Genomic DNA, 144,179 nt, shown 5'->3' on the forward strand with positions numbered 1-144,179 from the left:
CTATTTATTAGGCCAAGTGTGTCATCAATCTGCATCTCTCACAATGACTTTACTAGAGGCTCAAGGTTTCAGCAAGACTCCCTGCACCTCCTGAGGGGACCTGGTCACTGAAACTTTAGCTTTGCACTGTTGCTGCTCAGAACGTCACCCTCCTTCTCTTCGATGTGTCACAGTCATCACATGGAAATCAGATAAGTGGTCAAATAGGTGCCCTGAAAAGTACAAATACTTTGGTGGTATGACCTTGCTTATCAGTAGAACTTAACAGACAGGCTCTAACTGCCCGATCCCAAAAGCTGCTTGCATTAGCAGGAATGGGAAATAAATGGGATCTAAGTCTCATAAGTTTACATTTGCACGTAAGGCTTGCCACAAGAGGTAACTCAGTGAGGTTTTCTTTCTAAACCAGATATGAACTTTGATGAGAGCAAATGAAAATCTTAAGTCTAAGCTTCTCTAAGAGCAAACTGGGAAAGGGTTGACACGAGGAGCCACCAATAGAGTCACTGTTGCTAATGCATTAACAGACAAAGCACCAGTGATTGGGGGTGTCATCATAAAACATTTCTTAAAGCCATTTGCACAATGAAAGCACTAGATAGTGTTTTATAGAGTTTGGTTTTCTCCCTGCTCTCATCAATCACTGAATGGCTGCCACTTCAGAAAATCATTCCAAAATGGTTTATTCTTCTGAGCAAAGCCAGGCTACCACCAGGACAATTTTTTCTTCCTTCTGTATTTCTCTTTTCTCCTCTACTTCCTTCTCACTCACTGCTTTACCACTTGTTACATGAAAATGACATTTTATGTTTTATTATTATAGATGTTACCTTGGAAAACTGCTAGATGATGCTAGAATATATACATATGCAATATTACGCTAATACAGCGGTTTAAACTACAATCCTTGTCCTTAGACTTAGTCTTCTGATGCAATTGCTTTGTGGTGGCTTGTTGTATATAAGCCAGAAAACTGTGTCCAGGATAGCAGAGTCTGATTTCCTCATACTCTGGTGGGGGAAGGAAAGTGCACACAAACTCAGTGGTAATCACATCAGAACCCAGGTCAAGGAGATGAACTGACCCATGTGCTATTCATTAAGCGTGCAGGTCACAATGCTACACACACATAAATCAAGCATGAAACTATATGAATTCTATACTCTCAAGTGCAAGCTATCCTGCATAAAATGAGCATCTTCCAGACACCACTGTGTTCTTTCTCGATGCAATTATTCTTGAAAAAGGAAAATAAGAGGAGGAAGCAGACAGGGAAAAAAACAACCAACCAAAACAAAACAGGAAAAAATCTGCTCCAAAGCAGGTCTACAGCAAAAGATAATTTTGTCAGCAGATACCCAACTTGTCTGCAACTCATGTTACTACTCTAACCGATGTTTGGAGTGGTTTGTGTGAGGAAGTTTAAACACAATATATCACAAATATATGATCGTAAATGAGAGATGCAGTTAAAAAGATGTACCATAGCATACAGAGTAACACACAGAGTCACTCGGGAGCTATTGGGTTTACACAGTACATACTGTGTCCATAATCTACTAGAGCTTTTATATGAGAAAATACACATTCTAAAATGGCATTAATATACTCGATCCTTAACTCTAATGAGTAACCATGTAGACACTGAGGGAAAGGAAAGCCTTAAGCACACTATGCCCAGCTTTAATTACTGTTAATCTGCAGAGACATTCACATCAGAAATATCACCCTGGCATTTGCCTGTTTACCAGCTGCAGATCAAGCTCTGTAACATTTAATCTTTGTAAGTACTCGCCCTTTGAAAACCTTGCTTTTTCTCATCTCTCCCTCAACAAATCACCTCCTCTGCTCATATTGCACAGCAGTTTCTGCCAGCTTCTCCCTGACTAGTCCCCCAAAAATGGAGCTGGGAAGCTCTGCTTCCTAACCTCTCTCCCCACAATGTAGTTCTTCCTTCCTAGGGTCCCACACCAGTGTTGGGGATATCAGCTTTACCCTGACAAATGAGAACCCTGGGAGGCCAGGGCAGTCATGGACACACTGCTAGTGGTGGCCACTGTGTCTGGAAAAATAATGAGAATTGTGTAACTGTCACTAAAGACAAAGTAAAGTGTCCAAAGAGCTATTGAGATCAAAGCAAGACATGGACCAGCCTAGAAGCGTACAAGCCACTTCAGGCGATCTAGAGCTAGTTTGTTCCTAGATAGAGGCAAAGTTAGCAGCACCTCACTTTAACAAACCAACACTTAATCACATGTCAAGTACCAGTGGCCACACTGGAACAATGTTTATCCTTTAGGCTAGCAACGTCTGAGAATGCTAATACTTCTTCACATTCAATTTTGATGAGCTACTGTATCCAATAAGTTTTCGGATAAATTTATTTGTTTTCAGCTTCTAATCTATCGGAGAATCACACGAATATAAGAGAGTTGTTCAACAGAAAATTTCAGAGCATCAGGTGCCCCGAAAGTAAAATAAGAACAGGAATTATAAAGCTAAAAGACTGTTAATCATACAAGATTAATCCATTTTCTCCAGGAAAGCCTGTCATCACATATATCCTATCTCTTATGCTCTTTCAGACCCAGAGGCAACTGGACATACCTCCAAAAGAGTGCTAGAAGTTTCAGTTATGCTTCATGCTTCCTAAGACCAAAACTACAAGGGACCATTTTCCCTTGACCTCTTCTTTTCCAACACACTATTTATACATTTTTGAAGAAACCATGTATAATCATGATAGAAACATTGGTTAATAACTATTTCAATAGGTATTTCAAATCAAGATTTTAAGTAAGGCTGTATGACATTTCCAATCAAGAAAATCACTGGCATTGGATTTATCTTTTACAAAAATTATCTTTTTGTATTTTCAACATGAAGCATAAGAGAAGATTATAATTTCCTGGGAAAAAGAAATAAAAATCATTGTTGCCCTGTTGCTACTTAGACTGAGGCGAGCATTTGTTCTTCTCACAAAACACAAAACCAAACTGTATGGGGAGAAAAAGCTCATAAGATTAGCACATTTTATCAAAAAACACAATTGCCAACAGAATATCTGATCAAAAATCATCTCAGGAGTATAACGCCCTCATTAGCTTTATTGACACCGTGACATTATTATTATCTGCAAAACACCAATTTAGAAAGATTTGAATTATATTTCCTCTGTAAAAAAAATAAAATCCATTTGTTCAAACAAATCAAACTGAGGTTCAGGTCTTTATTTAGCAAAGCATTTGTGCACATTTTCAGCCTCTCCTCTTTACCTATAATTGTTTTTGCACTAATGCTGTACCAGCCCATATCAGGCAATGTCTATTTCCCATAGCTACTTTTTAGATAAATGGCTGTACCCTGAGAGAAAAGCTTCTTTTAAACACAGCAGATAGCACTTAAGTACCAATAAAACATCCAAATTCAGAGAACTGCATCCTCTGGATGGTCAACAGAACTTTCCAGAGATTATGAATCCCCATGTCACACAGCTAATGAAATCAACACTTCATTATCTGCTTTTCCAAATCAACGACCAAATCAGTAAAGGAAGTTCAGGTGGCAGCCAGTGGAACAAACTCAAGTTCATCTGGCACTCATCAAATGAAGACTGTTATTCTCAAAACAGTCTTTATATAAGGTTAATTTGGCATTAATGTCAACACATTCATATTACAGTCAATACTGCCTGATATATATCGTTATCTTGATATCACCTGAACACAACTTCTCTTGTTTCCACATCTGTAAGCCCTGTGGCTATGCTTTTTTCCAGGTAATTACAAATAACGTAACAAATTAATTTTGCCACAGCTGAGTGTCTCTGTCCTGCTCCAGTCTATTCACAGAATCATAGAACAGTTTGGGTTGGGAGGGGCCTTAAAGACCATCTAGTTCCAACCCTCTGCCACAGGCAGGGACACCTTCCCCCAGCCCAGGTTGCTCAAAGCCCCTTCCAACTTGGCCTTGAACCCTTCCAGGGAGGGGGAAGCCACAGCTTCTCAGGGCAGCCTATGCCAGTGCCTCACCACCCGCACAGGGAAGAATTTCTATCTTCTCTCTAATCTAAATCCACCATCTTTCAGTTTAAACTGTTACCCCTCATCCTATCCCCACACTCCCTGATAAAAAGTCCCTCCCCACCTTTCCTGTCCCCCCTTTAAGCCCTGGGAGGCCGCTCGAAGGTCTCCCCGGAGCCTTCTCTTCTCCAGGCTGAACCCCCCAACTCTCACAGCCCGGCCTCCCAGGGGAGCTGCTCCAGCCCCCCCAGCATCTTCGTGGCCTCCTCTGGCCCCGCTCGAGCAGCTCCGTGTCCTTCTGCTGTTGGGGGCCCCCGAGCTGGCCCCAGCACTGCAGGGGGGTCTCCCCAGAGCGGAGCAGAGGGGGAGAATCCCCTCCCTGGCCCTGCTGCCCACCCTGCTCTGATGCAGCCCAGGACACGGGTGGGTTCTGGCTGCGAGCGCACGGGGCTGGCTCACAGGCAGTTTTCCATCCACCAACACCCCCAAGTCCTTCCCTGCAGGGCTGCTCTCAATCTGCTCCTTGCTCAGCCTGTATTTGTGCTGGGGATTGCCACGACCCACAGGCAGGACCTTGCCCTTGGCCTTGTTGAACTCCATGAGGTTTGCCCGGGCCCCCCTCTCCAGCCTGTCCAGGTCCCTCTGGATGCCATCCCTGCCCTCCAGTGTGTCACCCACCACACAGCTCGGGGCCATCGGTGACCTTGCTGAGGGTGCACTCCATCCCACTGTCCGTGTCTCCAAAGATGTCAAACAGCACCGGTCCCAACACTGACTCCTGAGGAACGCCGCTCATCACTGCTCCCCACTTGGACATCAAGCTGTTGACCACAACTCTGAGTGTGACCATCCAGCCAATTCCTTATCCACCGAGTGGTCCATCCATCAAATCCATGTTTCTCCAATTTAGAGACAAGGGTTTCATGTGGGACAGTGTCAAATGCTTTGCAGATAGATGACATCAGTTGCTCTTCCCTTATCCATCAACACAAAACTAGGCAAGGAAACGTCACTTACTTCAACTACAATTGTCCTACTCCAGTGCTCTAGCCACAAAGGTACTTATGTTACATGTGCCTTATCGCTAAACCTTATCTTGCTGACAAAAGTTTCCATGACAGCCATGGGATACACAATAAGTACATGGTCTGAATGGCAGCAGTTCCTAAAGGGTTACAGAAAGGCCAAATCACCATCTTCAAGTACTGACTTGGACATAAAAGCCTGAACTGCAGAAGGAATGCTGAAAAAGTGGAGAAGCTCTGGGAGTATCCAAGGCTGGGAAGACATGAGAAGAGGGATATAGATGCCAAGAAGAAGGGAATGCTCAAAGCTGCTCGGAATGACGAGTAGTGTCCCTTGCAGAGGAGAGACATCCCACAGGGGCTCTGGGCTACCCCAGGAGGACAAGCCTGAATTACTCTAGATCTCCTTACCCTCAAAAAGAGGAAGTGTGTCTGGAGGCACACAGGCAGTAACCAGGATAGCTGCAGAATGGAGAGGGGCCCCAGTCCAGACAAATGCAGTCCTCGGCCTGTGCAGCTTGAGCCCTTTAGTTCTCTGGCAGGAGCTATTACACAGTACTGGCAGTGGCTTAATTCAGATGTGTCACAGCAGGGTTACCAAAGTAAAGCACTGACTTACCATCATGACCCCCTGCCACAGACACCTATTCCCTCTCACTTGGGAAAGGTAAGAGAACTCATCCGTACAGAAATTAATTTGACAGTAACCTTGAGTTAGGGAAATTATTTTGCTTGCTTAATGACTACAGAGGGACCTTTTGCATTGGGATTTCACATAATCTAACTGTTTGCTATTTAAACAAAAATAATCTTATAGAGCCTGTAACTACCTCAGTCCCCTTGCAATTACAAAAGTGATTGTGTTTGAATAGCTGGCTTTCTCCTTCACTGCTCTGCTTCTCTCCACTCTGGTGACTTCTACAGGGAAATCATCTTTTGGACATCACTGTTAGCTGCTCCAGGAGTTATTAGATTGTCAAAAACTCACTATCTTGGCCTTACTGCTAGTACTAGTAAGGGCAGAAGAGAAATGGACTGTTGCAAAGATGGGTAGTTGTTTAGATACCTTTGAGAGCCCTTATATATGCTGGAAAAGCCTCCTTCTATCAACACTCATAGCTGTGAGTCACTTAACTTTTGACTGTTTCACACTATCAAATTCTATGATTTATTGGGTTGCCACTGTAAAAATAATTAAGGAAGACAGTGTAGGAAATAATAATTTACACTGGTCTGGCTGCAATCCCAAGCTCTCAACGTGTTCTACAACTGTTAATGAAAAATATGCAAAAGACAGTGGGTTATGTGTTTAAATATGATTAATGCTACAGTTCTTCCCAGTACAGAAATGTCATGGAGGGAAGATGACACCAGCAAAACTGAACAGAGACGGGAGAATGCCTAGGATAGCAGAATGCACTTCTCTTGTTTTACAGATGTTACTTGATTAGTTTCACTTTAAACAGGAGCAAAAAGGTATGAGGTTGTTATAATTTCATGCAAGCTTGCAAAGTTGAGTGTCCTTATAAAAAGAGCAATTATACACACACTTTAAGCACGAAGCAGCACAATAATTAAATGAGTAATTACCTTCCCACTTTTAAGCTGTCATGCAATTAAACTTAATTAAACATTCTCTATACTTCACTAATCTTATACAAACAGAAGAAGGTAAGAAGGGTGTGGTAAAGAAAGGGCATCTGGCAGAAGGTTGAGACTATTATTCTGCCTATAATAAAAAATAACACTTTACAGTCAGCACTAGATTCTCATGTAATTGCCTTCTTCCCAGTCAGAATATAACCTGGCCTGAGCTGCAAGACAAACAATAGTCTGAGACAATACAATACCATTTAATTTTATGTAGCATTCTTATATCTAACATTGCAAAATGCTCTTCAGAAGAAACAAATTCAAGAAAGGAAAATGCTGGCATTTTAGAGCATAGGGAGTAAAGTATTTCATACAAAAAGGCCAGTGCAAACGTAAAACAAAACCATTAATTTAAACACACGTCCAAGGTTTCTCTTTTCCCCAGCAGAGGAACATTTGCAGAGACACAATAGAGGAAGGTCCGAAATAAGACACAAAATTTTGTTGACGGGGAGACAAGACAGTTGTGCAAGAACAATTGTGAACTTGCTCCTATCTGGGTCTGAAATTCAAATGAGCTTTATAAGGGCATAGCCCACAAACTTCTGCTAATTATTTATTTATTCACAGATAGGCTGTATCACATAAACTGTCTCTATCTGGACATTATTCTTATGTTAAGTGATAAAATTAAGATAAAACTAAATGCTCTCAAGTAACAAGAATTCTGTCTTCAATAACTCCCTGAGGCAAGGGCCAAAAAGATTACTGAAAAAGGTAACATCTAGAAGCAAAGCCTGACCACACTTACTCTGAAAATATAGTGTTTGTTAACTCCATGTATCCTCAGATTCTGGCCCACCCTCATACCTAACATGTGAGCACACACCTTTTTTCTCTTTTCCTCTTCCACTGGTTCCAACTGCTACAGAAGCAATTTGAGCTCATCTCAGCAAAACATAGCTGGGCACATCAATTTTGCCATTTTCCACTCTCATTTCTTCCAGGATCCAGAGCAGTTCCACAGAACGGAAACCTGTCAATATTAGCAGAGGAGACTTAAACATGGGTTGAGCCTATCAGCACAATGATGGAACAAAAGTAGGGTGCCTGAAGATAAATGCTGTTGGCAAACAATGCCCTGTGTCATTATGAAAATGATGGCGGGGGGGGGGAACCAAACACCACAATACTGAACAGCATTCCAGAACAGTATGTGCCTGAGTGCTGAGAAGCCTACAAAATAGATAATTACTGTGCTACACACCCACCTCTGTTGCCCCATACAAAGACAACTTTTTATTTATTTTCTATTGCCTGATGATAAACTGCATGTGGCTAAAATGTATCGAGTAAAGTTTAAAATTATGCTTGATTTAAAATTACAGTTTGATAAAGTCTGAAATACAAGCTGTCATCCACTTATTTGGACAAGGAAAGTTTAGGAAGAACAGGAAGCACATGCTATTACAGTGTGTTTCCCCACCATGAAAATCTAAATAAATATGCAAGAATGAAGGATTTTAATCCATTTGACTTAGTATCAACTTTATTTCAAATCACAAGTGTCATGGCTTGGCTCCCAGGTGGAGATAAGGACAGAGAGGGGTAGCTCACCCATTATAGTCACGGGCAAAAGACAGACTTCTTAGGGGTATTAAAAAGAATAGCACTAATTCAAACACTAACAACAACACTTAGCAGACAGAGTAAGACAGTGAGAAGCACCATCACATCTTAAAAACACCTTCCCCCACCCCTCCTTTCTTCCCAGGCTCAGTTTTGCTCTCTATCTCTCTATGTCCTCCCCCAGCAGCCAGAGTCTGTTCACAGCCTCCCAACACAACACCAAGACACAATACCACTAGTATTGCCTATGCATTTCAGAGAAATGCCACATGAAAAAAGAGCAAACAAGGAAAGTTACATTAGCCCAGAAAGTCTTTAAAACAACTCCTAACCACACAGGACTTATCTCATCCCACTTTCAAAGCACTAAACTATTTTCAAATAACACTTTCTAACTCTACCAATAAAAAAAAATATCAAAAACGCAAAGCAACTGGTAGAGAAAGGTTTCTGATCTACCAACCAATAGAGCTTTCTGCGATGCATTTCTCTCCCGAGACAATACTGTTTGTTATGAACTGTAGGCCAAAATAAGTAAATAAGCATCCTGAAAATCATTGGAGGGACGCCATTTAGGAGAAGACTGCTACGGCCAGTCTGTGTTTGCTTGCAAACAAGCATGACAGCCCAGGGAACGCTGCTTTTGGCTGCTTTGACCCCGCTGTCAGTCCCCTGTGCAGTCAGAGGTAGGCAGTGCCATGCAGTCCCTGCCAGGCACAGGGCTGACAGGGCCATCCCTCCAGCTCCCTTGCTGCAAGGCTGATTTAGACACTGAGGACACTGGGTCCAGTCCCAGCTGCTGCACAACTGCAGGGAGCCTTCAGGAGCCTGAAACAGTCTCCCTGCCACATTAACACATAGAAAACCAGAGTAATGAAGACCCCTTCTGGCTTCACTCTGATGGAGTGACACGTATATAAGCTGTTCTCACAATCTTTCTTACTGCAATAGTAAATATGAACATGAAAATGAGAAAGGAAAAAAAATCCACTCAGCTCAGACTACTTCTTGGCAATCAATACCCTCTGAATGACCTAAAAAAATGTGGTATATGAGAGGTAATCAGTCAAGTCCCACTGCCCATGTTCCTTTAAACACTGATCTTCAAAACTGCTCAGCTCCATTCTCTTTCCCCAGAAAGGAAAGAAGGGTGAACAGATTGAGGCAGCCTTTGACTTCACACTTTCACTTACAAGGTAGTTTTTAACATTGCCTCTCTGAAGTCTCCTCTAAGCTGATTTGAGAAGATCCGGGGGCACAGAAGATGAGGCAAAAACTGCAGAATTACTCAGATAATTGCTAATACAGTGCAGTAAGGAGAGCAAAAGCTTCACAACCCTATTTTTTTAAAACCTAGTAAATCGGTCCAGGGAAGAGTTCTTCCTTTGCAAGTCAGTGGGTCTGAATCATGAACATTCATTCTTCAAGCCCAGCCCAGGATGTTCGGACAGAAAAGCACACAAACTAAAATCTCTCAGAATAAAACCCGGACACATTTACCTTTTCTAAACAGGCATACATAATTCTAAAATATTGCTTAGTATTGTTGGAAAAAGTCATTTCTGTCGAGGGAAATGACCTCTTAATCCAGGAAGTGGTCACTGCTAAAACAGGGAGGCAAGTGTTTAAACACTGTTTACACTATTAGTCCTAGCACCACAGACTAAGACACGTGTACTAAACCTCCATGCAAAACATGAGACAAGGATTGTGAATTAAGTTTCAAACTACTCAGAAATAGAGAGTGCTCTGTTATTATATGCTCTACTTTCAGCTTCTCCGAAGTGCCTTCCTATATCACCTATTAGACTGTAAAAAGTTGTTTTAAACACGCTAAGGACCTCTCCCTGCCACATTGTCTCATACTGCACCTAGACCTTCAGTCCCACAAGCCCGTGTCTTGCTGGGGCACTCCTTCCAATCCTTTAGATGCAGCTCTAGGTACAGATTTGTCATCTTTCTTGGCAGTATCTCCCACACAGTCCCATTTCCAAAGCTGTAAAGTAGCGTTAAGCTCTCTCACACTCCAGCAGATCCAGGGTTCTCTTGCAGCAGTTGCCCACCACGATCATCAGACTATGGTGAGAGACAGAAAGCCAACCTCAGGGACAGAGTAGTTTCACAGCCAAAGGAAACTCAAAGTTTTCAGCCATTGCTGAATGTGTGTTAGATGCCCGTGTGCTTTAACAGCACATGTGTGCTGAAAGCTATTTCAAGAAAGACACAACACAGAAATGCTGAAGAGTCAACTCAAAGCAAGGAAAGAGTATTTTGGGAAGCTTCCAACAAAAAGCTGTAGACAAGTAAAGCTCCTTTGTGCCTCCTGTGGCCACTGGGATGTTAAGTGACTGTTCTCTCCACCGGCCATAGGAGTGAGTGTCTGGACAATCAGTACTCATTAAGATCAATTCATTAACCTAGAATTAAGAACACTGTTCACCACAGCAGCATAAATGCTAGAGAGTGAGAGAAATTGTGCATTAGGCAGCATTGGCACTGATCAGAAAAACAGGTTTAAGCTGCAAACAACTGTCCATGAAAGGATTGGCACAGGTCATAGGTCAAAGCAGCAGATGGACCCAGGTCTCACAGCAAAGCAGATTCATTACTAACCCCGGCTCAGTTCTTAAGCACTTAAGACAGTAATCTAAAGGTAGTAAATTTGGTCTATTGCAGCCCCTAATCCTCTAAGGCAGCCACTCCACAGTTAAGATATAAATTCAAGGGAATGGTCCAAAATGCTGTTAAGGCTTTTCACAATCTAAAACTAATCAGCAGGTCTGGATCCCTGAGCATAATTTTGTCAGTTTAGTTTACAGAAACAAAATTCAGGGAAAACAGAGAGCACTGGTTGAGAGCTACTAAAATAATCTTTGGAAAAGGGAAAGTAGACCCATGCATCTGAAGCCATTTCAGAGGTGTGTCTGACAATGCCCGTATGTGCTGTCAGCCGTGACAATGGTGGCAGCAGCTAAAAGCTCAGTAACAGGTACTTCTCGGGCTGGAGAACAGCCAATTTATGCCATACTCAGTATCTTGCACCACATCCAGGACTAAATAGCAGAGGCAGATGAGGAGCATATGTACGCAGCTCACACAGAAAGTCAGTGATACCTAATTGATGCACAGGGTGATGCAGTGATAATGGCCAAGCTGTAAAGCCCTGCCCTCTTGTTTGGTTGGATGCTCAGCTCTAAGTCCCTCAACCCCCACCCATGGAGACTGAATAACAATTTCTTCTCGGGAGGGAAGAGCATATCATCAGTAGCTTGCTGTTAAGGGGTGATTACTTGAACACTGAAAATGAACTTTTCCTGTTCTGACACTTTAACCTTGTTCAGGCATATTGCTTTGACACATTATTAAATCTCTATCCTGTTTGAAACCACATTCAAGCTACATGAAACATAAGAACAGCAACAACACATTTTTTAAGAAATGTGCATGATTGATAGACCAAAAAAACCCCCCCCAATCTACTATCTCCTGTCTTATCATTCTTTATAAAAAGTCCTCCTCATGATTTCAGAATGGCAACAAATATACAGTGCACTCCATTGGTAATATATTTGAAAAGGTCTGAGTTGTGGTCCAGAAATACTGCTAACTTTGTATCTGGTAGTAACTAGAGTGCTTCAGCACCCTTTTCCTCTAATTGTCCCCATTCTTGAGAGGATATAACGTCTTATTTCCATTAAGTTCTGTGAAGTCCATGAACAGAGCAAACTGTATACACATAAAAATATACCATCAAGTTAGATGGATAAGCTTCTAGCACTTGTTTTCACTCCAGAACTGAGAACAATACAAACTCAAACACAAATGTCACTGGAAGTACCCAAGTATTCAAAATCCATAAGGAAATCAGTGAGTAGCTTTAAAAGCTGAGAAGGTCATGTAGTGTCAATCACAAGATTTGAACTGTCAAAATGGAACTGACCACTGATAAATCACACAAAAACGTTAAGAGATTCATAACACCAAGCACGGGGAAAATCCTATAAACATTTGCTAGCACCTTGCAGACTGCTTTTGTTACCTTATATTGATATGTACACCTCACATAAATGCAATATAACGAAGTTAAACCTAAGATGTTGAAAACAGCCTCTGAAATTAACTCTTTCAGTAGTCTAATTAGGACTGCAAAACAAGGCATACATCATGATGTAATATAAATCTCAGTCAGCTATAAGCATTAGCTGGCTGAAACTGATGGCATTCCTTTTTTTTAACAACTTGGAAAACCCATAGGAAGAATTTCAACCTGGAATTTTAAGGTAATTCTTTTAGAAACATTTAGCAAATGAAAATATTTAGAGATACAAATTCTACAGTGAAGTTGTCTTACTTGACTCTTTCACATAAAATCCTAGTGGATCTAGTCACGCGCTGCTGCAATCAAGTTACTCCATTCTAACAACAGACAGATTTAGCCTATAATGTTATTCCCCTAGAAAACTTCTCCTCCAGCTTATACCAAGAAACAGTCTCTCTGCCATTCAGCCAGTAGCTGAGGTCTCTCCAGTTCACTTTGTATTTGGCCAAGAGATTTTTCAGTTAGAAAACAAAGCTGAAAGCAAATCCATATTCGGCTGTTTTCAAAAGTGGAAAGCAAAGCTTGCCCATCAAGCAGTTGCTAGGACTGTGCCTACCTGGATAAACCTGTGTCATGCAATCTCTTCCCGCAGCGAATGCACCAATGCTGACCTTGCAAATGTGCTATTTTCAGGAGCACGATGGATGTTGGCCATGCTAGTGCATTAGTACCACAGAGGTGCTCAAAGGCTCAGTAGACAGGCAGTTTGTGTACTAAACACTGTCACAGTTGCTCCTGCTGTGCACAGGGACAAACCTGGAATGACACATACCTGGAATTTAACTTCCCTTGACCTTTTCAGGTTTTCAAGTTCAGGATTTATCTGCTTGGCTCCATTAGAAACAGCAGGAAATGAGCAGTTAAAAGCCAAAAAAGGCTTTGAAAGCTACTTGTGAAACGTTCCAGTGTCTTGCAATTCAGCAACTGGTGGGAGGGAGGGGAGGCTGAGGAATGGGGGAGCAGTTAGAGCAGGAAAGGGGACAGGAGGAATACAAGAGCAAAATTTGGCTGTTACAAAACCAGCAGCTCAAAAAAGACCTTGAGGAAGCACCTGGCAGCTCTCCTTCCTGCTTCGTTACGCAGGGCCCTATTCTTCTGCTAAGTTTCCTAGATGTGGGAAAAGGTACTGCAACTTCCAAAGGAGCAGTTTATTCTGTTCTTCAGACAGATTGATTGATTTGGGGTTTTTTTTGCCAGCTTTTTGCCCACTGCATCATGCATTTTTTGACTCAGCCTGTGAAACTGCCTAAGCAGCTGCCAAAGCAGGGTGGATCCTCCAAACATCTCTGGCAGCAGATCAGCAGCTGGAAGTCCTGCAACACATGTTTTGGCTAAAACCATTCTGAGACCTCAGTTAAGAGCAGGGAGGGATGTCTTCCAATACAACACTTTTTAAATCCCAGAGAGGTGACATGCCATTTTAACAAGGTCATTATCTCAGATACAGACATGTCTATACAATCCTGGGAAATGCCTATATTCTTCCTCTCACTGTCTTGCAGCCTCGTTTGGTCAGTACAGCTCAATTATTTTCTTAACCTCTTTGTAGATCAGTTCTCCTGATTGATGTAGACTTCTGGATGCTGGAAAAAAACTTAAAAATTTGCATTGCAAGATAAAATCAGGTTCATTGTTATAGAAGCAGATTCCTGGAAATACTGTCACGGAGAACCTACCATGGCCATTCCTGCAAAGATAACCAGTTATTCTCTCAGTTGTTCAAGCACTGAGAAGGCCAGTAATGATTCCTAACAACACAGCAGCAATTTGAACCAGAAGACTACAGATCCTACAGACATGGGGAATTTGTTTGCCTCTGTTGAAAGAAGGGAGGAAAACCACCAAAATATGCAAAATGAAACACAAGTTTCATAGTCATTTTATAGAAAACAAAAATTATCAGAGTTTTTTTACAGTGGTTTCAAAAGTTTAGTTCAACCATGAGTGTAAGGAAACAGACATCTCTCTGATGAAAGAGAAGTTCTGGGATAAGGACTCCACACTTTTCCTGCCAACCTTGTCAGAAGGATTGCAACAGTTATTTCTAAACAAATAATCACTCTGAAGTCTGACAGACACTATGGACCCATAGAGGCAATTTAATCAGGGTAGCAACAGTTTCAAATACATCTGCATTTCTGAATCAAATGGCAAGCTTTCTGTCTAAAGTAAGGTTGGGGTACAGTGATCAACAGAAACTGATAATGGCAACAAGTCTGGCCTCCTCTGAAAAACTAGTTCAAGCTGCTCCAATCTGGTTGAAGAGGACTGGACAGGAAGATACTATCCAAACCACCAACAGAAAAGCCTGATGGAACACATTCTCCCAGCTGTGCAACAGAGAACATGCATCTGTAAAAGACATACATAGATCACGAGTAGTAACCTTAAAAAGCATTTTCACTTCAGTGCTTCCAATATGAAAAAGAAAACATGTGTGTGCCTTATAAAAAGGAGGAGGATTTCTGGTTAATGCAATTACTGTCCCTGCAAAAGAACAGATTTACCTAAAGTACAAGAAACAAACTCATACCTGTTGATACAATGACTATGCAAGCCAAAGGAAGTACAGCTTGGCTTACAGTACAGATAAAGGAAATCCGGTTCAAAAAGAGGAGAATTTGAGATCTAAGACTTAAGCAGCATTGCCTCAATAAATATACAAAGCGCTCATTTTTGCCCTAATACTGCTGGTGCAGATATTACTGACCAGAACCCATTTATACATGTTTTTGTTAAACACAAACTGCAATTAAAAGCAAATCCCTGTTTGAACCGTAATAAACAGAAATCACATCCAGCTCCCACAAAACTACCAGCCAGTACAATACACACAGTGACTAGACACCAAGCCCGTTTATGAGGCAGTGTGAGGATTTGTTGATGTATCTCATTAAGTGAGCCTGGCTCAGCATGGGCTGATGGGCTGTAGGTAAGGGATGATTCGATTCCCCCCATCACTTCCCCAGGTATCAGATGACAGTAATTTTCCTTCACAGTCCAGTGGACTACTCAAAGAAATGGAAGGTATAGGGCACTTGTAAGCTACATTTGATCTCTCTCCAGATTTACAATTGCAGAAGTCAGCAAAGAACAGGATCTGGAATTTCTGTCCCCAGTATAGTAGCTGTTCTTCACAGCTCCTGCAGATATTACAAGACAAGGAACAGCAGAATGTTCTACACAGTCTTCAGCTTTTGCCCAATGCACACACGCCTGTGCTGACCAGGGGTCTTGGCCAGGGGACTAAAAGACAGTAGGTGTACGTTCTTGTTGGCATATTGTTAGTTTTCAGCATAAAACTTCTAATGACAACAAGTAGTGGTCAACCAAAAACTACCCAGTCACCTGACTGTTAAGCTGTAGCTGAAGATACAGGTTGAAACAAATATTCATAAGAGAATTTCACTTTATGTATTATTCCAATTCACAGTCAAATCAATATCTTGCTTGATGTTCCTGATAGTTTTTCTTAACTTCAACATCCTTATGTCACTTCAAAAAACCTTTTCTCTTTGTCTGATGATAACACCTTCCACATATTTGTACGAGTTTACCCTTGGCTCCTTTCAGTATCACATATGTATATATCCCTTTGAGAATGCGCACATGCATACACTTGCACACACTTCAGACTCCTGTCCCCTTAAATCTATTTAATCTGTATATTCTCATGCAGATCTAAAGCAGTTTCCCAGCAGCGCTTGCAGGATCCTGGCCCCCAGTCTTCTCCATGGCTCTGTCCTTCCAGGCCTGCTCAATTTGGTTTCCATTCTCTGAACTCCTTCCAATTTACTCACTCGCTACAATCTACCAGTGAAAAGGGGACTTTGGCTCTGCTTCAGATGTAGTTCTCTCAGAGCCGGTAGGCTTAACACAATCAGTAAGAGAGGAAGGATAACATAATACCACTATTGGCACTGGCCAGATTGTGCAGAAAACAGTAACTGTAGCACTGATTCTGCAACCCTCCTCATACTGGATTCTGAAGCTCCCCGAAAATGTTCCAAGATGAGCCACTGGCAATGAGCTCTACATAAAGCCCAAGAGGTAGCCAATAATCTCACATTCTGCACAGGGGTTGAAAAATGTGAGGTGAGACCTGAACTCTCGGTATTAACGAAGTGCTGATATTTGTTCAGTGAGACCAGACTTGTAGTATCTCCACACCAGAGGAAACAATGTGTGAGATCACTTAACAGATTACAGAGGCAACCAACTGCGGCAGCTTCCTAATTCTGAGTGCTCTGCATTGCAGTCTTAACAATGAGGGGAGGAAGTTACTGGATTTATTTTAAGTATTATTTTAGTAGGCTTTTCTCATTGCCAAGGAAATATACATATGTATTTAAATCAAGGATTCCCTCCCCTCCACAAACATGGGTTCTTACATCACTAGAGTGGCAATCTCAGATACTTATAGGTAAAATGAAAGATCTAGGATCATTCAACATGCTTAATGAGTTCAGGGTTTCCCCCCCTGGTTAGACAGGGACAGTATGTCTAACACAGCTGGCAAAGCCTCACAGGCTATTCACAGGGTCATGTAAAGCTCTGACTTACAGAAGCCGTAAAAGAAAACTAGCTGCTTCACTGTGTAAATCTTCACCATCAGAACAGCTAAAATTGACATGTTCCAGTTGATTTCCCTCCCAAGTCTCCATTAATTACAAGGTCTTTTAATTACTACATGCACATGGCGGGTGGCAACAACGTAGCTTCTCCACTATTTAATTACCAAGCTCACACCAGCAGTGACCCAGCTTGGCCCAGTGCAGCAGGAGCTGCTCACTCTCACAAAATTCTGTTCACTAACACAGCCGGTCTCCAACACAGTAGCACCTTCCTGCTGCACTCAACCCAGCAAAACAATTACTAGTGGAAGCTGGGAGAAGATCTATCTGCTTTCTTCTCTTCCCATTCAAGCAAGACATAGGCACAGCTGGTCACCCACACAACTTGAGCACTGTTGATGGCAAGGAAAATCTTTGCAACCTTCTGGATGGGCAATGTCCATACTGATTCTCTCTCCCCCACTTCTCAGATACTCTCTTTGTAAGTCCCCGCAAAAGGTAAGGTACAATGTTCAAAAGACACTCAAGTGACCCATGTATGAGCCTGACTTTCAACACTGTGCTTTTTTCAGCTCCTGAAATACACTCATGGCTGGTGTCTAAAGTGGACATGGGCAGAACAGAGGCACTGATGGCAGCTCAGCAGCCTGAAACCAGCTATATTTGGGAGGCTGGCACTCAGGAACCCATTCCATCTCCAGACCAGTAGTCATTTTGCTATAGGTGATAAGGCCCAGCGCCCTGAGGTAGAATTAGTAGCCCTGGTAGGTCCAGCTGCCCTGACTCAACACATATGCCTATAAAACTGCTAAATAATTGAGGAGGGGGACCAACTCAGCCCATGTCAAACATAGCAATGCATCCAGAAACCAGAAACAGTGCAAATAATTTCATTTTCATGTCTACAGCATGCTCTTGCACACCCTGAACTCTGAAAAAACAGTCAGCAATAACAATCCCTAAACAAAAAGCAGGGAATAAATATGGATTGAAAAAGCAAGCCAACATTGCTCAGCCTCTTTAAACAGTGCATCCAGTCCAACTGCAGTTCTGTTGAGAAAATACTGCTCTGCAAACATTCAAACTGAGCTTCAGGTAGCGGCTTTATGGCTCTCAAACTGCAACACGATAAACAGCACATATAGAAGCCACTACAGGCTATGAGGAAGGATATTAATACCTTCTGGTAGAGGAACTTGGGCAAATGCTTAGTCAGCCTGAATTTACGATCTGATCCTTCAGTTCTCTCCTCCAGGAGTGACTAGCTTCTTCATACAAGCCATGCTCATTCCTGAATATGGCTTTTGGAAAAGACAGAAGGGAACTCAGCTGAGCACCAGCTCAAAACTCTCAGTTGCTATTTTACTTACTGTTTTCTATTAATTCTTTAAAAAAAAAAAAAAAAAGTTAGCCTCCTACATAAGAGAGGAGAACAACCAGCAATAAAAGCTGCTAAAACAATAATTTGTAGCTGTGAACAGAGATCAATAAATAAATTGGAGTTCTGTTCAGTCACTATCTCCCAGAGCTGAGGGGAATTAAAAACCAATTAAAACCCATGCATCTGTCTCCCAATCATTCAAGTGGGAAGTGAAGGACAATCATAGGGCAAAAGTTATCAAGAGAAAGTAGATCTTCCTGGACCACCTTTTATGGCTGATCATATAGCAATTAACTTACAAATAAAATAACACAAAAGTCACTCTATTATAAACCATTGGTTCTGGTTTTACAAAGCAACAGACCCCTCCCGTCATTGATCATCTCAGCACAGTTAGCATTTGATTCATGAAACTGTGCTTCAGGTTGCCAAGAACAGAGCTGCTCCTTAATTAATAATAATGAGCACTATCTCAGGAGCCTCACATTTCTCAGCCCCCGAAAGGAGCACCAGTTGAAGCAGGAATCTCAGTGGGTAACCTTTATTCAGCCAGAAGCAGAAGCACAAAGAGATTAGTAAGAGATACTGTTTACAAAAGCTGCATTAATCGTCTTTGATGTTCATCCATAAAATCACCAGCATTGTCAAAAATAACACCTTTTGGGGTTTTAGCAAAGAACTTGGTATCACAGCCCATGAAACTACCTAAAAGTGATTGCATCCGTAAGTTTAAGAGTCACAACTTTGTAATAAGCTATCAGACAGTAGTGAGAAAGAACATCAAAAAATAAAATGCTTTTCTTTTTCTGTGGCACAATCTTATGGAAAGGAGGAAAAAAATTAGGCCATTGCATGGGCAAATAACATGCACAAAATCATTTACACACAGAGTGAAAGTCCATTGAATGCTCATATTAGGGAGGAATGATTCTGCCTTCTGGTTTGGGACACCCAACATCAGCTATGTTGAATATACCAGATTATTTTTGTGCAGATTTAAATCCACTAAAACACAGGTGGCTGATGCTGAGTCAGAATCTTGCCTCCAGCTCCATCCCCAGAGATACACCAGCAAAAACTCCAAGTCTGCTACTCAGCAGTCTGCTTGGCTCAAACAAAGTGGTGGCACCCAAACAGGGAAAGTAACATTTTTTTGATCAGGGAACTCATATTGATAAGCTCTTCAAGAGCCCATAAGGTCCTATTTAGCTGCTGGTGAAATAAATAAAAATGTTACCTGAATGGTCAACGCTATTAAAAGGAAACTGAACTGTCTTTCCATGAAGGATCTGAAGCACCAGGACAAGAAAATAGAAACTATTTTCTTTTTCAGAACCGAGCAACTCTTTTTTTCATTCCCATTATTTCGAGGGTGAAAGTAACAGCCATTCAAAAGTGCCAACAAACCTTCTGTACCTTTCAAACCCTGCATGAGTTACACCCACATATAGTAACACACACTGCTAATCCTTTCTAAGAATCTGATTGTCCTAGACTGGTTCAACACCAGGTGCTTCAGCTGTACGCTTTAGTTTAAAAACTTATCCACAAAGCACCACATACTTTGAGACCATGGGCCTGCAGCTGCATTTCCAGGAATCCCCAGGACCACCAGCTGCCATTTCTTTACAGCCTTTTCCACAGTGCGGGCGTGTTTCCCACCTCACCCCACCCCGGAGGCCTCTGACTCTCCCCCTCAGATGCGCCCCAGCTGCCCCAAATGGCCGATGGCACACGCACAAAATGGCGACCGGGCCAGCGGCTGTTCCCGCCCGTTACACCACCATACAGAGAGGGCACCCGAGGAGCCTGGTTGGGTCCCCACCTCACCCTGTGGCAGAGCCCAGCTCTTCCCGCTCCCAGCCACCCGCCCCAGCGGGAGAAGCACAAGGTCCACGTACCCACCAGCAGCCATCCCGCCATCACACCCCCTGCCACCCCAAGCAGCCCAGAAGGTAGAACTCCAGGCCCAAGCGCGGCTGGCTCCGTGCCTAGGGGGAGGTGGTTGGGACTCATCCCCCACCAACATAATGCCTACCCATGACAATTCCGCTTCCAGAAGTCTCCAGAGATGGGGAAATTTGCCCCAGAATGGTGCTGCCTTGACCTTGCTCTGGGGCGCAGTTCCTTCCCAGTCTAACAAGGCCTAACGTACTCCTAGGGATCACAGGAGCCCCAGGATTACTTCAGTCAAAGCCACAGTCTTTGCAAAGCATCAGACCCCAGAACACACACACGCACACAAAAAAGAAGGCGTAGAAGCATAAAATTAAGCGAGACCCCTGGGCTGTGGGAGCAAGTTTCCTGTCATCCCTGGCACCGATACTGCTGGTCACATTCAGCATCACAAGATTTGTCGGGTGATCATTGCAACCAACAAAGCCAAAGCACTAGCATGCATCCAACCTAAACTTAACAACTGCTAAACAGGCAAATAAGAAAGTCTGCAGGATATTCAACACCTAGGCAAACAGCCAGAGATTTCCATGTACCCTCCATCATGGCGGGAAGGCTCCTGAGCTTTGTGCAGAAAAACACCCCCAAAACGACAGAAGAATCCATGGCTGTTACCTTTTAAAAAAAAAAAAAAAAAAGAAAACCAAAAAGCCACAGCTCTGTATATCACTATCAGCAGCTGTGCCAGCTGCTATTGGATTGAGGGCTCTGCATTTCCAGCAGCAGGCTCAGCTGCAGATAGTCAGAACACAGGAAAGTGCCAAAGGTGTGATGACAAATCATGCATGTTTTAATGGAGCAAATTAAAGGAAGAACACAGAGGTGGAATCCTTATCAAAGCTACAGCTTTGAAGAGACTTGTAAATAGCTGACTTAATTCAGACAGTGTTTGTTTTGTTTCTCCACAAAACGACCCAAACCCCAAAGCTGAGGAGAATTAATTATTCCCATACCTTTGATAGCACAGAGGCTGACAGCATGGCTTTAGACAGCAAGAAAACATCTCTGAGGAGCAGACTCAGAACTGGAAATTTATTTCCTTGGTTCCACTAGTAAGAGGTTAATGAATTGTCAGTCGGCACTCTGATGTTGAAAGGCTTGTGTCCTCTGTAGTTATGTGATGAAAAGACAAACTCACTAATGACTATGGGTCACTATGGAAGAGAGGAACAAGGAAGTAGTTATCAATAATCAAATAAATAAATGCCAAGACCAAATGTCAGGAAAAGCAGGTAAAATGATGTGGAGATCAAAAGTTGGGCTAAGTAAATTGTCTGCAGATAGTCTGAAAAAAAAAAAAAAAAAAAGGAGAGAGAAAGAGAGGAAGAGACGAGATTATTCAGAATGCTTTAAGTTACTGGTCTGATACACCTACGTATAATTACAAATAAAAGGAATCCACATATGTAAACAGCTAGGGGGACTGTGGAGATGTATGGCAGGTGAGGGTACATGTATGAAAACATTCTAGGGGAAAGGATAAAACTGGTATGCTCGTGTCTGAAGAATCCCAGCTGTTTCACCGCTCTATTCTCCCAACTTGGACAGGGCAAATCAGATCTGTAGTGGAAATGGAGATGTTAAATTAGAAACATCAACCTTCTGGAAATGGAGTAAAAATAATTCACTAGATAGAACTGAATCTTTTCTTCCAGACCCTGTACCAGTATCACTGAGTACAATACAGCTGTCGACAGAAAATATTAAAGTGAATCTTCCACTACCCCATTTTCTTTTTTTGCTACAAAACAGATACAAATATATACAGTGATGTTCCAGCTTGGCTAGGTACCTGTATCTGTATGCTTCCTTTAGAAGTTCAAAAAGAATTGCCTTTGCAAGCTCTGCCTTGCTGACTGTGATTCATTCTGCAAGGTCAGAAAAGGGAAATAGAATCAGGAGGCTCATATGTGCCAGAACATGATGTGGTTAGCAGATGCCTAAACTAGCCTGACTTGAGCTGATCTATTTTTTTTCAGCTACTGCACATTGTCATTTAAATAGAACAGGCATAGTTATTAACATAGTAGTTCTGCTTCTGGTCTTGAAGTTACTGCAGTCCCAAGGAAGTCTGCACTATTCTGCTGCACAGCAAACATGAGGATTGCACGGCCAGTCCTTCCTCCAAGAGATTTTGCCAGATTTGATGTTACAGCTTTCTCATACAGCTTCAGTAATGCAGCTTCTTTCTGGCCTACAGCAGATAGTGGAAAACTTTTTTATAATGGCATAAGTCAGCATTACCTTCCTATTCTTCATGCTTAAGTGGTATGTACCAACAATAAGTTATAGCATCTATGGAACATAGAAGAAAAAGACAGTTACTTTTTTAAAAAAAGACAAAAAACTCCCTCTGCTGGATTCATCTGAAAAAATGAATTATTCTTCAATAATGGTACAAAGCACTACTATCCTGAGATCACACATATCTATCAATAGAAACCCATGTTTGCTGAGTATCTTCTTGTATTTCTACAGAGCTTACAGCCAAGGTATAAAGCCCTGATTGGGACTTTATAAAAGTATAAAGCCTTACTGTTAAAATCAGTGTAAATTGTAATTTAAGAGTGATTTGTTTGATATTGGTCAAAATAAGAACACCAGTTTGTAAGAGAAGAGAGGCAAAGCAAAATTTTCTGAATAAACACTAAAAAGCAAAAGTTGCATGAGAATGTGGCAACAGGCTAGCATGGACTCAATTTACTTCAAGATAAAAAGGAAAATTTTCAAACAGTTGCATTTTAGGGGTTGTTAAGAATCTTCTCCTTGTGTACTGGAACAGAACCACTAGAAAAAAAACAGTTGAGTCTAAAGTTTCCCTGAGCTACAAATCAAACAACCAAGAGAGCCACAATGTAAAGCCCCAGGTCTAATACATTACTAATTTAATTTCCTGAAAAATTTATTGCTTTTGTCTGTCCTAATTCAGGGCAGTAACATGTAATTCATAAATTCTTCTAAACGTAATTCATACTCACTCTACTTGTAGAAATGTTATCTTTCAATTAATATGATCACAATAGGCCTCAAGTTTCATAGAAGTTAAATCCAAGTAATTAAGTTTTGTCCCTGAGTTTCTTCCACATTAAATATTGTTACAGGATTTCAGTGCATTCTCAGTGGTAAGCAAATTAAACCAAGTTCTCAAACACATTCATATGTAAAAACCACAGAATGGAAGGCTTACTGCAGTGGGGCTGCTCACTGCTATAACGGCTGCATATCAGAGTGCAAATCTTAACAAATCAACAGACTGCTGAAAAATGAAAGATGGTAGTACAACAGGCAACACAAGTGATAGCTTCTGTTGCTGAGGGTCTCAGAAGATAGTGTTACCTACTAGATACTAAATTCAAGGAACCTTAGGAGTAATTTTTTTTTTAAAGATGTAACAAAAGAATGCTGAAGAAATAAAGTTCAGATAAAGCACACTGAAAACTGAGGACCCAATAGCGATAGTGATTTCTGATTACTTAATCTATGCTATATACAGTAAAGTTTACACACAGTTAGACAGGAAAGAAAACACATATACATTCTTGAGTTATTTTCCAAAAGTGACCACCAGCACAGTAAATTGTTGCAGTACAGTGAAGAGAACACCTCTGCCCAGACAGGAAGGATTTTCTCTGCAGGGTATGTTTGTGCACTGAAAAAGCAGTTAAAGATTTCTACAAGAGCTTGGAGTTGCAAACATTTGCGCATTTAGTCTTTACTTCCCATATCCCTTGGGGATTTCCAACCTGAGCAGTCAGAGAGCTGAGGGATAAATACAGCCAGCTGAAACAAGACAAGCCTGTCACAGAAACTGAGCAGGGAAAACGGAATTATTCTAATTCAAGTTATACAGATTCTTTAGTAGAGGTTATCAATGTCTGTTTTACTTCCTCCACCTCCAAACAGATGATTGCTTCTTTCCCCTGAGCTATGTTGCTCCTGCTCACTGAAAATAGCAAATCAGTATCTCTTAGTTTGGGGCTGGCCCATCAAAGCAAACAGGACAAGGCGAGGAGACAAATGGTCTGTATGCTAGACAAAAAGCCATAGCCCCACCTATGCCCGGGAAGGTGTTTCCACATACACAGAAGTTACATACACAGAAATTACATGGTTAGCAACATGCAGTCGTTCAGCTGCTTGCATTGCACTGCCCTCTGCTGTTTACAGAAGCAAAAGTCCAGCCTTCTGTCTGTATTAAAATAGGGTGGAGGAAGGGCAAGAACAAAGTTTTTGCTATCGAAACAGATAAAAATCTCAGTTCTTTTTTAAGCTGATCTGAAGATGGAAAGGGAGAAGATGGAAGTGTTTTTCCATGGGATTTTTCACAAACAAAGCATGTCATCTTGCTTGCTCTTATCCACCTGCTTTCTATGCATTTACAATTAAAATAACATGTAATTCTCATCCTTTTCTGTCAGTAGAGCTCCAAGTGCTTTAGCAAGAAAGTGAATATGAATCGACCTTGTTATTTACACTGCAGACACTAAAACACATTTGGTAAGGCCTGTGCAACTGGTACTCAGTTCTGAGCAGTTAGCACAATGCAGGGACCCATGCTCTTTCTTACAGTAACAGCTGAAAAGCCCCTCTATAGCATTTATCCTGTGACTTTTACGATATTTCTAACACCCCTCCTCAAATTTCTTAGTTTTAATTTGTAACTACGCTAGCCACATTCCAGGATAAGACTAGAAAACATGCAAAACACCAGTGATGCAGTGTTTTTTGTTAGCAGTGTAAGAGATATAATCCTTCTGTGTGAAAAAAAGCCTCCATGACCTGTTATCCTTTAAAAGTGATATATATGTATGAAATCAGACAATATTACATAACACAAAAATAACTGTCAAAGATAATCCCTTGAAAATTAACACCATCAAAGCCGCTCAAAAATGTGTCATTAGAAGCATATTTTAAAGGAAATACATATTTTGCATATATAAATATAAGCTACAGATACACAGTATTCTTTCAGTACCCTGCATGTCCCAGAAATGCCAGACACAGAGCTTTCAACAGCCGTTAATATAATGCACACACATAGATCTTAACTAACTCTTTTGAAGTAAGAAATCGAATGCCAGTATCAAATGCACAGGGGTATTATTAGCAAAGAGCTTGTGTATCGTTGAGCTTCCCTGCACGGTAATACCAAATCTGCAACAGCTTATAAGCATATGGTTTGAACATCATAGACTTTCTAGAAACATAAATTCAGATCCTGGCAGGATCAACTCAGCTTGACAACCTTCTGTTGTGTATCTTGCAGCAGTAACTGCTTCACTACTACTGTTTGATACAAAATCTGACACAAAGGGCTCTCACCTATGATTAGGGGCTTCTAGGTTGCTACTGAAGTACAAAAAAAAAAATATAGCAGCAAAGCACAGAAATTACAGAGCAGAACTTGAGAGGGTTTGTAAATCAGGATTGAAGTCTGAGAGTTACTTGTAGTAGTCTGAATAACACAGAAGTTGATTGCTCAAATCACTTTATCAAAGGTGAGTGAAGTTTAAAGAAAAAAAAAGTATTCCACAAACTCACAACTTTTTGTATGGACATAATGTACACCTTTGGGGTCCTCCAGGAAAATGGTGACACAGGCTCCTACTACCCCACAATATTGTCAGTGTACTGTTTGGGATACATGTTCCCATAAGAATGTACTTACAGGGCTTCAGAGAACTTGTCCACTGTGCTGCATGTAACTCATACATATAGAAATTATTCCCTTTCATTTACATGATGAATTCCTGTAAATAGCTGATGTGAGACCCTAGTAAGATGGAAATTCACTGGATCTGGTAATAACAAAGTAATTCTAATAAGGTCCACAAAACTTGCTTTGCAAGGAATTTCAAAATTCCTTAAAATTTTTGTGTTAAAACTGAGCTTTGTATATAGCTCTGGCTTTTGAAAACTCCTAAGCAAGCAAATGCAGGGAGATTAACATAATGTTAAAGAAAATAAGGGAGGATATGTGTCCCCAGGGAATTTTTATCATGCTGTCAGCATAGGTTCTTGCAAATCTTGACTTTGCTAACACAGATATTATTCTCATTTTATACGTGAGGAAACCAAGGCACAGAGGTTGAAGGTAGCATGGGATAATTGGCATGGTTTGTCAAACTGAGTAGCAATTGAAATGGAATAAAGAATTGTAGAAATCACCGAACTTTCATATTACTAAGCACTGAAATCTATCAAACTAAGTGATCCAAGTCTTTAAAAGCTCAGATTTTATATGCATACACTTCTGACATAGCTGAATTAGTGCTATTTACCATCCCTAGACTTACCACTGTGTGTGCACAAACACTATTCTATACTGATGATCATAAAGAAATCAGGGAAATTTACACAGGCAGATTTTCAAGGGTACCTCTCTTTCTAACTGTAGCACCCAAGAAAATGATTTCTCATGTCTCTTCAGAATAAAATCTAAACAACTGTTTTGACTGGAGGGGTATTAAGAGAACCACATTCTGACAGAATATGAAGTTCCACTGAAATCTAATGTTTCTCTCTCCCAAATCGCTATGTTTCCATGGAATTTTCTGGAACAAACCTCAACAAACAAACAAACACCAAACCAAGTAAAGTAACTGTTGGAGAGCCCATTTCTACAATGGTTTTCAAACCCCTGCCAGTTTGGGTTATTTTTGAGGCTTGCATTGCAATAGGCCTTTAAAAGCCAATCTGTCATGAAATGCTTTCTAACAACTGAAGCAATGTTCAGAGCTTTTTAGTTTTCAAATTTTGGTCTGCTTTGGAGTAACTAAATTAAAAATCATTTTTAAAACTGCGTTTCTGGTCTGTTATGTAAGGCAATTACTTCTGCCTTTAGCTTCACACCAAGAACTACCACTATATTCAGTGAGGGCTTTGAGCAAGCATGCTGAACTACCCCAAGTATCGCACTAGTCTCAAGGACTCTTCCTGCCAGTGGTTTCACAGAAAACAACTAGAACTCCTAATGGAAAATCCCCCTCTTACCTTTCATACTGACTGATTAGCACTCGATAGTAACTCGTTTCTAGAGTTGTGGCATTTGTGTTTAGTGTCCTCTGCTAAAAGCCAATTGTTATTTGAAACAGCAGCTAGTATTCATCAACTAGGAAAAGCAGCAACTACATGAACCTGTTTGATGTTACATATGCTTCAATATTAACTAGTCTTGTGGTTCAGCTGTATTCAAACAGGTTTATAAAGATAAACCATTTCTGTACAAGCGAAGGTGTCAAGGGTGTTGATTCTGGGTTGCAAAAGAAAGGAAATGTCAGAAATTTCTCACCATCCGACTCTTTCTCTTCACATTACCATTCTGCCCAATGACAATAAAGCAGATCTGCCCCTGGGTCAGGAGACCATTGCTCTCGGTCCAGTCCAGTCCAGTCAGCACAACATCGCTCATCGCTGCCACAAGGCCTTTGCCTCTGGATGGGAGAAGCAGGGAAGATAGGGAAGCTGTGAATTACAGCTTCTAGGAGGAACACTGCATTGTAATCGCATCAGCTGCTTAACATCTGAGGATCACACTGATAGGATTAGACATCCCTGTAACTGAGTCTTGTCAACCAAGTAACAAAGAGCACACTTATTCAGCAGAACTAGAAGGCAGGAGGATCCACAGCATGTAACTACATTTTTGGGACTCAGTTGAAGAAGGTACCTAAACCCTGTGTTTGAACTTGGAAACCGTATGCAGGAGTGCCTCCCACCCCCAAAACCTGGGGAGGTCTTCAAAGATTATGTTGAAGCTCAAAACAAAACCTTAGGTTAAGGATTACAAGTGTCTGCCTGCACCATTTTTAAAACATTCTTACTTCAAAATACAGGATTCTCCCTTTACTAATTCCCAAACTCTGATTGAAATTTCAAACTTGAACTTCCATCTACTGAAAGAGGTCAGATGCAACTAGTGGAGCAGATTTCTCTCAAGAAACCGTTCAAACCATGGACAAAATAAAATTTGGAGATTTTTATGAAAGATTACATGCACTTATACATCACATTGATTTGGACTTCTGTGTGTAAATTACTTTCTCGAGGTAACCTCTTCTGGTAATCATTTTAACTAGTTTATTACATAAGAAGACTATTAAATACTCAACTGTGCACTATAGGTGAAATAGCATACCCTCAAAAACTAACCACATCAGTCCTTGTTCATCTGGAAACAATGCATTAAAATGTTTAGCTTTTCTATGTCTTTTTTTCGCCCCTCCTTTTCTTTTTTAATAAAAAAAAAAAGTCTCACGCTAAGAGCCTGCAAGTCTGTTGGAGAAAGACAGTTCCATGAGAAAACACCGTAAGCATAAGCATAGCCTCCCCCTTTCCCACAATTTCCTGTCTGTAGTCCTACAATTCTGCACAGTCAATGACTTAAACATACAAATGAACAGTCAGGAGAAACAGGTACTTATTAGAATTATGACTTTTATTCACTAGAGCAACACTGAGAAAAGAATTTTTACATACAGGTTTTTTTTAATCAACTTTACAAGCAAATTCCAATATACAGTATTTACTCTGGCCTGGGTTAAAAAACAAAAACAAAGCAGCAGGTAGTAAGGGTACCTCTTGTTTTAGCTAGTACTGAATTTTAGATTTCACTGACACTGGAATTACACTGTTTTTATTGGGGTGCTTTTACAATTAAGTAGGCAGTGAGCAGCTTTACCACAATAGTGACTGAATGTCCTTGATAGCATCGTTGTAAGATGACCATACTGAGACCTACCACCAGGATCATGTATCAAATCCACTCTGCTCAGAAAAAGCCACTATAACGAGATAAGGAATAGCTACAGAAGCCCAATTCAAGAACGGATTTCTATTTGTATGGCAAGATATATGTCCATATTGAGAGGATTATGTGCTCTGCAAAACCAGAAATAGTTCCCCCCAGAACATGCAACCTACACGAGTATGACACTTCAGAATGTGCATATGGTCATGACATGCAAACAAAGTAAATCACGCAAATGGTATTCAGTTTTCTAGCATGATTACAACAAATCAGCATTTAGATCAAGGATGAAATGAATTTTGCTTACCCATGATGCAGTCTAGTTACTACGTCTAGTCTCGCTGCTAGGAGATGTAAAGTTGAGGAACCCACTTTTTGGAACTATAAATTCAGTGCAGTTTTGGATTTTCAGGGCCTTTGTGATTATTTTGAGAAAGTCTAAAAGATAATATTGCACTTCTTTTCTCAAACAAAGAGATATCCTGGGAACATTATTCTTCAAAGGCTACGCTAGTCCTAGGGAACTTCTGCCACTGGCCTTGGCTGGCAGTAGGAAGTGCTAGCTTCAGGGAAGGGGAAGGTAATAATCTGGCTGCATCATCAGTGTTAAAATTCCACCGTTAAATTAAAGTCATTGCACAACAAAAAGTCAGTACACTATATGAATATTTTTAAACATGCTAGAGTGCATATCGATTCTGTGAAAGTGATGGGAAGATACCTTGGGAACGGCAACACTAGCAGGGAAGTTAGTTTCAAACAAAAGCCACACGCAGCAGGAGGCATCTAGATTATTTTAGGCACAAATCCAAGCAATAAAGCTCATTTAAAGTGCAATTCTGTTTTTTCTTTTGTGTTTATTCGCTTGTTAAAATGCGTAATTGCCTCTGTACACACATACTGAACAGTAGTTTAATACTTTTGTGAATATTGCACAAAAGAAAGAGAAATCAAAACAAAAAAAAATGGCAATAAACCAGTTTTAGAAACCTAAAAAAAACCCCTGAAGATACCAAATCTTTTAATTTATGCGTTTAGGATAATCTGCACCAATACTGATGATATACCTGCACCTTCCATAAGGTAGATATGTTACCTGGAAATACTTACTTAATCCCATTTCACAAGCTCTACACAGCACCCTCTTCCCCATCTGCCCCTAACCCCTGCCCTTCACTGAAGTGAAGCTCCAAACTTTGCTTCACTACTCTTCCAGTTGCCCATCTACTGACAGGCTTTGCTCGTACTCTGGCCTTACTAAACATGCAACAGAGCCTTCCCCAGTAAAGTCTGAAGAGCCAAAATATGTCGTTGTCTTGAGAGGGATGAGAGGTTAGCTGCTGAATACAAATTCATTTCAGGCTAGCATCTGTCTCATCTGTGATCAAATCCTGCTGTCTCCAGCTCAGTGTCTCACTAATCTGTCAGAAAAAAATGGGGAAATGCTATAACGAAGAATATAATCTATTTATGCTCCTTTAACACAGAAAAAAAAAAACCACAGGATAAATATACTTTTGTTCTTTTGGAAAAAAAATAGTTAAGAATTATGTTTTTGAATTAAAACCCTGATCATCTCTTTGCTTCGTTCCTTGGTTTTCAGTAAAGGTGCAGACAGATACATACCAATACTTTTATATGTAAACATAAAAACATTAACATCACTAAATCAGGCTGGTCATACCTCCAGAATAAGAAGCGAAAGAACTTGTGGTGAAACATCTCTGTCAATAGTACTAAGCGAAAATCATCTTTTTACACAATATCATATACAACTACAAACAAAATCAGCTTCTATTCAAGGAAGGTAAACTTAAAACCCACCTTCCATAGAAATCTATATGGACCAGAAAATGAACCATGAATCTGATCGTTCCCTCAGCAGTTTTTAAACTCCTGAGAAACACAGTTAGCTGCCAGGAGCTAGTTTTTAGGAATATAAAGTCCGCTTTATTTTCTTATCAAAAGTAAATGCTTACACTGAAGGCCATCTAATTCAACGCTTTTCAAGGAAAGAAAGATTTTTTCCTGGAGAGTAATTGTTACAGCAATCCTGAAATGTAGTTATTTTGATCCTATATCAACTGTAACAATTAATGTTACCCTTGTTACTTCTTGCTTACATTGTCTTTGCCTCAGTTAACAGGAAGTCCTGCAGGTCTCTTATTTCAGATTGATATAAGCAGTTCTGAAATAGAAACTTCCTCCTACCCATTTTCCCCCCAAGCTTTTTATTTTTCCACTTTGTTGTCAGTTAAAAGAATTTAGTGTGACAAATCCCAAGAACTTTCTTGGATCTTCATTATGTACTGAGAAATTCAGGTGAGATGATTATATCCTCCCATCCAACGAAGGTATCCATCAGGATACCTCTAGTTAAAGGGCTTATAATACAGAAGTTAATTACTGAACTTATGAAATGCCTATAACCATTCAATTTAATCCTCTCAAAGAAAATACTGTAATATGTCAATGTCCTATAGCCAAAGCCTAGAACAAACTATTACTATGTTTCATTTTACTAACATGATGTGCTGTTCCAGAAAAGATTTTGAGCAAAGTTACTGTTAATAGCCTTCTGCTGCTGATTTTAAAACCAATTCAAGAACAGGAAAAAAAAAAAAAAAAAAAAAAAAAAAATGATCAGAAACTTCCAAGAGACAGTGATGGGAAAGATGGGAAGAACTGGAGTTGGGGCAGAACATCATGTTTCTGGAAAGCTTCACTGGATATGCATATATTTAGCTCACAGCACGTGTGTCATGTTCCCACAGTTAGACCATGAAGTGCATATATTTCCAGACCACTTTCAGAAAATATACTTCTCCTAGAGAGCAGGAAAATGGTTTTTTGCTTTATTTCCCCAAAAAGCTCCTTCCCAGTTATCATGCACTACTTTAGAAATTACAAAAAAAAAAAAAAAATTTACAAAAAAATCCAAACCCAAAATAAACTTCTCTGAAAAACTCTCAAGAGTACCAGCTCTGGATTAGGATATAATAGGATTGCTCAAAGCAAGTAAGTGGGCTTTTTTTTTTTTTAATAGTTCCTTTCTTAAAACAAGTTTTATTCTATAAAATAGTTTCAAATCCTTACACATATGGCAAAGTTTGTGCAAAATTTCAAGTCAGGTACTTCAGAGTCTTTCAATATTAAACAGAAATCAATAAATATAAGTAGTACAATAAAAGTTTTAAAATATTAATTAAAACATATGTTGTGGAACCTTGACTTCGGTGTTACAGACCCCTTATTCCCAGAGGCTCCCTACTCACCAATTCATAAGAGCCTGTATTGGCAGGTTTTGCACAAGTTTCCTTAGCAATGCATTTCAAGAATCTACCCAGTAATGTGTCTATTCAACACAATAAAAATATACCACAGTCTTTTAACAAATGACGATGTTTAAGAGAGAAGATTCATTTCACCCTGTGAAATCTGCTTATCGTCTGTGAACAGTGAAAATGGGATAAATAAAGAACAGAGCAACTTCAGATTACAGCAAAACAAAACAACCCAACCCACCCAACCCAACCCATCAGATTAAATAACATTAAATATGTCAAGTCTTGAGATAATGATAAATACAAGGATTTTTGCATAGGCCTCTGGAATACAGAGTCAGAACTATGGCCAATAAAACATTTGCTAGTAAGCCTAATTTTCTACCACTCTAACCTGACCAGCACTCAGAACCAAGAAGTTAAACTGAATAGTAATTTCATTGTCTAATAACTCCAACAGAGGTAAGAAATGATTTCTGCCATCCTGAAATACATACTGCAGCATTCTTGGAGTCATGGTCACCACAGACTTCAGTATTTGCTTAATTACCAAGATCACTGGGCAACACAATTTTTAATACGGACCTACAATATAATAAAACACTCTCAAGAGAAGCTGCACAGCTCGTAACAGGATGGAGTTTGCAAACACTAAAGAAAGATGCTATTTTCAGTATTCACTCAGGATTTGCAGGCTATAGATAAAGTAGCCTCAAAGGCAGTAAAAACACAGCAAGTAGTTTAATGTATGGCATCATTCAATGAGATGTAGGTACGTTCTCAATGTGTCTTTGGCTTAGGGAGGCGAGAAAGCCGACTAGAGGGCAAACTATCCCCAGAATGCGAACCAGCATTCTGAGTTTGCACATTTTCTTTTCTCTGTACCAGTGGCTTTGGGATGTTAGTCTTCACACAGGTGTTTTGAGGCTCTGGAGATACAGGTGTGGATTTTTGACTGCTCATTTGCTTAGATTTAACAAAGGACATAGTTGGTGGGCGAAGTTTAGACACCTTCTGACTCTGTTTACCCTTCAGGTTATCCTGACCAGATGTTGGCTGTAGCTGAGTCGAACTACTTAATGGTAGAAGCTCACGTTCCTTGGAAGCAGCGGAATGATTTGCAGATCGTGCGAGAACGGCCATTGTAGGAGGCACTAAAGCATTTGGGGGCTTTGCGATTCTTAAAGTCTTTGGCTGAGAAGCCTGGTTTGTGAATGAGGGTTGACTCTTCATAGCTAATTCAGTCTGCACCTCTCTAGCATCAGCTTGTGTAGAGGTCTGACAACAGGAACGAGACGATAGTGTACCTTCTTTATTCCTAGTCACCTCTCCAGGATCTTCAGTATTTTTCTTTTTCAAATATTCCAAATATGATGCGTTCTCATCTTTTACGTTTAACTGTATGCTCGTTAAAGAGTTTACATCATTCAGGCTATTTGTGAGAGAGACATTTGCAGCATTTTGATTCTGATTGCTACTTTCATGCAGACCATGTTTAGGATATTCACTGTGGGCCTCGATATGTGGCATTTTTATTAATTTTCCCTGGGCGAGGTCTGTGGAATTGGGAAGGCTGCTGGAAGGCTGTAGTACTTGAGGCTGTCGAAGAGAAAAGAATACAATAATATATTAGGCAAAGAAAAGACCAGATAACATTCTGAATCGAACGTGCGCTGACTGGATGCTTGATAAGGGCTGTATATCTGGTTTTTTAAAATCAAAACTTTGACTTCAGCAAAACAGGATGGTTCATGGGACAGGTACAAATGTGACTTGTAACTTAGGTGGAAAAAAATTATACCAGCACTGAAATACACAACAACATAAAGACAATAAAGAAACTGATTACCTTAAAGAACCATGAGAAAAGCATGGTTGATGGTTGCACCTAAATCTGCAGGACAGCTTAAGAATGGCACAGAAGTACTGATCAATTCGGACTGAAGTGCTTAATGAACAAACGCAATGGCTACCAGACCATCTTTTGATTTCTACTCACTGCATACTCAAGTTAACTATCCCAAACCTTTCATCAATGTTCTATACTGTACAGGCAGGGAAGGAGTTTAATGGACCACATGAATTTACAGTGCATTTTCCTTGCCTTACTGAGGTCAGAAAATTTGATAGAGGTATGTTGTATTTCGGCTACTGATTAGACTTAGGTAATTGTTTTATCTTGAACAGATCTCAGATGGGCTGATAAAGAAACAATCTTCAACAAGGCAGTAGAACAGACTACATGGGAAGCTAGAGATATATACTACTACACTGTTAACCAAGGGATAAAGATAACTTAATGAAGATTTAGATTTTAACAGAAGGTACAATCTGATCAGACATCTATCAAACAACAGAATTGACAGTACATCTTCTGGGTCATTTTTATTTTCTCTTTGCTCTTCCCTGTAAAAAGACTTTAAAGATTAATCTGTGCACTAGCTTCACAAACACATCCTAGACCTGCAACTTGTATACAGATCTCAGAAGAATTATTAAAAATTCTGCAATTCATGGCAAACCCCAAAACCTATTAAAACTTAAACCATAGTTTTAGGCAGTTTCAGGTTTGGATGATTTTTCTCATTTTCTTTATCACAGAGGGGAACTGAACTACAAGCTCGTCTTATCCCTAAACTGCTTGAATTCTTACCAGCTGATAGGTTGCATGTACACAGTGAACAGGCTTATAATATTTATTTAATAATGAAATATAGCCCCTGTAAAAAAGAAGTAATGTTTCTCTTTAAGAGATTTGACTAAAAATGTCACTTCAGTCACTCCCTTGAATTACTTCTAAATGAGAAAGCCAATTATTTGATTTTTCTGGTGGTCTTCACTCTTCTTAGAGACAGTAGGAAGAATGTAATGATAGCTGTGCATGCCAAGTCCTGTTACATTTCTAGGACAATAGCACATCTAGAGATTCTTTAAATTTTCCAATTTTTTTCCCCTGGCAGGATTACCACCAAAAACTGTATCCTCAAAATTCCTCATGAATTGAAAAAAAAAAAATAATGGCAATGAGAGAAATATCAAGGTTTCTCAATCTAAATGAGAAATATACCAGTTCTACCTGTAAGCAAAGGCAAGATCTAAGCTGGACTAGTGACATCATCAAGTGATAGGCAGGTGATACATTGAGCAGTCTGACTAAGATTGTTTTGGAAAGAGGGAGAAGGAAGAAAAAAAAAAAACCCAAACAAAAAAAAAGCCTTCAAAATGGTGTCAAATGAGTATCAAAACATTATTCCTTACATGACCAAAACTAGCGTAACTTTGTGAATCCTTCTTTATCAAGCTACCCTACAGGAAGAAAATACTCAACACAATTAATAATTCAGTCTATTAAGAGAGTTATAGCTTAAAAACCCTGAATCCTCCAGATATTTTTGTCATTTTTCAGTGTTTATGTAGTGGGTTACAGAACTCATTATTCTTCCAGCTTAGAAGCTAACAGTCAGATGTTAGCCAAAATTGATCTGAGACCTCACCTGCAAAAACAAAACTGCTAAAAATGAGTGCAGAAACCAAAGCAACATATTCCCGATTCCCACACAAATACCTCAACAAATAACTGAAGTTTTCTAATCCTACTTGAAGTCAAAAATTTGTACATTTATAGCAAACAGAATTGTGTCAAATTCTAATATGTAAAAATAACCCTAGAAAGGGCTCCTAAATGCCAGTCTTCAAAAATGCAGATAAATATCAAAGCATTACAAATCCTAACTTTATATCGAATAATCGTAGTTACACTAATCAGCAAAATTAAAAATTTCTAAGCTACAGGAGAAACTAAATTTGTATGGAAAGTTGAGTTAAACACAGAAACATCTGAAATACAGCAAAGCAGCAACCTTTTGATAATGCTACCTGCAGTTCTTTTGACAAAATCTAGGTAATATGAGAGCTTTTCTACTTGGAAAATTTTGCATTTTTACACATACCAATAGTTAGATACATGTTTTCCTCATTATCCTTCATAACCTAAAGAAGTTTAAGCATCTCAATATCCAGAAAGGTAGCAATTCAAAGGTAGAAAACAGCTACGTGCTCAGAATTATGGGGACAATAAAGCGCTGGTATCATCTTTGCTAAGATGTTTTAAATACTAATTTCGTATCTCAAGTTAGTCAAACTTTGTCCAATTATAGATTGTTATATATTCAAATTGCAATATGCTTTAACATTCAAGATGACACTGAAAGCAGAAAAACACCACTTCCAAAATATGCAAGTAGCAGTTCACAAGGTATCTAACACCGAAAACTGCATTATCATCATCCACAGCTGACATTTTTGCCTCATACACAGGTTTTCCTTTTATTAGGAAATTCTTAATAAATTATGACCATGTTGTTAGTCAAAAAAACCCAACTAGGAGAAGGACTAGTACTTGATGAATTCCAACACAAGGAGGGGGGAATAGAAAGAAAGAAGCATTCTATCCTCTAGGCACAGTATTTTATTTCATGGAAGTCTTTAAAAAAAGTTTGTCCTCTGCATTGCTTTAAGTGCACTTTTGAGAATATTTCAGGGTGGGACAGACTGTGACTTGGTATAGATTATCATGCTAACCAGACTTCTACTTTTGTCCCATAAAGAAAATATTCAGGTGGACAAAAACCTGCATTCCTTTGGGATGCTCCTAAAATGTAAAGTTGGGCTCTAAAACATTTTGAGTACAATGTAACTGAAGAAAATTAGTTCTCCCCAAATCGAAAGTACACTAAGCAAAACGCTATGTGCACATGCTCCTTTTTGCACAACAAAGAAACAGGCTTTTCTGTACCAGCAAGAGCTTCAGTCCTGTATGTATTGATGCACCAAAAAACATCACTAAATTATAGTCCCTACCACATTAGCTTAAGAGATTTTTCTCTTAATTCTCTCAAGTAAAACTGGCTGTTATATCATCCAGAGAAAAATGACAACATATCCACAAAGAGGGTTACCAGAACTACATAGTTATTGAACCACTGAGATTGTATTAGCTTTGTATGGGAAAACTGAGACAAGTATGTTATGCTGATAAAGAAGTTAAATCAGTGTGGTCATGACAGTGATATTCACTGCAAGATCACTACTTTAAAACTCCCTTCAGTTTTGCTTTGGTTATTTTCTCTCTCTAACCTCAATCCCCATCTCGATTCCCTATATAATACCCCTGTAGAACGAAATGAAGGCATATTCTCCCTGCAGTATTTTGAGAAACGAGGAAAGTGAAGCAATGAGAAATCAGAGAACTGCATGCACATCTCCGATAGACATGCACCATGCATAGGGGGAAAAAAAAAACCCAACCCAAAACAACAGTGAAAATGCATGAGGAGGAGATGGGAAGAAATCTGAAGTTGTACTGTACCACGCTTTATCACAGAAGTAATGGACTAACTTCTCAACTCCTTGCCAATGGCATAATGGGAAAGCAGAGACAAGAAAAAGACAAGGACAATGATGTCAGAGGACCAAGACAAAACAATGAGCATTTGCCGTGACAGAACTGCAACTTTTCACCATTTAAATTGCAATTACATTATCCCCCATTGGTTTATAATCCACCTTCCAGAAACAATGGTAGCAATAGTGTTTAAGTAATGCAGTACAAAGATTTATAGCAAGACCTGCACAGAATACCTTTGCTCTTATAACTTGAAGTCTTTTAACACATTTAATCTCTTACACTTCAAATGCTGTTTAGAGCTGTAACTAGAATTTGTGTGTATGATTACAACTGTATACATCAAAAATATTTGCATCCATGCATATACATGTTAGATATCTAACAATGAACAACAATGTCATAAGATACACTGCATTGCATATTTTGGCCGTGTTGCCCATATTGTTTCATAACCCATCTTTCTAGCAACTTGCTTGAGCTGGAAGCGACTCCAAACTAACAGGGTTTCTTTTTGGAGGAGGGATAGGGATGGGGATGAAGGGGCACAAACCCTGCTACCTAAGTTTTCAATTTTCTGATCAGGTTTGACATGCCTTATCTCACTGCCTTGGCAGCGAATAAGCTGTCATTTCACAGGCCTTCATCTGAAGACAGCCTTGATGAAACGCTATACTGGAAACCTCTCATTTTCTACCTCTGGAAAACCTCACAATTTCACACATTAAATCTTTAGCACTGGCCAATACCCTCATTTTGGATTTTTTTTTATCCCCCCTGCCTTTTAGCTAGCTATATTATACCCGTATTTCAACGCTGTAAAATAGGATTCCACACTATGTAGTATGACTTCAAATAATGATACAAGAGCACCCTCATTTTTTCTAAAAAAATCACCATTCACCACAGCACGAGGGTAGTAAAATAATCAGTAATGCGGCACAGCATTATTCTTTTTCTTCACAGTCTGTATAGAAACCCCAACTTAAAGAAAGCAAGCCTGTCTTTCTCAAAGAAAAATTACTGAAAGTAATATGTAACTACATCAAGGCAGGTATTTCATCCATAAATACAGATGTATGTGCAACAAACACACAAATGTCATCACATGTAAAATTAAGTTTTGTTTCTAAATATATACTTAGGTACAAGACACTTTTTTCTTGAAGTCCAATCTGCAGCTACCCAACTTGGAAGAATGGAGTTTTTCTTAAAAGAAAGCTTCATATATCTGAACACTCCTTTCTTAGAACAAAAAATTACTTACAAAGGACAGAAAAGTAATGATTCCAGGGCATTTTTAATAATTTGTCACTCTCAACATGAGTCAAAGAACTTCCAAGATAATATTCTGAAGCAACTTTGTTTTGCTAACACTGACACTTGTACACTCTACAAAGAACCTGAATCAGTCAATGAAGATTTGGAAACAATTAATAGTATTAAGCAACATACCTTTGTTTAAAAAAATGCATGAAAAATCAAAGCCTCAACCTGATGTACAGTCAATATGCATACAGCAGCTTTCTTGCTGATGATAAAAAGGTATGTGTCAACTGCTAGTATTGCTTACATTACCTTTATTTGTAATGCTTACATACAAAAAGTCTAAATACTTTTTCCATAAAGTGCACAGTAAGTGGAGATGTGAACAACTGCAATGCTTGAGTGACAAATCAGTTTTCATCAGCATTTCTGTGTGCAGAAGGACTTGGGGCTAGGGGCCTCAAGAAAGTAGTACAATATTCTTGTAATACAACAAGAGTTCATAATTAGTTAATTGAGAATGTGTATTCTAAATAATGTGTTTCTAGTGCTACATCATTAAATCTCCAGAACAGAAATGCAAAAGCTTTACATTGTATCAAAGAAAGTTTGCTATGTCATCCAATTTTATCCTCTAGCCAAAAAACAGAGTAAGCGACTGTTACACAAGAGTTGAGTTCAAGACACATATGGGAGTTATAGGAATAAAAACCATATACATTTGTTCCTAAAATGACAAATTCGTGTACTCTTATGAAGGTGTTTATGAAATACGAAATGCAGAACTGTTTCCAAGGCTGTTGAAACAACATGAAGTTAAGAAATGTGAAAGTATTAAAAATTAATTCTCATTAAAAGTGCAAAACATACGTCAGCTCCTAAAGTGTGTTAACAAAGTGCAGTGATGTGGTAAATTCATTGAGCAAGTTAAGCAGCAGGTATGCTAGCACTGTAGCCAGTGGTAATAGAGAAGAAGTGTAAGCATATGATAGTATTGTAATAGCAGGGATATATTACCCATCTTGTACAGCAGCAGTAAAATTATATCACATTATATAAACTAAATATGAACAGTTTACAGATTTATACCCTCATAATCTACAGTGCTTGTCAGTGATCTATGTATCTATCAGGTATCAACAACATAGTGAAGAAACCTGCAGTATTCACAAGCGCAGATGATATTTTAGGTTCAGGATCCAGAAGTTAAAGAAAAAAATGCTTGAATTCCAAGACCTCCAGACAGAAAGCAGCCAAAAACTGAGACGACTTCATGCTCCCATCAACTTCTCTGTATTATTGCAAACATTCACTTTAAGGCTGATTTCTTATTCTCTGTGGTAATACCCAGCTCACCACTTGCCTGGAAACCCCATATTTGGCATTCCATACTAGCTCAAAAACCAGCAGACTGGAAACCACTGAACCAAGGGAAGAGGTAACGTGGGAAAAGAAGGATGCTAGTGATAATTCCAGTAATGTTCTACTTTACGGGACTCTTCACAGAGTGAGAAATCACTGATTTTGCAAGACTGAAAATGTCCAAGAAACCTCCTAATTGATACTGTATTTTTATTCCCAGTATTTATCTTTTGATCAAACCTAAGACTTAAAGAGCTAGGAACACTCAGTTATAGGTAACATTTATTTTCTTCAGCAAAATGTAAATTATAGTTTAGGTAAATTAGTCAAGGGCAAGTTTTCATCTGCTTTATTTCCTTTACTAGTAATTGATAGAATTTTAATGTATAAGATGTATACTAGAAAATCCAACCTGCTTTAGAAATGGAAGTTTGCTGCGGCATCCCTGAATAAGAAGCTGCTGCCGTTAGTGGAGGAATGAGGTGAGGGCTCAGAGAACTTTTAAGAGCTTAGCAAAGTTTTCTTCTTCAGCTAAGCAGTCACTATGAACGACGTGACACCAGAGCCACACATCTGGCAGCTCAGACACCCCTGACTCTCCAACCAGTAAGCCCCAAAGCCATGACATTTATATGCTTCTCAAGTCTAAACCTATCTTTTTAAACTCAGAGTCTCTGCTGACAGGACAGCAAATTAGCCAGGCTGTGCTACTGCTGGCCCTCTACCCAGAAACAGGAGATGTGATGATCAGCTTTAAGGGTTCTATGTTCATTACGCACACACACACACAGAGTCCCCACAGCAAACACCACAGAAAAATGAAGCACATCCCTCCATTGCATAGAGAGAAGCCCATGAAACAGGCTGTGCATTCCTGATGAGTCATTTAAATGAACATTGTCACAGAAACATCAAGAGAGTATTTGAAACACAGTTTACAAAATACAAGGTATTTTTTTCTTGTACTTGATATAATTTAGGATTATTGCAATCTGAAATATACGTAAGTTTAGTTTTCCAAGGTGCAGCTTACTCTTCAGATATCCACTGGCCCTGGAAATCTTGGTTTCCATAATTTTACTTTTTCCTTTATGTTTTGTCCAAATACACTCTTGGGCTTCGCTAGACAGTCAAACACACTGTAATTCTCAAATTACAGCACATTTAAAAAATATAACTTTAGCTTTATCAACCAGTTATATTTCTTTGAACAATTATCTGTTTATATTGCAATACCAAAGCACAAAATAAGACTTACCATTTCTCTATGTCTACGTAAGCATACAGTTTTAAAATCAGCAATTGTCTTTTGTTTTGCAGATCCAAGCCAAGAGAACAAATGCATCTTATATCAGCCCACACTGTAGCTAGCACATAAGGAATGTTAATAAATCATGCAAGTTTCGCAACAGCCACTTCAATGTATTAGAAGCATTTTTATAACAAATACCAAGATGGAAAAAAAAAAATTAGTTTCAGGGAAGCCCTTCTGAAAAGTTAAGAAAACTTCTCATGAGAGGCAATGAAAACAACACTTTCTCACCAACACTTTTACGTACATCCACAACATATTTATGCAAATACATCCACATATGCACACGTGCAGACTTATGAGCAAACAGAACACAAACAGGATAGTATATTACAGCCATGAAAAAAAGGGAAAATGCAGCAAGCAAGAATTATGTGAAGACTGGAAACAAGGGCCTGCTCAGGTTTGCCTGAAGAACAGCTGAAGTAAATCAGCGTTTAATAACTGTTATAAAGCTGTAAGTTGTAGCTGCTTATACACTGGCTGAAGGAAGCATTTTGGTTAGCCACAGACTATTGTGTATGCCTGTAAATCTGCCTGAGAAAGGAGGCTACTACGAGATGAACAGTGCGTGCAAAAGGGGAAGCTTCTACTGGAACACAGTGAGGGAGATGAGTGAGAGGTACAGACTCACTCTGTCTGCGGTGCGGTGGAACAGTCCGAGGGATGCCCTGGAATGAGCCCTGCCAGGGAGAGAAGGAAGGAGCAGAATACCCACCCTGTGCAGAAAGAGAGAGGGGGAGAAGTATAATAAAAAAAGAGAACAGGGAAAAACAAGACACCAAAAAGCCACACCATTCTTTTTTTTTTTTCCCCCAGAAAGGTATCATTATGTTTCCCAGTTGTTCTACTTCGTAAAAGTAAACGCTACATGCTGCTAAAGCAGAGAGGAAAAACCACATTATGATGCCCTACACTGGTCAGAAATCTTATGAAATACCTCCGTCTTTATTCAATATACTTGCACACATTTCTGTTAAAGATGTTTTTAAGGGAAAAGCATAGAAACTGAGCTTTTAATGTTAAAAATACAGGCTAAAAATTGTATTTTTACAGCTTTCAAAAATGTTTTTAAAATGCCTCACCAAGCAGTAAGTTGCTGAATACTAATCTAGTAGAAAACCAGTCAGCTTTGGTTTACAACAAAGAACTTCTAATGCATAGCAACAGATTTTCTAGCAAATCCTGATGCTTTAGAGTCCACTCATATTTTGATAGTGTTACTGAATGTGTAAGAGGAGAGGTGATATAACTGTTTTCCTTGCACTTTGCTCTTGGAGCTTGCGTATTCCATTACCGGATCAGAGAACTGTGCACATCAATGCCATGCAGGGTTTGCCTGTCTGATATTTCAGATCACCACAGAAGTGACAGACTCTAGTTGCTGCACTCTCAAAACAAGAAAAAAATAATTTTATGCAGCCTATAATTTTCTCCATACCCTTACCTTTAAAAGAAATCTATCCAAGCTGGAACTGCCCTCTTAAATCACAATCTTGATTTCCTATTTCAGCAAGACAGGTTTAAGTCTTTATAATTCCTTCATCATTTAGCAGCTGAAAACTTCTGCTTTTATGAGTTCTGGAATATTGGTGCTAACAATAAAGACTGCCATTGCCTCCTGGCTCCCAGTAACTAGAAAATACCAACAGCGACCAGTTGTAGCTATTTTTTCAGACAGCAGGCATAAGATATCTGAACAAACATCTATATCATAGAAAACATTAATACAGTTTGCCCCTCCTGTCTAGCTTCTTTGCTGGAACATTTGCTGTAGATCATTCTGCCAGGCTTGGACAAACAATAAAGTAGTATTTTATTTCCATGCTCCTTTTAAAAGAACACTAAGCATTACGTTATTTCTATAAAGAAATATTCTGCTTTTATTTATCCTAGCAACATTTTTAAAATTCCATGACCCTCCAGTTAACTTAATCTAGTTAGATTTTATTCACCACTATTCCAAGTTTCAGTACTGCTGAACATTAACACATGCATTTCACCCAGTCTTAGAATTTTCTATCCAGAACACTTTTAAACTAGAAGAGAAAATAAAGAAAAAAATATCTGACAAGACTTCTTGATTCTTCTTCAGAAGCTGAGATAAAACAATTACTGGAACAAAACCCAAGGAAAAAATGAAACAAGTTCTTTAATCTGATTACCTCTAGATAGAGATATTGATTACCTAACATGTTCCTACAGTCCTCCATCAGTAACCATTAGTGTCAACACAATTTTTAGACTGCTACATGAAAGCACAACATTACTAGCTTCAGTCAAGCAATATGACAAAATAATGTAATACACTGCATCAGCTGAGTAGGTATTAAATACAGAAATATTCCTGGGAACAAGACTAATCAATCAATGGTTGATGAGACATTAATAAAAGCTTCAGATTTTCACAGCGCTGTACAAAAGAACACTTCATTTTTCAGGCTTGTTCAAATTTCATCCTAAATTGCATCAAGGTGGTAGAACAATAACAACACTAACAACGTCGTCTTTCCATTCTCTAATTGTAACTGAATTTCCAGTTAGTAAAAAGCACAGTATGATCAGGCATAGGTCTCATCTTGCAAAGACTTCGAGTCAGCAATTGGCTTTTTCCAGACTTCTTTGAAAATTTTCATGCATTAAATTCAGAAAGGAGGTGAAAATTTTAAATCCTCTCCCTTCCTCTCTCTAAAAAGAGAGATTAAGACAAGCACAAGACAGCTGAGCTACATAACAATTATGATACCAGTGTAAAAGCAAAGAAATATTTAGATGTCTTGATACATTACAGTAAGTTTTAAGCATCCATATTAGCACTTCAAAGCGCAGCACTAAGTACAGTCTTCTCAACAATTCTTCACAGTATTTAATCATTACTCTGACTGGAAAAGTAAATGAAAGTGCAAGTCACTTCCTTCACTGTTTTGCCCACTAAACTGAACAGCTGTCTAGGCACAGCTCAGTCCCCTTCTCCCAAATGCTGGAGAATATCCTATAATCTGAGAAGCAGAAAAACTAGCTCTTCCTCTGGCAGGAGTCTTCAGAGTTTATACTGATTTGTACAGACAGACCTCAAATAAATACCAGATTTCTTATTTGTAGAAAAATCGTAACAAGCATTGTTTAATTGTACATCAAGTAAGGTAAGTAAAATCAAGATGAATTCAACCAAGGACCAGGAAATAGAGCTTTGGGAATTTATTACGATGGGTGTTATGACTTACACTGATTTTACAGATTATACTTTGTAGTGATCCTGTAGATACAGCACATTAAGAGATAAGTACCTGCAAATAAGCCTGGCTTATGTAAAGATGACTTTTCTTTTAATAGTATTATATAAAACTCCAGCAGATTTACAAAGCCTTCTCCTTTAAATAACTCACATCCATCCCCTTCTATTACTCAAATGTGTGCTGAGGTTCCCAAGAAATCCAAAGAACAGGAAAAGAGAAACACACACTAATAAGCACATCTGCTCAGATTATGGTACATATTAAAAACACAGAAAATGTGGCAGTTTCCCCCTAAATACAGGGAAAAAGAAAAACCTGAATCATGATTTATGCTTGAGTATTAAATAGTCTATAAAACTCATAAGCAAGCAATGCTAGAATTGAAAGATGAGAACATGACTTATCTCAGCTTCTATAAAAAAAAAAAACACACAAAAAACATCTGATGACATTCTTCTGGGTTCTGAAGCCTAGTTTGATGCAAGTTCTTCCACTTGCACTTTAATGTTAGACTGCAGTCAGAACAGTTCCTCCCCCAAGCTGTTATGTGCATCCAGCCACTAAACTTAAATCTCATTCCTCTCATTTCCCCAATATTGGAATTGTGAAATAGCAAAAGCATCCCAAGAGAGAAGTGATTCAGAATTTAAACACAAGGAGAAACAAGAGACTCAGGAATGGAAAAAGTAAGATCAGCCGAAATAAAGCAGCCTACAAATCAGAACCAAGCGATGAATGTTCGTCAGAGATCCCGATGAATCGAACAACTGCTGCTGAATGCTTTAGGAAGTTCTGGCCCTAACTGCACTGGAAAACCTGCTTGATTTGAGTTTTTTATTAACGACTACTATGAAGATATTAAGGCCAGAGTTTCCCATTGCTATGAAGAGACCTCAACCTTAGAGTAAGAAATCACATGAACAAAAGCAATCACATCTGCCATAAAAGGACAAGAGAAATATTTCTAAGCTATTGCTGCACAGTAATTTCAGGCCAACAGCCAAATATCCCAGCTCTTTTCCCAAGGATACACCAATATTCAAAACTGCTACTACTTTAAAAAAATCTTTTCTGCTGCAGTAACACAAATGCAGGAAAGATCCATTTTTATCCATACAGCTGGAGCCTTCGAGCACTTCAAAGAGAAGACTTTTGCTGTGTCTCACCTAGTATTGCTAGTTATCTCATACAAATTCAGAGTTCCAGATCACGAACAAACCTAGAATGACATCCTTCAAGTATCATTGCAAACAAGATGTCTTTGCAGCAGTCTCTTCTTGTTAGCCTAGCATCCAGAAAGAGATTATGAATGAGCAGTTCTAACATGCAATAGTCCTTTTGAAAGTATTCAGGTAAAAAAAAAAAAACAAAAAACAAAAAACCAAAACACCAAACCAAAAAACCCAACAAAACCAATCAAAGCAGTCTTATGTGCTGGTTTACACTACATTAACAATAATTGCCTGTGAAAGGTTTAAAGGACCTAGTTACGCACCTAGTTACGCAACAGTTATGCACTGCCACTGTAAAAGCACAAGAAACAGATACACAACATGACTATCCAGTCCAGCTATGGTTCTGTCTGACCAAGAATGTACGTTACAATGGATCAGCAAGCAAACAGCAGAATACTGGACAACAAGAGAAACCTAGGCTGAATGTGAAGATAAACACTAATATAGTGACTAGGCTTCAAAACCTGGAAGTTTAAATTCATAGTTGCAGAGTCAAAGCACAGAGGAAACTTAAAGGCTACGGTGGAAGGATTTTATAAAAAAAAAAAAAAAAAAAAAGGAAAGAGCATACAAAGACAGCCTAAGTATTATAAAGGTTCATCAAAACAATTGATGTTGAAGGCTTTGGAATGTCAAACTGGAACAATACTCAAATGGAAGTCAAAGAATATTTCAGTGCAGAAGTAGAGAAGAGATGTAGCAAACAAGAATGTACAAGCTCCCATGCAAACTGAGGGCTTTTTTTGTCATTTTACCTGAGACAAAAGTGAACTTGTATACACATTTAGGAAGCAAAGCTTATTCTCATCATTGTGTACTGCTCTGATACCAAGGAGAAAAATAAAAATCAGCTTTTACTGTTCGCTATCTACTGTTGCAGGGCATAGGAAAGCACCTATGAACTAGAAGTTATGTCATCCTAAAGAACTGGACCTCAGGGATCAGCATCTTTTACAGACATCTTCAACTAAATTCACGGCTTTGGAGTTTGCTTGCTCGTCTTTTACTCCTCCGCATGTACAACCAACCTTTCCAGTCTGAGATGCCAAATAATTTGTCAACATAAACTTGACATCTAACCTCTTTACCCTCAAAATCTTAAAAATAATGTCAGTATGTAGTATTGCAGAAACAATGCTGCAAAGCCTGTGAGACAACTGTGGCAACGGATGCTCACCTTCTTTGTTGACTTGGACCATCAACATAAATTTCTTCAGGTAATTTTATGTTCAATACCTTCTTCCAGGTTTTGTTTTAATTTTTTTTTGTTATTGTTTTGTTTGGTTGGTCGGTTGTTTTTTAATAATATTTCCCTCTAAGTTATCATTGTCTATATGAACAGTCAGAAATTACCTAAGTTTTGAGCATACTGTCAGGACACTACTTACAGGAAATACCATGTAACAGACACAGTAGCTAGGAAATAGGTAGCTACCTATTAATTCTTAATAGGCCCAATTTTCAAAACATTGACTTTCAGCCACTTGGTTTTATTAAATGAGTATTAAGTTCCAAAGATTAACCTAAAATTTTAAAGCTTTTGTTTGTGTACATATTTACCTTTAAATAGAAAAAAACCCTAGAAGTATTTTCAAATACTGTGGTCCCTAAAGAAAATAACCCCAGACAAGTTTATAATCACATTAGGATGGGCCATTTTCTAGAAATATCTACTAATAAAGAAACAAACACAGTAAAACATGACTTTTTAGAAAGAGTATGCTTAATGATACTCAGTTGTCTATTTGCTGGGAAAAGCAGGAAGGGACCATAAATATTTGCTATTTCAAATGGACAGTAGAACTGCAATAAATTGTTGCGATTCATACTGTCTTAAAGTCCTAACTGAAATATTTTAATAGCTAATTTCCACCCTTACTGTTTCCCAGTTTATTCTAGCATCTATTTCTTACAAAACACTACATTAACGGTGCTTGTTAAACGTGTTTCTGTAAGCATTTAAAGTATTTCTTGAAACAGTAAATTACTGTGTGTTCCTAGACTGTTATTTATGCTTCAACAATCACCACATAGTATCAGTTCTGCTATCATTCGTAAACTGTCAGAATAATCTTGAAAGTTGTAATAACCAGCTAAATTAACTTCCTGATATTCACCATCATCTGAAGTGACTGGCAGGTCAACACTTATAAGAAAAAAATGAAATAGCCAAATATTCATCAACTTTGATAACTATTACCAAGCTTAAAGAAGAAAAAAAGCTTGTATGCCTCTAACAAGCTATTCTCTCATTGCCAAGACTTCAGTTATAATTCTGTTTTTAAATATGTAGTCTATATAAAAACTTCATGATTTCATAAACATTAACTACACTTCATGACTCACACCACATTTAGGACCAATAAACCTGATTCTTCCCAGCCTGCACACTCAGTTCAAGATCATTATATTAAACTGAACAAGAATGTTAATAAAGCAAAACAATTTTTTTTTTTTTGTAAGAGTATATTTTATTTGTGTGACTCCTGCTGTTTTCATTTTTTGTATTCCTACCTCAAGAAAATAGAGCCAATTATCTCTACTTTCTATTGTAAGTGATATTTTATGTCATTGGGCTCCAGATGAACAATTATTTCATGCCAAGGTTTTTCCTACATTTATACTTCCATTAAGCTATGCAAGGAAGCATACAAATGCATGTTAGCAGAGGAACTAATAAACCAGAAAGCTGAAGTCTGATCACTAGAACTGAAACTTGGCTACAAGACTATTGTCCTCCTTTAAATAATGCCACATATTAAGGAGCTCCTAGCAATTTCTGTTTGTTTACAGAAAGTCTGTAACTTAAATATGCAAATGAGAAAACACAAAAAGACCCCAAACCCCACACATTCTGCCCAAAACTTTTCAGCTATCATTTATAAATAAAAGCTCCTAAAAAGCAGTGTTTTTTGAAAACTTGTCAATACTTCACTGATTTTCCTAAATGCTTTATCACTTTCATGAGAAATTTTACATGGAGATAAAAATACTGAGGTGTTGTAATATGCATCTAATGATCATATGCCTACACATATATGTACATGTATCACACATATGTACACATGTATCCACACATATGTACACATGTATCCACACATATATCCAACCATAGCAGTGGTGGGTTTGTTTTTTTTTTTTTTTTTTTTGTTTGTTTTTTGGTTTTGTTTTGGTTTGGTTTTTTGTTTGTTTGTTTGGGTTTTTTTGGCTTTTGTTTGTTTGGTGTTTTTTTGTTGTTGGCTTTTTTTTTTTGAATAATATACACTCCCTTAACCTGACCCTCCTCATGACAAAAAGGTATCTTTTTGAACAAAACCACCAAATAACTTAAAAGAAACATACTGACCAACCTGACAAAACCAGACAATTGGGCTAAATGACACCCTTTACCTGAGGTAACTCATATTCCCCATCTTCTCCAATACCTTTGTCTTATCAATTAATGCCACACTTGCTCCAACTAAAGCTTCTGTATTAGCAACTAACTTTCAGTGGTTAATAATCTGTTTCTGAATCTATGTAGAAAATGAGATCAGAAAGAAAGGAACGTGGAAACAACAATAGCCACTAACATAGTAACAGTATCAACACAGAAAAATATCAAATGAACGTCACATATGAAATTAAAACTTGGGAAAAAGAAACAATACAAGAGCTCAAAAGCTTCAAAAAACAGGAAAAGAGAAACATGGAATAAATAAAGACATTGCACACACATCTTCTGGAATAGAGGTGTCAAAGCAAACTGGGAGCTAATAAACGTTATGATCTTTTGACATTGGGTTCTTACCAGACAGAAGATGGTTGAGAAGCATGGTCTCAACAGGATAGAGCTGTTTGCCAGCAACTGGTGAACATACAGAATGGTGGTATTTCTATCCTAGCACTATATATTTAAAAGGCAAGGCCAGGTTGGACGGGGCTTTGAGCAGCCTGGTCTAGTGGAAGGTGTCCCTGCCCGGGGCAGGGGGGCTGGAACTGGATGGTCTTTAAGGTCCCTTCCAACCCAAACCATTCTGTGATTCTCTGAAAAAAGTAATTTGAGAAGGATAGCAGAGGTGATTTACCTTTACTACAGTCTTACATCAAATAACTCAAGGGAGAGTAAAAACAAAGAAACAAAAAATCTAACCCATTTTTAACCTTTCAAAGAAATCTCTTAGGATTCTCTAGCTAAAACAGTAGCTTCAAGATCCAAAGACTATTCGCTGATGTCTGACAAAAGGATTGTTTATCATTCAAAGGTAATTTCTTATTAGCATATTATATTAAATATGTTCCTCCTCCCCATCTTACGTATTCTATTATTGTTCCATGAAAAATGTAAGTTTTATATAGTGGAATAAAATGTGATCCATGCAATAACATATGTGAATGAAGATGTCCTTTGTCAAAGTGATTTTCACCCAATTTTTTGATTGAGTCAAGTTATTCAAATCAATGATAAAAATAAAAGTAAATAATTTTTTTATAAATATTAACTTTTGTATTTACACTTATGGACTGAAACTTAAAATACACTGTTGCTTTTCCTCAGCAAATGTGAGAATACCAGCAATGAAACTTTAACCACGAAAATAACCAAATCCAGATAACTATGCCTTTAACATCAGGTTATAGGAAAATATCTTAGGTATGATTAGATATACAGCTTGGACTGACCGCAACTTAAATAGCGCAAATGGTGACTATTTTAAGAGGAGACTTCCAAATTTTAATCGCTTATTTTGAAAGAAATGTTTGTAATAAATGTTTAAATAAAAGGTTGCAAAAGAACGCAAGGTATGCACAGCAGGAAGGATACCACTCTCACATAGAGCATAGAACCTCTTAAGGCCAGGCCAACTTGTGTGACAGCAAAAGTAATAGAACTGGGGAATGGAATGCAGAAAGCCTAACTGAGAAGGAATGGCACATTTTACTCACAGAACTCCTCCTCCAGGAGGTTTGCGTAAATTTATCAGCATATGCGCACGTTGTCCCTGTAGATTTTTGACTGTCTTTCTGGCAGTTACATCTAGTGGCCTTAAGCGCCCCCAAAAAGAGAAAATGGAAGGAGAATTTGTTAGAAAACAACTAAGCCTCTTGAAAAACACAGTCAAGACCCAGTGTTCACTTAACAGTACAGCACAATATATTTAAACTGTAAAACCTATTTTTCAGTTACTACAGTAATTCGGTATATGACCTAGCAGGGAAGAAGAGATTTCCTTGAAGAAATCTTTGAAGCTGATGGTAAGGATGAGACTAAGCATACTGAAAAAAAATCAACACTTATTGCAGAATACAAGACATTTTTTTTTGGTATACTGTCATCTGCAATTCTGTTGTTTAAGCAGCAGAGCAGAAAGATAAATCTCAACTTTTCATTTTTGTTTTAGAGGGAATCACCACCTGCTAGACAGGGAGAGAATGAAGGCCATAGATCAGTTTCAGTGCACATATATACAAAAGCACATGCTAAACATTTAATTAGAGATTTACAGTCACAGAAGACCGTCTCCATCCATGATAAATAAATGTGGTGTGCAACTCTCGGCATCTCAGCTACCCAACCTTTAAGATCTTGCTATGGCTCGAAAACGTGGGTCTATTTTACAAGAATTGACAGAGCAGGTGGAAGTAGATTCACCAGAATCAAATGCAGAGATACGCATGGCAAAATCCAGAGTTAATTTAGAACAAGATCAGAAAGGTCTGCGTTACTTTTGCTTAAGGATTTATGTGCCTGCCTGAGCCTGATTTATGATGGAAGTACCCCCAAAACTTTTATTTAATTTAATCTTACTATTCATCATGCTTTGTTTTGTTTTTTAAAAAAAGAATCAACTTTGAATATTACCTTGCTCAGCTTAAAAATCTATGGTGGAAATCTTTAATAATAATAGACAGTAGGGGAAAGGAAAGGGAGGGAAATAAAAAAACCAACAAAATGAACTTCAGGCAGAAGGATAGGCCCAATATTTGTTAATTTTTAAAATACTTTGACCATAAAGTGCTTTATCTTTGCTCACTGTGATTTCTGAACAGCATCTAGAATTTTACGTTCAAAGTTTTTGTTTTTGAAATGAAATATATTTAACAATCGTGTAAACATCCTTGGTTAGTTCCACACATACAAACCATGACTGACCTACAGAATTAAAGATCCCAGGTGTATAGCTACAAACACATGTAGAATGAGTCTGCTAACTGAATCTTTACAGACCCATGAGTTTGGTGGGTCTAAACAGAACCCAAATCTACCTTTGTTTTAATGGAAGTGTCAGAAAAAAAATTAGATGTCTAACTCTCAAAGCCTTCATAAGAATTACCTATTGAAGTTACACTCTGTAGTGCACATTTGGTATTTTGTTAAACATTTAGCATTATACTTACAAGTTGATGCTCTAATTGGTTGATTGTTTCATCCTTTTTCTTCAGCTCATCTTTAAGCTGCCTGATCTCATTCAGCAGATCATCCATCTGCAATAGAACAGTGGGCAATACGAGGTTTTCTGTAAGTGCTACACAACCTAAATCAACATGTCTATAGACACGTATTACATCAGATGTTCATGGAGAACTGGCAGTAACATTAGCACATGCTTTCCTCGTCTTATTTGCATGGTGTGATGGCTGCAGGCATACAATCTGAAGAATGAAGAAGTTTGACTAGAAGTCTCTTTAAGAGGCTGAGTTGAGCTGACCCATTAAATTTTCAATATATGTCAATAAATCAGCTGCATTTTTGATGCAGCAATTCATCTATTGTACAAGTGACTGACATCATGTAGATTAACATCCCTAGTCAACAAACACTACCTACACTCCTCTCTATCCAACAACAGAAAGTACTGAAGCTTAAAGGTTAAGTGAATTGCTATTTAAAAATCATTAACATAAAAAGATAGAAACAAGAAAATAACCATCTAGAAAGAAACATAACTACATACATTGAATGCAAAAGGCACAAGTAGTTTGAATACATCCTATTTAAAACTGAATACTTAAAATAATGATGTGAAGTTCAGAAACTAAAGATTTGGTAAATAGGCAAGAGTAAATTTCTTAATTTTTCATCACAAGATAATTTTAATGTAGTCTATAATTGGGCCATTATAGCTAGGCCATAAATTAAGGACATACTTCCATTTAGTACCATACATCTACTATTTCAGTTTCACTGAAGACGTTGTTAGTTACTGCTTTAGGACAACACCCAGACCAATTTGTTGTGCAATTTTTCAAACCATAGGACAGTATCAGTTGAAGAATTAACAATTCAAAATCTCAGATAAACTTAGCATTTTTTTTGTTAATAAGTTAAAAAGCAATAGTTTTTACTCTATGAATTAAGACTAAGATTCTAAGATTTTGATGGAGGTGACTGGAAGGACAAGCGGAACAAATACATCAGGCAACAATTAAAGAGAAAAGAAGGCCTAATTGCTAACAATGTAGAAACCAGGGTTGCTGAAGGATGATGCATATGGATCTATAGCTTTGGCAAACCTCTTACAAATTGAAACCAGGATTTAGAAAGATGACCTACAAACAGGAATAAGATTGGAGGTGTTCCTTCCTTTCAAGAAGTATTTCTAAGTTCATTATATCTTCAGAAAGTATTTTCCCCCTCCCAAAAGTGCAGGTTTAGTGACCTTTCTATACTGGTTCTACAGTAAGAGCCTCAAGCAATTCCATAAAACCTTACCACTGTAGGACGTACAACACTAGAAGTCTGCAACCATAAAAGATGATCCTTTTTGGAATATCCATTGTGATTGCTTCTTCCTTTAATACCCATTCTAAAACAATAAACTCATCTTTGACTTTGTGGGGTTCACGATGTTTTTAAGTTACATCTGCAATGCCTGCATTATCTCAGGGAAAACTTACTTTAGATGAAAGGTATTTTAAACTGAAGTGAACAATAAAAGTAATGAAACAGAGCAAGTAATTGAGTAAGTATGGTAAGATTACATTGCAAAGCAAAAATTGTCTTCAAATTCTAATACTTCTCAATCAGACAGAAACGTTTTGAAAGAAGTTGCTCTAGAGCTGTTAATTCCAACATCACTGCTACAAATACCAAAGGAAAGTTATTTTTATTATTTAAACTGTGCTAACATTAGTAAGTATGTATTTTTAAAGGTCAAACAAACCCTTCTTTTTTGAGAAAACTGAAACAATAAAGTATATAAACATTTTCTAGGTTTGCATTTAAATAGAAGAAAGAAGCAAGTGGCACTATTTCATAATGACATGGTTTTTGATTTGTGTTTTTTGAACACAAAGAGGGTTTAACAACAGGTAGAGTAAATCAGTGTCATTTACCTTAACAGTTGACTCAGGTTCTTGTGGTTCTGGACTTGATGGAACTGAGAGTGGGATGTCCTGGAGTGACACATTTTCATCATTCTAACAGAGAACAAAAACAATAACAGAAGCTCAAATTACTTGCTGAAACAACTCCCTTGCAAACTTGCTTTCAAAGATGGAGACACATCACCTCTCTGTGGAACCTGTTACAATGTCTCACCTATCTCACTGTGATTTTCCTTTTTTTATTTTCCCTGATATGAAAGCCTCCCTTGCACACGTACAGTGCCCAAATTAGGGCCATGACCAGGCTCTCTCCCTCTTTTCACAAAACTGTAGGAACAGCTGCAACTATGTCAAAATGCACAAAAATGTGTTAAAAACTGTCCATCATGTTCAAATGTATTATATCAGGAAGGAACGGTGATGCTACACGACTTAAAAAGCTTCATTTTCTTCAATATCCATACAAATAATGTATCTGAGCAATACCAAAAGATACAGACAGAATATTTCAGCTAGGAATTCTGAAGTGAAAACCCCACATTTGTTACTGGACAGACTAATACAAAATTAATTGTCAGCCATCAGAACTAAGTATCAATTATAAAATCTGGAACCACACAGAAGTATTCTTTCCCCCACAATGACAGCCATGAATTCTGAAATTAAGCACAGCAAGTAGAAACAGAAACCACCACCGAAGATGCCAAAAGATGATTGCCTAAATATGTTTTGAAGCACTTTTTTGTCACTCTTGTGACAAAAACACGTGCAGTCATTACGTGCAGTAGTCTGGACCCCTGAAGCTCAACCCTGAAAAGGTTCAGTTTAGTTACAAGGTCACAGACTAAACAACAGGCTGTGTATTCCTGTGGTATGGTCTCAGGTTCACTGCGTGATGAAGTGTCCAATCTTAGTGTGACACAAAACTACAGTATAATTAGAATTATTTTGTGGTCATGGAAGATTATAACCTTCATCTCCTTGGTGTAAAAATACGTACTTCCTCCCCCCAACCCCCCTTTTTTTGGTCCATCTCCTCTATCTGCTACTTTCTTAAAGAAAAAAATAAATGAATCTTCTACTTTACAGTATTCTCCTTTATTTTTTAGGATTCTTAGAGGTGAGTTTCTTTACCCAATGACCTCCCTGCTGAAGACTGCATTTGTAGAACGCAAGAGCAGCGTGTCTCAAAACCTGTCTAAAACCACCCTGAGGCTCAGCCAGCACCTCCCCAAAACCACAAGAGTAAAACTGCAGATCAAATGCTAAAGATCAGTTAAGAGAAAAACCAACCACAGATCTATTTATGTTCCTTATGCTCGTAAGGTATCTTTTTAATCCATAAGAAATATTTCTTGTAAGTTTTTAACTAAACTACAGAAAAAGATCAAGGAGATTGTTCAGATGCAAAAAAGCAAAAAAATAAAACTTATGAACTTTTAAACAATTAAATCTTTACTTTTTCCTATAGTCACCAATTACTTGCAGCCAAAACATACACAAGCATCACCAGATTTAAGATAAAAACACCTAGAATTACCATACAATTCCAAATTGCTTTTACCATATTACAATCAGTTAAATTTAATTTCCATCACTTAGATGTAATTTTAATTCTTGCAGTTTTTGGTGTTGTTTTGTTGTTGTTTTTTGTTTTTCCCCCCACTAAACTTCCTGATTTTTTTTTTTTAATGACTATTAATTGCGAGAGCAGCCAAATTTCAAGGCTTTTCTGACTCCTTTAACATAGTAAATATTTTAGCTTACACCATTCAACACACAGTTGTATTAATTTTACAAGTAGCTGCTTGTCCCTTCTGGGCAGATAGCCAGCAAGTGACAGTCTGATGAAGCAGCAGTTTACAGTCTATGTTATGAATGAGTTCTAACAGAGCGTTTTGAAATAACTTGCACAATTGTATCTTAAAGAAATAAACATTACTTCATCCAAAACATTTCTAAAATGCTAGAGGAAATTAACAGAAATTAGAATCCTAATTATTTACAGATTATATTTTGTATATTTTGTATTTGTTTTATATTCTACAATTAACAGACTTCATCAACATTTGTTATTTTAAGCAACTATTCAAACAAACACATGTACTCAGAAAAGCTACAGATGGTCACAGTTATAATTGTGAAGGAGTAACGGGAATGGAGAACACACAAAGCAAGACCAACTTCCAAGTAAAAGTATCTTGCATGGCTTTTATAAGCTCTATCAGTGATACCTCTGGTATACTTTTTATTCCCATTAAAATGCATGTAAGAGGAACAATAAAACATTCTGCAACAGCTTATTAAGACCTAATGACAGAGAAAGTTAGTATGTCACATCTTCTGGTGATTTAATCAGGTTCTCCAGCCCCGTGCTACACCTGACTAATATTCACTAGCTAAGCAAGAACTAAGTTCATTTGCATCAATTCCCTTACCACTGTCTTAATTATCTTGATACATGTAATGAACACAGGGCAACTGGAAAAAAATTCAGTTCTAACACTATGAGTATGAACTTAAGCGTCCCATTGTGAACATATGCTAGGTTAGATCTGTTAAACATTTCTTGTTTTGCTTTCTTTCTTGCTAGCCATATTGCCAAAATGAGATTAGGAAAGGGAAAAAAAAGAAAAAAAAAAAATCAGCAGAATAAGGCAATCCATGTACAAAAAAAAAGGCAAAAAGACAACAGAATTAGCAAAACAAATGCAACTGCTTATAGGCACATGCTATTTTTGCTAGTCTAGAAACTACATGCTAAGATATAGTCAAATTTCGAAAACTTGGAGATAACATAGTTTTAACCTTTAGGTAAAATTACAATAAACTTTAGAAAGGTATCATCACATTGCAACAGGCAATATAAGAAGCTGCTACCTCTTGTTTTTTATCTGACTAACATTTTTACAATAGTAGAATACATTATTATAGTATAATCACGTCTTCAGAGCAGTTGCACTAGCCTCATTTGTGGCAAATGTAAAAGATGCTTGCAAAAACAAGAACTCTGTTAACCACATAAAAAACAAATGCTTATCAAATGCATTGAAAAATAGGTTCTACTTATAAACATAAGCAGCAAGAAAACATTTTAATCTCATTTCCTTAGCAGAAGATTGCTTTTGAAAAACATCAGCATTAGGAAGAAAAAACAGTTGTTAATATTTGTAACAATTTCCTAGATTTAAAACAGCGCAACAAAAAAACTCCAACCTCCTACATTTGGGCAATCCTGGTACAGTTATTTTTAAACATTACTGGCACCTTAGGCATACCTGCAGTATGTAAACTGACAGAGGACTAATGTTGCAGACATTTACATTTAATTAGTTATGTAGCAGTAGTCTTCAGTTATAGATTATTTTAACCTTATATAAACTCATATACATATATTATATGTATATCCACACACACACATTTGCATGCAATGTTTAATCAAGAATATGCTCATTTAAGCAGCAGTCAAGTAATATGGCAGCGACTGACAATTTCACAGTCCTTTTCTTGTTGCTATGAGTATCAGTAACCCATTTGAATTGCTACCTGTCTACAGTGATTTTCAACTGAATCACCCTTACTGGAAAGTTTTTGCTGGACTTAAATCAACAAGATACACTTCAGTTTTTGGCCAGTTTTGGGTGGTCCCTCTGTAATACACTGAGGTAATCACATGCCTCAAGATAGGTTTTAAAGTGGCTATAGCAACTTAAAGTTGCTTATAGCAAACCCAGAATCAGAATTCATTACAGAACATGCCAGCAAGACTTAGAAAATCACCCTAAATTTACTAACAGCTACACAAAGGGAACAAGTGGTTGTGGTGGCCAAAAAAAAAAATCCACATACAAATTCCCTTCAAACACTTTTAGAATACTCAAAGACTACAAGGTTGCTCTGAAAAAACTTTATGCTAACTTTTAGAAAGCATGTGTGAAGAGATATATATAAATTCACCACCTCTCTAACGACATTTTAGTATTATCAGCATAGTGCCTATACAACATGTACAGAGGAATGCCTAAAGCTTTACAACTATCCAAGTAGCCTGATTTCATGCTGATCATTATTTCACCTTCCTATTCCTTTGCAAAGGGTATCTGCTGAGAAGATTCATACCATATTAGTTTTCTACAAACCAGTTGATTTTATTGTTTTAGGACAAACTCAGTGAGAGCTATAGATACAATTTTTAAGTGTACACGTAGATAAAATATGTAACAAACCTTTCTTCCCTGAGTGTTAACACCTTGTATCTCTGGACAATTAATTTTCTACATGCCAAACATTTTCACATGCCCAACTCCCAAATGTTACACTCTAACTGAAGCACTTTACTCTCAAGTCTGCATCTGCCATTTTCAATCTATCTCAAGAACATCAGCTAAAGGTTACATGAGTAACTCTCCATCATTGCTGTCACAGGCACACATTACTGCAAAATCAGAGAAGGTTATACTTACTACAGTGAAAATCTTAAAAAACTCTGCATGAAATGGACTTCTATTCCTGAGTTCACTGTTTGATGATACAGGAAGATGGCCATATGTGAGGAGTAAGCAGACAACGTGCATACTGCTGGCATTGCTATCCTGGTCACATGGAGTTCAGAAAAAGCTATACTCCTCAAATAATTACTTATTTTTCCAAGCAGAAGTGGGAACACAACACCAAACCCACGCTGTTGCAACTATGTTGCTAGTAATATTCAAGGTAATTTGTATATGGTTATGAGAGCTACAGTCACAGCAATGAATCCAGGATAGCACATTAAGTCTCCCTAGGTATACATTCATTACACGCTATGCTCTACAGTAAACCACAATACAGTTGATTAGATAGTTGTATAAAATTGAGTTTAATTACTGTATCTTACTATCTTACTATAACTGTTCCTGTGAGACCTAAGACCTGACTATAGTTCTATTTCTACCTATTAAAAATTAAATAATATTGCTAAAAGTCATAACCAGAAAAAGGTAGCACTTACACATTTAAATGTATAATATAGGTAAAGCAAATATAAGAATTTCTACTTCCTTTATCAAAAGTAGTGCTCTACAGGAGCTGACTTTTTATCTTGCTTTTTTACATTTTGCAAAAGGAGGCCTCTTGTATGGCCTGAACTGAGATCGAGTCCTAGCTCAATGCTATAACTGCTCAAATTCATGTAATTGTTTTCAAGATTCTATTTCTGTTCTTTACAGTAAGTTAAAAGAACTGCAATACTTTTACTCGTTTCTGCTCGTATTGTCCTGATTTAGGCAAGAATAGAGCTAATTATTTTTTTTTTTTTCTTAGTAGTTAGAATAGAATAGTGCTGGTTTGGATTCAGTACACGATTTGCTATGAGAAGAACACTGATAATACACTGATGTTTTTAACTGTTGCTAAGAAATCAAGGACTTTCCAACTCCCCGTGTCCTGCCTGTGTGCGAGTGTACAAGAAGCTGGGGGGGGCACGACCAGAGCACGGGACACAAACTGGCCAGTGGACTATCCCGTATCCTGCACCGTCATGCCCGGCGTGCAGAGGAGGGGCGGCCGGGAAGCTCGCGCTCCCTTCCAGGATTCTCGCTTCTCTGGGATCGCAAGGCGGGAGCGGGCTGGGCATCAGTCAGCGAGCGGGGAGCAGCCACCCTCTGCACTGCTCATTTGTATTTTCTGTTACTACTATTATTATTTTATTTCACTTAAATTGTTTTTATCTCAACCTGTGAGTGTCTCTACCCCTCCAATTCTCTCCCCCACTCCCCAAGGTGATGGAGGGTGAGTGAGTGGCTGCGTCCTGTTTGGTTGCCAGTCGGGTTTAAACCACAGTTAAAAACCCCAATATTTTAAGGAAAGGTTTAACACTTAAAAATGATGACAAAATATTTCTCACAAGTCTTATTTTAACTGCTTAGTAAATAAAGGTAGTAAATTTCTAAAGTTTCCCCCTCTGTAGCAGGCTTGATTAAAAGTCTGGATAATACACAGATGAATAAAATAAACATTCAGATGTCCAGTGAGGAGTTTTGGAAGCAGCGAGTCAAAACAGGGGGTGGTTAAGTCAGGAAAATATAGAGAAGTACATTTGACAAAGATTGAAGGGAAGAGTAACACTTGTTATTACAAAACTTGCCATTACAGGGAGGGAGGGGGAGAAGATCAAGCTTCTGGCAAGAGAAGCAGGAAGTTTTGAAGAACGTACATCTCTGGAGTAGCTGTTTCTTCTCTAAGTTTTTAAAAAAAAAAATTATCAGAGATACTCAAGGCAAGGTTTGTGTTCTGTAAGCTTCTAGAAAATTCTGGCTATTACAAACTAGATCAACATTTAAAATACAATATTCTGTAGGGACACAAACTATTTGGCTGTAACATGCACACCTTCATACACGATGAACTACACGTACACAGATCCTATCTAGTTGCTTATTTGTCCTTGTGTTAAAGGTATTAAAAGCTCAGGATAAAAGTTCTCTACTAGCTCATGTACTAATTGCATGCTTGAGGCTTTTGGGAGGAGCAGTTTATGCATTCCAATACTCAAGGCATTAGGTTCTCAGAACACAACTTCCCTCTGACACTACATTATTTGTGCTACAACTGTATTTCTGATTTTGTCAGTGGAAAAGCATCTCCAGTATTCTCAGTTACCACAGGAAGCAAATGCTCACGTTGCTAAAAGGCACAGTCATACCCTTGAATTAGCCTCAAGGTTCATTTACTTTTTGTTTTGCTGTTTTTTTGTGTCTTTTAGGGCACAAACTTATTTCTATTACGTTATCCTGTTAGAAAAGCAGAAAATCTAGTATTAAAGAGATCACTATACAGATACTTTTCAATGCTAATCTACACGTGCCTCCAAAGAAAGTCTTACGGACTTTTTTTCCTAAGGTAGCAAAGAAATTTTTGTAGCTGAACTGCTGTACATCTGCTGAGTCACCCAGCAGTTTACCAACTCCCACAATTTGCGAAGTTTTGAGGTGAAATGAAAAAACTCCTTAAAAGCTTATACCAATTCAGTGATGTCATACACTAGAAAGGTTAACTTTGAGCACTTCCAATAGAGATAATCCAGTAGTATTTGCTAAGCTTCTTGTCAAAACACAAAGAAAAGATGAAAAGAATGAGGAAAACAAAGCCTTAAGAAAAAGCTATTAGCATTGACCTGCTGAACACAAGTTTGATCAATGGGATCGATTTTAATATTTTAAAATTTTATTTATTTTTCTCCCAACTTTTTAGGATCTTATTGAATAAAAGCTTGTCTTCACATACACCCTTTTTTTTAAAAAAATTTAGCTTTATATCCTCAGAGAAGCAGAATAATATTTAATATTTTTTACAGTCAGTAAAGTGCTGAAAAAGCTGAAAAAGTACTATTTTAAATAACAGTAAAAAGTGCACACTTTCTTGAACACTGTAATTCAACATATAAAGGCAATGGCAATAGCCTAATAAGTCCAAACAGAACATTAGCCCACCCAGGCTCACTCTCCAATATACTTTACTGCTTTTGTTCCATTTAAACAGCTCACCTGGTGCAGCAATCTCTTCAGTTTCAATAACTGAGTTTTTACAGCTGTGCAGTCTTGGACCATGTGTCGAAGGGTCATTTCATCAAGCATCACAGTATTCTCCGGTAAGCCCACCAGCTGTCTAGAAGCCTGGTAAAAATTTGGTGCTCCATAGCTTTCAAAGTGACCAATAGGAGACTCTAGGTAGTTTGATCCCCTAAAATAAAATAAAATAAACCCACCACTGTGATAACAAACTAGAGCTAGAAAGCATTTAGTAAAAAAAGAAAGAGTCATGTAACACGGGATATATTGACATATTGTGGCACACAGCAGAAAATAAACAAAGCAGAAAATGCCAACGCTATTTCGCTTAAATGCTAGGCTTTCCCTCCCACTTGCATAAATCCCTCGCAGAGTAACAAGTACAGTACCCCAAAACCAGTTTGCTCATCAGGACTTCTATAAACTCTGTAATTCAAGCTAGCCCATAAGAACTGTACGATTACATTTAATTTTAAAAAAAAAGTAAAAAGCTGTCCAAACTTACAAAGTGCAAGTAATAAGGCAGTGTAATGTTTATCCACAGAACACATATGGAAATTTAGTCAAGCATTTCTAACATATAAACCCAAGTAACAAATATACGGATTAAAAACCATGATAGACACAAAAGTTTTGAAAAGAAATTTTTACAAATCTTAGTGATGCTCCCACTCAGACATGCTATTTCTACACATACAACTATTCTGAAAATGTCTTGCAGTCAGTATCATTTGAGAGCCTTTAGTGCCAGAAAGCATTTCTCATCACACTATTTTAATTGTTTGGGGAAAAAAAGGTAGACAAGTCCTTTACCTGTTCAGATCATTTTTACCATGGATATAGTGATCAGTATGGCCAAGATGATAGTGATCCTGTGTATTCCATCGCTGTTGCGGTGCTCTTTTCCAGAATCCTTCCTGATGTTGCCTAGCATTTCTGTCTTGTCTATCATAACGGCTCATATTTTCACATTCCTCTACAGAGAGCATAAAGTCAAGAAAAACTATAAAATTTGTTCCTGCGACCTTGTAAATAAAATATTTACTATGTGCTGTTAACAGATGAAGTGTAAAATCTGTGGGTTTTTATTTTTTTAAACTGATCCAAAAAAAGTATGCATTTTAGACCTGTCAGACATTTTTACTAGCATATAAACTTGTTACAAGAATAAGAGCAACCTGTAGCAGAAACTGCAGAACTCAGCCTTAACAGTATTTCCGGTTTAAGTAGAAAAAAATCTTTTGGAGGAGGTAGAGCTGTGGGGAAGAAATGTAATCCAAAAATAACAGTTTTATGCCTCTCTTACTGACGGTATCTCCAGGCCTTTAAAAAGTTCAAACAACACACAAACACAGAAAGACGACATTTTAGCAAAAGGCCAGCACTTTGTTCCAAAACAGAACAGCTTCATTACTTAAAATACATATATATCTAGTCCTATTAATCCTGTTTGGTTTTCAACTTGAGAGACATTTAATCTTTATTTACCTGGACAACAAGCCTGATTGAAAACAAGCAAACAAAATAATCTCTTTAAAACACTAACTTCGGCAAAGCAAAGCAGATTCCACAAACTTCTTAAGGGCAGAAAAGCTGTATTTGGCAACAGCTTGTAAACCACCAGAAACAAAGCCAAAACAACTGCTATCCGTGCAGTCAGACACAGCAAAAAAAGTCATAAACTGCTACTCTGCCACTGCACCCTCTCCTTCACTTACCCAAGGAGTTTTTCCTCACATTGTCAGTCCTTTGCTAGGAGAGGAACTCTACACAAGAGAACACTGTTTTATTCAGCTGCCTACTCAGACATAGTTGCGCACAAGACGCTCATAAACAGGCCTTCCTTCCTGCTTAGTTCCCAGCCTGCGTGTTGTTGGGAAGCGAGCCCAGTTTTACCCTGTGATTTAAAACTGCCATCCTCACTCGCTGCATACTTGTTGAGCGAGAACTGTTTCTATAAATAGCGTCCAAGCGGCATCCCAGACTCCAAAGTGAAACAAGGAGAGTTTCTAAGGACCTGGGAAGTCTGAAGAGTCCGACGTCAGTGAAGTCACGCATCGTTGCGAAAAAAGCAGTGCCAAAAAGTGCTGATAAATACTATTATAACAAATTCTCAGATTTGTTCAGTTTTTATCAGCTAGCTCAATACCAATATAAAGAAAAACTTGTTCACCCAAAAGTGACAGAAGATTTACTTTCCTTTAGAAGCACCCTTCTACAGCTCATAATGCATGAAAATTCAAGTGGGTCTACTCAAAATAAGCCCTCAGTAGGTTCATAGGTAATTTCATTATTATGATTTTCAGCTTTGGAAAATGAAATTGAGATACTGAGTAAAGATATATGGTTATTAAAGAACAAATTTTGCTTTTTCAGGTGGTCATATTTACTTAAGGGAAAGCCTGGAAGTGGCTTGTGAATTCTTCTTTTCAGAAGCTCTTCGCTAAAAATTCAGTGATTACAAGATCGGAAGCAATTACAGCAGAGATACCCAGTTTAGGCCACATTAATTTTACAGGGAACCCTGGCTTCTAAAAAATGCCAAAAATAATAGCAAATAACTAGTACTGATCTCAAACAGTAAGTTCCTCCTCCTGAATCAGCAGCTTACACAGCAGATTGTCATAGTCAAAAACCATATTCCAGCCACACAAACATTACTGATACCTAGCTGCAGAAGTGGGAGTAGATTTAAGTTTATGATATTGATGTAATTAAGAAAGCAGTGAATTAAAAACCAGATTTCATTTGCATCTAGATTAAATGTCAAACATTCACCTTTAAAATGCATGTATTTTTAACAGTTTTTAAATTAATAATTTGAAATGGAATTACTGATGCAGATGCAGTGCATGTTTTATAAACAAGGAAACTTATGAGAAATTGATCTACCCTTTCTAATTCTGTTGGGAAAACCTAAGAAACAATTTAAATTACCCCTATTGAAGGAATACCCGCTAGGTTTGCATTGTTATCAATTCTGGAAAAATAAAGAAGTAAACGTTAACACTGTACACCCATCTGGGCTGACAAGTTGAATATTGGCACTTTTGTCAATATGGCCCGTTCAGACAAGTACTTTGGAAACCTTATTCTGAGATTTATAAGATTTAAGTACTGCACTTCTTATGTGCACACTGTTAAAACATGATGTGCCACCATTGTGGTAGATGGAAGACTATGTACTTATTTAATGTTAATATGGCTTCATATCTAACGTACATGGGAGTCTTTGCCCAAAGAACTCAAAGGTAGTCAAAAAACCTTAATTCCCCAAACTTCAGTAGGCAACTGAACAGTACACAAAGTAAGGAAAGCCTTTTTGCTTTTAGTGCCTGCTTGTAAAGGCTAGGGCATTACAGTGCTCCACATTCAATGCTTCTGTTCGTTTGAAGATATATAAGCCACCACTGAACCTGTAGGTACAGTTAATACCCATGTTCCCATTACAGCAACAGTCCTTATAAGTAGGTCAGGAATGACAAAAAGCAAATGTTCTAACTTTTCCAGGACAGGATTGGAGAAAGTGTGGCAATAATTTGCCTTACCTAGTTCATTCTAGTCTGAATCTGTATTATCTGAGTAGCATCTAGGTTACCACTGCCTTCCTCATGAAAAGTTTGCCAGCATCCTACTGACAATAAGAGTGCATAAAGGACATCTTGAGAAAAAACACATCTTAAATCTTAAGGCCTCTGTTACCCTGAATTCTATAAAATACAGTAGGAGATAGTATTTTTTTTTTCTACAAAATGACAGTATCTCAAAAAGAATAACACTGTCATTCACCAAAGCTGAAAAAATTGCTGTTCCAACATTTTCAAATATAGCTGAAACAAGAGACTGAGAGACTGACTTAAAAGTTTGAAATTTAATCTACTAAAATAAGTAAAAAATCCCCCAGTGTGTAACAAGGTTGCATTTTTACAAAAGGCAGTATATTTCTAACTTTAGAATTCTTCAAGTGCAAGAGTTGTATTTGGGGAAACATAAATAGCACTTCCTACGTCTCATGAAATAAAGAACTGATCCTCAAAAAACAAATGTCAAGAGGAGTGCATTGGCTTATTAAAGCAGAAGTCAGAACAATGCAACTCAAAAATCTCTTAAGCCCATAATGCAGTTTCACAATACGATTGCTTGGCTAATTTACCAACCCTTGTCATGAGGTGGGTCCTCGGGCAGGTCCACATCAAGCATAAGATCATCATCTTCAAGATCACATGAATCAAGATTATTCAAGATATCCTGTGAGAAAGAAAATGTGAGATACAGCTGCCTTCATAACATCTCCTTTACCTTACTATCATAAAAAGTTTATTTCAAAGCTTTGTTACATTTATATTTTATGTTATCAGCAGCCTCCTCTCTTCAGAGTCCAAGACCAGCCTTGAGACCATCTATACAAACAATAATCATCACACACCTCTACTAATATGATACGATAATGGTGCTAGATTAAACAAAGATGCATCAAAATGTTTTTCTGCCTGATGCCTATGGAACACTCCAAAGATTTTTCTATTAATCAATCTCCTGCCTGCTACCCGATTGGAAGCATTTTAAAACTAAACTATTTGCTCACTTAGAATTCAAAAACAGCTTTGTGAAGGTAAAATGTTAGAACACCTGGTTTTAGCTCTTACATCATACTGTCATAATATCACTGAAAGGAAGAGGGGGGGAACCTATGTTATCTTGACTTTCTGGGCCAGTAAAAAAATATGCTATTATCAGCACTGAGCTCTGTTGCCTTTTGTCTTAATATTGTGGTTCATTATATGAAACTGTTTGTAAAGGGACTAAAACTGTCACATTGCATGTGTGTGCTAGTAGTACAAAAAAAATGCAATACAGTATTAAATGGAATTATATATATTCTATATAGTCAGTCAGGCATATTAAAGAAAAAGGACTGTAATGTGGGCAAGTCAGTATCAAAAAGACAGCAACTGACCCCTCTTCCTTTGAGAACACCAACAGTGGGAAAAACTCAAGAGAAAAAGGCTACAAAGGATTCAGCTTATTGAGCACTTAGATGCTGCTAGCACCATGCTACTGAAAAGCCTCATCAGGCAATGAAGTGTGGTATTTGATCAGAGAACCCAGGCTCCATTTTACTTCATTATTCAAATAAACCTAAACTTATTAATACCAAGTGACTATAGCATGAAGTAGGTCTAAGGTAACTGTTAATGGTTATACAGCTCTAACTCTTGAGATTTATTTTCCCACATCCCACAAAAAAAGGTCATAGCTTTAAAGCCCAAGATCAGACTTGGGCACTTTACTTATGACTCTTTCAGAACAGAAATGCAGGAGTTTTAACAGCTACACATAAAGATGATTCATGGGACCAATACCAAAAAATTACCAAATATTAAGTAAAAAAAAGTGGTTTACCACTTATTTCTCACTAGAGAAGTGATCATTAAATACTTAACTGAATACTTGCATACAGACTATCAATACACATCAAAACTATATTCACTTGGAAACCTATCCCTTTACTGGCTATCATTTATTAGATTTGCTTTGTCAGACATACATAGGTGAAAAGGAAGAACATCAATAGGCATTTGTCTAAACCACTGCTCCAACTGTTCTTCAGCAAGATTCCTATAGTGTTCATAAAGGCCTACTGTGGTTTATTACAAACGGTGGAAAGAGATAAGTATATTTTAAGGTGGGTTTTTTTTTTTGTGACACAGAGCATTAAATATTCTACATTTCTTCAGGGGAAGTTATTAATTGACTTAGGAGGGAAGATATGAGATGAAATAGTTAAGATGCACTTTGTGAAACATGAGCAGTATAAAAGAAAGATGGGATACTTGAGACAGAACCACCTGTTTTTGTCATATTTCTAAGTCCTATCTGAATTATTTTGTTTACATACAGTATTCTAAGTATTTAAAGGAAAAAAAAATGAAAAAACCTACATATCAAGGCATTTGTGAATAAGAATAAAACCAACTACAGAAAAACTTGAGAGAAATGGAAGCCATTTAATGAAAATGTGGATTTATCATTTAAGAGAACTGCCTGTATATATTTACTACTTTTTTTTTCCCCATAATTTTACATTTTCCAGGAAATAGAAGATGACTAAATAACATGTATTTTTTTAAACAATTCTCCAAAATATAGGTGTGTTTGAGAAGCAGCTTTGGTTTGTTTGCTGGTAAACTGATCCTATGCCATGCTTTGATCTTCCAAATTAGTATGAACAAGCATTATTTTCTTCTATTGTGGGAACCTTAATGAGCATGACAAATTACAAACAGTGGCCACAGGCATATAAGAAAGTTGAAATTGTTTGCCATTGCTGTGCAAAAGCATTAAAAAAAAGCACAATATAAAAACTTAGTAAGTCAGTGTTAACTAATAAATATAGATAAACCATTTTACTATCTTTGTATCAGAATTTCAGAAGTCTAATCATGCCAGAGAAGATCAGCATTTGAGATGCCAAACATACTTTTCTGTCAACAGCACATTTCATTGCGATTCCCTAATTACACATTCCTGTACCACACTGAAGCAACTCCATGCTAGAAAACAGAACTGTGACTACTAAGTCTTTGTAATAGCAGGGCCACATGTGAATTCGCTTTGAGTATTTCTTAATGCTATCTACTTGGTAAACAATATAAAAGTAGATGTCAGCAAAAACATCCTGAAATAGCTGTAAGATGAAGTACAAGTTTCATCAACGTATTAGTACATATAAAACCTGTATTTACAGACTTCTGTTGCTATTCTTACTACTGTATAATGAACTGAAGTTAACTACACAGCAGTAATATTATGTGCTTAATAGCAATTATCATGAAGTGATTCTGGGCAATGAGCTCAAACAGAACAGGAAATAAAAGAATTCTTCAAAAAGTACATCAGCTCCAACCCCACAGAATATTATATGTTACCATGGTTTGAGCCCAGGGGGCATCTGAGCACCACAGGGCTGCTCACTCATCCCTTCCCCTCAGTGCTAGGAAGGAGAAAATAAAGCACAAGGCTCAGGAATGGAGATAAGGAATGGAGATAAGGACAGGGAGGGGTGACTCACCCATTATGAACATGGGCAAAAGACAGACTGGGGAATAAAAAGAACATCAATTTAAACACTAACACCACCACCACTTTACAGACAGAGTAGGACAATGAGCAGCATTGCCACATCTTAAAAATGTGGCAACCCTCTCCCACCCCTCCCTTCTTCCAGGGCTCACCTTTGCTCCCAATTTCTCTACCTCCTCCCCTTCAGTGGCACAGAGGGCAGGGAATGGATGGTACAGTCAGCCCTGCTGCTCACTCCTCCTCAGCAGAGAGGACTCCTCACATTCTTCCCCTGCTGCAGCATGGTTCCCCTCTCACGGGAAACAGTCCTTCACAAACTTTCTCCAGCGTGAGTCCTTCCCACAGGCTGCAGCGCTTGCCGAGCTGCCCCAGCGTGGATCCCTCCCACGTGTTGCAGTCCTCCCAGCACCAATCTACAACAGCAGGGACTGCTTCTTCCCACAGAGTCATGGACTTCTTCAGGTGCCGTCACCTGCTGCAGTGTGGGCTCCTCCCCAAGCTGCAGGTTGGCTTCTGCTCCACCTCAGACCAACATGGGTTGCAGGGGGTGGCGGCCCTGGCATCTCACAAGAGGATACAGGGAGGGGTGTCTCTGCGCCAGCACACCTACCCCCCTTCCTCCTCCTTCCTTCCACTGACCTCCGTGTTTGCATAGGTGTCCTCCTTGCAACTCCTCCTCACAAGTCCCAGTCCCCTCTCAGGTTCCCCTTCTTAAATACATTACCCAGAAGCACAACCAACATTGCTGACTTGGCCCTGGCCAGAGAAGGATCCAACTTGGAGCCGAGGGAGCTTCATGAAGCTTCTCACAGGGCCCATCGCTGTAGCTACCTAAAACCCCTGCCAGATACACAAACCCAGTACACGTTTCAGCAATTATTAAAAGCTCCATTAAGAGAAGAATCCTGTTTTATTTGTATAGTTGAAAAGAATAATACCTTATTCCTTCATTAGACAGATTCCTAAGCAGAACTACGAACAAGATATTACATTAAGCAGTCCTGTAAACAGACCTTGCCACTCCTGCCAATTTGTAATTTTCCGTATGTCTTCCCTCTTCAATGTTGAAAGAAACATGTAACTTAACAAGGCTGATTTAGCACGAGGTTTTCAAGATGGTACAACCTATGAAGAGATTAAATTTGGGACAATGAAATCCCAAGTCAAACTACATTGCTGATCCCAAGCTCTCACTCCAGAAAGGTTTTCAACTGAACACAGGCAATAGTTCTTTGTTCTCTTACTGTAATAGAACAGGAAAAGCATTAGGTGAGACAGAGATATCTATGACTACCCATATAAGAACTAAGTTGAGAACCCCAAAAGCAGGGAGCACTCATATTGCACAGGGAGACTGGAGAAGACTAAATAGACCGACAGAGGTAAGGCTGACGAACAATTACACCACATTTAGTAAGTTTACCTCAGTGTTCTGCAAAGTCTTTCTGTAGTAACTGTCTTCAGGTGCTATGTCTTACCAAAGGTTAATCAAGCACACACCAGCAGCTCACCTACAACAGCTTGGGATTTTTTGCCTGATTTGTTGGATGCAAAGAGTTCAGAATCTCTTTCTCAAGAGGCATAACAATATTAAGTTCTTAAGACCAATGCTTTGAAGGCTGGGGTACTGTAGAGCAGCTACTTTTGCTGAAGCTGAACAAGTTTAAAGTTCAATATAAATTCAGGTCCATCATAACGAACCAGAGTAGCAAAATATTCTTTTAAAAGAAGTTCAGTTTCTAAAAATTCCTCATGCTACATAATAAGTTCCCTTCCACTGAAGAGCAGTGTTTTTTCAGTCCACCAATTTAAGTTCAATTTAGCTTAACAGTTACACCTAGGCAAGAGGTCTGATTCTCAGCTTTCCCATTTCTTGAGCTAAGTATACAATGCAACTAAAAATAAATTACAATGTGCCCAAATTCGAAGGATAGATGTCTACATTTCCTCCCCATTAAATGTAAAAGATGGAGACCAGTGAAAGCTTACAAGGCAATGTATAAAAAAAAAAAAAAAAAAAAAAGAGAAAAAGGAACAAGGCAGGCACTGGGGCTAGTGCAGAAATACAAAGCAATTCCAGATAAGCAACCTCCCAACAAATCACTTCAGAGAGCATTCACTGAATTGAGAAGAGCCCGAGTTCAAAATACCAATTCAGTACCCTTCTCTTCATGTCTAGGTACGCTACTTTGTCTGAAAAGCAAATGCACTGAGGTAGTCATGAAGTGTGGGTGAATATTAGGACTAGCGTATTACCTTTTTCCACAAATCAACATCTCAGACCTTATTCATTTGTTATACCTTTAGAAAGTAGGCTGCTAAAGGAAACAACTCATTATTTTTGTTACTGATTTAGGGAGTTAGGTCTTGCTTCCAATAACAATCATGTACATCTGAAGTCATCAGAAAATGGAAGTAAAAGCTCACATGCAATTTAAATATTCCATGGTGATTATACTTAAAATTGAACATCCATACAAATTTATTCACTTTGATTTGCTTTACATCCTGATATTTTTAAGCCTATATGCACAATTGCTTTGATCTTTTACTTTCTTGCTCAAAAAAGACCATAGGAGCACTGCATGTAAATCATTTACCACAAAAGATTACAACTCCTTAAAACTTCAAACAACAAAAATATTAAAGGATAGGTATCACCACTTTGAGGAGGAAAATGAAACTACAGAGAGAACGTCTACAAGCTCAAAATTTGGCAGTGAAAGATCGCACGCCATCCATAGCATCAGTCTGTAAATACCTTTCTAGAATGCCTAGATTTGATGTTAGCATTCACATAATACTTTCCCAGCTTACTGACTATGCATTTATAGAAGCGTTATCTGATGAAGTAATCTAATCTAGTAAAAACTTTACTGTTAAATCTGGCTGGATAATATGAAAGGAAATGCTAGGCTATTTCCTGTATATATTTTCAAAATTGTTTACTTAAAGAATACAGCACTAGTTACAGGTTACTTTGTTGAATGACAGCACATTATAATGTGTTCCATTTATTTAGTTATGCTTTAATCTCTTTGTACAAGCAATCGTCAGCAGGTTAGAATCAGACTTCAGACTTGTAGTTAGTTATTCTTACAGTAGCATGCTGTATTCCTTTTGATGAAAATTTATTATAGCAAGTATCAGTAATGACCACTATGAAATCAAGGTTATTTTATGACTTCCATTAGTTAAAGATGCTTTACTTATTTTGAATATTGTTAGTCTTTATGGCCAAATTTTAGGCTCAATTTTTCTATGTCTATCTCAAACTGATTTTCAGTTTTTAGTAAAAGAGTAACCAGTTTCTCAGAAACTGTTGAAAGATTAAGCAAAGTAATTTGTCCAGGTAAATTTTTTTCTTTAGTTCAGATTCTTAAAAGATCTTACGGACACATACTAGAAGAAAGCTTAACACTTAAATTTCTCTGACAATTATCTGAAATTGAGATCTTGGTTTGGGCCAAATTTGGGCATGGATAAAAACTCAGAAGCTAATGAAAAAATAATTAACATATCAGAGCAATTTAAACAATGGCTTAAAGAATGACATTTAAATCATTCCAAAAATAAAAGACAGACATGCATAAATAAAAAGCCCTCTGAACAGAGTTCTATCAGAATATCCAAAACACAATAATTACTTTTATAGGTCTTTTGGATAATTGCTATGAGAAAAACATTTAAAAATATAATTTCACATAAAAAAAACGTCTCAGGAAAACTAGCTTCTCTGTATTACAACAGACTTCTCTGTAAACTTATAAAAGCAGTTGTCAAAGTCACTAAATCATTTATAGCAGACACATGTCCTTGTGACATCCCTTTAAAAAAAAAAATAAAAAAAGTCAAATATCCTGGCCAGATGTCACCACTCTTTTTCTACTATCAAAGAGATCCTATTTAAATAAAACAATTGGTGGTTATGTTAGCATTACAATGAAGCTATAATACTGTGTTCAACATGAGTCTGATGCTATGGCAATAAACACACTACTACAAATTTAGCAATACTGATTTTGCCCAATACCACATGGGAGAGAGGTGTAATCATAAAGTCAGTCCTCCTAAAACAAAACAAAAAACCAAACAAACAACAACCAAAAAACAACCTTGAAACAACAGAGAATGTAGGAGTTGACACTGGGGTAGAAAGCTCAATTTCTAATCCAATGGTTAATGCTCTAAGAAGTACCTCATAGTTTCAAGCCAGTTATTCACTTGATTCACCCAGCAGTGGGAGTCTTCACGCTTGCAGCATCGAAAGGACAGAACAATTCCTGTACGGAAGGACAATTCAACACACCCTTCCAATGCACAAGGGGACTACGGTAGTGCATTGCATTACTAGTTGTATTTTTTTATTGCAACTACCTCCATTTCAGAAATTCCCCATTCTACCACTTATCAACAAAAAGGCAAAGCTCTTCTTGAGATCATGTTATTCACGGAAATGATGATAAGATACCTGAACAGACATCGTACCTTTTGCCACAAATTTCATCAAGTCCAAAACTCTGAATTACAGAGTAAGCAAAGCTTCTACTTCATTATTTCTGAAGTTAACAAAAACATCACCATACAACCTTGATACACATCTCAGCAGCCCAACTGCATAGTGAAGTCCTTTTGCTACATGAAGTGGCAAAGACAGAGCTGAATAAGAGGCCAGCTAGTACATACGTAGCTTCCAGGATTTACTGGGAAAAGTATTAAAAAGAACAAGGATTACAAAAACAAATTGATTCATAGGACACTAGTTATGGACAACAGAAAAACACAGTAAAACAACAGACAGCTTCCAAACTAGCTTTGTGGAGAGAAACCTGGGTCTCCTTAGAACTTCAAAAGATACCTAGCCTCAAAGTGCACCTGACTTGTATGCTTTTATCTAAACTGGAGGGTTTAGCTGTGATGCATCAGAAGGGCAAGCACTCTAAAAATAAAAATAAAAAAATCTGAGAAGGAGAACTAAAGCCTTCACAGTCATTCCTCCGCAATTTGAATTCTTGTTGATGAAAAGCTTTACTGGAAAAATGTGCAAAGTTCTCTTTTCCTCGTACATAAAAATATACATTAGACTTAGTTTTAATACAACAGCTTTTCTTTGGTTACATTTTCATTACACACAACAGTATCTAAACCTTTTTATTTAAAAAAAAAAAAAAAAATCCATCAATAATCCTTCCAGTATGGCAGAAATACCCACAAAGAAATCTTACATTAACGTAAAGAACACTATTTTAAATCTTTATATTACTTATTCATATTGATTTTTTTTTGTATGATCTGCAGCTAACATAAAAAAGAATTAAGGCATCAGAGTATCCCAGATGAAATGTACTACTACTTTTTCATGTCTCTGCAGATAAGATCTGGATGGATGCTTCTGGTGTGACATTTGAACACTACGATCAACATGTGGTTGTACTTCCAAACCTGAATGCCTTTTATTGTCTACAAGAGTTCATTCACAAAACTAGAAGTAGGAATCATTCCAGTATTGGAAGAACAACAAAAATATAGTGTGTTTATATGATTCTCTGTGCTTTAACATTTGAAATGAGAAGAAATTGTACTATTTCGCAACTGACAAAGATTCATGTCTCTATAGCATCAAAGCGTATTTCAAGTCTTATGCTATACTAAAAGACGGGCAGTGTTTTTTATTTCAACCATTCTTTTGAAATAGCAGCTTTAGATGCATGAAATTCCACAGACATTTTCACACTCATTTTCTATGCTGTTGTATGCACTGCATCTCTTCCCGGCGAGATGCTAAAAACTAAAGTTTGTTGATTTTTCCATTAAAGAAAAAAAAAGATACTGAGGAGGAAAAAAAATTATGAAAAAAGGCCACAGAAAAAAGTTCATCAAGCAGAAGATAAACATGAGAAAATGGAAAGAACTACAGTAGAATCTGTCCAAAAAATTCAAGGGAAGCTAAGAGTCTGAGAAACTAATGAAGTACCATTTCAGCTACTTGAAGAATAAAAAAATTAAGTAGCTTTTCCAATCAAACACTAAACAGACTGGGTAAATCAGTCAACTGGAGGGCAGCCAAAGGATAACTGCAGAAGTCAAATATGATTCAAGGCTGACAGTAGAGAAGAGAGAGACTTCCAGGGTCTTTTTCAATGCTATTTTCAGTATTTGACAACACCCCAGATTGAGAAAAGTAAAGAAACAGGAATTCAATACAAGTCTTCAAAAAGGCAACCTTAAATAAGAACTGAACTATTAAGTGAAGGCAGAAAAAGACAGAAGATAAAGACACAGGAAGGCACATACCGTACTACAGCACTGAAGAGAAAAACCCACTGTAAACAGTCATAAGAACAGAGGAAACCACAGGAAAGAGAAAGGATAGAATTCCACAAGATACCAAAAACAGGAGAGAAAGGGCGTTATTTTAAATGCTATACATTGCAAGTCACATCAAAGATAATTAAGCCCAACATCCAAACAAGCATTCCATCATTTTGTTCATGCCATGTAATGGAAAGTTGCCGTGACAACAAATACAACAAGCACTTCGTTCTGAAATTCTAAGACATTTTACATTTAACTATTAGATATAACAGTCTTAAATAAAGATTTACTATTCTTGAAAACATTTTTATAGAGGCATTGTATGTTCTACCTAAGTTTACTGAAAGTAGATAGCAAATTATTAGGTTATTACCCACTATACCTCAAGAAGCACCTAAGCTTACTGCTGTTTTTTTTTTAATTGTAGAAATCACATCAGACTGTGTAAGAAATCCGAAATTCAACAGCATGGTGAAGGGAGAGTAAGAAGACAACCAGAAATATTAACCATTCTGTTGAGACTTCACCAATTCATGAACAACAGCGCTTCCCAAACACACAGCACAAGCTAAACCCCACAGCCACAGAAAGCATTCCTTGGCTGCCATCTAGCCTTTGTCAGGGAACCTACAAAAAAGAAACTCAGAGGGGGATGCATTTTGACCACCTTTCTGCAGAATTCCAGCAAAAATTTAAGAATGTTTTCTAAATTATTTCTGTTAAAATCAGCAGATATAAGTAGAAAGTTTCCATTTTACTATTGAGCATAGTAATATAAAGCCATCAGCAGGGAAGCATAAACAGTAACATACGAGTAGCAGAGGCTGAGGAAAAGCAATCCTTTCTACTCATTGTCTCCAATCTGTTTTCTGAAAAAGTCTACTGATACCAGAAGTTCAGCATTACTTTTACAGTTTACATACAAATAATGGAGCATATTACATTATAAAGCAATATGTAATTATTACAGATACTCCTGACTGGCAAAAATAATTGTAAACAATTCTTACTCCACTGACTCACACTTGTATTCATAGTATGAGGTTCAGCTGGAAGCAAAATAGAGAGGCTTCAAATAACTCCCAGCTCAGAAAGGAACTCATCCATAACCTCAAAATTCAGAGGAACACCATGGGCAGGGCTGCTAACAGAAGATCAATTAAGTTTCCTCTATGTAGTAAATCTTAATTATACCCTAGCTAGATTTTGGGGGTAATCTCTACATGAATTGGTAACAACACCGGAATTGTCCTGCCACTTACCTGTACTGCTGCAAAAGTACATTCTCACCGCATTACCCTGATACATTTCAACACTGTGAACCAAGAACACAAAACCACTGATACATAATTTACTCAGAAGCACCTCATATGTGGAAAAAAGGCACTTTATTAAATTTCCAGTCTCAAGGAGGATGACGATTAGAGTCATAAGGTGATACCAGTTTGCAGTTGGTAACAATATGGCCTGAATGCAACGTTAAGCATTCTTGAAAAGAAGTTAAAGTGCATCCCATATCTATAACTATGGGGATGGTAAAACGGAAATTGGGTGTCCAAATTTCATCCAGAGAGAGCAAAGCTACATGTACCACAAAAACAATTGACCCCCAACATCTATAAGACACTGCCTTTCCCCTAAATTTCTGATGTTTTGCAACAGAAAATAATTTGGAAAAAGTTTCCACACCATTGTTGCTGTAACTTATTAGGACATGATTTTGGGTAAAAAAGAAAAGTTAAAGGAAACAGTGCCAATCTAGGTGGTTTTAATCAAGTTATCTGTAAAATGTTCAGAAACTCCCTTAAATGGGTTAGATGTTTGTCTCCATTTGGTTTACATACTTCTTTTAAAACACTTTACTTAGTTACACCAATAACTTCAAAAAATACTCCAACTTTAAGACTTCTGTTATCTTCAGGCACATCTGCTCACTATGGCCTGAAGACTTCCTAGGAGTAAGGAAAACAGTGTGTAAGACTTAAAAATTCAGCAATACAGTCAGATGGAGTACACCTCTGAAGTCCTTCTATCATTGAAAAGTGATGCTACTTGGTAGAATAAAGAAAAAAATGGAAAAGGAATAGCTATAAACTCACATTAAAATGTAACACTGGATATGCAGTTACCAACTCATACAGGAAATGTCACTCATACTTACGCAATAAAACAAGTGTTAATTTCTACCAGTATTTACTCCTGTATTTCACACAACACATCAGCTGGTGCTGTCTCTCCCTTTCTCCACCATACAAATTGAAAGCTGTCATTAATAGCTACCACAAATGAAACAAAGGAGTACGAGTGAACATGACTGACTTGATTTTACCAGCCAAAACAGCATGAGAAGATTTACTGTGTCAGTTCTGAATCAAGCAGCTCTAAAAGGCATATATGCTTTCCAATCCCAAAGGAGAAAAGGTAATTTGCCATAAAAGCTTGTTCACAAAATGTCATGCCTCTCAAACCAGTATCACAAGAGGTTTATGCTCTGTAATACAGTCATATAACCTCTTAATAATATTTGACAGCAGGGACACATACACCACACAAGATGCAGATAGAAACGCCGTCTCATTAAGTAATTCAGTTTCTCACCACCTCCCACCCGTGTAACAGTTAATCTCTGAAGTTGAAGACTAGGGCAGTGGTGGGAGGGTAGACAGTGGCTATTTACACTCTAAAGGTACACCTCTGAAATCAGTCTCTACTTACATGACATTTCTTATCTCTGCCATCAGCAGAAAACTGTCTGCCAGCAAACTCTGCTGGAAAAATGGTTGAGGAACCCTGCTAACAGAACATACAGAACTAAGAGTACAAGCTTGTTTCAGTACTAAGACAAGTAATAATACAGACTGAGTTTTACATAGCAGTTGCAGTTTTCTACTAAAACCATAACTGTGGACATGTTAATCAAGAATGCTCTCCCACTAATTTAGTATGTCCACAAATACTACCCGTTTGTAATGGAGGCTAAATGAGAAAAGGTGACACTGACTTTTGAGGCTCTGAAATCAGAAACAAGCAGTCAAATGATTTTCTAAATATAAATTTTTAGGCATAATTGAGAGTTTATTTAAAAACTGAGGATATGAAAAAACAAATGCCAGACATTTCTGTACTTGCAACATTAGAAAAATTAAAGCAATTATACTGACCTAGTGGAAGCTATGACATTAGAACAGTACAATTCAAGTGAGTCAGCATCATCTTTGTCAGATTCTGGAACATGGCTTGAAGATGTCAGGATAAAAGAACGTGGAACTTGGACATGACCTTATGAGCTTAAGCAGAGGTTACCAGCAACACCAGCTTCAAGTAAGTTGAACATGGGCAAATGTCTATGAAAAACACCTTTCAAGGCTGACATCTGTAGTAGATTCCAATCCCAGAATCACTGCCTTTTTTGAGCAGGAAGTTTGAACCACTTCCATCAGTTTTAGAAAAGAGAATAAAGTGAAGCTCTTTCACACAGACATCTGAAGCAGAAATGGCAGCTTACCAAGAGAATGTATTTCCAAGAAATTCTTTTATATCGCAAGTCAAATTCAGTCATGGTGTTTGCCGTTTTCTAGAATGTACCAGTAAAAGCTAAAATCTCAAAGAGCACTGCCTGGGCTACTCTGATGTCTCGTGCCAAGGGAAACATTGGCGTACAAACCCTGAAGTCAGGCTTTCAGGTAGAGTGTGAAGATCAATGATTTATTCAAATCTGCCCTGCAGGTAAGGATTTCTTTGGTGATAAACGCTACAAATTAAAATCCTCTGACCAGAAGCAGATAATATAGAACTCCACACTGCCATCCCACATTACTAATGCTATGTGCTATGCAGCTCTGTCCATAAAAATGGTCTCCAGTATGCTGGCCACAGAGGGAAATGCAGAAGGAGGTACAACACAAATTGCAAAGTATCTGACACCCTCTGGGCTTGTTCTTAGTCACTTCCCAGGATGGTCGCAGATATTTTTGCATTTTCTACAGTGTGTTCACACCCAATCAGACACATCTGCCACTAAGAACTTCAGTTATTGCCCTCATACAGATCTACAGGTCCATATCATTTGATTTCTGAAGTGCCTTTTTCATAGGTTTGAGTACTTTCTAGGTAATAGGTAGATAAAATTATCCCCCCTAACACCGGTACTGCATTCTCACTGTCTCATTACTCTGACATACTGATGAATTCTAGCACTGATTCACACACCTATAGGGAGAGATTGCCACCCAGTTTCTTCACGTGGTCCAGTCATGTCACAGCAGTGGCTGGATAAACTTGGCAGCAGCAAGAAAGACTAAAATGTCTGGGTCTCACAGGCTTGTTAGGCAGCATCTCCAGGTGCCAAAAAAGGTCCAGCTACTTCAAAATCCAAATTACTTTAATACAGGTATGACAAGATTCCCCAAGACTAGAGCCATTGTATTTAATCACTGTTATACCACAGAATAATGCCTTCTCCTTCCTTTCAACCTCACTCCCTCATCACTAAAGTACTGAGCATCTAGTGATATAATTAGTTGTCACTGTACCAAATTCTCTAGCAAAGAAATAAATTTTTAAAAAATAATGACAAAATTCGAAGTGCGTACTTATATTAATATCATGATGAATTCAAGTCAGAACAGCACTGATTGAGGTTTGATTTCAGGCACAACACAAATTCAGACCCTTTTCAAGGAAGCACCCAAGTGAGGTACACTAACGACTTTAAGGAAGCATCATAGGAGCACACAATGCAATTAATCCTCTATATTAATTTAACCTTTTGTTAGCCACAAGACATGTATTCTAATAAAGGAGGAAATGCAATTAATCAACACTGTTATCTGAGTACAGACTGGAAAAAAAAGTCTTTTTTTAACACTGTCGTCTGCTTTGAGAAAGAGCTTTATTGTTCTTTGCTGAACCACAAACATATCAATGATGTAATACATACTGATGATAAAACATCAAGTATTACTATTCACTTTTATTTCTTCCATCATTCTAAAAATAGACAAGTAAGACAGACTCCCTGAGAGTCTCAGGGTCACCAAGTGTGGCAGATGAGCAGTTGGGATATCTTTATTCATAGAATATCGAATTACATTCTATACACTCAAATCTATCGGTGACCAAAAATATTCTGCTGATTCTGCCTCTTATTGGGAAAAAAAAAAAAAAAAAGCAGAGAACTGAATCATGTGCAAGTCTTTCCTGACTGGAACATCTTCATTAATGGAAGATTTTAATATCAACTCACACACAGAAAAGCAAGTACAAGAATGGGGACAGAAAAGCCTTACACGTTCGAAATCTAAGAGTTTCAGTAATAGCTTAAAGATGCCATGAAAATCTAAATAAATTTAAGAGTCTGCTTCAATAATTATATGTATATGTATTTTTTTCATATGAAAAAGTAGATTTTTACATCAAAACAGTTATTTGTTTAAAACTTATTTTACATTTACCTTCAGTGTCTTAAAATATTAAGACACTTCACTTGCAACACAGAAAGCAGAAAAAATAATCAAATTTCAACTAGCTCATTAGATGGAAACTGCTTTTTAAACGTGTTCCCTGTACCTAGCTTGCACCCGAAAGGCTCATTTCAAGGCTGCTCTTTTTAGAAAGCTTTAGCAAAAAAAATAAATGTCTGTGTCAAGATAGTTTCACTACACCCTGTTAGATGGATAAAAATGAAGGACAAGACCTTCTCAATACTCTGTACAGAATGCCTCAATAAATCTACCACTGCTTCTTATGAAAAACTTTGTAAGAATGGAACTCATTTTCAGTATACTACTTAAATTGTGTTCAAGTCTGTTAACATTGCTTTTGATTCAGAAATATTTTGTGCTGAAAATACTTCCAACAGCTGTTATATAGTGCTGCTAGCACAGTATAGAGACTCAATATTTACCTGTTTGGAATTAGCATTCAACTGTTTCCAAAATAACTTCAGCACTTCTATCACAATGTAACATAGTTTCATCAAAAAAACCCACATTGAGAGAGGTATCTTATCTCAGTTGGTAACCTCTAAGGGATTCATACTTCATAAACGTCTCCCAAACACTACTTTAGAAACAATTCTTATTTCTGAATAGCTGTTTCATTCCATACTTTCACATTGTCTTGTGCTTCTATTTTTATTACAGCTGTAACAAAACAGCCCAAAATTTTAAAAGCCCAGTTTCTCATAGAACAGGAGCTACAGCTTTGGCATTACCCTCCTGAAAAGAATGTACAGCTAAAGAAAAGATGATGGGTAGAAGACAATAACCAGAACACTTCACTCTACAAAAGTAAATATATTAGAAATACACACGTTACAAGTCTGAATTCACATAATAAATTACTCATTTGAGAAATCGAACTGGAAATTTCAAGATTACTATAAAGTAATTCCAAGAAGTGAATTATTAAAAAAAATTAGCAGTAATTAACACTAAATTACTTATGAATACCTAAATTACTGTAAGAAATTGATGATTTAACTAAACAATGCTATTTTAGCAAGCTTATTTTCTCTTTCTCTGAGAAGTAGAGTGTATTTCACTGAGTACCTATACATTTCAAACCAGAAAGCATTCTGCCCAGTCTCAAACTAATTCAGAATTGACTTCTCCCAAGTTTCAACAAAGGGGAAAAAATCAAAAACAAAACAGAAAAGAAATAATGAGATTTCAAAAGTTTCATAGGAAGAGAGTAATATAACTATTTCACACTCTAGCTAAAATTCCGGCCATGTGTCAATAAATGACAGAACAGATTCATTCCAATAAGATCCAGATTTCATCCCATGAGCAATTAAATTCTCAGCAAAGCAGCTAAAACCCATCTGTCCCTTTAAGCTGGATTTCAATTATTATTCCATAATCCTATATCCTTATAATTACATTGATGCCCACTCTATATATCCAAAATACTGGCTTTATTTACTTCAGTTAAAATTAACATAGCACAGACATTCATATTGTTACTAGAGCCCACCATAGTAAGGGGTCAGATGACTCAATCCCTTCTGTCTTTATCTAAAATAGGGTCTTGATATGATCTGATAACACAGAGAACACTCATGAAAGTTTCCTATTTGACCAAATGAAATTGCTTTAAAAGATAAAATGACACCACATCACCATATTCTGAGTATTAAAGTAGAATACTTTTAGTTTGACTTTCTACTTCTTGCGGACTATTATACAGTAAAAATCATAGTGTCTTTAAAAAAAAGCGCATGCGTCTGAACAATACACACAGCAACAACTGTATTCTCTATCCCATTCTTAATGTAAATAAGAACTTTGACCTTCCAAAAATATTTAAAGCTTCACTCTGAATAAACACACACTAAAGCTTCTGTTTCTCATGGGTCTACTTAATACAGTGGACAGGAGAAAACAAAACAGCTCAAACCTTGCTACAGCAAAAGAGTGCTTCATTACCAGCGAAGGAGAGGAGCACTGACACTCCAGTTCGGATGCATGTTTTAGGCTACAGTACTTAGATGTATGTTGAACACTATTTCCAGATAAAAATTATTGGAAGCAAAAGCATAGCAAAGCAATATACTAGACCATAGTCTCTTATAGTTCTCATTCCAAAAAATAGAAAAAAACATTTGTTTCCTGTACTCTCAAAAAAATTACTTCAGTCCTAAGCAGCAATTTCAGAGATCACAGAAATCAGACACTCGGTCCTTCAGATGTGTAACTACCAGACTTCTACTAAGGGAATGCTAACCCTCTCAGCTGCTGACTGAATAGGCACAAGCACACAGCCTCTCCCTCCAAAGAAACAGAATTCTTCTATAGGAACTAACAACTCAAAAATCTTGGTTTCAGCTTTGCTCTGGAAATGGTAAAGTTTTTTTTTTGTTTGTTTAATGAAGACTGTTACAATCATGAGCACAATTCAAACCTAGAGACACAGCAAATGTCTATATCACATTAAGGTTTGTTGTTTTGTTTTGTTTGTTTGTTTTTTTTTTTTGACTTTTTTACCCTTTCTTTGTTGTCTTTGTAATCTAAGTTTCATTTACAGCTACTCACTCAGTGGCAGCGAAATGAAGAGACCTTTTAATTACAACCCTTAACTTGGTCCCTGACCTAAAGTTGGCTAGCAATGGAATTGATCAAAGCCTGTATTTACAAAACAAAAACCAAAACAAAAAAATCCCACAAAAACACAGAAGTTCTATCTCACATTGATAAGCTGCTTTCTGCCACTAAATGGTAAAGCAGCTACGTATTAAAGTAGATAGCTGAAACACAGGAGATGAGCACAGTACAGCTAAATGTTAAGTGAGAATACATATGGACAAATATTGTCTATGTTGCTAATTTAGAGCCATCACAATTGCTCTGCTAAGCATCAGTTTTCTCACACAGAACTAAGCAGAAATGAATGCTATAAACCTTGACAGGAGCTCAACTCTTAGAATGTTAATCAACTGATTTGCTGCCTTTAAAACTGGAAATTAAACAAAAGTAGGGATAGTGGAATAAGTTATTTTCTGTTACACAGTTGGAGAACAAAAACATTTTCATCCTGACAAGGTCTCAAAAAAAACATGCGCTTCCACTTAGCTGTAAATTGTCATGGCACCACCTTACGAGAGGTTATTTAGATTTGTGTAACTTGTAAACCTTCAGCACTGGACTGCACATTTTCTCCATAGCTGTTGGCTCAATAAGGAACAGAAGGATTGCCCTAAAGGAAGCCAATTTCATTTTATTCCCCCCACCATGTCCTTAAAACCAAGCTCTACTGAGATTAGCAAATAGATACCTGCTTTTTTCCCCCCCAAAAAAAGGAACAAAAAGATTGAGTAGCCAGCAATCTCCTTCCATTGTCTTCCTATTCTGGTTGCCATTCCAGACACCTATTAAAATCCCCTCTGCAAAAGTTGCCTTTTTAAAGATGGTCAAAACATTTCTAATCTAAGATTACCCGGTAAGAGCTGCACTGCCATCTACAGAAAAATTTAGGAAAAGCGTTTAATATTTGCTGATACTAAGGATGATACAGCTGAAAGGACAAACAGTACAACAGCAGGCTGGAAATAAAAAAAAAGAAGGTGAATTTTGCACTAAACACTACCAATTACCATCTAATTACCTGAATTATTTTTCAGCTACATTGCTTCTACTCACCCCAGCTTGATGCCATGGAAACTCCAGAACCAGCTATCTGCTTTGAAGATTTCCCTGGAAATATTAATTCCAAGGGGCAGTCAGGCTGGTATTTGCTCAAGCACTCAAAATTCTTAAATCTGACTCTTATCAATTGGATTTTGACACACAGATATTAACTGCTTTTACCCTCACCACACTAGAGCATAGAAACCACATAATTTGATCACCTATCTCCCAGCAATCAAAAGATCTGATGTGCTGACTGATCACAATTATTATTCTCAACGCCTTCAGTTCTACTTTTTTTTTTAACCTGTCTTTATACTCACTGCCTGCAGAGAAAAGGAGTAACATGGAACAAAAGCTTACATTAGCCTACCCAAGAACATAATTCTTCAGAAATAATGAAAAACTATCAGAAATTCTTCTGCATCTTCAGATTAAAAGCAATCAGTGTTTAATCTTTAGGCTAAAGAAATCATATATATCATCTTTTCTACAAAAAAGCACAGGGAGAGAAAAACAACCCACTAAATGGCAATTCAACAAACATTTCAGAGCTATCATTTCCCCTGAAAACAAAGCTGACTGAAAATACATTTCTGCCTTGTAAATATAAAAGATTTATTATTGATGTTTCTCTCATTGAAGACAAAAATCCACAGCACAGTAAGCACTGTAATTCTGGAACAGCACTAGCAGGATAAAAATCAAAATGGGTGGAAAAAAACATATGACCTTCTAGATTCAACAGTAAGTCTTACAACGTCCTCTTTCTCCCCTTCCTCAAAACCTAGGAAGTCCCTTCTTCCACTTCTAAGTCCCTCTCTAAAAGTTATTTACCTTCAATAAAGGAATAAACCAAAATAGTGAACAAAAATATCAAAAGCTTCTAATGTACTTCTCCACAAGGCTTACAACAGCTTCTGTCAGGCAGAACACTGACTGTCAATTCATACATAAGCACAAATTAATGTATGGAGGTCACATATCTCAAAAACCTTGATACAGAGTCCAAAAGCATGAGAAAGTAGTGTTTCTCATTTGTTTGATAAATTACACAGTATGTATCAAAATATCTATATTTAAAATTTATCAAGGACAAAGCTTTAAAACTTCCGTTTTTTCCTGGCATGTACACACATGCCTGGGAAAAAGGGTGTTTTTGCAGTTGCTTACACTAAACTTTTTTGTCCCCTGTAAACACCACTAAAGCTACAAAGATCATACTGGAAAAGTCTCAAACTGCTTTTCCAAGCTGGCCACAATTACCACGAAAATTTAATAACCATTTCTGAGCTCTTTTAAACACTATATCCCAACATCATAATTTAAGACAGGAAGCAAACAATACCACAAGCAGCTGAAAATATATCAGTAATTCCTATGTAGTCACACATAAAAGTATAATTACATAGCTATGCCCAATTTTAAGGGGAAATCTCTGCTGTTCTGATCTTGGGCTACAACAGACAACCCTACTAAAATTACACATCAAAGTCTGACTAAAAGCCACAAACCCTGTCCAAGTCCAAAACTAGTATCTACATTACTAAACTGTCAGTGGTGTCACGGTATCTAACACACCTGAAGCACAACATCAATTATACCAAATTATTTTTGTTAGAAGTTCTGATTGTTACTAAAATCTGAGTTGTTTAATTCAAAAGTCTGTTTGCATAAAGGAATATGAACAGAAGGACAGACAATCCCAAGGTTGGCTCCCTGACCTCAGCTGGAGGGTCACAGCACTGCAGCAACTCTCCATCCATTCTTCAGACCGAATGATGTTTCTTGCAGATCAGTTACAAGTTTAGCCATAAGAAAAAGGTTCTTATGCACCTTGTCTATCTCATTTGAGACATACAAAGAGTCCTGCTACAGTCTGTTATCTACCTTAAAGATTCTATGCTTGAACAAACTGAGAAATCAAAATAAACTTCAGTTCAAAAGGGTCCTAAACGTATACAGTACAGAAACAAGATGATGGAAGAAGTCAGATAGGTGATACCTATTTTCTTGCTTTTTCACTCCCAAGTTTAGAGAACGGTATGCAGTATTTAACCTACCACATGCAGAAATGAATTCCTTTATTCTTTGTGAGCACTACCCTATCATTGCATAAGGGAGGACCTGCTCTGTCCTAACTTGAAAAAAAGGAAAAAAACCCAGTACATAAACAGTCTAATCAGGGTCATCTGTCCAGAAACAGGAGTTCCTAAACAAGAAGTTTCAAAAAGCTATCAATGACAGAGGAAAGAGGAAATTATTATCAAGTAAAAAAAAAACAACAAAACAAAACAAAAAAACAACTTAATCGTTTTCAAAGTATACTTAATAAGCAATAAACTCAAAACACTAACTATGGAAGGTATACATGTAAATACATACTATGCTGTTCATTTCTGAAGATTCATAACTTCCACACGGATGGACACTTCCAATAGGTTCCAACCCTTCTTCATCCCACATATAGGTGCCATCAGAGCTGTCGGATGGAGAAAGCTCAAAAGAAGACCCAGCTCTGTAATTCATCTCTGGAGAAATCACATTCTCAGAAGTATGCTTTGTGCTTCCACTGTTGTCATCCACTGCTTGAAGAAAACAGGAATAGTTAAGACTCAAAAAAAATGCCAGTATTCCAAGAAGAAATATTAATATGTGTATTATTGGTACATTAACTTTTCTGAAACTGTACTGTAACAGAAATATCTGAAAGTATTCTACAGTGTTGTTCATTCATCCTAGAGGGGAAAAAAGCTCAAGCTGGTTTGGCAGCTACAACTAAGTGCCCTTCCAACCTACACCTTTGTGAACCTTTTACACTGCACTAATTCACTCATCACAAAAGCTGCTTTCTCGAATTCCATATTTTTTCAACATATTAGAAGATGGGTCCAAAAGTAGATCCTTTGGATCCAATCTTTCAACTGTATCTTCTCTCAAAACAAGCATGTAATAAGAGAAGCCCATCAGAGACTTTTTAAAATCATCTTCTGTATCTTCAAATAATTTTTAAAGAATTAATACAGCATGCATCAGGAAAAAAAAAAAATGACCTCCCCATTTATAATTTAACTGATTTAATTAGACTCCCTACACTTATTCCCACTACTCAGAAGCAGTTACAGCTGTTCTCTGCCTACAGATTCAGAAGGAGTGGTGTGGAGGAGGAGGAATTTCCTTAAAAGATCACTAGTCCAGAGAAATTAATAGAAAAGCAAGGATGTGAGGAATTCCACAAGCATGGTTAAAGTAGGTATCATTCATTGTTGTCCCAAAGAAAAAGAGCTGTTCCAAGTCATGCTTAGGAAAAATAACTATCATCTAGCAAAAGAAGTGTAAAAAAAAACAAACAGTCCAGCATAGAGACAAGTTCCATTCTGAAACAATTCACAAGCAATGGGCAATTATATAAAACAACTTAATTACAGTTACAGAATCTTGATTTAGTACCTAAAATTTTAAATAGAACATAACAAAGTATTTACCAGACACATTTATATCAAGCCAGTCATCGGCATTACAGCAAGGTCCTCCACTTTCCTTGAGAGAAGTGAATGGCTCGATCGATGTTATACTCCCATGCTCTAATTCTTGAAGGCAGCTCTCCTTTGGCTGTATTTGTATAGTTCTGTTTGGGTCTTCTATGTCTATGAAATCATCACTGAAGTCTTCACTCAAATCATTTTTTTCAGAGGACGACAAAGAAGATATAGATATTTCATCTCCATCATCGCTCATACACATGACTTTTGATCCATGTTTTCCCATACTTTCATGTAGGCCCTCATCACATTCTGTTCTTTGAACATTGCTCTCTATAACACTGTTTTTCTCAATCACTCGGTTAATATTTGTTGAAATTTCCGAGCTCTCCACAATGCATGCGTCAGGAGTTGTACTTTTGCCGCCATCCACAACGATATTTCCAGCAAATCGCTGCCTGGCAGGCTTCAGCAGAGAGGGACGACTTAATCTGTATCCAAAAGAAGGTGTTGACCCAGATCCATTTGACAGCGGGGGCTTCTTTGAACAAGGAGTCGACATACTGGAGTAGGGCCTGGTAAATCCATACTTCATCGGTTCGTTTCCATTGGGTACATCCAACTGACGTGCATTTCTTGACAACAAAGTCGACCTCTGAGAAGTTCTGGCAGCTAGATTTTGACTATGATAAGGCCTTGTAAGGTCCACAGCTTTATTAAAGGAATGTGACCTGGTTAAAGATGCAGTGGGAAGGAAAGAATTCTGAATGGAATGTGAGAAACTTTGTGATCTTACCATTTTTTCACAGGAGAAATCCTTGCTATTGTCTGTAGATTGTGCCAGGCTTTCTCCTGAACTTGTCCTTGTGGCACTAGAATTTGCTCTAGGTCTCTGCAAACCTACCACTGGCCTATTTCCATAAAATCCATTTAAATGTGATTTTGGAGCACTGAGTCCTGAATATGAGGTCCTTCCTGACAGGGTACCTTTGGCGAATTTTGCTGAACTAGAAAGTCCAGGCAAAGACTTTGGGTTTAATTCCTCAGTAGAAGATACAAACATATTGGTTTGCTTTGCTGCTTTTGATGCAACCGAAGCAGTACTGTTCAAACCCACCCTGAGCACATCGTTACCCAATGCTCCTTGAGAATACTTCTCAGAATCAATTAATTTTTCATTACAGTTCTGTTTAGAGTTGGTCTCTTTCCCATTTTGATCATGAAGTTGGCATTTATTTGATTTTTTCCAGTTGAAAGAAAATGAAGACATGCGAACGGTGCCATTGTGCTTGCCAAAATTTTTGCCACCACTATTCCCTGCTAAACTAACAGCTGTCCCATTTGGCATAGGTTGCAAAACACTTCCTAAAGTTTTCGTTCCATATTTCGGTAGCCTGGAAACCAAGGATGTCCTGATTTGATTTTTTTCTTCCATGAGCTATTGGGTACATTGGTCCTTAAACGGTGCTTGAATCTAAAGAGAAGAAAAAAAAAAAATTAGACCTAAATCAACCATACCTTAAAGAACATGATTTTATATACATCTGCTTCTACATGTTTACTATATTCCTGTGCCTAACTATACCATGGTGATACAAAGTAACTCATACAAATTTCGTGAACTCCAGAGAAATACTTGTCACCATCAGTTATTTGGCAGTAATATGTCATTCAGGTCCCATCTCCCTCTCCCAACTTTTGTTTTCTAGATAAATTGCCTTTTTTTTTTCCTCCTTCCTTTCAAAATCTATAAAATAAGCTTAAAAAGGGGTTGGTTTTTTTTTTTTTTCATTTACCTATTTTGAGCAAACTGAGCTTTTCAACTGTGTTACTATTATTAAATTACATACTTTATATTTTAAAAAATCCCACAAATAGAACACACACAAGCCTGTGGTCAGCAACGTAAAACCACAAAAACTATGATGTAAGATCTGACTAAAAGCTAGTTTTTTGAAAATGTTTTGTTTTGTTTTTTGTTTTTCCCAGTTTCCCCAATGTCTATGTTATGAGATACAAAATAATCACCCGTCATCCACCTTCACCAGAGCATTTTTTTCCAGATCTTATTGATATCCCCAATTCAAGATGAACATTCCTAGCCACTTTTCCTCTTTGTATGAAATTTGTAGTCTATTTTGATCATCATCTTATTCTTGTGCAAGACTTGAGGCACAGGGCAACAGGTGCATAAGGTCAGCGTTAGTAAGTGAATTCTTTTGAATTTTTTTACTTCTGTGCAGCAATAAATGAACACACCACCCTAGTATGAGATAAAAAGATAATCATAGCATTCATGCATTCCCTTCTCTCTTGCATTTCACTCCCATCCAACTGATCTGGAATACAGGCACTCCACTACAGTCTTTAATGAAGAATTGTTGTATCTCAACTTGTAGTCATGTCATTTTGGTCTCTTTTATATCACACTTATTTTATAAATCTGTATCTGCTTTACAGATATAGCTGCCTCAAAAATTTCTGCCTTAAGAATTCCAATCTCCTGGCTTTGATATACTGCTTTTTGTTTCTTCCACACTCATCTACATATCCATCCTACTATTTGGACAACTATGTCTGTATCACCCTTCTGCATCACACAGTCTGCTGTTCTGCCTGGCTATACAATATGAACAAATTGCCTAAATGCTCTTTTTAAAGACTTGAAGTTCAGACAAGAAAGCTTTGAGAAATCTTCAAGTTTCAATGTTGCTTCTTAAGATAAGTTTTACTCTTGTGTTAAATTCTGTATTTGCAAGACTAGGTTTCACTTTTTTTCAATGCATTTGTAAAAGGATATTGTGCTTTTGCTAGCCTGAATTTTAGGTTTTCATCAGTTCCACTTCAGTCTTACAATGGTGTAAAAACACAAAACTTCATTCATTCATATGTTATTCTCTGAAACTATTACCCGTGTTTCTCTTTTCACAGACCTTCACTGAGCTGGCAGGACTGAAATAACCATAAAAAATTTTAAACCATGGCAATCATTGTGAGAATCAACACACAGCAAGTTACATTATACTTATCCAAGGTACCGAAAATATCTTGTACAACCACATCAAACATTAAAGTGAGTCACTCCCCAAGCTACAAGACCTCACTAAGAAACACTTAAGGTAAAATCAAAGTGGCATTAAATTCATGCAAACTGAAGTACCCTCAGGATTTTGTTAATGAATAGGATGCCCCAGAGCTGTACTTCTGGCAGTAGATCTACATCAGGAAAATACAAAGAGAAACACACTCAGAGACATGTTTTTTTAGGGGCTTCTAATGTAGTGAAAAGAGCAGAATCCACATCCTACAACTGGTAGAGCACACTTCCATATGAAAACAAAATCCAGAGTTTTCAAATACTGAGTGAATTCTTGCACACCAGAGACATAACCCTCACCTAGACGTGTAAAGAAGCACACAAATATTTCCCCACCACAACAGCAAAACATTTAACTTATATAATATGTGCCTGTATGTGGATTTAGGTGTCTAATGTTAGACTTATCTGAAAAACACTATGATCAACATCATCTCCTAAGAAAAGCATTCACGGCATCTCATTCATGTATCTGTACCCATGAACAAGGAACTTGACTACAGTGTACCTGTATATCTTGCAAATGAAAAAAATCATTATGCTTTAATATCAAATATCAACAAAGATATTTATGTCACATATATACAGTAAAGGCAATACAGTACACTTTTTCTTAAATAAGTCCATGCTTTAAAAATGGCCTTTAACATTATCATGAACTCATTCACAGCAAGCCTCATACTGCAGATCCATCAAAAGATATCCCAACAAAAAGGTTCAAGCTTCAAAGAAATCTTCCAAATTAAAAAAGTTAAATTAGAAAGCTGCTAATTTAACTTTCATGCTTTGCAGATAATTCCCTTTTCACATCTGTCTACCATCTCTTAGGTGACTGCAAAATTTAAATGAAGCCATTTAATTAGATTACTTTAATCCCTCACCAAGTGCTGCAAATTAAACTTGAAAAGACAACCTTTCAGTTCTCTAGGAAGGGTGCTTGCTCATTTATCTTTAGTTAGGGAAAGACAAAACATTATCTTCAAGAAAACTGTACTGATTGCTTTAAACACTTCAGATAATTAAATTAAAAGACAAGCAATACTTGCCTGTGGTTTATTAGCTATATAACTGTAACTACTGTGTCACCTTTTCAATTCTAGGTTGCATTTTTTTCGTTGAAAAACAATGCCATCAAAAAAATCCCAAAACTTAGCAATATCATGTCTGGTAGATGTTACTTTTCCCAGAAAATGGGAAATTTTCTTATTAAGCTCCCTTAAACATCCTCAATCTTGACATATATCTACTACTAGAAATTACACTAGCCTAACAATGCAATTCTCTTAACAAGAACCACAGTGCCTAGATGTTATAGTATGATTTCTGCATCCCACAAAACTCAGGTTCAATGCAATTTAAGTTGAGTTCTAGTGTATTATAATGTCAAAGTATTTTTAGACTTCTGCAACTTATGGATTTTTTAAAACAAGTCTTACATGCTTTGCCTTGGGAAATACATTATCTACTGCACATGAGCCTAATCGGGAATTAAGCTAATTATAAAGAGCCTAGTCTTACATAATGATCCAGGGAAAAGGAATTAAAACTTACAGACCCTCTCTGAAGTATAATCTGAATTAACTGAAAAGCTGCTACATCCTTACCTTCAAGGATATTCATGATCCTAGTGATAAGCGAAAGGATATTCATTCTCACTCTCCTTTGTGCTTTCTGTACAGGATTATTTACACCTCAACAAGATCCTCCAATATCAGTTACAACTAGCAAAGACAACATTCACTTTTACTTCATTCACAGTCTGTTGCAACAACACCAGGAAGGCAGTTTCCTACATATTAGATTCTCAGTAGTTTACTTTTGCATCCGAGACTCTGCCCTACATGTTGCGGAATGATTATTAGAGCAGAAGACAGCTTAAGGCTCATACATTTCAACATCTGGGCACCTTACAATATTGCAATCCCTATGATCCATGCCATCAGAGAGCTAACAGCATTTTCAAGTTCCAAACAGATTACTATGAGTGGGACCAAATTCCCCTCCTACTGTCATAGCAGCATGGAATAAACAGCTGCCAGATGAAACATATCTGACAGACTGCTGACAGACAAGCAATTCTGCAGAACTATTGCTATGCCAACAGTTTCAGATGTACTTTTCATTCTTCTTCTCCTCAAGTTTAAGACCACCTAAACAGAAACACTGAGTGGCTAACTTAAGATGCTTTTCTTAGAGCAACTTCCTTCCCAGTGTGGAGAATTTTTTTCTTGAGGCAGAGACAAACACAGGTTTGTGTAACAGGATTGTGCTGGAAAACCAAGATAGTCCACACTTCCTTGCTGCTTCTGGATAACAAAAATGGTACTTTCCCGTAGTTCTGTATGAAGCTGGCAGCTACATCGTACACAAGCTTCCTTACCTACCCAGAAAGATAATGTCCATCAGTATCCATATATCAGCAAACACCAATTATTAATCAGCCAATTTTTTTGGTATTTGGTGTGGGCAGACTGACAGAACAACTGCTGTGAAGCTCTGTGAATAAATGATTTATTCATATTTCTGCCATCATGTGCTGGATGCTACTGAAGCCAATGAAATTTAATAACCACGTTTGCCAAGCCAGACCTTATACTCCTATTATTTGCCTTCCACAGAAGGCCTAAGAATTAAAATACTATCTAATTGTATTTGTTTAGTTCAGTGACAGGTGATCTGAAGCAGCAGTTTACCAATATTCATGTGTATTTATCTTGCCAACTCTCTGGTGCTAGAATTTCCAGAGACCTTCATCCTTTTTCCCAGAAAACAAAAAGCACATTTCTAGTATACAAACAGCATGGACAGGAAGGCGAGAACATTCCTTCATTGGTAAACTAAATTATCTCCTCTAGTGAAAAGCTTACTTGGCCACAGCGTTACATTAGGACAGAGAACTGTTAACTGCTGCCCAAGCAGTGCAGGAAAACAGTGAAGCCTACCCTTGGGAACTGAAGGGCAAACGGCAGGCAATGAGCAGATGGCTTGAGGCAGGCAGTCTCCTACCTTCACAACTCTATCCAGAGCCCTGCTGAAATCTGAGACACAAGACCAGCTCTATGGCATAGCCCAAGAGAGCTGCCCCGAACTTCTCACCGCTTTTCATGATAACTAAAGATGCCCTCCACACACACACACACAAAAAAAAAAAAAAAAAAACCACACAAACTTGCCAATTAGAAAAAAGATTGTAGTTTACTACTAATTATCATCTGCTGAATCTAGATATACCACGTGGCCTTTGTGAATTTAAGTGCATATGTATTTCAACTCCATACACTGTGTGGCTTATAAAAACAACCTCTGTACACCTCCGGGTTTTAACACCACAACTTCTGTTTATTTATTTATTTTTCTGTTCAGGACATGCAGAATGCAGATCTTTTCACCACTGATCTGTGGTGAAGCTTCAGCATAATTTAATAACTATTTTTCTTATAAACATAATTAAAAATGCATCAGGACAGTTATGTGAAAATATCTTATTTCCACCGGTGTAGGGAGGTATTGAATGACATAGGGGAAAGATCAAGGAGGCCCCTGCAACAGATGCAGCAAATGGCTTCTTTAGCGAGTACTTAGAAACACTCCATGATGAGTAGTATGACTGCAAGTCAATTTTCAGCTTTAAGAGGACCATGGGAGCCTAACAGATTCAAAAAAACTGGCAGATCTAGCTAGCAAACACCTGCTATGAGTAGGACAAGCCCTGAAGAATTAATGATGAATCCCAAGGAAATTGCGCATGTGTATTATCAATAATGAATTAATAATTAAATTGAATCAGAATACAACTAGAAATTCTAATGGCTCTGAGATTGAACTTCTGAGTATTTACAACTGTTGCATATTCTTTTGTGTTATTTACCCTGCACAGACTGGCTCCAGTTCAGTCAAAAATGCCACCTTCTCTCAACTCCAAGATCCAGTAAAATTTACCAGCTCTGCAGTAAAATCCTCTAAGCCTTCCTCCCTTTTCCTGTCTTCAGTGTCTCCAAAACACCTCTGCTCACCTTTCCTATGTCCAAACTGAATAGTGATTAATATTATTATTAATATCCTTGACAGTCTGCCTTTTAAAGTACCATAGTCGTAAAACGTGGTAAGAAATTACAAGACACTGAATGCTTATTTTTCTGTTTCTCTGAAATAATTTTGTTGTTCTGTGTTTGAAGTTTTAAGACTCTGTTCCCAGATTTCAGAGAGCTAAGAGGTAAGTCCTTTTCTATTCCTCTTCCCTCATACCTAGTATACTGACGTTCTACCCACCTGGAAAATTTGATCTATCAAACACCAGGAAAATCAGTTAGCAAAGCTGCCGTTGTGCTGAATTTTATCTGCTGTCGGTCAGAATGCACTAGGTCAAGGAATATAAGCGGAACATGATAATGAATAGAGATAAAGGGAGGAGAGAAGAAGAAAGACATCCATAAGAGAGTATTTCTAACACTGAACAGTATCTTTAGACAATACAGCAAAGAGATGTGACATTCCTTGTAATCTTCTAAAGCATTGTTGTTATTCGTCAGAATATGGTTTCTTAATGCTCTGTAAGGCTAGAGGACAGAAGCACTTACTGGAGGAAAAGAAATAGGGAAATGCAGCTTTATTTTGTAGAACAAAAATACCAGAATACTTCCAGAATCAAAATCTCCATTCACATCCCTAAGGGCCACACTCTTAATCTACTCTGCCATTTACACTGAGTATCAGGCACCTCAAGGAACGAAAAAAAAAGGGCTAAGTGCCATCTGCCCAGAAACGCATGCTTTGTAACAGTTTGCCCTCTTGTGCTTTGTATATTAGTAAAATAGAGACTATACATTTTAAACCCCAAACTTTAACCTCAAACCTCACCAAAAGGTTGAAACAAAACAGCATTTGAGTTATCATAGAACCCTTAAGACTTTATTGAAAAAAAAAAAAAAGTCATGCAATTTTTAACTACAAGTAAGAACTTTGTTAAGGCATCTCAAATAGGTAAATTTACCATGATTTTTGACATTCTTACATGACTAATAAGGCAGAAGGCAGTCTAGGTCCAGATGCTTAACCAGCTGCAGCAAGGGAACAGCTTCAGGACAGCAGATAAAGTGATGGAAGAAGATACTCAGATATAGGGATATATTACTCGAAATAAAAGAGAGTATCAGGGCCTGCAAAAAGGAAGAAACAGACTTGAAATGGTGCACTTTCACATGCCTCTTCAATGCTAATACAGGTTATTATAGTTCACTCATTAACGAAATGTGAAATGCAACGACACTTACTCTTTTCTGAATTAGTGCTGAAACAGTTCACAGGGACAGAGGTCAGCTAGCAATTGGAATAAAGCCTTGCAGAAGCACATCTCTCTGAAGCTGCTCATCATCTGATGCATCCTCTTGGAGGAAGTCATCAATTCCCTTCTTCAAAAGATCTACTCTTCTTGCCACAGCAGAGACAAAACACAGGTCTACTCTGACTTTGTCAAAATTCTGGAAAACACCTTGAGTAAGAACTAAAGGTGGCTCAGACACTGGTGGACATTGGGTTTTCCTTAAGTTTGCTTTTGTGCACTCTTCCAATCACTCATCTAAATGTAGCAGACTCATACATTGTCAAATCTGAACTAGCGATGTCAACTCTGTCCCTGCAGATTTAGACACCATGCACCTCCTGCGTAACCAACCCTTTAAAACACAAGATCCAGAACATAGTAAGGCTTTCACAAAAAATCCAGAGAACACAACACACAGCTGATAAAACCACTACTTTAAGTGTGCTAACACCACGAACAGCTTCCAAAGCACTGTAAGAGGCAGATGGGATACACTGTAATAAATCAGAAGCAGAAACAATTGACATAATTGTGACTGATATACCTAGCTCCAATGTAGAAACACTCCTGCTAAAGGAATTAAATTATGTCAATTACTTCATTTGTTATGTTACACAAGGAACAGCCTTCTGTGAACAGACACAATTCAACAGATTCAACCATAGCAAGCAAGTCATGTAGACCAAGCTTCTGCAGTAGGGTAGCTTAACAGCTCTTAAACTGCAACAGATGTATTGTTCCCAAAATCTTTGTTGGTAAAGAGATACAAAGAGCCTTTATTTGTTTCAATTATTTGATGGCATTATTCAGTTTAAATTATTACCAAATTTGAAAGGATTATAATCAGAAAGGGGACCAAACTAAGAAAACACATACACTATCTGTCTCTCTTAAAGATCTAATGCTCTGCAGCCTGAAGACAATGTCACGCAGCTACAGAGAAAGAACAGAACTAAACTATCGTATTACTCAAGTATTATTCACACACACACACACACACACACAGAAGTACTGTGACTAAAAAGCACATCTACATTTGGATTAGTCTCCTATGCTGTCTTAATACTTGCTTGTATTTGGCAAGATATCCACCCTGGAAGATAACCCATAATAGTGTATATGTATGTGTGCATGTACACACATATTCAAAAGACTCTGATCTTTCCTATTCGATGTAGATAGCTGCCTGTCAGAAAAGTTTTAAAGCTGACAGCACTGTTTATATTAAATTTTATACAGCAAATTAAATTTTATGCTGTAGTTAAGATTGAGTGAATAATCCCAAACATCAATCACAGTCTAGAATCCAAGCTTTCTAGAAGTGAAATGGTACATCTCAAGCTCTCCTTTCACAAATTCTGTGATTATGTCAGCATCAAAGCAACTGATAGCAGAAACAGGCCACTGCTTTTGCTGATGGTATTATTCCTTCAGCAACATCATTTCATGTTGGTAACTTCAATCTTTCTGAATTTATTCTTACAAACCAGATTAATCTGTCTCCAAGTTCAGACAAAAAAGCAATGTCATTCTGCAAACAAGTAGGAATTACCTGCTGTTGTCTGGCACATACTTCACTTACAAATAGGAGTTTCCCTTTTCCCTCAGAACTACCCACTGACACCAAACGATTCAAACACACCACTCCATCTCTAACTCTCCTAGGAAAGATTTATTTCACCATTGATTCAGTAACAAACTAAAGAGCTTCCAGTTACTGTTTTCTGCTACTTATTAGTAATGCATAATACCCGGAGCAGGATTTTCTTGCTGATAAGAACAGGCAGGCTTGAAGCCAAGTGAAACTATGAATACAACCAATTATAAATGGAAATACCCCTGTTTAGACTGCCACCTTGTCCATCCTACTCCTCTAGTTTGTTTACTTAACTGGTGCATCTTTTTCGTGTAACAACACTGAGCTGTCTTGAGCTAAAACCCTCTTCTGGTGGTACAAACAGGCATTGTTCAATATATTTTTGTATTGATTATATGACTAATGACAGGAACAATACTACCCATCTGAATCACTGCTGAACAGTTTATCTGTGTAGGTATTTTAAGATTAAGAATTCCCATTAGTTTAAATCTGCAACAAGGTTGTGCTTACCATCAATACATAAGATCTTTTTCTCCCCTCCAGCCACACATGCTCATTCCTTCTACTGCTGGCTGAGTACGAATTCTAGTTATAGGTTAAACTGAATGACAAGCAGAGATAACTGAAAGAGACCTCATGTAATTCATAGACTCACTGGTACTGAGATACCTTCAGTAAGCATGAAGAGGTTCACAGGTGATAACTGAGCAAGACTAGACAAGATAAAGTACAAGGAAGATAGAAGAAAACAGTTCTGGGAATTTCTTTTCTACATATTGCCAATGCTATTTCAACATAGTTGAGGGTTTTGGGTTTTTTTCCACAAAAATCACAATTTTGAGACAAGAACATGCCAGACCATTGCTACAGATTTTTTTAAAAAAATCATATTGTTAAGTCAGCCACTGATAGATTAAAAAAAACACAACACTAGAAAAAGGACTGACAAAGAAAATCTTTAAAACTTCTCTCATGAAAGACAACAAGTAAAACCTGGATAAGCTTGAAATATTATATAAATCATAATGTTTCTCTGGGTTTGGACCATGGCAATTCTATGTGCAGATTCAACTCTCTATCTCAGCCATACAGTTCCAGCAGTTGATTTTATTCTAAAGATGATGAATAAAAAGTCACATTATCTCCTGTGGTAGCCTTAAAAAAATGCACCAGGAAGAGGATGAACAGGGAAAATATAGAATGTGACTTCCTCAACCTTCAACTACTCTCAATTCATAGGATTTCTTGAATATGATGTGGTTTGTTCAGGAACCCTTTGCAGATCTCTCTTCCACTGTCTTGTCCAACCTGCCTTTGAGCCCCCAAACTTTTTCCACCCATGGCTGCCTTAAGCAAGGAGTTCCAGAGTCCTACTAACAATTATTTCAAAGGTTAGTTCACTGCCTTGCACAGACTCCTGAGGAAAACTACTTGTAAACTCCCTACGTTGCAAGAACGGGCCACTGATTTCTGCTCTCCCTGCTACCAAACATACCAGTTGTATTGATCAGTTTGTTTCATATCTATGTGCTTTTAAGACAACACTGGATTACTTGTATTTTTTTAAGTTTGACTTCTCTTCACCCCTAACCAAAAGTACTGCAGCCATATACTAGCGTATTATAGTTTTCAGTTGAAACTTGCTTATTTTTGAACCACATCTTCAAACTATCACTTTCTTGCTATTGGATTTCATTTCATTAGTGCTAGACACCTACAGCTTCTGTCTACAACTCTATTGCTATAAAACAGTACCCAATCTCAAAACCAAACTCTCTAAAAATATCCTACTGCCAAATAACTCTGCTAGTTTGCCAGAGCATAACAAATACCAACGTATGTTTTTAACCACAGACTGGCAGCCTTCTGTAAGTATTTTAAAGTGTGTTTTGTATTTTCTTACTGATTTTCTGATACATCAACACAAGGTCAGTTTTCCACAGATATTTGTTCTATCCTCACACATTTGCAATTAAAAAAAAAAAAAAAGACTCTCAAAGAAGCTGACACATATGACTTCAGTTACTAGCGACAGTTTGTCCACAGGAGCAGTTTCTCCTACATTAGCTTACAGTTACACAGAGTCATCTATGCTGATATTTTACTTGAATTTAAAGGAAACTGATACATACCATTTGTTTTGTTTAATCAAGATCTCAAATTTAGTCATAGTAAAGCGTTATTTTTATAAATTACCACTTCAGTGAACTTTCATGACTGAAAGATTACACAGAGAGGGATTAGGATTTTTTTTTTAAAACTGTTTATTGATGGACAAAGCTATGCAGGATGAAAGAGTCTGCTCCCTTCTCAAGTCTCCTGCTACTAACAGCAGTAGCTTTGGCCTTGCCAAGTTTCTACCTATGCAAGTTTGCCATATCGAGATGGTTAGTTAAAAGTCATGGCTTCCCCCAAATCATCAAAAATACTGATCAACATGTCCTTGTAATAATTTCATCATATGAAAAAAAAAATAATTTAAATAAAACCTATCTTTAATATGATTCACAATAAGAACACAAGTTGAAGTATCATAGAAATTCACATTGTAGTGAAAATCTCTATATCTATCTAGAAGAGATTCTTGATTCTCCAGCTCAAAGTACACATGGTATTATTGAGTCAAGAGAACCCAGGATATTCGGATCTCCCTTGACACTTCCCTTCACTTGTGCTGTGTGTGTCACAAGCCATCTGGCCTAATTAGGCTAAAAGCACAGGAGTTCTTTTGCTTCAGGGAATCAATTCAGAAATTGTTTGCAATTTAAGGGTTATTCCAGATCTGTAACTTGTTCAACCACCACATAAAAGTAAAACTTTATCAGTCATTTTCCCCTGGCTATGATGCCAAGCTTCCTTGCAGTGAGAATCCTGCCAACATTAGCCATACTTCTGCTTCAATCAAAGCCATTAAAACGCACTCTGCAGAAGACTACTTCAACTCATCACAGACTATGTGCTCAGGAAAACCCCAATAATCTGTACTAAAAAATGCATTTTACTGAGAACTTGTGACACCAGTTCCCCATGTGACCAGGAATAAGCATCCCCCACCCTGAGAAGACTTTCTTGCTCCACTTACTGTAGGATATTATCAGCAGAAGTGCTCTAGCTGAACCCTCCCTTTAGAATAGAGACTAGCTAGTGAGCAAAGTCCAGATCTCTGCAAATCGAGCTACTTTCGATCAGGAAGGAAATAATATTCTCAGAATGTTTTCCAAAACACACCTATTAGATAGAAGTTTAAAAGTGAGCTGGAATAGTTGTCCCAGAGGTATGAAGAAACGCAAAGACCTACACTGACTAGCTAAACTTCAACTTTGGAATAATTACGTTAATGCTGTCGGGATTTTATTGTAACAGACACGTATTCAGGTATCTAGAGATTTACATAAGCTTTTTTAATTGCTTCAATTGAAACACAATATAGGTTTTTAAACCTAATTATCAAAAGCACCATTAGTATTTTGATCTTCTTAGTATCCCTGTTGGCACGGAATTTAACCTTGCCTAAAAGCTTCTAATTAAGATGGTGCTGCTGTTTACACTTCCAAACAGCAGCTAAAAGAGAACACCACAACCACTGCTGCAACTGACTACCTTCTATTCCTTCATCTCTCCCCCATTTTCAGAGATCCACACTTTCTGACAATTACAGGCAAGCAATATCCATCTGAAGACTGGTGGCACGATGACTTTTTATCTAGAGAGCCAGTGACGATACTTCTTTGTAACTGGTTTATTCCAAATAATCAATCCCTCTCAAAGGATGATCAGGTACAGAAGTAATAGGTTTTACTCCAGTGAGCTTTCACATGAACAGTTCCATTAAAGAGGATAACTCATTAGTTTATCAATACATTAAATGAAACCATTATCTTGATTAAGATCATTACTATTAATTTCTTCTATATCCATATATATTATTACTTCAGTTCAGAAACACAGGGTGTCATAGTTGTCAAAAATATCAAATACAGAAATCTTCTAAACCTGAAACATTTCTACTGTTTACATAGCTTTACAATTAGAATACACTACTCAGCAGTTTTTGGAGCCCAAACTGAGATTTCTATAATGAAAATCACTAACTGTGAGCAAAGGTTAAACTTTGACTTTAAAAACATTTTCTTCTACTGCAAGCTGTATATTCATGCAGATCCTCGGTTAACATTTAGGTAGCTGGCTATCACTAATATGCCGCTCGTTAGGCATCCATCTCTTCAGCTTGGAGGCATTAAATTCCAAATGGGCCCAAAGAATTTAGAGTTAAGTGATCACTATATAAGTGAAAAAATATCTGCCAAATTTCATTACCACCAAAAATTGTAAATATTTACTGCCTCACATTAACACGATGAAGAGTTTTGGATTTTCAACTACTCCAGAAGAGATACTTTTAAAGCTTCAGAGAATACATAAAGTGGTTTTCAGTTACAAGAACATAATGAGACCTTAGATCCAACTTCATTTGTATTCACTAATACTTTTGCAACAAAAAAACTCGATTCTGCATTAAATCAAGGCTCAGAGCCCAAAACCAGGAACAAGCCTGCTATGAATATGAAGCACCAACCCTACAAGTTGAACCGATTCCCCTTAGAATCGGTAAACATCTTTATACGACGTACCAGATGGGAGTACCAGATCTACAGTCCTTACCTTAACTTGTTGTCTGGCCTGGACACTAATGCTCTGCTACAGCATAAAGTTTCCATTCAGTTTTGCTTGCTTTAACTGAAGATAAACAGCTTGACCTCCTCCAACTCACAGGCTGAAGTTGCCTACGTTTCATTGTATGTCAAAGTACATTTGACATAACACGATGCGAACAGCGGGCTCTGGATGATGAAAGCAAAGTCCTAGTGTCATTAAAGTGAAATCACCGTCACGCACGCAGCATTCTCCTGTTGTTATAAGTGAAATCTGATTATAGTTAAAGCAAACATTCCACCGTATTCTTTTTTTTTTTTTTTTTTTTCCAGACTGATGTCTTTGAACAACCACACACCAGGTACTTTCGCTTCTTCCCCTTTTTGCGACCAGGGCCTTCAGCAGCTGCTTCCTACTACACCCGCAGGTACGCCTCACCAAACAGGGAGCGAACAGACGCGCAAACCGCTGCCGAGCGGGGACCGAGGGAGGCGCAGAGCGCCCGGCCTGCCGCGCCGGCCCACCCGGCACCCCCGGGCGCCGCGGGGCTGCCCGACCCAAGCCAAAGCCCCAGCCCCGCCGCCCCCCCCGCGGCGGGGGCCACCGCTGCGGCCCGGCCGGCCGCCAGCCGCACCGCGGCAGCCTCGCGTGACATTCAGGCGGCCCCAGAGGTGAAGCGGCGCCGGGCAGGGACGCGCGGGAAGCGGCCGCCCCACCCGCCCGGCCCCAAACCGTCGCGGCGTCCCCCCCACCCCCCCAGCCCCAGCGGCGGCGAGTCGGCAAGGAGACATCCCCCCAAACCGCGGAAGAAGGGAGAGGGGGGGAAGAGCGAGGGGGCGGCCGCACTCACCCACCGCCGGGCCGGGCCGGGCCGCGGCGCTCCGCGCCCTCAGGTACCGCCCGCCCTGCCCCGCCCCGCCCCGCCCCGCCCCGCCCCGCCGGCATGCCCCTCGCCTCACCGCTGACGTCAGCGCGACCGGGCTGCGGGGCCCCGCCCCCTGCTTGTCGGCGCGGCTGTTCTCGCGCGGCGGCGGCGGTGAGGGGCGGCGGTGTCATGGCGGCTGCCCGGCCGCCGCGGCAGCTCCCCACCCGCTCTCCGCCCCGCTCCGTGCCCCGCTAGCGGCACGGCTGGCTCGCGGGGCCTGCGTGCCCACTGGCCGCGTCTTCCAGTCTGCCCCTATTAGCGGGCCCGTTGGCCGAATCGCGTAAAAATTGAGTTGTCGGAAGTGTCGGGGGAACGGGCCTGTGGGGGTCCTGGCTGTGGGATGTGGAGTACTGACAGGGGAAAGGGGCCTCACAGGCGTCCCAGCTCAGTGAAAGGCCTGGAAGGACTCTGGCAGTCACCAGTGGGATGCAGAACCACAGGAGGTCAGGCCTTCTCCGCCCCGGTGCTCGCAGGAGGACTTGCGAGTTTGATTTCCTCAAGTTTTCTGCCTGTGCCAGGAACCGGGAGGCACTGACAGAGTATCAAAAACCTCTGCAGGGTTCAGGAAGTTACTCGCCTGTGGTTTTGTGAGGCGGCTCAGGATCATTTCACTGATTCAGTATTTACACCCCATTGCTTTTCCAAGCTGCCTGTGCTCATGTTTGGGGCTTGTGTTTCTGCATCTCCCGTGGTTTGGGACCTTCATACATGTCTTGCCTTAGAATTTCAGCATCGGTATTGCTGTGCTTCAGAGTTTGAAAGTTTCTTTTTTCTCAAAAGTTGTGACTGCCAATACTTCTGAATTTTTGCCTGCTTGCTTCACCGGGCCTCCCAGAGGAAGAGCACTGTGCAGTAGCTTCAAGCTAGGCTCCTGTAGAAAAAAAGCACCTGCAGTTGATAAGCATCGTTTGCCGCAGCCTCTCGACTAGGCGTTGGGCGTGCTGCCAGGGTGTAAAACCTGCTTACAGATGTCAGCCCAGGCACTACCAGCACCTCCTCACCTTTCTAGACACAGGCCATGAAGACTGCAGTACATTTGCCCCACAAATAGCAGAAAGCCCTTTTTCAAAAAACAAGGAACAAAAAATGAAGCTTTTGTATGCCTCTTTGCCTGAACTTAAAGGTACCAGCTGCATTAATGCATTTATTCTTAGAACAATCTGAAGCATAATTCCCTGGGGTACAGAAAAAAAAAAAAAAAAAAAAAAAAAAAAGACATGCAGAGAGATTAAATCTCTTGCGCAAAGCTAGAGATAGCAAAGCCAGGAAATGAACTCAGATTTCCTGTCTCAGGCGTCATTGCTTTAACCACACAATCATCCTTTCTTTCGGTCATTTTCAGCTTCTGAACACTAATGTAAACATCAACTGCATTAGCGTAGACTTTATTTTTTCCCACTTTGTTCATCGACTTCACTGTTCCCACTGAAATTTTCTCCGACTAACCACCTTCTCCATTTCCTTCCCAAAAGTAAAAAAAAAAAAAAAAAAAAGATATTACAGACTCACTAGGAGAGTGAAATGATATTACCAACTCATTGGGAGAGTCTTAAATTTCCCACTGCCTTTCTGCAGGCACTGGCAGGTATTTCTTCAACCTCAATACTTTAAGCATCAGCTCACGAAGCAGTTGTGGAGCTTCCATTGTGCATCTCTTAGGCAGGTACCCAAATGCACAGTGAACGAGATCAAGGAACAAATCGTTCCCTGTCATCATATTTTTCAGTTAGATCAGAGGACTAGGAACACTTGTGACCAACACAGAGAAGGGACATAAGCTATGCATACTGACCTGGAAGTGGTGGTATAATCACCTTTTTTATCTCAGGCTCATACTTTTAGTATCTGAAAATTATCATGAAACGAAACTCTAAAAGAAAACTACATACATAAAAGAAGAAAACAACCTAGAGGTAGTTTAGGACAGATTTGAGAGCCTCCACTATCTGTTTAGATGTTTACTAGTTCTCCACAGTTTTTTTTATAGCCTCGACATTAAGATCCAGCTTTTAAGCAGAATTCATAGTTTTTGCAAAATAACTTCAAAAAAGGAAAGCATTACATACACAACCCCAGCTCCTGTTTACTTAACTCAAAAGATGGTCTTACAAGTGTACTGACAGACTACAGGCTAAGATCTAGCTTCGATCAAGAGTAGTATCTTATCATTTAAATATTTGATATGTCTTCAGTTTGAGGACTTTACCTTCCATTGATTTTATACTAAATTGATTTAAATGGACTTTATATTACACTGGAAGATGGACTAGAAGATTGTTCTATCCACTTAGTGACCTGGCATTGTGCTGCCTCCAAAAAACATTGACACAGCGGTGGATATCACCAGCCACACAGAGAAGAGAACAAGAGCTGGATGAGCAGATAGTGATACTCACACAAATTTTCTCCCAGTCCCCAGCAGTTTGCTGGCCAGGGACTTTATGAGCCAAGGACACACTTTCCCACAAATTTGCTGAAGTACGAGCAGCTTCAGTGTGGGGAGCACTAGAGAAGCCTAGTTTTCCTAATAATAGCGGAACAGGTATTTTGAGAACATCCAGCCGTAACCTTGCTGGCTGCCTTCGTTTCAACTGACTTGCTGATAGTTAATGAAATAGGTGTAAACAATTGGCCGTACAGGATGAACCCTGTTGATTATTGTAAATAAGAATATTTTCCAGTCAGTATCAGTATCATAGACTGGCTCGAAGGGAAACCCTGCTCATTCTTTTAACTTTGGATTGGTTTCCATTTCACATGTTTCTGCACACTGGAAGCACATGTGTTTTCCTAACTCTAGTGGAAAATGAAAGAAGGATTGTTCAAATTTGTCCATATAACAGAATTTTACACTCTGTACAAAATCTGAACTTGGTATTTCCCATCCCCGGCTTCACAATGAAGCTGAGTTAGGCTGCTTGAGTTAAAGCCAACCTCAAAGCAAGGACAATCTCCTTCCTCACATCACTTCATAAAAATAATTTTTGCCATGATGTCAAAAAAAAAATCCTTGCTATGTAGCTCATATGCTGTGACTGCTGTTAACTATTCCTTTCGCAGTAATTTCATTTTTATTTTGTGCATCCACTTTCCATTAGAGTATTCAAATACTTTCTACTTTGATTTTATATTATCTGATACATGAACTGTATTTTATCTGTTTGCATTGTTTCTAGTTCAAAAGGACTAAGCAGCTAGGTGCCACCATTTTTTTCCACATACAAGTACTAATTTATTAGTTGTGGACATTTTACTTTTACAAAAAACTGTCTCTTACTATCTCGCAAACATTTAAAAAAGGGAAAACAGAGGTTACAATTAGTGTATGCTTCTTGAGGTATAGGTGGACAAAAATGAAATTACATATATGACAAAGTGCATGCAGTTGGATGGTTAGGGGTTGAAAGTCTTTTCAAAATGCCTCATTCTGTAAAATTTTTTCAATGAAAGGTATCAAAAATTGAACTGCTATCTGTTTTCTTAATCTGTGTCTCTACAAATAGTTCTTTCATTAAGGAATACATCCTTTATATTTTACAAGTTTTAATTTCACACGAGAGAGTCACTGTCTCTGGAATTACCTATTTAATTTTCAACTTCTTGTACTTTTGAAAATAGAAAAGTAACTTCATTTTTGTACTACCTTGAAAAAATGTACTAAAGTGAGTATTACAGGTTGATGAACTTGTTTGCTGAGATAACAAAGAAGGAAAATAATGGGCTAACGTCACATACAAAAATACTTACATGACTGCGCTCATATGTGTGTATATTTACTTCCATGCATAGTGTCCACAGGTAACTAAACTTTGTACCATTTTGCAATAAAATAATTAATAGGAAATTCTGCTTGGTGCGAGCTGAGGTCTTCACAGTGGTTCACCATCACCATGTCTTCTTATATGTAGGTATGGGAAAGCACAGCGACGAGCTCAAACTCATCCTGCTGAAATACACGGTAGCCTGGTCACATTTAAGACTAAGTCCTGTATTTCTCTTAACCTCTTGAAAAAGAATCCAAATTAAGTAGTTGAGCATTTGATGTCTTTTCAGGCATTAGCGATCTCTACAACTTTCTAAATAATATTTAGATAATATTTAAAGAGGATTCTATTTAAATGAAGAACTGTGCATTACCAGTTGGCAGCTGCTTCGTTATTTAAATAATGGCCTCAGATGTCTACCTTGGACATGGAAAGATAATGTTGCTGTATTTATGGTTTTGGCGATTGAATGATGAACTGACCCTTCTTACCCTTTTCCTTTCAGAAAAGTTTTTTTTGGTCTTAAGTCAAATTCTTCTGAACACTGCTTAGTGAATATTTAAATACCAGCCCAGGATATCTGGTTTTAAAACTCCCTAATCTGTTCCTCTGTGACTAGCACTGCCGATGTCCGGAGATGCTCGGAATGCATCACGCTGTCTATCTATGCTGTGAAAAACAGTTGGGGAACGACCAAGTGGGCAGAAAGCTCTCCTCTCTGTCCCTCCCTCTCAAGGCAGCTGTACCAAATGCAAGTTAAACTCCCACAGATGAAGATCGCGTGTTGACATTATCCTGCCTTTACTCTGGCAGTGCTGTGGCGGAAGGAGCCTGGACCAGTTCGGTAAAATCTGCCATTAAAACCTGCCTCGGGCAACCTTTACACCTTGCTGCTGCTGTTGCCCTTTCTTCTAAGGGCTGACCACATGTGATGCTTCAAAACACCACATGAGCCTACATAATTTAGACAGACTAGCTAAACTATTTAAGTAGTCTGGTTAAAGAGACTTTGTAAAATACTGCCTTTTTTTTTTGGCATGTCTTCAGTGACCATTTTCCTACAATACATACCACTTCTACGAACACAGAAAAGCATTTCCAGACGGTGATTCAAATCATATTTCACATTTCTAAAATCCGAATGTGGTCTTTCATTTCTTTTTAAACATGCACTCTTCAGTATCTAACTGTTAAAACAAATCAGCGTATAATATGTTTCATCCAAGTCTGATACAGTTTCTTCTTTATTTTTCATTGCAACTTATTTTGTATTCACATAGGCTGAATGCTCAGTACAAATGCCTGACATTTCCATTAAGTCAGTGGGATTTTTGAGGATTCTGAAACGTAAGTAAAACCTCTTATTTCACCTTGATTTCTAAGTATGCAAATTATTTCCTTTTGTATAATTAAAAATTATTCAAAATCGGGCCAGATAAATATTTTTATTGCATTTTATAACTGAAATGTTGTCTGATAATCTCAGAACTCAAAAAATAGACGCCTACAAGTGACACTGTTAAGGAAATTTATCTAGTGTGTTTGGGATTTTTTTTTTATGTAATCTGTGAAGTCATCATTCAGTTACACAACAGGAAAAATAACAGACTTATGTTTCTAATAATGGCCTCCAAATTTAAAAAAAAAATACAGAAGTTGACTGGAATTCAAGGATATCTCCGTAGAATTCAGTACAAACATTAAAACATATTTGGCATCATATGTGTTATCTTTATGTAAACATTGTTACCAAGGGTCCTGTTTTAAATGAATGTTAATCCTAAACTGGCGTGGATAATTTGTATTTTTGCTAATTTTGCTATTTAATAACATTTCAAATACTACCATCCTTAAAATGTTTAACAAATATGATATTAAGCCTTTTTTGTTTGTATAGCTAGTGTCCTCCATTTTACAGTATCATTACAGTTTTTAACCCTGAGCTTTGCAGAAGTAGCAATCTACTTATAGCAGCACAGAGTGCAGTGGATAATGTAGGAACAGAGCTGTACATATTAAGAAATAAAATGTAAAAGGAAAGAAAGCATATAGGAAAATATACATACAGTAAGAGCATCGCATTTTTGTGTTTGTTTTCATTTGACTGCTAAATGTACAGCATTCATACTAACATTCATCCACAGGGAAGACTGTCAGCGTTGCTCAGCAGTTGGAAGCAAAGAACTAAACACAGACCTTTTGAGTCTTGTTCAAAAGGTATTTAGAAATGACGAAAGACACCTGGTTTGTGCGGTGATTTCTGCATGCTGTCAGCACACAGATAGATGCAGTATACAGAGAGCAGTTGCTCGTTTATGCCCCGACCTGAGTCAGTACCTTGAACTGACAAGACAGCCGAGCCACGCCAGTTTGATTCTAGGTAAACTCAGCGTTATCCTCTCTCCTAGCTTCACCAATCGTTTTACCAGTCCCAACAATAGTTTGATTATATGATGTTCCATCAAAACTCTTTTAAAATAAAATTCCCGCATTACCTCCTCATCTGTTTCATTGTAACACTTGTCATTTTGCTTTGGAAGGTTCAAGGAGTTTACAAAATTACCTTTATGAGCTAATACTTTTGTTTCTTTAGATGCTGTTTTTGCCAACGACAGACATTCTGTAACATGGTGAGAGACTATATAAGGCATCCAAACCAGACAGAAATATAGATTAATCCCACTTTCCTTTCCTAGGGAAAATTCTCTCTGACTATGGAATGATATGAAAATATAGTATATAGTAACTGAAAGTATTAAATGAAATGTTTATGCATGCTATAAGGAGGCATGAATGATTAAAACATGTCCTCTGATCAATTTAATTATCTACTTAGCAGTGCAGACAGGTAACAGAGATCTCAGAAAAGAAAACAAAGAAATCCTGCGCTGTAGCTGTGCTTCACAGAGATTTTGGCCACCGCAACCTGCGATGGTGGGGCTGGAAATGCTCCTGGAGAGGTGCAAGAACAGCTCAGACTCTCACCTGATAGACGTGGAGCACACTGCACCTCCCCGAGCGTGGTTCATCTCCCAGCCCAGGCGGACGCCCCTCTGGCTCTGCGCCACGGGACAGTCCCTGGGCTGAGCAGCTCATTTACGGAGCAGCTGCCCGTTGTGCAGGACTCCACCTTGCCAGGAGCCGGCACAGGAGATACTGCCCACTTCCTCAGGTGAAACATTAATTCATTCGCATTCATTCACCCCAGAGAGGATCCTTTTAAGAGGAAGTGTACATTTTTCTGAGTCTTGATTCACAGCTAAAGAGGACTGCAAAAAGGAATTATCTCAAAGTGAGTTGGTTTCCATGAATATGACTTCAATCACATTTTTTTTTATATGCAAATAATTAGTTTCAGTTAACTTAGAGACTTAAAGAAAAATACAAGCAGACTGCTCCAGTAGCAAACAGCACTCTCAAAATACAGTTCAGGACGTTAAGAATAGTTTTATTCCATTTATATATTTGACCCTAATCTTTCTTGTCTGGACATGCGAAAGCATCAGAAGATAAAAAATGAAAGCTGAAATTCCATTGTTCAGTGATTAGATTACATTTTCAGCATTAAATGGCAGTGAAAAACAAAGAGCTCAAAGATGCCAATTAAAAGATGCAATTGCTTTTCCTCTTGTGCACATGGCAGTAACATACGCACTGAGAAAACCATTCACCTTATCCAAAGTTATATATGTGACCAATCAGTAATTAACTGAATGTTTCAGAGCTCCACAGGAACATCAAGGACAATAACACTGTATGCTCAAAATCATAGTTGCTTGGAAAAATAATGAAATATTCTCCCAGAAAATGTTTTATAAGTTTTTTTTTTCTCTTTTATACGTACTCCCTCCCTCCATTTTTATTAGCTCTAGTTACTTGGGAAAACAATGGTTATGTTTGCATGTGTGCATAAATAAAAATACATAAAATATAACTTTTACATATACCCTCACACACATGTATGTGTGTATATATATTTGTATATGTGTATGTTTTTGTATATATGTGTGTGTGTATAAACAAAGTTGTTCAAGTCATTGGAAATCATCTGGAGAATCTAAGTGGATAATTAGATGACTCCTAAATAGCGACCCTGGGCTGTTGGAGACATAATTTATACGGGTCAGTAGTGATTGCTCCTGCAAGTGTGGTTGGTAAGCCACTCTCAGCACAGGCTGGAGGATAAGCTATCAGCCTGTCTCCAAGGTCCTTCCTTAACACTGAATCTTTCTGGAAACTTTTCAAAGTCAGACATAGTTCAGTTGCAATTAACGTTAAGTACTTGCTTTCCTGTCAAGTAAGAAAGCTGGATTCTCACAAGGACAAAACAGAAATTTTATTCTTATAAGCTGGCGCCTGCCTCTGACTCATGGACTTCTGAAGAAATTATCCCAAGAGATTCTGACAGTTTCCTGAAATACTGGCACCAGAGGTTCAATTGCTGCTCTATCGAGTAAGGCACTCAGAAAGGTTCTGCTGTACTTTTACACCAGGAGATGCTGAAGGTGTTTTAGTCCGAGTTAATAATTGCTAACTGTAGATAGCAGTAGGTTTGAAAGAGACTGAACTATTTTAGAAACACATGCAATAAATAATAATGGGTATGCTTTCGGTGGCTGTCACAAGGCTCAAGGACAAATTCTAAACAGCATGTCTCTGGCATTTTAATGGCTAAAAATATGTCTTCAATCTACATTGTGAAATAGAAAATGCTGGAAGACAAAAAGTTAGATGCAAAATTATATGTGAGTAAAACTGCTGCTCTTTCAGTCTCACTATAAAGATAGCTATGAAAAATATTTTTTGCTCTAGATCCTTTGAAACCAGAGAACTCCTGGTGCTCTGCAAATGTGAATGCAACCTCAAAATATGTTGTAATAGCATTAAGGCTACTTCTAATTAATTTTAAATAAACTGAGGTACAGAAAGGCACCAGGATCAAACTGGTAAGCTACTGTCAGAGACAAAGCTGGAATCCACCCCTGCTCACTGTCAGATCAGTTTGTTTAGTACTGAACCATGCAATACGCTGTATGAAACTCTATCCCATACCAAACTGGTGTAGAGAAAGAACATAAAATCCAATACATTGAGTGTAAGAAAGCTTTAACAGTAACAACCGTGAGTAAATTAAGAAATATTTGTAGATATTTGCCTAAAAGTCGATGGTTAAAAACAGAAGTTCTGAACAGAGAGGTTCAGAGAGTCTCAGAGGTGCAGAAAAAGAGGGCAGCACAAACAAGCTGAAGGATACCTCTTTACTGAGAATGCAGTTAAAGTGCAGAACCAGCTCAAACTGTAATGAAAGTATTATTAGAAAACCACTTAGAAAATTATAAATGTACAAAGAATGCACAGGTAGGTGGATAAGCTTTTAGGGAATGTCTGGCTTTCTTCCATCCTTTAATATAAACTGTGTCTTTGATTGCAAGCAATTTTAGACGTCGTTTGGGGTTTTTTTATGCTACTTTTTTATAATCCATTGCAATTCTTTTTCAAGAATAGTGTGATACTGTGGCAACATGACTCTCTAAGTTGCAAGAAAAATGACAAATATTTTAGAGATTTCAATCAGTAATATAATGACAGCTGCTGGGTTTGAATACCATGTCTATGGGTAAAGGAGGATCTTGGTGCAAGGGGAATGTTCTGAATAATTCACTTACTGAAGTGAGAATGGTACTACCCAAACTATGGCTTTTCCAATGCATGCAGTGAGATGCATTTTTGTATGTTTATAGTTTTTAATTCCTACTAAGACTCTAGATTGCGGTGCTGTGTAAGTGACATGCAACGTACGCACCTTTGCATGGAATATTTTTCATGTTCATCAGAAGCACTTAAGTGGAAAAAAGTTCTCCTTTTGGAGTTAGAATTTCTAATCATGATTAATTCCAGACACACTGTGGTATCCAGAGGGAAAAGGGGTTTGGAGGCATTTTCATTATAAAAGAAACTTTTTAGTCTTGTGAAAATCTTCAAATATGACAGCTATCATTAATGTGGAAATTCATCAACTGAAATTCTGTTACTGATTCCAAAATACTTCACAAGAGAGAAATTAGACGGAAAAGAAGTTTTTATGTTACTTTTCTTTAGGACAGAATTCTTTACAGGTATAATCACCTAAATAAATAACTGTACCCTTCATCCTGGCAGAAGTAGTGTGATAGTGTGCATTTCAAGTGATATATTTCAATAATAAGAAAATAGTAGCATGTGCTGCTGATGCATCTAAATCATGAGCAGTATTGCAGACTCTAGCTAAGAGAAATGACCTGTAGTTTTCCCTGGAGTTGTTCTTCTCTTATAGTCCCAGTGTCCTGGAAGTATTCTGCTTGTGGAAAGCACAGAAACAGCTGCAGGTAAGAATAAGTGTTATTTCTCTAGATGCAGATGACGTGGAGTGGTCCAAAGATGGGAGAAAACAGAGGGAAATATGAAGGGGAAACAGAAGAATATAAAATGAGACAGAAAAAGGTTTTCCAAATCAGAAGGAGAAGGCAACCCTGTTAGTCAGAGAAGATTGGGTCTCTTGAAATATTGAAGAAGAAGTGAAAAAAATAGGCCTGCCATTTTCTCCTGGAGCGGTGGAAACCCCTACTTTGCACTCCCTTCATGCTGCTTTGAGTTCCAGATGCTAATACAGGGGCATCCCCCAGCTAGATAGATACACAGGTTTTGCTGGAGAGACACAATTATGATCTGTAAAATTTTCCACCTGAGGCCAATTTTAAGTACTTATCTAAATATATAGTTTGCATATTCAGTGAATGAATTAAAATGTATGTTTCTAATTTAAACATAATGGTCCTTACATCTGTTTTCTAAACCAGTGTTTGTAGGTACACGTGAATCTCTCTTTCTTTGTCCCTGAACGAATGGGTGCCATTTCATGAGTCATGGAAGTCCGTTGTCATTTTAAATGCAGAAATGCTTACCTGGCAATTTTACTACATTAGTAGCCAAGGTTACTGGCTTTTAAAAAAAGTTTAAGCAAGGATCTGCAGTCCTGTGACACTTCTAGTTCTGTCCTGCTCCTCCAGGTACACACTGAAGATTCACTATCACCTTGGGTAATATTTTATTTAAATTATAATTCAAATTAAATCATTCTAGACACCTATTTTCTGTATATTTGTGATGGGTATGCAAACGTTTACCATCCATATAAGATTTTGGCTTAAGCATAATGAACCTACAGAACTATTGCTTAAATTAATGTGTTCCCATAAATAAATTTTAAACATTAGTATTTTGGTTAAGGGCATAGTGGAAGACATTATCATTTTTCCTGCATCTTCAACAGGTTTTTATTTTTAAAAAATGTACCTAATCTCTTACTACTGTTAAAGATCATCAAAATCACTCAGCTGCCTGCTTTCTTCACCAAGGTGTTGCCCAAACGTATGTTGATACCGGTTTACATGCACCATGACTTACTAAAAGGGTCCACAGCTGATGGCAAACATCGACGCTAACAATAAAAGTTAATTTGGAAGGAAAACAACCCACAGATATATTGATGGATCTTTTCAGATCTGTCCATGATTAATAATTCAACAGAGGATGATTTGGGCCTCTTACAGATTTAGAAGGCTATCATGATAAAGGTCTCAGATTATGAAACCTGAAAACCAAAACCCTATATTTATACATGATTTAGAAACAGCTTTAAGGAATATATTGGACTTCTGTCATATCTCTCCTCCAAGCTAAGAAATCCTGTTCAGAGAAGACACTTCAAGATCTGTGTCTAATTAGTTTATGGCCTTTTTGCCAAAACTACCGACAGTTGACTTTACAGAATAAAGAGCACATGGTCACAAGACAGAAATATTGATAACCACTGAGAATACCAGTTTTCACTGGAATTTTGATCACAGAGGTCTTGACTAGGACTCAAACGTACTCTGTTGCTCTTTTAATAGCCATCAGACCATATTGTCTGTCAGAAATAATACGTCATCTTCACTGAGCTGTGACCCAGTTGGTGGCTGCAAATTGAATCTCATTATATTCCCTTTACTACTCCTTTGAGATAAAGATCCTATTATCCATTACCTCTATAGAGCATGCAATTTCTTATGAAATTTACTCATTCAAAAGCTAATAATATGTTTAAAGCTCTATATTGGATGGTCTTCGGTCACTGCCAAGAGCTATGAAGCTAGCACTAAAAGTTTATTAATGTGTATAGTAAACAGAAAGAATAAAATGTTTTTTCCATTTTCTCTGCAACACTGAGTTCTGTAAAATAATATATATGTCAGAATACATTTCCATATCAAAATGCAGTTAACAGCAGGAGACTATATTTTCAGTAGCATAGTAAATTCCATATTGGTCAGCTTACAAATAAACTGGAGGAAGAAGGAAGGAATGTAATGGAGAGCTTCTGTCTACAAAGATGTTGCTTTTCTTACTGAGGGGAAAAAATATTATTACAGGTCTGGTGCTTTCTTGTTTGTACTTAACTTTAAGAATACAAACTACATTCATATTTAGGTTTTATGTTTATTTTCATCATTAATTCTCCTGCCTCAATTTTTTACCTCTAATCTTATATGTAAAAAGACATATCATATGTATTTATGTTTATACCTTGCCAACTTGTTCTTAGAGGAATGAATTCAAGCACTCAGCCCCATCAGCTACTCAGGGACTTGGCAAATATGCACATTGATGAGCCATTTCAGTCATTGCTTTTAACTGCTTTACAGGCCATCAGCTTATGGAAATATTGAGAAAAGTCATATCTTGCTAATGCAGGTCTTTTTTTTTTTTTTTTTAAGTAAATTGTGAGAGAAGAAAAAGAAGGCAGAGAAGGAAAAAGAGGTCTTCCCAGGGTTTGTTTGCTGGTGAAGATGAGACTGCTATCTCAACATTCCTTATCTCTGGCTTATCTAATCAATGTATATCCCTGGATCAGGCCCAGTAATGATGCAGTTTTGAGGAGGGTGTGGGGGGAAGCAGGTGGACTTCTCCAAATCCCAAGGATACTAAAGATGGCAAAGATGACAGTAAAATTCCTTCCATCCTCCCAGCCTTTCTCCACAGCCACTTCCCACACTTTTCACTGACTGCACAAAACACAAGGAACAGAGCAAGTTCCCCTTAACCTGCCTGCTAGTTACTTCTAATCGCCAGCACATCAGTTATGATCCATTAATTTCTGGTTCCATTCCTCCCTTGTTTACCAGACATAATTACAACCCAGTCCCAGTAAGCCACCATCTCCACCATCTCTCTCAACAACCATTGTTATAGGCAAATAGGACATTTTATGAAATGTCTCTCACTTAAAAAATCCAGTTTATAGTTTGGTTCAGCCCAATAAGACCTCAGCAATTACAAGAGAAAATCTAGTATGCGAGGGTCTCCTAAGAATTGATCATCTTTGCGCTATTTAAATGTTAAAGATAATGCCATTACAAATTCAAATTATCCTGCCCTCTAGACCTGTAATAACATTAAGAAAAGTATTATGCTCTGTATTCACTTTGACAACTGTGTCACTCCTGGGTGCTCCTCGTACCAAGAGTGTTTCCACAAGGGCAGCATTGGTTTTATTCACCCACTATGTGCAGCATGTCAAGTCACTCTGTTCACATTATGCACTAATTAAAAAATAGACATGTGGTATGACAAGTTAGGTTCAAAAGATGTGCATACAGCAAAGCAGCTGATACTTTGTGCCCTCAACTATGACTTATGACTATTCTCTAAAATTACATTCTACCGGCTGATCAGTTCATAAAGTAAATGGGCAGCTGCAGTAGAGAGCAGACATCTTAACAGTAGAGTGCTGTAGACGTGGCTGACTGCCAAAGAACACATTGTTAAAGCAAGCAGCATAAAATGAAAAATTAAGATATTGGCACCAAGACCTACGGGTAAGAGCTGAGGGTCAGAAAACAACAGAGCAATAATCTAAAAGATTTTTTCCACTAGATTAAATTTAGGACAGGCAAAGCATCCTTGCTTTGGAGAGGTGTTCTGCAGTGCTGGGAACTGAGGCAAGTCTCAAAACAAACATAAAAGACCCTGTTGGGTGTCCTGGCCACCGCAGATTCTCTTCTTGGCCATTTAGCAATTTGGTACAATCCTTCTTTACAGCACAACTGTCGCAGCTGGACATAACACCACTCAGATCAGTTCTGAAATGCACTTTGTCAGAAATCAATACATATTTTAATGTATGTGTTTTATTTGATACTCTGTTTTGTTTTGTTTATTTTGAAAACATCAACAATTTATTGAAATTGCCGTTTTCCTGAAACAGGTGCAGAATAACAGCAGCAAGGCAAAAGAATGTATTCAAATGCTCCTTCCTCAGTAGCTGTCAACCAGTTAACATACATTGCATATGAAAATGGTTCTTAGACATTCTCTAGTTAAATGGCTGAGCATTCATTATTCAGGAAACTCCAAACATGATTGCACATCCCTTCCTCTGGGTACATACATTGTGCTCCAGTCTTCACTTAGTTACTCAAATAGTGTGATTTTTTTTATTGCTGACCTATACAGTGACCACAGTATCACCTGTGATGTGTCTTTATTCTTCTCAGTAATTCTATTTTCACTATGACCTACTGCCTCTTTATTGACTCTAACTTCTTTACATAAATTGTATTTTACTGCACGGATGCATTTAAATAGTTTCTCAGCATCTGTATACCACCCCATTTATTTCTGTGCCTGTGAGTTCTTCTTCTTTTGGATCAACTGAGAGCTGAAGCACTTAAGAAAACAGCTACAGATTGAGATGGTGAGTCTCCTCAATGACGTCTTATAGGACCTGTGACTTAATATTACAGTATCATCCTAAATATTTTTTTGCTTGTTTGTTTATATGGAGCCTGCCTAGGAGTATTCCCAGTGGTCACTGGAGAGCACACCTAAGAATTAGGAGAAGTCTTCTCGATCTGTGTCTGTTCACAAGCAACAGGCAGTCATAGCTACAGATTTCATTATTTGGAATCATTTGGCCAAAACCAAAGGTATGAAATACAGCCTGTGTGTGTGCCAGGAAATCTTATCAGCTCAATGCAGCGAGACTTTCTCTCTCAGAGCAGATCAGCTCTGAAATTTCTGAGGTGAGTCATGAAGAGTATCCTTTTGTGATTTTTTATTATAAAGCAGCAGCATTACTAACTCTTTCAATGATTTACAAAGTGTATAGGGATTGAGCCTGAACACCTTCAGCACAGTATTCATTATTCATCCATGTTAGCTGAGCATAGCTCAGCCTTCCCTATGTTGCACTGGGCAAGAAAGCAATGTGTCTGTGATTATCAGCAAAGATAGAGCCAACTCTGCCATGTGAGGTGATGAGAAGAGGGAGAGAGAAGGGAAAATCTACTCAACCACTTGATGGCAAACACATCACAAGATGTGGGAGATTTTGTTACACGTCCAAACGTGCTCTCATGGGAGAAGGGGAGGTCTATGCCTCCCTTGTATTTTTTGCTTTCCTCTTCACCTCACCTAAATCCAACACATTTACCTGTTGGTTCAGACTATAATTGCTATCTATCTCATTGGACAGCTTGCAATTCTTACGCTTTAAGGTTAGGACTTTAATGTAAGGTATGTCTGACCACGTTCCAGATTATTTTTAGACATCAGGAATGAATTACTGTAATGAGTAATGGTGCTTTCAGACATTTTGGATTAGGAAACTATGCAGAAGAGCTTGTGAAACATGACTGATTTCTTTTCAGTGGCTTAATACAAGCAGATGAAATGAATGGAAAAAATTTAGCCTTTTTCACGTTACACATTTTAACAGGAAAGTGTATGACATTTATACCATCATCTGATTTCTCTTATGCAAATCGTCTCAACAGGGTATGAAACAAAAAGTCATGGATTCATTCTCCCAAGCTTCCTCCATTAAAGTTGCAGCTTGGATAACTGTGTGTCTGACACCCTAATCAAAAGGTGTTTGAAAATGCAGGCCTCTAAGATACATAACCAGAAAAATATGTTTTACAGCTGCATCCATATGGATTTTTTTGTCTTATCAATACTGGCTCTTATTTATTGTGACTGTCCACTCACTTTATTTTAGAGCAGCCAGAGAGCCTGGGTCAATTTCTTTCTAGAAAATTGAATTGCATTTGCATTATTTTAGTAGAGGATGAGGAAACGGACAGAATATAAAGAAAGGTTAAAATCTGGCATAGAAAAATCAGTCTGACTCTACTTATGCACGCCTTCCTTGTCATGGGCTGTGCCAGTCAGGGCTGATACAAACACATATATTAAGCTTCCTTCCATTTTAAGCAGCATTATTAAAAAGACCTGAAAAGTGGGACAACTTAGCAGCTTAATATCCCTCTAACACAATGTGGAGACTAATCTCTAATATATTTATTCAGGACGCTCCTTCTTGGGGTTCTCTGCCCTGACCCGTTCCCTCAGCCCTGCCTCAGCAAGGGATGATCTATGTCCTGGGGAGATTGAGGTCACTGGGGCAGCCAGACCCAGTGATATAATCACGAGGCTGCAAACCATGGACGTCTGAGCCTACCGTAGCTGACAAAATCACAGCGGCTGGCTGACCCACACCGGGGGAGAGGGGAGACCCAGACACACTCACAGCTGAGCCAGCCGTCAGTACGGATGCCCCAAGGCCTGCAAACAGGCAGAATTTCTCAGTGATCCTCAGCCACTTTGAGAGCAGGAGGCATTTTAAGCATCGTTTGTCACTAGGATCTCTGAACAGAAAAACACCACTACTGGTAGTTGAGTGAATAAATTAAAAAGGCTACAACAACAGATTATTTTCCGAGGGTTGTATGGAATAGCTAAGTCTAATCAGGGGCTGAGGATTGAAGGCTAGTATGAATAATCTTTATCCTAATACCTCCTACACATATTATTGCTGATAAAGTTGAGCTATCAATATGAAAGGCAATTTTAAGGAAAAAAAAAAAAATTACATGCAGGCATAAATTAGTGAAGCTGGGGTCAAACATAACAGTAACAACAATAATGAGTGCCATAAAGAATATTAATTTGTTACATCTTCTAGAACAGAGGCTCTCAGAGTAATAAAAGTAATATACATATTAAATATGTCAAGGTTAAAGTAACACCGAGGCTCACTTGTTTTGGTTACTCTGCCTTTTGAAATCCTCCTTTAAATTTTAAGGCTTCAGTGACATCTGCTGTTGAAGACCTATCTAATTATTTGGCTGTAATTTAACAAATATTCCCTCTAAGTGAATTGTTCTTCCAGGGAGTTTCTGATACTCAATTCTATTTGTAAAGTTCCCTACCACCACAGAAACCCTCTAATCTGATCAGAAAACTGCTAAGACTGAGCTCTTTTGTTGTTTCATTCACCCAACAAGCTGTTAAATCACTCTTGCTTTTTTAAAGCAACATAAATTTTCTCTCTACCTTGCTCCTACCCTCCTTTCCAATTTTAATTCTGTTGGTGGAATATCAACATGGAGTTTATGATCAAAACGCAACTGCGACAAAAGGTTCTGTGTAAAATGATCCCAAAACTTTGTAAATTAATGTTTCTATGTTCTTACAATAGCCTTTAAGGATGACTAGCAGAAAAGAGTACCTTTTGAATATTACCCCCATCAATGAATCTGTGGGTCCCTTTCATGTGTGATTTTAATGCTCCTAGGAGCAGAACAGAAAGGCCAACAGGCTCCTGTCAAGCCTCTAATTCAAGCAGATCAAAAAAGGCTAAAAGTAAGGCTAAAAGTCTGATTCTTCCATTCAGACCAGGCAGAAGAAATCAGAACGAAACTCTCTGCATTGCTCAGTTGACACCACCAGCTATGTGATATGGTGATTACTATCCTGGATAAAAGGTGTTGTGTCAACATAATACTCCATTAACAAGATAAGGTCAAGCAGAATGCAGAATACTGCCGTCTAGTTGCATTTCTTTCTTCTCACTTTGAAAAAAAAATACTTTTCACATTAAAATTGATGTCTCATTAATTAATTAAGTGGTGCATTGGAGTTAAAGCTGCAGAGTTGGGGTCCAGAATTTTGCATTCTGGTTCCGCTATAAAATTGCTGTGTAAACTCAAGTGAGACACAAAGTCAAATCTTCAAAAGCATTCCACGTTTCTGGATGATCAACTTCAGACACCAGATTTTTCTTGCAGAACTGCCCGGTACCCCCATAGCAATCACGGAAGTGACTGGAGCACGTGAGTGTTTCGTACCCAAGAAGCCTTAGACCAAGGTCTGCCAAGCTGCTCGCCCAGAAATGGAAGCATTTAGCATTAAAGCATCTCTTGGAAATACAGATCTCATGTCCCATTTCATACAGGTTTTGTGGTTGATTCATTAACACCGCAGTGTCAAGGCCCTATTTATTAGTACTACTTGAGGTGTCAATGAGTAAAAAGTAAAATGTGATGTAAAACCTTAACTACCAAAATCCTGACTCCTATCTGCTATTGCTGCCGACTATTAGACACATATTAATAGCGCATTGTCTGAGTTGCATACAGACAAGGCAAAAAGATACAGAACTGTGACATTTTTATTTTAACATTTGAAGCCTGTAGCGGGCAGTAACTTTTTAATTTTATTTCATTAAAATGCTCAACATGTTAGAACTCAGAGGTGAAGGAGTGAAGTAAAGAAGCCATGGGGAAACCTGCTGTTGCCCCATGAAACTTTCAGTCCTCCACATCATTGTAAGCTAATTGAATTTAAACAGTTACCAAACATAAGATTGTATTATTGATTTCTAATCTATTTTAAACTGTGCCTGTGACTGAAACATCCTTTCTCTTGAGCATTTTGACCTTGGGTACAGCTGTAGTAAACAGAACCAGTTCAATTTAATGGTTTTTTCCTCACTGGAAGGGATCCAGATCCAACTTTAGCAACTGTTTGTAGATTCTTAAGAGTTTCTGTACAGCTGCCTAGGCAGGGCAGGGACCAAGGGTGTGAAAAATAATTGGCTGAGGAATAGAGACCTCTCTACCAGAAAGAGGAAAGCATCATCAGTCCATAAGTGTAAAGAACTAAACTAAGTGGTAAGGAATCTAAACTCCATTTTAGTTAATCCTTTTAGGAGTAAATTGTTGGACAGTGTGGAATTAAAGAAGAAAAAAAAAAAAAAAAAAAAAAAAAAAAAAAAAAACAAGAAAAGAGAATTCTCTGTCTTTCCAAAATGTATTTACAATGTACTAAAGATGGATACGTTATGCATTGTTATGTATTATTAAATTGTAAAACTGTGGTTGTTATAAGACTTTTTTGCCAATATTTATCAACTAAAGAAAGCTGCTTTAATATGGAGAGCTTATTCCAAGGTTATTTTCCTATTTTTGGAATCAAAGCCACACAAGTGTTGTACCAGTGAGATTTTTCTCTTGCACAAGACAACCAAATATTTTTCAGTTTTTATTCTGGAACTTGTTACTTCTTTAATGGAGTATTGGTTGTGTGTTTGCTTACTTGTATTTCTGTTCAGTTTCTTCAAATATAAGAAAGCAAAAATTAGAAAGTTGTTATATTTAACAAATTGAAATATTATATTCTTTTACTAACATATAAAGTCTAATTAGTAATATTCTATTAGTAATATTAGTAAGTCTACTGGTAATATTTAATATTCTGGTAAGTCATATGATACATTACCTGAGAAATTGTCTTCCACATATAGACTTTATGACAAAGTCTTCCTTACCTGTTTTATTTTTTCCATTCCAACACAAGTGGGATATGGATAATAATGTGCTCCTCTTTTTAAATCAGTTTTCGGGAGATAGATATCTAAAAATTTTATTTTTCTTTGGAATATAGTGCTTGTATTTTGCATAAGCCCTGACCGCACAATTGCAATTGCAAACATGATACCCGGAAACCCACAGCTATACTGAAAGCGAGAAGATCTGGACTTATAAATTAAAAGTTGCCCAGTTCAACCACTGTAAGAAGCTAAGAATCGCACGCTGCTAGAGCTCTCTTTCAATGTGATGCTCATGTTCTGGCAAACCTCCGGCACCGCGGCAGCTTTCCTTCGGCGTGCCACGCTTCCCCTGTGCGTCAAGTCGCGTGGGGAAACGTGTGTTTATGCAAAGGGATTACTGAAGTGCCTGCCGTCTGTCACAGGGGATTTGTCTTCTGCAGCTTGGAATGCCAAGACTCTGAAAGAATGACAAGAACTAAAATAATTAGTGGTTGGGTTTCTTTTTTTCAGGATAGATGGTAATTAGGCTGCTACATTTACTTGGGTAAAAATATGTTTTTACTAATTGAATTAACATCGTTTTTTGAGCTAAGTAGGTGCAGGACTGATTTTTTTTGCAGCTTCCTGATACTCCAAACTAGGATATAAATTCCTAAAAATACCCATATGTCAGCTTATATGGAAGTTTCTTTATCAAATAATTTACACTAAGTTTAAGTCAGCTTTTGTATATATATTCTTCCCAAAATAACTTCCATTAGAAATTAAGGACTTCATCCCTAAGTGAATTATTTTAAACACAAAGGCTATGATCCTCTCTAAGACCTTGACTACTAATTGCCCATTTTAATAAAAGAAAGTTAAATACACTAAGCTCAACTTCCAAAAGCTACTGCAAGACTGTAATGCACTTTAATACTCACTTTCATTTTTTCAGGAGCTTCTGGGAATCAAGCAGTGGATACCTAGTGACAATTCAGTTTCACTTACCTGGTCTTACATCCTCTCACAGCTCAACACAAAAATCCCCAGGCTAAAAGACTAGTAGAACCAGAGTGCCAATAGTACACTATCCCCTGAAAGCTGTGAAGGGGCTAAACTTGGAGATGAGTAAAACTTTAAGCACCCTGTTTTCTCCGGTCTGTTGTGAACCCTTTCTCTTATTTATCTATCTGTTTTAGACATGCCCTCCCCCGTCCTGCATCTGCTGTAGTTGATGTGAAAAGCCTCCATTCGCTTTTCGATTGCCTTGAAATTATGCTCCAGAACCTAAGCATCTCATTTTAAATGGCTTAAACATACTTTACTAGTCCTAGACTTGCAAAAATGACCAGAAATATGAGGTTGAAGGGGAAGCTGATATGTTGATACCTGTTCAAGTCTGAGACCACCCCAAACAACCAATTAGTTACAGAAATTAAAACTGGTGTGTTCAATCTGAATGAACTGTTAGTACTATTACTTGCAAGTGAATACAGAATAATGCTTAGCTAAAATTTCCAGCTAAACCATTTATGACAATTTTGAGCTTCCTGCCCACGTTTGCAGATATCCAAAATGCTGTATCCTACTCAGATAATTCCACTATATCCCTATATTTCTGTATTTTTAGTAAAAAAAAAAATGTAGCTCATATGTAGCAATTGCTAGATAGTAATCTGAATTCCATCATAGTGCTGGGAAATATGCTTGGATATTTTTTATGACTAATATTTCATTCAATGAGATAAATGCAATTTTAGTTTCCTTTGAGCTACGTAAGAATCTTAGAAAAAGTAAAAACAACAGCAACCAGTAACCCAATTGCTTCTTAGTTCTTTGTACTGTGATTTGCAAACCCCTGGGTGTCCCTAAAGTAAGTCTGACCAGGAGATGGAGTTCATATTTTAATATATAATCTAGGAGTCTAAGGCCAGACATGGGCAGTAGGTAGGCATTATCTTGGCACCAATTCTTCTAAAATCATGCTAAAATTTCCCAAACATTACAATGACTTAAATAAGAATTAAAGTAATTGCCCACAAGAAGCCTAACTTGCTCCCATTTGCATGAAAAGACCAAAATTTGAAACACAAAGTCCTAGAAACACCTTGAGCACATTTCTTTTAAAGGCTGGAAGGAACAGATGGCTTTTGAACCCTGATGCTGTTGGTGCTGTCTGCATGATGAAGCACTGTATCCTCATATGACCTGATTGGGGTCAAATCAGCTCCAGCCTTTAATTCTCCCTAACCACTGAGTATTTTTTGTAATTAGAATATATGTCGTTACCTATTCCTAAAGTAATGATAACCTACTGAATGAATCAATCCCATCTGCCTTGCTGTGCATATACTCAGCCATTTCACCACTCAGAGTCAAAAGAATTCACCATGGCACACAAGCTAGGAATCAGAAGTGCTGCCCCATGTACTGCAATGTAAATTGAGCAGTTATTCCAGGCTGCACTACGATCTTCTGCAGAATTTTATTACTTAAGAATTTGTAAGGTGATTACCATGAGAACATTTGACAGACATCAGATCCAAATACAAAATACAAAAGCACAGACACTGTTCTTCAGCTGAGAATTGATGGTCTTTTGTGAAGGACAGAGATAAAAAGCACTGAACAGATGCATTCCATTTAAACACCAAATTTTAAGCTCCGGTAGGAGTTCATACATTATATGCGGAATTCTGCCGACTTTGACACCTGGTTTAGATCAGAGGCATTTGAGCATCACCCCAACAGGTAACAGATGTGATTCTGGCAGCTACTACAAAGCGATATTTGGAGCGCTCGCAGATCTGTTGATGTCCTGGAATGCCAGTGCAACAGTTCATTTTACTCTACCAAAGATGCCTTCCAGGCAGGAGAGCCGGGGAAGGCCCACGTGCCATGTGTTAAGCTCAAAAACAATTTAGAAACTGCTGCTTATTTAAAGAGGATTTAACTACTGATTCCAGCTCATTCTGCCATAGATGGGAATGTTTTGCAGGAAAAAGAGGACAACAGCAGTTAGATTACCAACATTGCACCAGGTTTAAAAACACTTTTCACGGGGCTAAAGTTTGAGGGAGAAGAGATTTGCTTTTTTCCACACACACCCCGCCCCCCCATAACTGTGCACATTCAATATACTTTATTATCTTACATGTTTTCTTTTCACGTTTTTCTTCTTGTTTTCATGCCCAACTGACTGTTACTTCATTAAGACAAGGTGTGGAAAAAAAGCTCAGGAGCTAACAAAATCAGTTCAAAATTGCTAGAAACAATTGTATGTGATACATGAACTGGCTACAATACAAGAGACTGAATTCACCTGGGAGGTCAAACGCCCTGTGCAGAGGAGGTCTGCTTGCCCCTGTTATTTTGAACTAGAACATAATCAGCAGCCAGCAATGACAGTTTTAGGGAATATGGAGACCATGGCCATGTCTCTCCAACCCAAGCCACTGGCCCTGCATTTGCCTGCACTTTTAAACTTTTGCCAATAAGTAGCATTTTACTGTTAAACCATAAAGCAGCCATAGCTCAGCAGAGAAGCAACCTGAACTGGGAAAAGGATTCATAGATTGGGAAAATTTAGGCTGGCAAATACTAATCCTTATCCATTAACTCACACAGATCCCAGGTGTCTGGATGAGATACAATGGAGCAGCAGAGCTGCACAGAAGTTGCTTAGTCTTGCATATCAACAGTGGCAGAAAAAATCTGCTTTGATCAGCCCCACAAGACCTTTGTGGGAATATTCTTTCTTCACAAGTGTTCTTTGATACACAGCCTAGTTACACTGGCAGAAAAAGTTGATCTCTCAAGACTGGCTGCTCTGAGTGGGCCTGCAATTATACCAGTGGCTGAGAGGAAGGATTGATTAAATTGTCACATTTTTCTGGCTAAAACACATTTGTGCCTACTTTACACGCAGCTTAAAAGCGAAGAGAGAGATGCTTCTAGCTTTTCATGTCCAGCATAATCCACCCTAGATATCTCTATCGTTTCCCAAAGGAAAGGTTTAGGAAAATTTGGCTTGACACACGAGACATTTTCCAATCAAATATGAATTGCTGGATTTTAGCAAGATATTCAAATTTATTTTTTTGATTCAGATATTTGCTTCTGGAGCATGGAGAACAAAAGGCTTGTTTCTGGATTTCTCTACTGGCAGTCAGTGATCTGCCAATAAAATAGAGACACAGCAACAAGCCCCAGAGATTTTGATCAGCATACAACTGATGCAGAAAAACTGGAAATCTATAATGACAAATTCCATACCAAGTTCTCACAGAAGGGATGCACCAGGGATGAATTTCTATAAGGAGGGATGTTAGATCAGTATTGTCCAGCTACCCACTGTCAGCTGGCCTGGAGGGTCTCCTAGGTCCCCCAAGACAAATGGCACCAGGAACACCAGTGTCCCATTAGTTTTAATTATCAAACTAACAAGTTGCTTTCTAACAGCTAGGTATAATATTTTCTTTCTAGTCTGGAATTAGCACAAAGAATAGATGACAATCACCAGTTTGGACAGAAAAGCAAGATTACATGCTGTGGAGCTATATCGGTTCAGGATAAGGATTGTACGACATGGCTGCCTGCAGTACCAGGGAAGTAGACAGAATGGGCAAAAAGATCACTTCTAGCCTCATGGTCCTGTATCACAGGCTAGCCTGCTGTTGGCTTGAAATATCATACTCTGTTGGTAAGTCCTTGATTGATCAAAAAAGGGATTAAATGGGTGTAATTGTCCATTAATGCAAGTATTTCATTATTCCATCTACACGTAGGGGGCATAAGAGTGGAGACTTAATGTGAGAACACAGGCAGTCTTCAGTAGGCAACATAAGCAGAGACGTACAGCTTCACGGAAAACTGGTCTAGAAAGGATTGTAAAGGTCATATAGCAGTTTTTGAGGGGTTATAGCAGTAAAGGCTGTCTAAAATAATCCTGAGAGGACCTGGGTCTGTGGAATTTGGATCAGGACCACAGCAGCTGTATCAGGATACAAAAGATGATAACGGGAACAACTTACTCCACTTGAACTGATTGATCCCTGGAGCCAGTGCTCATATACAGGATGAGCCTGCTAAATGGAAAACTGCAATGTGACATCTAATGATGGCATTACACCCCATGACACAACTTCAGGCCAGGATTTGGTGATGCCTGTTTGCTTCTTACATGACTGAAAAGCAAGCTTACCCATGGACTTGAATATTACGTTAGTTTTTTTCTTTTCTTGGCTTCTCTGAGATTTTAAAAATGAGAATCTGTGCTTAACTATTAACTACATTAAAAACCAGTTCTGTTAAGTGCACCTTAAGGAAGTACATTCATGTTCACAGAATAATTATCATATGATTTAAAATAAAATTTGACCTACACTCAGTTAATCATATAATGGAAATCTTGTACGTGTACATCCATGTATTTATATTTCTTGCATTTCTATATAAAATCAACCCTTTGTGTAGGGCCGATTTTTTTTCATATTGTCTATCTGATATAATAATTAGGACAAATTCAAGCAAAGTAGTACCACATGGTACCAATAACATCTAACAAAAAAAATAAAAATCAAGATCTGAGCTTCTGTGCTGGGTTGACTGTGGCTGGATGTCAGGTTCCCACCAAAGCTGCTCCATCATCCCCCTTCATCAGCTGGGCAGGGGAGAGAAAATATAACAAAAGGCTCACAGGTCAAAATAAGGACAGGGAGAGATCACTCACCAATTACCATCACAGGCAAAACAGACTAAACTGAGGGAAATTAATTTAATTTATTACCAATCAAATCCGAGTAGGGTGATGAGAGATAAAACCAAATCTTAAAACAGCTTCCCCTGACCCCTCCCTTCTTCCCAGGCTCAACTTCACTCCCAATTTCTCTACCTCCTCCCTCACAGCAGCACAGCAGGTCTGGGGAGTGGGGGTTGCGGTCAGTCCATCACACCTTGTCTCTGCCATTCCTTCCTCCTCAGGGCGATGACTCCTCACACTCTTCCTCTGCTTCAGCATGTGGTCCCTCCCACGGGAGACAGTTCTCCGCAAACTTCTCCAACGTGGGTCCTTCCCACGGGCTGGAGCTCTTCACAGACTGCTCCATCGTGGGTCCCTCCCGTGGGGTGCAGTCCTTCAGGAGCAGAGTGCTCCAGCGTGGGTCCCCCACGGGGTCACAAGTCCTGCCAGCCAACCTGCTCCAGCGTGGGCTCCCCACGGGGTCACAGCCTCCTTCAGGCCTCCACCTGCTCCAGTGTGGGGTCCTCCCCGGGCTGCAGGTGGAGATCTGCTCACCGTGGATGTCCGTGGATGTCGGACACAGCCTGCCGCACCATGGGCTGCACCACAGGCTGCAGGGCAGGCTCTGCTCCACGAGCACCTCCTGCCCCTCCTTCTTCTCTGACCTTGTTCTCAGTAGGGTTTTTTCTTTCACATATTCTCACTTCTCTCTCCAGCTGCAACTACTCATTCCAGTTGTTTGTTTGTTTGTTTGTTTTTCTTAAATATGTTATCCCAGAGGTGCTGCCACCGTCACTGCTGGGCTCGGCCCTGGCCAGCGGTGGGGCCCTCTTGGAGCCGGCTGATGTTGGCTCTGTCGGACATGGGGGAAGCTTCTGGCAGCTTCTCACAGAAGCCACCCCTGTAGCCCCCCCGCTACCAAAACCTTGCCATGCAAACCCAGTACAGTTTCACAGAAACAAAAATAATACTAAAAAAGAAAAAGTGATTAAGTATTTTTCTAGAATGTCTAGATTTTCATCTATTTTTTTTTCTTTTTTCCTAAGACTAAGCAAAATATGTAAAGTCTTGAATAATTTTTCATTAGCGAGAATTAAAATAAATGCTTTGAAGCAATGGGTGGTTTCTCCTCTAGATTTTAGTTTGGAAAACTATTAATGAGTTATTTCACCTTAATTGTTATAGGAATTATTGCACACATTACTTACCCTTGTTTATCAATGGTAATACACCTATCCTTATATTTCTGCTTCATCTCAACAGACATGTAAACGTACTAACTTCATTAAATTCTTTGAATTCCTTTAGTGATTATAAGCTCCAAGTCAATAAACACTTTTCAGTCAATGGGATGCTTGACAGCAATGCCATATAGAATGGAAGAAATCCAATTCAGTTACTTACTCTTGAGAAAAAGCTTCAGGTTGCTTTTGACAAATATTCTGGCACCAGAAACTGAAGAGGCTGATTACAATTCAGTCTTGAGGTAGGGATTTGCATGACATATTGTTTCAAGCTGCCGAAGCAGAACGGAAATAGCTTTCAGGGTATGTCCTCTTGGTGTTAAAATGACAGTAATAGGAGTTGCTCTAATGTTTTATCTAAAACATAGCCACCGAGCTACAATTTTCAAAGAAGCCTATGAAACTAAAACAGAGTAGAATAGGCCTATGAACACTTGCTGAAATTCCTTGGTAAACCAAAGCTTTAGATAACAAATGAGATCAGAAAATCTTCCTGCAAAAGTAAGAAATCCTATCCCACTTACTCCGCCAGAAAGTTTGATATATAACCTTAAAAAGGAAGCACTATCAGCATGCTATGGAGCTGCATTAGCAATTACTTCTAGTATAACCATGGACAAACATTTTGCAACCAAATCCAGAAGCACACTTGTCCTGCAAAAGCTTTTTCCTCCATCAGCTTCAGGAATATTCCTGACATTTCTCACAACGTCAGTTCCAGTAAGACTCTTTATTTTCACACATTTCAATTAACGTAGCTGCATATTAAAGTGCAAACAGAGCACAGACTTTTCTTTCTAGGCCACAGCAATGAATGTTTACCAAAGGTCTACACTATTATTCACAGTAGTATTTGCTTACGCATGTGAAAACACAGTTTAAGTATACAAGGCCAAATTCTTTACTGCTATGAAACCTACTAGCTTGCTCTCCCATGCAAACACACCTCTGAGGAGCAGACCTGTTCTTTGCAGAAGGCCTGAGTTCAAAAGTATCTTCCCACCCTCGGAGGCAGGGAAGTGTAGGTGAAAGGATGACAAGCAGTGGAAAATTTACAGTAAGTTTTCACCAAGAGATATTGGGCCAGGACCTGATTTCTCTTATCCTGGTGTGACAACCTATTTCTCTAACTCACCGTGGTACTGAAAACATTTAAAAGAAGCACACTACTTACTAGAGGACTCCTAGTACATGTTAGTCATCTGGTAGTGGGGTTACAGGGTGTCAGCGTAGGTGATGCAGCAGCCAACCTCACGCTGGTCCCATTTCTGAAGTGATGTACTTTTTGCTTTCACGGGACATCATTTTACATATGTGCTAGTGGAAAGATTGATCCCATGTGCCATGTCCCACCATCCAGCTCTGCAGTGCTGCCTGTGTGTTGTTCACCATTGCTACGTCTTTTCCTTAGCAAAAGCTCCTCTTGTACTGTCACGAGAGTGGAAAAAAATCTCTGCATGCTAAGGAGGAGCTAGGTATCGGAGCCACATGGGTTAAACGAATGGGCCAGGGAATTGATTTGTCCACAGCAGTATAGCAGACTGATGTATTGCAGGATGACACTGCAAAAGGAGGGAGTCATACCCTGAGGGATCCAAGAGGAATTTTCCTGGTATCTGAGCACCATAGGTAGGTGTCTAAAATACATTTTAATGTGCTCACGAGACTGAAATGAACCTGTGTAAGGGCATCCAGCAAATTCTGCATCAATAAACAAAATGTTTACCACACAAGTGATATATAAGTTTAACTTGCAAACTCTACAGAATTTTCCTTATGTTTAATACAAGGGACAACAGTTACGGGACCTTGATGGAAAATTAATCCAACCTATTTTATTCTTTTTTCCCCTCTTCAGTCTGTGACAGCTTTCCCAGCAGCAGGCTGGAATGCATTCAGCTCAGCTCCTGCCTGATCCGATTCACAAACCAGCTTCTCTTTTTCACTCTGACTTGTATATAAATAGCTTGAAAATCCGAGAAGCTACCTAAACTTGTATCAATGAGTTTAATCTCTCAGGCTTTCAGCTCTTACCATCATCCCAATTATGACGGTAATAAGAACAATCAGAACAGTAATGACAGTCATTTCTTCAAAGCCTTTATCCTGTAGCTTCTAAAAATCTCCTTGGCCTCAAATGAGAGTGCTCACAAGGCAGGCTGCAGAAAGGCAAGGACACGGCCGTCCTCAGGGACCTGGCCAGCTGCGCCGAATGTGCGTGTCAGCCAAACAGCAAGGGTCATTTATTTTCTCATTTCAGCCATTTCTTATCAGTCTGGCAGCTTCCAAGCCAGCAGAGAAGCAGGCTTCTTGTGCTAAACCCTAATCCTAGCCACTTCAGAATATTATATGTATTACTTTCTTCATTTTGCTATGGGGAGGGGTTCCTTTCTGAGGTACCATGTTCAGGAAGAGCACAGAGTGGATGCTGAAGTTTCCTCCAGGCCATCTAAAGAAAGAGCACGGAGGGCAGTTGCTGCCCAGTAGCCCCAAAAGCTGGGTGGGTGTTGCCAGCACTGTCACGCTGTGAAGGTACTTGGACTCTCAAGCATGTCTTCCCAAGGGCACTGTGCAACTCTGGAGGAGCACAGAGCATTAGTGTTGCTTCAATTTAGGCTACAAAGCAGATTAATGCTGCAGCTAGCCTATTTCTTCACTGCACCATTTATTAGTTCAAACCTGGCTACAGGCAGTATGGTGAATACATTTCAGGGTTACTTCTGCATAGGTCTATGACAGTTTATGGGAGTTGCTTGTAAATACCTGTGGTGGTGCAGCCCCCCCACTCTTAAGCCGCTCGGTGCTCAGCGCAGTTTCTCCCTCCTTGGGTCACACGCCAACCCAAGATGGATAGGGAAAGGTAGGGAACCAGAGCATAAAGGCACTTCCTTAAAACTACTCTCTCTCAGTTGCTTGTGAATGGTCCACATGCTAACCCAAATGTCTTGGGAAAAGCAGGGACTAGAGCTTCAAGGCAAACCCTTAGTCCACTTGGTGTCTGCCTCCTTCTCTTACCACTTAAAGAACCATAGGAACAATCAATGTCTCCGGACAGCCCAGTACATCTGTACATGGGTTGTGGCCCAAAGGGGCTGATATCAGAACTCCAAGACCTAGCAAGCCCTGTGCCTGCGCAACTGGTAGAAAGTACCAGAATATCCCATCATCCAAGCTGGGCTGAAATGGAAAAGTACCTGATGAAAGTCAGTTATCTCGGATCTGAGAAATAGCAACCCTAAGCGAGACCCTCTGAGCTCTCCCGGGTGGCAGTGGGCTGTGACCAGCATCTCCCCTGAGCTGGGACACGTCTCTGGCTCAGACTTCCTGAATTCTGAAGATCATTTGCCCACAAAGCCAACATAAGGCCAGGGTGAAGTCAGACTTCTTCTCAAATCTCAATTATCCTCCACTGAGAAATTCTGATACATTGTATTTGCTCCAAACTCAAGAAGAGGGAAATTTTACGTATAGGCTCGTCTCTTCCATCCCCCTCTTTACCTCTCAATGTGCTTGAATACACACATTTGCCTTCATGAGTGTGGTAGTCTATATATTTCGCTGTATATCCAAATATTTCCATGCTCTGTGTGTGTGTGTGTTTTGTGTGTTTATACAGATATACATATATATATATTTTGATTTAGAATACCTTGTATTTAGTGTGAATCTTATCATTTTTGAATCTGTAATTAATTTGCTATTTTAATCATAATATATTCTACCAAATCACCTTGTTAATCTTTAAATTGGTCAATCATGAAGTGTTGCTAAAATTCAACCTTTTGATCCACCTCACACCATTAATAAATCTTAAATTACTATTAAACCATGACCTTGTGAGATACTTTCATCCACAACAATACCCAAAACCCAAATCCAGCCTAAATAAAAGGGGAGAAAAAATTCCAGGAGAAAAGGAAAAACAAGTTTCAGCAGTTAGCACATTGAACAGAGTACGCTGTGCATCTGTTCTTGAGTTACTGCAATGACATTTGTATCTAAATTGCCATATCTAAACAGTGATGCTGTAATTATAGTTTAGGAGCTTTTTCTATTCAGATTAGCCATTTTCTTCCTTTCATAACTGGCTCACGCTGTATAACAGCCTAAAGTAGATCATGTAAGTTCTAGTCCAGAAATACTAAATGAACAGCCTAACCATTTTTAATTAGGAGTGTAAAAAGAGTTTTATTTTAAATTACTCCATGCCACAGACTCCTGTTGGTATGTGCGTCTACCTAACCCAGCTCTGCTTCTTCCCAGCTCATAAACCTGTTCATGGCAGTACCTAGAGATGGGAGATTAACGCTTCCCGTCGCATCCAAGCCCTTTCCCCTTGCACTCCTGTAGTCTAAAGCGCAGTCCTAAATGACCATCTGGATCTCAAACAGCAGGAGCCAACGTAGGGCATTTTTATGGGCTGCCCTACAAACATGGCACTACTGCAGAGCTGTGGAAGAAACGCTCTACTCTCGTTGGCTTTCTAGTGTATTTGCTGGGGTACTGATGGGATGCGTCAGGTTTTGGAGATTTCTGGATGAGTCACTGCTTTCTATTTCAGTTGCAAGCACCTCAGTGACGGGGATTTTTGCCTCAAGTAACAGAGTTGCATCAATAACCTGGCACTGTCATGGGCTTCACCTGCAGAGGGATGCTAGGACGTATAAATCCTTGGCACACAGATGACATCAGGGTGCCAAAGCAGTCTTATAATCTGCATATCCTGAGACAGGGACTGCACCTGCAACAGCAGGGGAAGAACCTGGGCTACGTTTCATAAACACTTGATGCTACAGGCACAAAGGACTCGCTGCTGACGTGTGGAGAATTCTGCCCTGCACGAGCGGGAAAAGCCCTGGGTCAGGCCAAGGGGGCCCGATAACAGCTCAGCGCTTGCCAGGCCCCTGGTTCACCTGACACTATCCTGACATTATTAAGGCCTGTAATTTATAGGAGGTCTAGCTGGTGGTGTAGAGGCTGCCAGTCAATCTTCTTCCCACCCTGGATGACTAACAGCACTTCCAGAAGCTGCTGCGGGTGCCAGCGGAGAGCCAAACGCATCAGCCTCACACAGACCGTTGTGCTGGGAAACTTGTAGAGGTGGCCGTGCAGCCACTGCACGAGGAGAACAACATCTGGAGCTCATTCCCACATTACTTTCAGGAAACCTACTCATTGAGATGTACACACCGATGTACTCCTCTATTGCTTGTCTTTTTTTCAGTCATTTCGTACAGCTCTGCTATAATTACAAGCCCTACCCATGCCTCCCCTGAAGTCAGCAGAAGATTCCCATTGGAGTAGCTCCTTTGAAGTTTTTTTTCCATAGTCAATTTAGATTTGAATTAACATTACAAATTTTTTACTGTATTAATTTCATTATAAGTCCTTTTATGCAGTTGAATAATTAATTTCAATTCTCAATACGGGTTTTTGTTAAAGTATTGCTATTGTTGAAACCCTATTTTCATAAAAGAATGGGGTGTTCTTCTCTGGAATGATATTTAAACAGCACCTCAATTTTAGATAAAGTTACAGCGTGATTGAAATTACTCATTATATACTATTCAATTTAAGTTTTATGATGTTTCCAGGCCCATATTTAAAATTAAAATTAAGGCTACCTTTTTTCACAAGCTCATACAGGAACTGCATTGTTTCTGGCTCTTTAGTAGCCAGTTGTTTTGATTTGAATTCACATGGTACATAGATATCTATAATAAAATAATTTAACAAACTGACATGCTCTACTCAATAATTTCACATTTAAAAATAAATGTAAAGTACAGGTGACAGCCTACATTTTTTATTTATATATTGCCTCAGCAGTATAAGATTTAGTTATTCTATTGAGTTTTATATAGCATTGAAAACTCTTCTGTTCCCTTGTTTTCTTACATGCCTATGAGGCACTAACCAGCGCTACGGCATTTTATGTACATGTGTCAAAGACTGTAGGAGAACAGCCTGCAATATCCCAGTTCTCCAGGCACCATATGGGGAAAGGAGTAGGGAGCAGAGGTTGCCACGTAAAACCTTAGTGCTTTGAAGTTGTTTTGACAAACCTGGTCGGAATCCAGACTCTGCACAGCCAGTGCAAACTGGAGCTAGCTTGGGGAATTTTCAGCATCTACTCTGCTCCTTATGCCCACTGAGGGGGTAAGGAACAGCAGTAGTTCAAGATACCTGGTGCCTTAGCTGCAGTTCCAGGATGCTTCCCCCACCGGATGGTTTATGTGCTATTTCCAAATGCTCTCTCTGCTGCTACATGAACGAGAGGGAGCCATTACAAAAAAAAAAAAAAACCCAAACAAACAAAAAAACCCAAACAAACAAAAAACCAAAACAAAACAAAAAAAAAAAAAACAAAAACAAAAACAAAACAAAACAAAACAAAACAAACAAAAAACCAAACAAACAAACAAAAAAAAAAAAACAAAACCAAAAAACCCCAACCTAACCCTAGTGTGTGGAGTGGTTGACAGCAAGGAAGTTAACTGTCCCTGAGGGGTAAAAAGGACCCATTCCTAATGGGCACTGCTGGGCGCGGTGAGCTGAGCTCAGCTGTGGCACTGTCTCAGTTGTTCTGCTCCCCGTGCTGGCTCTTACCGAGGGCCCTCAGAGCCCCGGGCTCTTCTGTAAGGGGTCCTGGCTGAGGTTGGGGGAGAAAGACAGTGAGGTATGGGGTGCTGTATAGCATGATATGGTGTCGGAGTATTGACTCCCCATCCTGAAGGCTGAGGCCAGGACGTGACCTCTCTCTGCACACACGGTGATTGCTTTGTCCAGGCTCTAGAAAACTGGGATAAGTCTACATGCTCATTATTTGACTTCCTGCATCGCTTTTTGGAAGCAGGCAAATTTTTTCCTAGGGAAAGACTAGAACAGGTATGTATTCTGTGAGAACAAACATGATTTTTCTGTCTGTGTTTTGGGAAGAAATAAACCAGTAGCAGTAAACAGCAAAGCTTCAGATTCAATAAGGTACTTAAAGCAGCTGTGCTGATGCCTCTAGCCAACAATGTGCTCATTTCAACAGCTGCATGGCATAAATAGAAGCTGCTCACTCTTATCTCTCAGCTAAATACAGGCCTGTGGGCTTTAACCCTTGTAAAAATCCTGTACTGTTCCTTCAGAGGGAAGCAATTGTTTCCTAACTGAAATGCCTCTAACCACATAAACAACAAGTTAAATCACCAGGAGACCTTCTATAGCTTCTTCTTGTGTACATACTGAGAGTCCTGAGGTCTCTGCTGTGGTCTGAAATAAGGGAATCTGACCTGCATGCTTATCCCAGTATAGACGTTGTCCAGATTTTTTTTTTTTTTTTTTTTAATTACAGTTGTTTAACTTAACTCTTAGCACATTTCCTAAGCATCCACAAGAATATTCCAACAGGACACTATTACAGCCAAGACTTTCCCATATTTACACTTTCTTGTTGATTTAAGAGCATATCCAAGTCTCCCCGCACACACTCTGAGGCAGACTTCTAGTCCACTAGCCACTTGTACACCACAGTGGTCTGGCATGTTTCTGCAGCTTGTGAAACTTCTGAGTTTGGCAAAACAAGCAATGACAGTGTTCCTCAGTGCAACGAGGCCAGCACAACAGCTTCACAGCAATATGGCTCACCGTAAGGGATGCGTAGCCAGCTCCCTCCTACCCCACACTTGTACTGTAATAGCACAGAGGGCACAGCCTTCCCTAGCACAGAGCCCTGTTATACCAAACCCCAAACAAAAACCAGTTTATGTTGGTAACCATCAGCAGAGGCAGTACCTCGGAAGGAGTACGTCACAAAAATCACAATGCAGGTCAGCGACCTACTGTCTGACTCCTGCTAAACACGGTATCTGGTACACGTTTCAGCTGTGTGTGATCCCTAGGCAGGGGACTGGGGCCTGCAGGTTGAAGCATCTCTGCAACAGAGAGTGGCACTTTCTCTTCAAAAGCCAAGTTCCCCTCCAACCGCTGCCTCATATAAACAGTTAGTGCCAGATTTAGGTTTGACAGAAAGGGACCTTGACTCAGTATTTCATAAGCAACTAAAACGCCAGCATGTTTTACAGAGTCTTTAGCATTACACTAACAAAGTAAAAAGCAAAACATTACTTTTAACACTTGCTTATTAAAAGTAAAAAGCAAAATATTACAGCTGCAAACCAAATAGATAGTGTCTAGAATTGTTTGTCTTCCTTTAATTTATGTTCAATAAAATCTTTCAGACATAAGAAAAATGTTTTCTAAATATAATGTACACTGTCATCTCCTATGTCTCTCATAAATTGCTTTTCAGTTTCAGTTAAATAAGACTCAAATAGTTTATTAGATACTCAAATTTGTAGGAATTGTTTTTGAGTGTTTCCTAGTGAGGTATATAGAAAAGAACAGATGTAAAATGTAGAAGTGATTACTGTGGAGTAATTGCCATTTCTTCCTAATGAAGGGAGCTGTTTAACAGCATGCACTGTAAAAGAATTTTATTGCGTGTATGAACAGGGGTGGTAAGTAGTACTTTAGGACAGTCTGCAGTGTACCTAACACCACATCTTCAATACAGGAATAAGTTACCCCAATTATACAAAAGATACATTCCAATATGAGGAATTTTATGTAAGAAAAATTAAAATATGCATTGGGGGTCTTTCTTTCCACTATCGGCTGAATTAATGATATTTCAGAGTATTTAATAATGGCTTGCAATGAAAAGTTGAGGCATGAACTATGAAAGCTTCTTTTAATAGAAAAATCCCAAGGGGCAGTTCATATATTCTCTTCTCAGAGCTGAAAAATGATAATTTATCTATTGCTCTAAAAACTGATTGTGTTTTTCAAATTGAAAAATCATAGCAAAAATAGATGTTACAAGTCTTTTCAGATGCAGCCTTGTAATTAGCACCAACAGTTACACTTAGAGCATTATGATAATTATGCTACCCAAATACATGGAAATAATATGAGAAAGGAGGGGTGGGGGGTGGGCAGGAAGGGGGCATTCTTAGCTGCCTTTACAGTATTGGGCAATTATCCAATTAGACTAAAAGATGGCTCTAGGCTAATCCCTGCCTGGATGTTCAAGACAGCCAGGCATTTTTAGAAACGTTATTGATTGTCTGGAATGTAACTTATTTGTAAAACAGCATGAATTTTAAGGCCAGAGCTGTAAGACCTTCCCATCCAGATAGGACGCGAGAGGCGGCTGTTGAAGAGAAAGCTTTACCAATAAGGACTGCTGGTGAAACAGAAGTTTCAGGGGATTTGTAACAGAATAGCAAGCTTTTTACCCTTCTGCCACTGGTTCAAATCCTGTCCAGATGGGAAATTAAAGTAACTAGGGGCCTTGGCAGCTGTGTAAATGGGTTTGCATTCTCAAACCAGTTTTAATGGGTGAAGTCTCTCCTTCAGACTCCAGGCATTACTGCAGGAGTGAGCAGCTGCTCAGAGCAGGCATTCTTCCTTGGTGCACTGCAGTTACGATCTCTAATTACCAGTGTAAAGCTCTTTAAGATACTGAAAAGTGTTTTGCAGTGCATGGAATAGATGCTCTATGGACCTCGCTGCACTACGCGTCTCCATTTGCCTTTTTTTCACATTAGCTCGGGATTTGAAATCACAGCTGAGGCTAAACTCACTACTTGCTGTCTTTGCCACCATTTTGACTGATTCTAACGAGAACAGGACAGGACTGCTTCATGCTTCAGCTCCACCTCCTCAGACAGAGGACTAGCTGTAAAGTCTAGTCCGAACTGAAAAAACAAGATTGGAGTAGCAGTATCAATTACGGTGCTGACCGTGATTATGTGGCGGTAGAATAGATAGCATTCCTCCCTTCTCATCCTCTGCCCCTGGCACATGAAAGGTTCTAGTGTTGTGAGCTGAACTTTGCTGGCATACCAGGCATACACCGTGGCCCTCAGAGTGCTTTACACTGAATCTTTATTTTACATGTAGCTGTATTATACTGCACATGAGAATAAATGGCACAGCTGTTAAGATTTATGGCAGACTGTATGCATGGCTTTGTGTTGCTGTTTCCTGAATGTACAGATACACATGCAACAATTTCTATTGCAGTATAGAAAGGAGTCATTTTCACTGGCCTTATTAATCCTAAATAAGTAATGATGATAATTACCTACTGCAAGCTCAATTTGTAGTTTAATTAACCTGCATCTGCTCCCAAGAATCAAAGGCAGAATAATATCATTGAAGTATTAAATGACAGTTACAGTTACACTTTCAGGGCATTACGCAGAATTGCAGGCATACAGCTCTTACTGTTTTTAGAGAGAATCATGTGGCTTAAATGCTATCTAAGGCTTTGAAAAATCTAGGAATTAGAAGAATCCATCTGACCTGCTCAGCATGCTGAGCATTCAAGAGCCGTATTGAACACTTAGCACAAATAGCTGATGGAAAACAGGTTTAAAAAGTATTGAAGCTCCTAATATGTACTCAAAGTTCTGAATTGTACAGAGATCTCTGGAGAAACCTCTAAAAGAGGCAAATAAAACTAGTAAGTTCAAGAATTATTCTAGAAAATAGTACCAGTCCTTAAGGAGGTATGTCACAGCTTAATACATAATACAGCTGTACTATTAAGTAATATCTAAACATCACTCCATGACTCAAGGCCCCAACTCTGCAAGTGGGTTTTTACACAAGCTAAGCATCTCTGTTTTCAGAATCAGAACATGGCACAATGGTGCTGTTTTCTAAAGCAAACACTCCATTTTTACTTTTCACTTTGTTAATCCACCTTTCAAACACAGGGCTGTTCTATCCCAGGCAGTGATGCAAGGTGGTGCAGATAGTCTTCCCAATTCATACTTTCTGTAGTATCCCCAGGGAGGTTAAGCTGCATGCAAGCAAAGGCAGTTACAGCTATAGAGGTTTATACTGTAAACTCCTCTATTCTTGTTTAGATGATCATTTTATGAATAGGAGCGGGGTTCATTTTGTCCATTACTCCTGTGTTTTCTAGCTATCAGTTAGAAGGAGGGATAATGCAGCCAAAAAACATTAAGCCTTTCTGTCTGCCGGAGGCTTAAATCTAGTACAAAACAAGACATAAGTGACAGAGGTAAGAATAGGAGTACAAACCCAATAAACCAGCATTGCTCACTGTGACAGGCAACAATCTCAGCACACCAGCAGCATTGTCTAACTCTTAAACCTCTTCGTTTGTTGTTGAGACAGAGACAGTTTGGAAGAGATTCAGGTGGAGAGTCACATGGACATTTTTAGTAGAATTTTTTCTAGTATCTGTTATGGAAAGCCCAAAGGAATTTAAGTAATCTGTTGTACTGAAATAAAACACAGCGAGACCTTTTGGTGAAAGTTGTTGTGGTCTAGTCAGAGGAAAGGTTTGACACCTCACTGCAAAGGGGTCAGAGGCACTAGACTGTGAAAGCAGTCGAAGGAGAGATCAATGACATCTCACGTGCTAGAACAGAGAGGGGTGAAGGATGGGAAACTCAAAACAGACTTAAACAAAGCCAAAGTCATTGCCTCGGCATGCCATGAGGATGCTGGAAGGTTTGCTAAGGGTGGAGGGGAGCATACTGCAGTAACATACATGTGAAAGGGTTACAGTCAGAGCAGAAGGTTTAGTGTGGATGGAAAGGAAGGACTCTATCCTTTACAGCTTTCATTCAAGGTCACCTTGTGAAATACAGACCCGTTTTGGACACAAGAACATTTGCAGAGGTCTGGATGAGATCTACACAGTTGATATCACCCTGAGTCACAACAGGACAGTGGTGATGCCTGCATTAGTCAGAAAGAAAAAGCTCAAAAGCTGTGCTAAGGCAGACACTGCCATGGTGCCAGCAAGATGGGCCAAGGCTTTCATTCGGAGGGAGGGGATAACAGGAGAAGGATGATGAACGGTGCACATAAAGACGATGGTTACCTGGGGCTTTGCAGGTAAGATTTCCTGCAACCAAACTGTAGAGGAGGAAGAAAACGGAATCAAAATTCCTGTGATCTTGCCAGCAGCCTCTCAGACCATTAGGGAAAGATCTTTCAGTGGACTCTGCTGAAGGGCAGAAAAAAGTCTAGACAATGACAGCATCATAGAAAGCAAAGGACAGGTTTTTGGAGGAAGAGCATAGGGGGTGATGTGGAAGGCAGCTGCCTGGCCCAGAAGCATGAAGAGTGTGTGCTTGATAAGAGCTCTGGGGGGTCTGAGAGCCTTTAGAAGCATGGGGAGAATTACTAGAGAAAAAATAGAGCCCCGGGGCCAGGCTGGAAGGAAGGGGACTCCAGACAGCAAGGACAGACAGCAGTCACATCCCAGCAGTAACGGGGAAAGCAGGTAGGAACTGGAGAAGCAGGTGGAGATCATGGGTGGGTTTCTAAAGAACAGTCACATTTTATGATACCAGCTAGCAGATGCACATTTCACATTGTCAAGGCTGAGTTCCAGCTTCCATTGTAACGCTTCTGTCACTCTCTCATCATTTTCTGAAACAAATTCTTTAAGGATTGGAATTTTCTACGTTTGGTTACAGCTTAGAGGGTGAAAGGTGCAGAGTACTGAGGCTCAGCAAATGCATGCAACACTTGTGGTTCCCCACTTGTGCGACACCTCTGCAGATGCATACACACATTCATAATTTAACAACACACATTCATAATTTAACATGCTCCATACACTGTTGACAGTATATTGTTTGACAAATAACATGCAAAAGAGAGGTGGTATCACAAGTCATATGAGAAGTGACGGGGTCCATCTGGGCTTTGAACCTCAGTTCTGCATTTCTGCACATTTGATTTCAATCTTAAATTGCATTTCCTGATAAAGGCTTGATTATCAGTTTTACTATTCATATTAGCATTATATGTACGAGACACAAAGACAAAAGGATAAATACACTTATATATTGAATATACTTACAAAATATTATTCTAACACTAGATGGAAGAAAGTATTTCCCAGATGTAACATAAAATTCTTTTAAAATTCAAGCTGAAAAATGACAACATTATTTCTCCTAACCTGTTTTTTCTAACAATGTATTCGGAAAGCCTTACTTTTTCCTGATAACAGTTGTATTTAATTTTTTCACAGATGGGAACACAAGGCTGGACTGGGGAAGTTAAAAGAGCAGTAACATATTTTCTTGGAAATATGAACGCAGCTAAGAACTTTGCAGCGAAACATTAAAATATCAGTTAATAAAAGCCACCCCCGGGCTGCTTGCTGCAAGGGCCGTGCACAGCGGGGGTGTGTGGGGGGACGGTGGCACAGACCCACGGCCGGCCGTCTCGGGGGCAGCCCACCGACTGCGGTAACAGCTCAGGAGCCCCCCACGAGCTTCCCTGGAGTGACACTGCGCACCACCACCGCAACAAACTTCCCACGCATCACGCTGACCAGCCAATACTTCTGTCAGCAGAGTAGGAGGAGGTCTCCCTGCTGCAAGGAGCTGGCAAGGACCTCAGCCTGCTCCAGCAAGTGACCCAAATGTGCGATACCCCCCACGGAACGGGAGTGGGGAGACCCCCTCTGCAGCTCCAAGAGTTCAGCGGCAGCACTCTGCGTGTCCTCCCGGACAGGGACCTGTGAAGCTTTTACGTGTTCAAACAGTGACTAACGGAGTGAGGCCATGCCTGGGGCTTACAGATATAAGCACCTATAAGCTAGGAAATCAGAGCATGATCTTTATCCAAGCCTGTGCAAAAAGCCTCTCTGAAAAGAGGTGGAGTAAGGGGATCTAACACTCCTCCCAGTGCAGGGCAGACAACATCTGGCAGTGAGAGATGGATTACACTAGCTGTGACATAAAAGCAAGTGAACTGGCAAGAGGATAAAAACAGTAGGTGAAAATTCCATGTTAATCTTAGAGGATAAACACTTTATATTGATGCTTTCAAGCACTAGCTTTAGATATACATTCTTTCAAGTATTTTTTTTTTTAATAATGAAATCACTTCATGACTGCTTTTATGGCTTCATTTTTACTAAAAGCCTAATTATTAGCATTTATTAATTTCTACAAAAGTTGCCATCAAGGATGTGAAACAACATACATAGCTAACTGAATACTGAACAAAAATAGCAGTCATTTACATGGCTGCCAGGTTTTAAATTCAAATGTTTTAATCAAAACAAAACAAATTTGCATAGAAAGGCAATTTGAGGATATAAGCATTTC

General features: G+C 38.5%; 1 protein-coding gene across 10 annotated transcripts; it reads right to left on the reverse strand.

Moving 5' to 3' along the window:
• Nucleotides 1-28,698: 28,698 nt before the first annotated feature.
• On the reverse strand, nt 28,699-103,578 carry CCSER2 (coiled-coil serine rich protein 2). Of its 10 annotated transcripts, none has more exons than XM_033004277.2 (13): nt 102,672-103,290; nt 96,101-96,245; nt 87,996-89,466; nt 86,896-87,095; nt 66,142-66,232; nt 62,798-62,960; nt 61,961-62,156; nt 54,447-54,530; nt 52,509-52,595; nt 51,057-51,155; nt 42,294-42,378; nt 37,684-37,723; nt 33,746-33,914 (listed from the first exon to the last, which is right to left on the reverse strand). In XM_033004277.2, exons 3-13 carry the CDS (start codon nt 89,425-89,427, stop codon nt 33,851-33,853), a joined length of 2,541 nt encoding a protein of 846 aa, XP_032860168.1. In that variant the 5' UTR covers nt 89,428-89,466; nt 96,101-96,245; nt 102,672-103,290; the 3' UTR covers nt 33,746-33,850. The 10 variants fall into 10 exon arrangements, with proteins under 10 accessions (XP_042643814.1, XP_032860164.1, XP_032860165.1 ...); XM_033004275.2 differs by having other exon boundaries at nt 86,896-87,098; XM_042787880.1 differs by lacking the exons at nt 37,684-37,723; nt 42,294-42,378 and adding an exon at nt 103,513-103,578 and having other exon boundaries at nt 28,699-33,914; nt 86,896-87,098; nt 102,672-102,850.
• Nucleotides 103,579-144,179: the final 40,601 nt, after the last annotated feature.

The sequence above is a fragment of the Tyto alba genome, unplaced genomic scaffold, assembly GCF_018691265.1.
Source record: "Tyto alba isolate M040663 unplaced genomic scaffold, T.alba_DEE_v4.0 Super-Scaffold_1, whole genome shotgun sequence".
In the NCBI taxonomy this organism is placed as follows: Eukaryota; Metazoa; Chordata; class Aves; order Strigiformes; family Tytonidae; genus Tyto; species Tyto alba.

What these genes read in the sequence shown, in the direction of transcription:
- CCSER2 (XM_042787880.1), bottom strand. Translation starts at nt 89,427, where the DNA reads ATGGAAGAAAAAAATCAAATCAGGACATCCTTGGTTTCCAGGCTACCG. An exon ending in GCTTGATATAAATGTGTCTG is followed by an intron (nt 87,099 to 87,995) that starts GTAAATACTTTG and finishes GTTTTCTTCAAG; the next exon opens with CAGTGGATGACAACAGTGGA. An exon ending in GGACCCACCTCATGACAAGG is followed by an intron (nt 62,961 to 66,141) that starts GTTGGTAAATTA and finishes TGCTCTCTGTAG; the next exon opens with AGGAATGTGAAAATATGAGC.